This window comes from Crinia signifera, chromosome 19 (assembly GCF_055691185.1).
Source record: "Crinia signifera chromosome 19, ASM5569118v1, whole genome shotgun sequence".
NCBI classification, from domain to species: Eukaryota; Metazoa; Chordata; class Amphibia; order Anura; family Myobatrachidae; genus Crinia; species Crinia signifera.
In genome coordinates, this window is record NC_139226.1 from 143,077,431 (window position 1) to 143,200,030 (window position 122,600).

General features: G+C 47.8%; 1 protein-coding gene across 1 annotated transcript; it reads right to left on the minus strand.

Moving 5' to 3' along the window:
* Positions 1 to 20,566: 20,566 nt before the first annotated feature.
* LOC146043130 (uncharacterized) lies at positions 20,567 to 119,370 on the minus strand. The gene is made up of 11 exons (XM_083163570.1): positions 119,290 to 119,370; positions 114,796 to 114,968; positions 112,430 to 112,500; positions 110,763 to 110,906; positions 109,906 to 110,049; positions 107,565 to 107,708; positions 104,687 to 104,830; positions 75,705 to 75,814; positions 66,164 to 66,467; positions 35,018 to 35,231; positions 20,567 to 20,909 (listed from the first exon to the last, which is right to left on the minus strand). Exons 2-10 carry the CDS (start codon positions 114,947 to 114,949, stop codon positions 35,034 to 35,036), a joined length of 1,413 nt encoding a protein of 470 aa, XP_083019696.1. The 5' UTR covers positions 114,950 to 114,968; positions 119,290 to 119,370; the 3' UTR covers positions 20,567 to 20,909; positions 35,018 to 35,033.
* Between the last annotated feature and the right edge of the window lie 3,230 nt (positions 119,371 to 122,600).

The window sequence follows — 122,600 nt, forward strand, 5'->3', positions numbered from 1 at the left end:
TCTTTGCCTACAGTCCTGGGACATGGACTTGTTGGACTGAACAATACCTCGGTGGGGTGGATTGGTGGGAAGACTCTAGGGAGGAGGAGAAGGTAGGGGCGGTAACTACGGTTACCTCACTGTAGCCACACCCATCGCTCTGTGGTGGAGGGAGGAGCCATAATGACACGGTTCAGCGCAAATCTCTCCATGACGCTCCCGGATTACTGACTTCCCCAGCTTGCTGTAGGCTGGTCGACTTGTCAACATGATAGTGGTCAACACAGCATATGGCCGATATGAGTTTTACTTCATCCATATGGTCTACGATTGAGAAGGGTAACGTGCCTTGCCCAAAGCATTACAAGCAGAGAGAGCAAGGGTACGCCATACACCAATTGGGGGTCCATGTGCTGCAAGATACAGATGACACCCCAAAAATCATTAAAGAAAATTAATATTGACTTTGCAAAGTCCTCCAGGCACACTAACAGTCCAGGTTTTAAGGATATCCATTCTTGAGCACAGGTGACTTAATTAGTAGCGAAGAACCCAAACTGATGACCTGGTTGTGTGAGAGTGCGTCTGACGCACTGATGACGTAACCCTGACCGGTATGTGACTGGACCCTTCTACGTATGGACGTATTTGCAGTATCCGGTATCAGCGCCGCCGTCTCATTGTTGACCTGATGTTCCTCTGTCCAGATATATTACTACACAGGTGGAACAACGTACAAACCTGGATCCCAAGCGGGTCGGCTGAGTACCGTCCAGAACCCCCCAACCTCAGGGGTGGCCTCAATACAGATCAATAACCTGGCTTGGTCTGACAACGGCACTTACGTCTGTGCGGTCAACAATCCACCGGATTTCAGCGGCGTCGGATCTGGGATCGTTCAACTCTCTGTCCTGGGTAAGAGGCTTCAAGGGGTGGACATGGGGGTTTGGGAAAATTGCTTCTTATTGAGGGAACATTATTAAAGGGACCGCGCATAATTACATGTATGTACATACGGCGAGAGATAATATCACGTGGAAACGACACTGATTAGATGGAATATACTTCTAAGGACCAGTAACTTGTGAGCAGAACCTACATATAATCCAACCACTTTTATTTCCAGTTCCTCCGACATCACCAACCTGTCAGTCAAAGGGTAGCACCGTCACGGGACAGGATGGGACCCTGACCTGTTCCTCCAGCGGCAACCCCACCCCCATATACAGCTGGTCCATGGTGGGGTCCAAGACAGCTCTGCTCCCAGGAATGATGGAGAGTAAGTCGTGTTACCCTACAAGCAATAAATCCAATCGCACAAGGAGATCTCAGGCCCAGATAAAAACAAAAATCAGACGAATTTGGTTGTTAGTAAATTAGCCGGCCGTTATTAAGATCGAATGGGTACGACATTCATATAGTGGGAGGAGCAGGTCCCCAGCAGCACAGAGTATATCAGGAGATGAGTGATGTGTCAGTGAGGACAGGACTCCATGTGACAGGGGCAGTGACATGATGTGAGGAGGGGAATGGGGGCAGCAGGAAGCCACAGACTGAGAGATATATAGTGGGAGGAGCAGCGTCCCCAGCAGCACAGAGTATATCAGGAGATGAGTGATGTGTCAGTGAGGACAGTTCTGCATGTGACAGGGGCAGTGACATGATGTGAGGAGGGGAATGGAGGCAGCAGGAAGCCACAGACTGATAGTTATATAGTGGGAGGAGCAGGGTCCCCAGCAGCACAGAGTATATCAGGAGATGAGGGATGTATCAGTCAGGACACGGCTGCATGTGACAGGGGCAGTGACATGATGTGAGGAGGGGAATGGGGGCAGCAGGAAGCCACAGACTGAGAGTTATATAGTGGGAGGAGCAGGGTCCCCAGCAGCACAGAGTATATCAGGAGATGAGGGATGTGTCAGTGAGGACAGGGCTGCATGTGACAGGGGCAGTGACATGATGTGAGGAGGGGAATGGGGGCAGCAGGAAGCCACAGACTGAGAGTTATATAGTGGGAGGAGCAGGGTCCCCAGCAGCACAGAGTATATCAGGAGATGAGGGATGTGTCAGTAAGGACAGGGCTGCCTGTGACAGGGGCAGTGACATGATGTGAGGAGGGGAATGGGGGCAGCAGGAAGCCTCAGACTGAGAGTTATATAGTGGGAGGAGCAGGCTCCCCAGCAGCACAGAGTATATCAGGAGATGAGGGATGTGTCAGTGAGGACAGGGCTGCATGTGACAGGGGCAGTGACATGATGTGAGGAGGGGAATGGGGGCAGCAGGAAGCCACAGACTGAGGGTTATATAGTGGGAGGAGCAGGGTCCCCAGCAGCACAGAGTATATCAGGAGATGAGTGATGTGTCAGTGAGGACAGGGCTGCATGTGACAGGGGCAGTGACATGATGTGAGGAGGGGAATGGAGGCAGCAGGAAGCCACAGACTGAGAGTTATATAGTGGGAGGAGCAGCGTCCCCAGCAGCACAGAGTATATCAGGAGATGAGTGATGTGTCAGTGAGGACAGTTCTGCATGTGACAGGGGCAGTGACATGATGTGAGGAGGGGAATGGAGGCAGCAGGAAGCCACAGACTGATAGTTATATAGTGGGAGGAGCAGGGTCCCCAGCAGCACAGAGTATATCAGGAGATGAGGGATGTATCAGTCAGGACACGGCTGCATGTGACAGGGGCAGTGACATGATGTGAGGAGGGGAATGGGGGCAGCAGGAAGCCACAGACTGAGAGTTATATAGTGGGAGGAGCAGGGTCCCCAGCAGCACAGAGTATATCAGGAGATGAGGGATGTGTCAGTGAGGACAGGGCTGCATGTGACAGGGGCAGTGACATGATGTGAGGAGGGGAATGGGGCAGCAGGAAGCCACAGACTGAGAGTTATATAGTGGGAGGAGCAGGGTCCCCAGCAGCACAGAGTATATCAGGAGATGAGGGATGTGTCAGTAAGGACAGGGCTGCCTGTGACAGGGGCAGTGACATGATGTGAGGAGGGGAATGGGGGCAGCAGGAAGCCTCAGACTGAGAGTTATATAGTGGGAGGAGCAGGCTCCCCAGCAGCACAGAGTATATCAGGAGATGAGGGATGTGTCAGTGAGGACAGGGCTGCATGTGACAGGGGCAGTGACATGATGTGAGGAGGGGAATGGAGGCAGCAGGAAGCCACAGACTGAGAGTTATACAGTGGAAGGAGCAGGGTCCCCAGCAGCACAGAGTATATCAGGAGATGAGTGATGTGTCAGTGAGGACAGGGCTGCATGTGACAGGGGCAGTGACATGATGTGAGGAGGGGAATGGGGGCAGCAGGAAGCCACAGACTAAGAGTTATACAGTGGGAGGAGCAGGGTCCCCAGCAGCACAGAGTATATCAGGAGATGAGTGATGTGTCAGTGAGGACAGGGCTGCATGTGACAGGGGCAGTGACATGATGTGAGGAGGGGAATGGAGGCAGCAGGAAGCCACAGGCTGAGAGTTATATAGTGGTAGGAGCAGGGTCCCCAGCAGCACAGAGTATATCAGGAGGTGAGTGATGTGTCAGTAAGGACAGGGCTGCCTGTGACAGGGGCAGTGACATGATGTGAGGAGGGGAATGGAGGCAGCAGGAAGCCACAGACTGAGAGATATATAGTGGGAGGAGCAGCGTCCCCAGCAGCACAGAGTATATCAGGAGATGAGTGATGTGTCAGTGAGGACAGTTCTGCATGTGACAGGGGCAGTGACATGATGTCAGGAGGGGAATGGGGGCAGCAGGAAGCCACAGACTGAGTTATATAGTGGGAAGAGCAGGGCCGCCAGCAGCACAGAGTATATCAGGAGATGAGGGATGTGTCAGTGAGGACAGGGCTGCATGTGACAGGGACAGTGACATGATGTGAGGAGGGGAATGGGGGCAGCAGGAAGCCACAGACTGAGAGTTATACAGTGGAAGGAGCAGGGTCCACAGCAGCACAGAGTATATCAGGAGATGAGGTATGTGTCAGTGAGGACAGGGCAACATGTGACAGGGGCAGTGACATGATGTGAGGAGGGGAATGGAGGCAGCAGGAAGCCACAGACTGAGAGTTATATAGTGGGAGGAGCAGTGTTCCCAGCAGCACAGAGTATATCAGGAGATGTGTGATGTGTCAGTGAGGACAGGGCTGCATGTGACAGGGGCAGTGACATGATGTGAGGAGGGGAATGGGGGCAGCAGGAAGCCACAGACTGAGAGTTATATAGTGGGAGGAGCAGGGTCCCCAGCAGCACAGAGTATATCAGGAGATGAGTGATGTGTCAGTGAGGACAGGGCTGCATGTGACAGGGGCAGTGACATGTGAGTAGAGGAATGGGGGCAGCAGGAAGCCACAGACTGAGAGTTATATAGTGGGAGGAGCAGGGTCCCCAGCAGCACAGAGTATATCAGGAGATGAGTGATGTGTCAGTGAGGACAGGGCTGCATGTGACGGGGCAGTGACATGATGTGAGGAGGGGAATGGAGGCAGCAGAAAGCCACAGACTGGGAGTTATATAGTGGGAGGAGCAGGGTCCTCAGCAGCACAGAGTATATCAGGAGATCAGTGGTGTGTATGTGAGCAGCAGTGACATGATGTGTGGAATTTATAACGTATGTACTGCGTTTGTTCTTCTCTACTACAGACCAGGTAACGGGATCGCTTCTCCTCAGTAACCTGTCGCAAGCAGTGTCCGGGACCTATCTCTGTACGGCCTCCAATGAGCTGGGACAATCTACCTGCCAAGTGACTATATCAGTATCAAGTAATCTCATCATCCATTATTTCGATAGCACTCGCATATTCTGTAGCGCTGTACAATAACACCATCTCTCCCTGACTTGGGTACCATCTGTCTGTACTATGGCGGGTGCCAGAACAATGTGATTTGTTTTCCTGCAGAGAAAGTGATCATACAATTGAGCAGAATGTGTGCCGACAACAGGCTGACGTCTGGGGAGTTGTCAGTCGCTGAACATCAATATGTACATCAGTATCAGACTCTGGGGAAGAGACACCTACATAACAATAGGGTATAGAGACACCTACATAACAATAGGGTATAGAGATACCTACATAACAATAGGGTATAGAGACACCTACATAACAATAGGGTATAGAGACACCTACATAACAATAGGGTATAGAGACACCTACATAACAATAGGGTATAGAGACACCTACATAACAATAGGGTATAGAGACACCTACATAACAATAGGGTATAGAGACACCTACATAACAATAGGGTATAGAGACACCTACATAACAATAGGGTATAGAGACACCTACATAACAATAGGGTATAGAGACACCTACATAACAATAGGGTATAGAGACACCTACATAACAATAGGGTATAGAGACACCTACATAACAATAGGGTATAGAGATACCTACATAACAATAGGGTATAGAGACACCTACATAACAATAGGGTATAGAGACACCTACATAACAATAGGGTATAGAGACACCTACATAACAATAGGGTATAGAGACACCTACATAACAATAGGGTATAGAGACACCTACATAACAATAGGGTATAGAGACACCTACATAACAATAGGGTATTACACATTATTGGCGTATGTCTGGGAGAACAATAACAGCATCACTGACAGGAACGGGGCAGGTGAGAACCAAGAGGGTGAAGGGCCCTGCCTGTGAGAGCTCGCAGAATAGGGAAATGGGCCACACATGACATAAAGACTCATTCATGTTAGAAGATTACTCGTTTCTATGCCGACACTATGAAGGTCAACACACACATTAGGTTGACAATGGGAAGGTTGACAGTAAAAAGGTCGACATGAGTTTCTCCGTATTTTTTTCTTTTTTTGTTAGCCGACATGCGTCGACAGGTGGTATTTCATACGCTAGCAGCCACTAGGGCGAGGAGGGAGAATATAATAGTGCGCAGGAGCACGACGAGTGCAGCGAGCCATGTGAGGGGGCACGGGACACCGATAGGGTCCATGTTGACTTACATCATAATTCAGGATGAAAAATACGTGAAAAACTCACGTGAACCTTTCGTGACAAATCGCGCTCGCATCTCGCAGGCTTGCACATGAGCCCCATGTGTATGAATGGACGCACATTACCGCTGCCTTTGGGTTCATTGCTGGCTGGAACGCTCAGTTGTACTAAGATGGTAGTTGTATTGCAGACGGGACGGGATGCTATCTATTTATTCTAGAAGGTGCTAAGGAAATAAGAAGTAGGATCTGATTGGTTATATATGGTACCCCCCCCCCAGCATCTGTTCCTATTATGACGTGTTTTGTACGTTTTCCAGGTGTCAGTGAAGCCGGGACAATAGCTGGCGCTGTGGTGGGCGTGATCCTGGCGCTGATACTGGTCGCCGCCATCGTGTTTTACTTACTCTTCTACAGGAAGAAAAGAAAAAGCGTTCCAGCTGCCGATTATCCGGGGAACGATATCAGGTGTGGGAATGTTCTGTGTATAGATGCTGTTCGTCTAGGGCAGTATGCACTATCGCCCCGGCACAGGAGAATGCGGCTCGGATGGCGTACTAGGGCAGTATGTACTATCGCCCCGGCACAGGAGAATGCGGCTCGGATGCCGTACTAGGGCAGTATGTACTATCGCCCCGGCACAGGAGAATGCGGCTCGGATGGCGTACTAGGGCAGTATGTACTATCGCCCCGGCACAGGAGAATGCGGCTCGGATGGCGTACTAGGGCAGTATGTACTATCGCCCCGGCACAGGAGAATGCGGCTCGGATGGCGTACTAGGGCAGTATGTACTATCGCCCCAGCACAGGAGAATGCGGCTCGGATGGCGTACTAGGGCAGTATGTACTATCTCCCCGGTACAGGAGAATGCGGCTCGGATGGCGTACTAGGGCAGTATGTACCATTACCCCGGCACAGGAGAATGCGGCTCGGATGGCGTACTAGGGCAGTATGTACTATCGCCCCGGCACAGGAGAATGCGGCTCGGATGGCGTACTAGGGCAGTATGTACTATCGCCCCGGCACAGGAGAATGCGGCTCGGATGGCGTACTAGGGCAGTATGTACTATCGCCCCGGCACAGGAGAATGCGGCTCGGATGGCAGAGCCGGCCCTAGCCTAAATGACGCCCTAGGCAAGATTTTGGCTGGTGCCCCCTAGCACCGCCACTAGTTTCACCTCTGACCCTGCACCCCTTTCCCAGCATCATCAACCCTCATCATAGCAGTCATAATTTTGGTGCTCCTACCCGCAATATTTTAAATAGAAACAGTGCACACATTCGGTGCGCATCCCAAACAGGGGGTGTGTTCTTGTTGGAAAGGGGCATGGCCACACAATAGTACCCCCAATTCAAATTATGCCACACAGTAGTGTCACATTATATCATGCGATAGTGTCCCTTATTCACATTACATCACACAGTAGTACCACTTTACCTTATGTACATTACTCCTCAGATTATTCACATTATACCCTTAGAAAGAAATCCTGAGAATATATTGTATTTTAAGCACCTCCATGGCCACACTGCAACCCAGCACAAAGCAGTGTGTGCTGGGCAGAGGAGAAGAGCTGCTGCTGTCACTTAAGGGGAGGGGGCCCGGGGCCCCACTGGGTCCTTCCATCAGACTTTGGCCTGGGTAATTTGTACCCCCTACCCCTTTCTCTCTGCACCCCTGATAATACCACACAGTAATGCCCCTTACACATAACACACATTATTAATGTCCTTATAACCATAATGCCCCTTACACATTATACCAACCTTTATTAATGCCCTTCATACACATAATGCCCCTAACACATATGTTGCACATTATTAATGCCCTTATACGCATGACACACATAATGCCTGTTACACATATGTTGCACATTATTAATGCATTTATACATGACACACATAATGCCCCTTACACATACAGTGTGACGAACACTATTGCACAACCTACCCACCTGCAGACAGCACTTGCACAGCCGCTAACACTGTGACCTCTGCCTCTGCTCACTGTGACCTCTGCCTCTGCTTGGATACAGATGTTTCCTCATACATCTTTACTCAATAGGCCATGCAGCTCCTGGCCAGTTCTGCTAACGTTGGGTGGCTTTTTTGCTGAAAATTCATCTCATTTGCATTGTTATGTGACCAGGACACACAAGGAGCTTCCGATGATTAAAATGATATGAGGCATACCTATATTCTGTGTGCGACTGTGGCTGTACCTGCATACAGAATGCTATGTTACAGTGATTTCCATGAATACACTATTCCATATGCAAATGCAGCCTCACTCACACACAGAATATAGGCATGCTGCATATCATTTTAATCAGCAGAAGCTGCTGATGCCCCTAGGCATTCCAAATGCCCTAGGCAATTGCCTAGTTTGCCTATGCCTAAGGCCGGCTCTGTCGGATGGCGTACTAGGGCAGTATGTACTATCGCCCCGGCACAGGAGAATGCGGCTCGGATGGCGTACTAGGGCAGTATGTACTATCGCCCCGGCACAGGAGAATGCGGCTCGGATGGCGTACTAGGGCAGTATGTACTATCGCCCTGGCACAGGAGAATGCGGCTCGGATGGCGTACTAGGCAGTATGTACTATCTCCCCGGTACAGGAGAATGCGGCTCGGATGGCGTACTAGGGCAGTATGTACTATCGCCCTGGCACAGGAGAATGCGGCTCGGATGGCGTACTAGGCAGTATGTACTATCTCCCCGGCACAGGAGAATGCGGCTCGGATGGCGTACTAGGGCAGTATGTACTATCGCCCTGGCACAGGAGAATGCGGCTCGGATGGCGTACTAGGCAGTATGTACTATCGCCCCGGCACAGGAGAATGCGGCTCGGATGGCGTACTAGGGCAGTATGTACTATCGCCCTGGCACAGGAGAATGCGGCTCGGATGGCGTACTAGGCAGTATGTACTATCTCCCCGGCACAGGAGAATGCGGCTCGGATGGTGTTTTAGCAGAAAGACTTGGAATATTCCCCTCACACTGTAATTGTGCTATAAATAACTGTCACATAAGAACGCCCGCTGCATTATAAGACAGCTCAGATTTAATGTACGGCTCAGATCTCAAAAGTGAAGGGGAAAAGAAGTTTTAAAGTCCTGACCTATTTTCCATTTCTAACCACTGTACATGAAAGCGTCTGCGCAGCGTTGGGTGGGGGGGGGGGGGGGGGGGCAGGGGGTGACAGCCAGCGCTAGCTGCTGATTGAGAGACTAATTACACGTTCGTTTCAGATCAAAGACGCTTTGATAATAATGTCAGGAAATCAAGAACGGTTTTAGTTTATAGGATAAAGCTGTAATAAAGTACAAGGGTCCTTATGTGTATATCCTGCCATATTACACAACGGCCCCTAAGGGCCACTATAAGCCCTGTGATGACACTGTTATGGCGTAACATTTCCATACTGGTTCCCGTCCAAATGACAAAACCACATTACAATAATATCAGCGCCAGCAGCAACTTGAACTGCTCAGTTGGACGCCATCTAGTGGCCATCAGTGTTCAAAACACTTGAACCCCCCCCCCCCCCCGTAGAGATAAGGAGCAGTGATAGCCTTTTATTATAGAGGATACCCCAGTAGCTGTCTATGTTGTTAATGAATTGTAAAATGCTGCAAACCGGCAGCACAAAAGTGAGAGTATAACATTGCAGCGAATGCGTGTAGGACAGTCCTTATATTGCGGTAGGGTTGTGTATTACAGGACACACTGTGACGATCTTTCCTATATCCGCAGGGAGGACGCGAGCTCTCCGATGGCGCCAGAAGAGCAGAGGCGATCGGTGACCAGTAATAATTCACGAGAATCGAGAGGGAGGCACCAGAGCAGAGTCGTTTAAATAGAACGTTTCCGAGGGCTATAAAATGCACCAGTTATCGGAATACATTCAGGAATATTACTAGGTTGACAGCCTACATAGCAACCTGGTAACACCCCCCCCCCCCCGCATTTATATCACATTGTGGCTCTACACGGTGAGCATGGATATTACAGTCCTTCCCTAATAAGGTGTACAGTGGGGAACTAAGCCCAGCTGGTCTCACTGGGGATAAGATGGACCTGCTTAAATAGATCACTATTCAGTGTAGATGCCATTGTTTCCCTGCTCTTGCCCAGAATCCCTTTATCATCCCCATGACCACTCTGGCAATATGATAGTGTTGTCTTAAGGGCAATGTTCCCTCTAATTTTACAAAGGCTGTGTGCGGCAAAAGATTTTGTTTGTGCAACTTTGGAAGGAAATTAAAAATTTTGTACGCCACTTATATATAACTGGAAAATGACGTTCAGCATTTGTGTTAACTTTACTTCAAAATGGTATTAAACATTTAAAACACAGCCCACAATGTAGTTAATGGGTGAAACACACATTAATTGAGTCCACAACTGCAAAAAGGACCACTGTTGCTTTGTGCGCTCTGTTGTAATGTCTGTGCGCACGTTCGTCGAGTTGTGTGCGAGCGCACGTGCGCACAGCTTAGAGGGAACACTGCTTAAGGGCCCTACATACGCAGAGATGTGTGCCAGAGATACATAACGGGAGATTCAGCACAAGAGATTTCACTCTTTCAGACAATGAGCCACATACAGAGAGATTTGTGTCAGAGATACATAACGGGAGATTCAGCATGGGAGATTTCAAATCTGTCACAAGTGTCACAGAAAGTGACGTAAAAAACTGCACTTCATCACAAAAATAATGTTATATGCTATAGACAGTAGTTTCCTATTGCAGTTACAAGGCCCTCAATTATATGTATATGAAATACACTTAAGTCTAAATGCCCCATACATCGAGGCGATTTGGTCCGATTTCGACCAATCGGCCCATTAAATCGGACCAAATCGCCTCTCCCTGACATGTAGTCGGGTCCGATGCACGGTCCCCTGCACATCGGCCCCGGCTAGGTGGTCGGACCGGCTGGCCGTACAACCACCCGTTCTGCGGTGGGCGTGAAGCAGGGACACATGCGTTCCATCACAACGGATCGCATGTGTCCCTGCCGCCGGAAGGTCCCGGCGGCTTGCAGTCCATCGGGTGTCCGTACACTGCTGCGAGACGTCGCAGGCAGTGTATAGGCACCTTTATATCCATTACCTAAAAAGTCAGACATTTAAAATGCTAGTAAAACTCAGGAGGAGTCTGTCACCACATAAAGCTGTCTCAGTAGCATTCCAATTCATTTACCACACTGCAGCTTGCAGTAAACACATGTACAAAATTAACAACTGAGTGCAAAATAAAAAGAACACTAGTGCATATGAAGCCGAAGATGTAAATAAGTGTTGGTTATAGGGTGTACATAACAGGTCACAGGTGGGATTCCCACTTCCTCACCTGCCAGCGGGCGGACAGCGGCAGGCGGGCCTGCATATGTGAAGTCAGGTGGGATTCCCATGTCCTCACCTGACAGCGGGCACACAGCAGCAAGCAGACGGATAGGTGGACATAAGGGCCCTACATACGCAGAGATGTGTGCCAGAGATACATAACGGGAGATTCAGCACAAGAGATTTCACTCTTTCAGACAATGAGCCACATACAGAGAGATTTGTGTCAGAGATACATAACGGGAGATTCAGCATGGGAGATTTCAAATCTGTCACAAGTGTCACAGAAAGTGACGTAAAAAACTGCACTTCATCACAAAAATAATGTTATATGCTATAGACAGTAGTTTCCTATTGCAGTTACAAGGCCCTCAATTATATGTATATGAAATACACTTAAGTCTAAATGCCCCATACATCGAGGCGATTTGGTCCGATTTCGACCAATCGGCCCATTAAATCGGACCAAATCGCCTCTCCCTGACATGTAGTCGGGTCCGATGCACGGTCCCCTGCACATCGGCCCCGGCTAGGTGGTCGGACCGGCTGGCCGTACAACCACCCGTTCTGCGGTGGGCGTGAAGCAGGGACACATGCGTTCCATCACAACGGATCGCATGTGTCCCTGCCGCCGGAAGGTCCCGGCGGCTTGCAGTCCATCGGGTGTCCGTACACTGCTGCGAGACGTCGCAGGCAGTGTATAGGCACCTTTATATCCATTACCTAAAAAGTCAGACATTTAAAATGCTAGTAAAACTCAGGAGGAGTCTGTCACCACATAAAGCTGTCTCAGTAGCATTCCAATTCATTTACCACACTGCAGCTTGCAGTAAACACATGTACAAAATTAACAACTGAGTGCAAAATAAAAAGAACACTAGTGCATATGAAGCCGAAGATGTAAATAAGTGTTGGTTATAGGGTGTACATAACAGGTCACAGGTGGGATTCCCACTTCCTCACCTGCCAGCGGGCGGACAGCAGCAAGCAGACGGATAGGTGGACATAGGGTGACATCGGCGGGCATCGGCGGGCGGGCGAACATCGGCGGGTGGGCGGCTTATGTGAAGTCAGGTGAGATTCCTATGTCCTCACCTGACAGCGGGCACACAGCGGCGAGCGGGCGGGTAGGTGGACATCGGCGGGCGTGCGTGCGTGCATATATATGGGAAGTCAGGTGGGATTCCTATGTCCTCACCTGACAGCGGGCAGACAGCGGCGAGCGGGCGGGTAGGTGGACATCGGCGGGCGGGCGGGCGTGCATATGGGAAGACATGTTCTTCTCACCTGACAGCGGGCGGACAGGCAGGTGAGATTCAGAGCACTCGCTCAGAAGGTCCACACTGCCTGCTATGCTGGCGATTTTCTGAGCGAGTGCTCTGAATTGACCAGCCTGTCTGTTATTAATTGTGGCCCGATTCGATGCGGCGGGGACGCGCTTTAAATTGCTGTGTGTGCCACACACACAGCAATTCTCTGCCATTTTCTGAGCGATGCATATAAATTATGTAAAATCGCTCAGAAAACGGTTTAATATCGCCCTGTGTGTGGGGCCCATTAGACCTTTTACAATACCTATAAGTGAGGGCTGTGTGTGACATCTTTGTGGGTAGGGCAGGGCCGGATTAAGCTTTAAGGGGGCCTGGATCACTTTAGACAAGGGGGCCACCTTGCACCTGTCGTTACTTGCCACAAACTGCACGGGAGAATATTACATTGTCAAAAAAATGGCAGTATAAACTTGGTCAATGGGTAACTGGGGGTGGGGGATTAATATTAATATATATATACATACATACTACATGGTTTGTCCCTCTGTACCTTATGCTGGGTACACACCAGGACGACTAGGGCCCGAGCCCCACAATCTAGATCCAATTCTGATCAATTGGATGTAGATTGTGTGCTGATTGGGCCCTTTTCTGACCTGGTGTGGCCCGATACCGATCCGATGTGCGTCCCCGCGGGTCGGTCGGTCGTTATTGAGATCCTACCTGCTGCAGGTAGGATCTCAATGACGACCATACAGCCGGGTGCGGGTCGCCATCGGATCGGACCCGCTCACGGTGCACATCGTGAGCGGGTCGTGCCCCACCGCGTCATCGTGAGCGGGTCGGACGAGACACTGACGACCCGCTCACGATGTGCATCGTGAGCGGGTCGTCCTGGTGTGTACCCCGCATTACTCTGTAGGACTGTAGGAGACCTCACAGGCTCAGTTCTGCCTCAGATTATAAACCCTCCCATGAGGGGCTGCTGCTGCTGTCCTCCATGGGCCTGATAAGCATGTGATGAACTTCACCAATCAGAGCTCAGCACAAGCCTCTCAGCCTCTGCCCTCTTGTGCAAAGTGTCATGGGACCGTCATCTCCCTGTAATGCACCGCACACTTGTACAGTCAGTGTGCCTTGGCTCCCGATGCTCAGCACCATTAATCATTGTCACATTGGCAGATAGGTGAAGCTGCAGCACTACCCCACGCCATGCACAAAACCTTTAGCTAAAAATATATATAAAAAAAAAATACATGCCAACCATAAGGAGCCATTAGCTAGAGGGGGGCCCAGGGGTACAAAAGGGGGTAACCATGAGCCCCCCCCCCCCCTAAATCCAGCCCTGGGGTAGGGGTATAATTTGGGCAGAAAGAGGCCATTAGGCCGGGAAAGAGTTCACACAATGGCCCCCTGCGTCCATACATTTCTCAGGCCAGCTTTGTAGAAATGCATACAACCATTTTCTTTCAATAATGAAGTGATTTGCTTTGAAAGCCCCTGTACATAAGGACTGTGCTAACGCCGACCCCAGGACTGACGGGAGGAGCGGGTCGGGAATACCGTAACGCTGGATATTACGTCATCTGCGCCTGATTGTTCTACATGACAAGATTTTGTATCATACACATTTTTCTGTAATAAAACGAGTGTTGTCTTCTGACTTGTCCTTACTGTGTATGAATGAACATCTATTCCCACAGCTACTTCCGGGGGGCGAGTGGGGCGCGGAGTCACGTGAGGTGCCCAATTGGTCACCAGCATGTTGGTCAACAGTCATTAGGTTGACATGAGTCTAGGTCGACATGCAGGAAGGTCAAGTTGACATGGGTTAGGTCCACATGGTCAATAGGTCGACATGAGGGTAAGTCGACAGTCAAAAGGTCGACATGGGGTTTTTCTAATTTTTTTGTCTCAAATGTCAACACAGTCGACATGGACACTGAGAAGTAGCACCGTGTCCCCTCGCATGGCTTACTGCGCTCGGCACACTATTTTATTCTCCCACCACGCCCTAGTGGATGGTAGGGTATGAAATACCACCTGTCGGCACATGTCGGCTAAAAAAAATGTGAAAAACCCCATGTCGACATTTTGACTGTCAACCTAACCCATGTTGACCTCATGACCCTGTCGACCTAGACTCATGTCGACCCTCCTGCATGTAGACCTAGACTCATGTCGACCAACATGCTGGTGACCCAATGACCGTACCCCACCCAATCATCTCTTATATATTTGGCTACATCTGTCAATCATCCCCAGAGTGTGTGTGTAACGCTGGGCGGGGTCACACACCACCCAGCCTTATAGACACACGCAAAAAACGTAGCCAATGAGATAACCAACCCTGCACGCCAGCCCACCTAACCCCCGCAATAACGCACACATTACAACACAAGCACGGTCCCGGTCCCTCTGCCCCGGCTCCTGCGCTCAGGGCAGTGTCGCGTCATCACAACAATCCAACTCTCGCGGGAACACGCTCTGCATAGACTGTGCCATGCGCCCGCTGCCTCCTGCTGCCAACCCTACGCTCAGCCCCGCAAGCCGACTTTTGCCTGCGCCCGCTGCCTCACACTCCCTCCTGCCAGCACCGCCTGCCTGCGCCCGCAGCCTGCCACCCCCGCTAGCCTGCGGACGCCGCCTGGCACACCTTCCGTCCGCACAACTACTGTGGCTGATGCCTGCCACCACCGCCTGCCTGCGCCCGCAGCCTGCCACCCCCGCTAGCCTGTTTATATACCTTTAAAACAGAACGTTTTTGATAAATATGATAAGAATGAAGTGAATGTATACACTCGCCTTTAATAAATACCTTTACATTAATATTTAAATGAACTGTTTCATATCATTTGCTTCTGTACAGCTGCTCGTCATGTAATTAACAGGGGAGGTATAAAACCGTTGCTGCACAAAATTCATTCGGCTCCTGATGAAGCTCGGGACTGACCCCCGGGAAACGCATTGTTCTCGTACCTACACATATACCACTGGAGGAATCAATACCCAAAGAGACTCTTTATTCGCACCATCATTTTCCGGAGGCAGATCCGAGGCGACCACAGAACTGCATCTTCATCCAGAATTACCATCCACCTGTCCCAGGTGACACTGTGGGACATACCATCTCAATCCATCACCTTCCAGGGGACTGTGTCGACTGTGTCGGAACTCACCCATGTCACTTATCTGGAACTGGAGATTTACCTCTATACATCCAGTGGTTATGTGCCACAGTTATTCATCTATATGAATTCAGTTTCATCTATGGAATTCCAGATGTTTTTATTATTTTATTAATATTGTTTTAATATTATTATTGTTTTATTGTTTAATTATATTTCATTTATTATAGAAGAAAGCGTTCACCTTTTATTGTATACTATACAATGCCGGCGGTGGTACACCCCCTTTGTCTTTCGCATCTAGTCGTGCATATTTATATATCAGTGCCCAGCACGGGAGGCTGTGATGTCATCACATCCTTGGACACGTACCGCTCGCTGCGTTTCCAGGCGTATGTGACAAACGCGCAGTGTGTACAGTCTGATAGGATAGTACTGAGTGACGTACCGGTGACCTGACCAGGGTCAGAGCTATTGCAGCCTATGGGATACTTCCCACACAAATGCAAAGATATTGTCTTTTTGAAACCCTTATATCATCCTTTTGGATATTTCATATTCGAATGAACATCTCCACGCCCCCTGGCGGAAGTAAAAGATAAGGATGAATATCTGGGAGTGAAAGACATCATTACACGCAAAACTGCATTTAACTTTCGGTACGCACATAGAAAGTATTTTAAGGATTGTCACAAAACATCTTCCTTGTCAACACTGAAGGCGCAGAAGTTTTACCACCTAGCAGACATTTTTCTTGGGACCTATGGAAATTAGGCCAATTTGAAAACTTTTGCTGCCACAGTATATACTCTGGAGTGTTGGCAATATCACTTTATTATATTTTACATCACTGTAATTTGATTATTTACATCACTGTAAATTGTGTCACTATTACTAGTAATCACTAAGTGAGGGTTAGCGCTTTTTGTGCATCACACAGTACATATATATATATATATATATATATATATATATATGCAGAAAAATACAACAGTGTGCGCTAAACTGTTTCACCACACGCTAACAGTCCAGTTTTAAAGTCCTTTAGAATGTAACCAAAGAATAGGGAGAGCACCAGAGTCAGCTTTGAGACCCGCAGCCAGTTTTTCAATCTCAGGAGGAGAAACCTCTGGAACCCACAGAGGTGGAAATCTGTTGGAGAATGGAGGAAAAACAGCGCTTCATGGTGCATTAAACGGAGTTTTAATGAGGACAATTAAAATATCCAAGGCACATGTCAATATAGCCCCGTACCAAAATTATGCACTCTGCGGACTGGATACCACACGGTTTTATATCAGCACAAACTCAGGCATAAGCTGCTCACATGACCATCAATGGGCCCGTCGGACCTCTAACAGTGCGCCGCCACGCTGGATTGGGGGACGAGAAGCCATAGCCGGAGAACACATCTGGGGAGCAGGTAACAGGAGCGATGTAGGCCACGCCCTGACGCGTTTCAACACAAGACTTCGTCAGAGGGCGTGGCTACTACGTCCGCTCTACAGATTTTTATAGTACTAGCTGTCAATCAGAACTGTACCCTATAAGGACTTATATACGGAGCACTTAATAGAGCTTGTGGCATTGAGAGAAAACAACTCCTCTCCACTAAAAATAAAAAAATGGCCAAAACTGAGAACTTTAAAGAGTCCTCAAATGTTATGTTTATAACTCAATATAACACATATGAGAATGAAATTAATAAAATTCTTCGAAAGCATTGGAATGTTCTTAAACTTGACCCCATCTTGACTAGTCATTTACCTGATGCCCCCCGTATAGTCTATAGAAAAGCCAGCTAGAAATATTGAAAGATAAACCATCTAGTGATACTTTCCTATCCATAAGAGGCAGCTTCCCTGCAATCATTGTAAGGTTTGCCCATATATGAAGAAAGGCGCATACAATAGAGGGCACAGGGCATACAATAGAGGGCACAGATTTTAAAGTCTCTCATGTTATTAATTGTAATTCGACGTATGTCCTTTATCTTGTAACCTGCGGGTGTGGATTGAACTATATAGGCTAGAGATGGGTCCTTCGCGAACGAACCGTATCTTTAGAACGGATCCCATCCAAGAACGTATGAGCTGCCGATCCCAAAAAGGTGATCCGTTTCAGTGTACAATGCATTTTCCTGATCTCAGTGCTGCCACCTGTGGCAGCTGAGATGTACTACCTCTGTTGACTGAGTACAGTGCTGTGACTACAAGTGATAGAAAGATTAGCTGCTGCTGTCAGGGATGGCCATCGGTGCAGATGCCATCGATGGTTGCCATCGATGGCGATTCTGCACTCAGCCATCGATCAGTGTTTTTACTCGGTCATGTATATTCCCCTTTTTTTTTAAAAAGGCGAGTCGAGGATCCGTCTAAAAGATCCGTATCGTTTCACTGAGAGATCCGGCGGATCCCGGCTTAGCTTAATGATCCATTTCCCCCATCTCTGATATAGGCAAGACCAAACGATGTCTAAAAACGAGGATACTAGAACACCTTAGAAATATCAAACATGGTGTTCTCAGTCACAGCCTCTCGAGACACTATAAAGAACATCATAATTGTGACCCTCGTTCATTCACCTTTAAAGGGATTGAGTTGGTACCAAAGGGAAAGCGAGGCGGAGATCATGATAAAGAACCCCTGAAAAGAGAACCATCTTGGATCCTGCGTATGAGTCACTCACACCCGCAGGGCTGAATGAAGGGGATGAAATGACCCCGTATATTAATTGAATCTGCTGTCTTATTCTGAATATGTTTTATAACCCCCTTTTTTATGTGTCTATTTGCCTAATGGTCTGTGTAGGTCGGCTGATTGTTATACAGATTGGATACCAATGCTGCTGACAGCCGTTAAAAACCAATATAGATTGAATATGGCAAAATTGTGAACACAGTGTGTATTTATACATGTTTTTAGTCAGTCAAAAGACTGGGTACTAAGTATATGGATTGTGTAATTCATGTGTTTTAAATTTGTTATCCGAATGCACATTTACAATGTAATATGCGTAAAGAGCCCGTTTATGTGTAGCCGAAGGAGCTGCGATCATGCACCATCAACGGAGGTAATGTGACCATATTGTCAACTAGACTAATATATGATATTTATGTGATTAATTCACAGGATAGTAAGTGCTGCTATAAGCCGCCCCCAATGGGAATATTCTCCGGTATTTGTGCTGCTATAAGCCGCCCCCAATGGGAGTATTCTCCGGTATGTGTGCTGCTATAAGCCGCCCCCAATGGGAGTATTCTCCGGTATGTGTGCTGCTATGAGCCGCCCCCAATGGGAGTATTCTCCGGTATGTGTGCTGCTATGAGCCGCCCCCAATTGGAGTATTCTTCGGTATGTGTGCTGCTATGAGCCGCCCACGGTGGGAGTATTCTCCGGTATGTGTGCTGCTATAAGCCTCCCCCAATGGGAGTATTCTCCGGTATGTGTGCTGCTATGAGCCGCCCCCAATGGGAGTATTCTCCGGTATGTGTGCTGCTATGAGCCGCCCCCAATTGGAGTATTCTTCGGTATGTGTGCTGCTATGAGCCGCCCACGGTGGGAGTATTCTCCGGTATGTGTGCTGCTATAAGCCGCCCCCCAATGGGAGTATTCTCCGGTATGTGTGCTGCTATAAGCCGCCCACGGTGGGAGTATTCTCCGGTATGTGTGCTGCTATAAGCCGCCCCCAATGGGAGTATTCTCCGGTATGTGTGCTGCTATGAGCCATCCCCAATGGGAGTATTCTCCGGTATGTGTGCTGCTATAAGCCGCCCCCAATGGGAGTATTCTCCGGTATGTGTGCTGCTATAAGCCGCCCCCAATGGGAGTATTCTCCGGTATGTGTGCTGCTATAAGCCGCCCACGGTGGGAGTATTCTCCGGTATGTGTGCTGCTATAAGCCGCCCCCCAATGGGAGTATTCTCCGGTATGTGTGCTGCTATAAGCCGCCCCCCAATGGGAGTATTCTCCGGTATGTGTGCTGCTATAAGCAGCCCCCAATGGGAGTATTCTCCGGTATGTGTGCTGCTATGAGCTGCCCCCAATGGGAGTATTCTCCGGTATGTGTGCTGCTATGAGCTGCCCCCAATGGGAGTATTCTCCGGTATGTGTGCTGCTATGAGCCGCCCACGGTGGGAGTATCTCCCGGAGTATGGCAGTTCTGATTGACAGCTAGTACTATAAAAATCTGTAGAGCGGACGTAGTAGCCACGCCCTCTGACGAAGTCTTGTGTTGAAACGCGTCAGGGCGTGGCCTACATCGCTCCTGTTACCTGCTCCCCAGATGTGTTCTCCGGCTATGGCTTCTCGTCCCCCAATCCAGCGTGGCGGCGCACTGTTAGAGGTCCGACGGGCCCATTGATGGTCATGTGAGCAGCTTATGCCTGAGTTTGTGCTGATATAAAACCGTGTGGTATCCAGTCCGCAGAGTGCATAATTTTGGTACGGGGCTATATTGACATGTGCCTTGGATATTTTAATTGTCCTCATTAAAACTCCGTTTAATGCACCATGAAGCGCCTTTTTTCCTCCATTTTCCAACATATATATATATATATATATATATATATATATATATATATATACACACACTGTATATAATTGCTGTAATCTAATTGCTTGCAGTAAGTGATACGTGTATATCTGAGCCTCTTTCTGACACACCCCTGTAATGATACTGTGTAACTGATGACAGTAATAATAATAATAATGACACGGAGGACGCGTGTAACGACATGTATACGCAGATTAGTATACAGCCGCACGGGGGCTGCTGTTCCTGTCTGTCACATATAATAACAGAGCAGATAATCAGGGAGAGAGCTCGGAGCAATGATTCCAGGCGGATCTGGGGGCGTCCTGATTTCTTTTATTACACAAAGCATGAAGATAAATAATAAATCAATATTAGATATGGTTGCAGAAGGCGCATGCACACACGCACTAATTTACCTGCCACAGAACAGGGGGGTAATTAGCAAGCACAGGGAGGGAGCAGGCGTCACGGCGTATAAAGTCCATGTAACAGAACAGAAGGAACATAAACCACACACATCTTCCGGAGACCACAGGCGGGGGGGGTTCCTGCCCGACGGGGACCGTACAGGAGGGCAGCTCTCCGATGGTGACACCTTCACCTCTCTGCTAAGATGGATCGCATTTGTGGCCCGCGTAACGTCACTGTAGAGTTACCTGGAAACAGCAATGGAAATACATCATGAATGGGACATTGCAACTTGGGGGGATTCAGGTTCACTTCAGCACATTTGGTTTGATAATGAACAAAACCATGCTGCACTGCAGGTGGGGCAGATGTAACCATGCTGCACTGCAGGTGGGGCTGCTGCAACCATGCTGCACTGCAGGTGGGGCAGATGTAACCATGCTGCACTGCAGGTGGGGCTGCTGTAACCATGCTGCACTGCAGGTGGGGCTGCTGTAACCATGCTGCACTGCAGGTGGGGCTGCTGTAACCATGCTGCACTGCAGGTGGGGCTGCTGTAACCATGCTGCACTGCAGGTGGGGCTGCTGTAACCATGCTGCACTGCAGGTGGGGCTGATGTAACCATGCTGCACTGCAGGTGGGGCTGCTGTAACCATGCTGCACTGCAGGTGGGGCTGCTGTAACCATGCTGCACTGCAGGTGGGGCAGATGTAACCATGCTGCACTGCAGGTGGGGCTGCTGTAACCATGCTGCACTGCAGGTGGGGCTGCTGTAACCATGCTGCACTGCAGGTGGGGCTGCTGTAACCATGCTGCAATGCGGGGGGGGGGGGGGGGGCAGATGTAAATGTGCAGAGATAATTCGAATTGGGTTAGTTATTTTGTTTCTGTGCAGAGTAAATACTGGCTGCTTTATTTTTGCACTGCAATATAGATATCAGCACACACCCCACCCAACTCTAACTCTCCCTGCACCTGTTACATCTGCCCCACCTGCAGTGCAGGGTGGTTTTGTCCATTAATCAGACCCCTTGTTCTGACTGCTCACCCCCTATCTCGGGGCCGATCCGGATGCCTCAATACCTCCAAAGCAGCCCCAACCTCACCCCACTATCACATCCAATTTGCTGCCCATTGTCCCACTTCCGACAGCTGCAAAGTAAAATATTAAACATATAAATTGCAATAACAAAAGAATCACCAGAACCTTCTCTGCCCGGTGTGCCGCCCCCAGCAACTGCTGCCCCTAGGCACGTGCCTCAGCGCCTCATGCCCCTAGTGGGAAGTCCACCACAGACAGGTCACGGTGGAAAGAGTCGGAGCAGACCTAGGTGCGGATCAGGCGCGTGAGTGCGGCGACTTCTGCCATACAAACGAGATAAAAGTGTGGATCAGGCACAGTCACAGGACGCTCTCTGTATTGTACTAGGGCACAGAGCCATTTCCCCCTGAATAGGGATACAAGTGTGGATTGGGCGCAGTCACAGAACGCTCTCTGTATTGTACTAGGGCACAGAGCCATTTCCCCCTGAATAGGGATACAAGTGTGGATTGGGCGCAGTCACAGAACGCTCTCTGTATTGTACTAGAGGCACAGAGCCATTTCCCCTGAGTAGGGATACAAGTGTGGATTGGGCGCAGTCACAGAACGCTCTCTGTATTGTACTAGGGGCACAGAGCCATTTCCCCCTGAATAGGGATACAAGTGTGGATTGGGCGCAGTCACAGAACGCTCTCTGTATTGTACTAGAGGCACAGAGCCATTTCCCCCTGAGTAGGGATACAAGTGTGGATTGGGCGCAGTCACAGAACGCTCTCTGTATTGTACTAGAGGCACAGAGCCATTTCCCCCTGAGTAGGGATACAAGTGTGGATTGGGCGCAGTCACAGAACGCTCTCTGTATTGTACTAGGGCACAGAGCCATTTCCCCTGAGTAGGGATACAAGTGTGGATTGGGCGCAGTCACAGAACGCTCTCTGTATTGTACTAGGGCACAGAGCCATTTCCCCTGAGTAGGGATACAAGTGTGGATTGGGCGGAGTCACAGAACGCTCTCTGTATTGTACTAGGGCACAGAGCCATTTCCCCCTGAGTAGGGATACAAGTGTGGATTGGGCGCAGTCACAGAACGCTCTCTGTATTGTACTAGGGCACAGAGCCATTTCCCCTGAGTAAGGACTGGACTTTTCCATTGTTTAGAGGACTCACATGAGTCTGGGGTAGATGTATGAAGCAGTGATAAGGGAGGAGATAAAGTGCCTGGTACTTTATCACCGGCCAATCAGCTCCTGGTTTAAAAAGGGGCAGTCAGGAGCTTATGCTGCTTTCAGACTGCATCTCTGGCTTTGACCCTGTATTTGGAAACGTTTCCAAAAACGGGTCTGCCAGATAAAACCCCTTTCACACCGCAGCACTTAAACGGTATATTACCGTTTAAGTGCCGATTTTTTGACACTGGCAGACCCGTTTTTGGAAACTTTCCAAATACAGGGTCAAAGCCAGTGCAGCCTTCAGCCTTCAGCCTTCAGCCCTCCCCTCCGTGCAGCTCCCCCCTCGCGCGTGTCGACCGAGAGCGTGTCGACGCCCCCGCGCATGTCGACGCCCCCGCACGTGTCGACGCCCCCCCGCATGTCGACGCCCCCCCCCCGTGTCGACTTACCCCGTGCCGGTACCTCCGTTGTGGATCCCGGCACTGCAGCTCAGTATGCTCGGAAAGCACTTATGAAAAAAGTGTCTTCCAGAAAATGGCTGCCCCATAGGAAACCATGTTTAAAAAAACAGTCTTTCGTATGGGGGCAGCCATTTTCTGAAAGACACTTTTTTCATAAGTGCTTTCCGAGCATACTGAGCTGCAGTGCCGGGAACCACAATGGAGATACCGGCACGGGGTAAGTCGACACGGGGGGGGGGGGGCGCCGACACGGGGGGGGGGGGGCGTCGACACGCGCGCGGGGGGGGGCTCCAGTGCTGTGAATACTTAATGAGCGCTCATTAAGTATTCGCTGTGCTGAATTTAGGACCCAGCTCATTGGGTCCTAAATACCGTTTCAGAACCGATTTTGAGCCTAAAATACCGGTTCTGAAACGGGTAGGACCCTGCATTTTAACCGGTTAGAAATTTTTTTTTTTTCTAACCAGTTAAGTGGTCCTGCACCTTTCAGACCGCACACATTAACATTTTAAAACGGTAAAAAAACGGCAATATACCGTTTTTAAAGTGCGGTCTGAAAGGGGCATTATTGGCCGGTGATAAAGTACCAGGCACTTTGGGCCTTATTCTAGTTCACTCTTTCTGACAAAAACCTTCTTAGATGGACAAAACCATGTGCACTGCAGGGGCAGATGTAAAATGTGCAGAGAGAATTAGATTTGGGTGAGTTATTTTGTTTCTGTGCAGGGTAAATACTGACTGCTTTACTTTTACACTGCAATATAGATCTCAATTTAAAGTAAAATCCCACCCAAATCTAACTCTCTGCACAAGTAACATCTGCCCCACCTGCAGTGCACATGGTTTTATCCATCTAAGAAGGATTTTGTCAGAAAGAGTGAACTAGAATAAGGCCCTTTATCTCCTCCCTTATCACTGCTTCATACATCTACCCCTGAATCTCAGAAACCGCTCCGATTTGTTATTATTAATGGGTCACCCGAACGCCCCACCGAGTAAATAAGCCCTACACTGTACCCTTATTTTCTGTGCCGATGTCTTACATCACAGACACTACATAAAGGAGATGATATCGGTGCTGGTCTCTGTACAGGAGCGCGAGACATTAGCACACTCGGCGGATCAGGAACCTGCTTGGAAACAGGCAATTAAAGGAGGTTGCTAAGGGAGAACCTAAATTTGGAAGTGGAATTTCCAACCACTGGGGAAAGACAGAACTTCCTTGATAATTAATGACCTTGTTAGAATCTGCACAAAACTGGGACACTGGAGCCTTCAGAGGAAAGAAATCATTTTAATTGACAACTTGGGTATTTAATGGAGAATTATGATGCGACTAATATTAGAGGTAACAGTCACATTATTTGTGCAGCAAGAAATAGGAGATGCTCCGAGCTGAGGACGGGGAATAGAGCGCACCTGAGGTCACAAAATACTATAGGAACATAGGGGTCTCCTGTACCTGTGTACACTGTGCTGCAAACAGAACAAAGACACTGGTTGCTACGGGTTACAGACCTGTTTGGCAAAGTTACCTGTGCACCCGCTTTTCTAACTAAGCATCAATGTATTGGAAATATTTAGCATAACTTAATCAGGCAGCAGCAGCCCCCATGTAGGGTGATGATGTCAGCGACCCTCCCCCTATTGTCCGGGGCACGCCCCCAAATGCCCACAGGGTGTCAATCACCCTGCGAGTAGCGAGCGATGGCTACCCTTGGCTCGCTGTCTTCGGTCGGACGGCTCAGGAATGTGCACAGTGTATCATGCACATGTGTGGTCGTTCGATAATCACTCGGCGAGCGGGTCTGAATCAGTCCCCTTGTCTGAAAGAGCATTGCCGGACCGTGTATTTCTCACCTGTCCTGTCGCCAGTGGGGCTGATAGATACCCCGGATGTGACAGTGGGGATCTCACAGGCTGAGGCTGGGAACCTGATTAATGACAGTCCCTTCCTATATCCTTGTACCAGAAGGCCAGTGTGTCTGGTTCTAGACCTGGCATCATAGTCGCGGCTGATCTTACGGTCACACCACATCCGACGGGCACCCAATGATGCCTATACCCATCATATCATCCCCACGACTAGTTATTCATCCAGCATGCACCCTGACAACCCACTATAAATGCCAGTCCTGCCCTCCCTAATAGCGCCCACAGTCCAGGGTGAGTGAGAAGATGCCAGTCCTGCCCTAATAGCCCCCACAGTCCAGGGTGAGTGGGAAGATGCCAGTCCTGCCCTAATAGCCCGCACAGTCCAGGGTGAGTGGGAAGATGCCAGTCCTGCCCTAATAGCCCGCACAGACCAGGGTGAGTGAGAAGATGCCAGTCCTGCCCTAATAGCCCCCACAGTCCAGGGTGAGTGAGAAGATGCCAGTCCTGCCCTAATAGCCCCCACAGTCCATGGTGAGTGGTAAGATGCCAGTCCTGCCCTCCCTAATAGCCCCCAGGGTCCAGGGTGAGTGGGAAGATGCCAGTCCTGCCCTAATAGCGCCCACAGTCCATGGTGAGTGGTAAGATGCCAGTCCTGCCCTAATAGCCCCCACAGTCCATGGTGAGTGGTAAGATGCCAGTCCTGCCCGAATAGCCCCCACAGTCCATGGTGAGTGGTAAGATGCCAGTCCTGCCCTAATAGCCCCCACAGTCCATGGTGAGTGAGAAGATGCCAGTCCTGCCCTAATAGCCCCCACAGTCCAGGGTGAGTGAGAAGACGCCAGACCTGCCCTAATAGCCCCCACAGTCCTGGGTGAGTGAGAAGATGCCAGTCCTGCCCTAATAGCCCCCACAGTCCTGGGTGAGTGAGAAGATGCCAGTCCTGCCCTAATAGCCCCCACAGTCCAGGGTGAGTGAGAAGATGTCAGTCCTGCCCTAATAGCCCCCACAGTCCAGGGTGAGTGAGAAGATGCCAGTCCTGCCCTAATAGCCCCCACAGTCCAGGGTGAGTGAGAAGATGCCAGTCCTGCCCTCCCTAATAGCCCCCACAGTCCAGGGTGAGTGGGAAGATGCCAGTCCTGCCCTAATAGCCCCCACAGTCCAGGGTGAGTGAGAAGATGCCAGTCCTGCCCTAATAGCCCCCACAGTCCAGGGTGAGTGAGAAGATGCCAGTCCTGCCCTAATAGCCCCCACAGTCCATGGTGAGTGGTAAGATGCCAGTCCTGCCCTAATAGCCCCCACAGTCCATGGTGAGTGGTAAGATGCAAGTCCTACCCTAATAGCCCCCACAGTCCAGGGTGAGTGGTAAGATGCCAGTCCTGCCCTCCCTAATAGCCCCCACAGACCAGGGTGAGTGGGAAGATGCCAGTCCTGCCCTAATAGCCCCCACAGTTCAGGGTGAGTGAGAAGATGCCAGTCCTGCCCTAATAGCCCCCACAGTCCATGGTGAGTGGGAAGATGCCAGTCCTGCCCTAATAGCCCCCACAGTCCAGGGTGAGGGGTAAGATGCCAGTCCTGCCCTAATAGCCCCCACAGTCCATGGTGAGTGGTAAGATGCAAGTCCTGCCCTAATAGCCCCCACAGTCCAGGGTGAGTGGGAAGATGCCAGTCCTGCCCCAATAGCCCCCACAGTCCATGGTGAGTGGTAAGATGCCAGTCCTGCCCTCCCTAATAGCCCCCACAGTCCAGGGTGAGTGGTAAGATGCCAGTCCTGCCCTCCCTAATAGCCCCCACAGACCAGGGTGAGTGGGAAGATGCCAGTCCTGCCCTAATAGCCCCCACAGTTCAGGGTGAGTGAGAAGATGCCAGTCCTGCCCTAATAGCCCCCACAGTCCATGGTGAGTGGGAAGATGCCAGTCCTGCCCTAATAGCCCCCACAGTCCAGGGTGAGGGGTAAGATGCCAGTCCTGCCCTAATAGCCCCCACAGTCCATGGTGAGTGGTAAGATGCCAGTCCTGCCCTCCCTAATAGCCCCCAGGGTCCAGGGTGAGTGGGAAGATGCCAGTCCTGCCCTAATAGCGCCCACAGTCCAGGGTGAGTGGGAAGATGCCAGTCCTGCCCTAATAGCCCCCACAGTCCATGGTGAGTGGTAAGATGCCAGTCCTGCCCTAATAGCCCGCACAGTCCAGGGTGAGTGGGAAGATGCCAGTCCTGCCCTAATAGCCCGCACAGACCAGGGTGAGTGAGAAGATGCCAGTCCTGCCCTAATAGCCCCCACAGTCCAGGGTGAGTGAGAAGATGCCAGTCCTGCCCTAATAGCCCCCACAGTCCATGGTGAGTGGTAAGATGCCAGTCCTGCCCTCCCTAATAGCCCCCAGGGTCCAGGGTGAGTGGGAAGATGCCAGTCCTGCCCTAATAGCCCCCACAGTCCATGGTGAGTGGTAAGATGCAAGTCCTGCCCTAATAGCCCCCACAGTCCAGGGTGAGTGGGAAGATGCCAGTCCTGCCCTAATAGCCCCCACAGTCCATGGTGAGTGGTAAGATGCCAGTCCTGCCCTAATAGCCCCCACAGTCCAGGGTGAGTGAGAAGACGCCAGACCTGCCCTAATAGCCCCCACAGTCCTGGGTGAGTGAGAAGATGCCAGTCCTGCCCTAATAGCCCCCACAGTCCTGGGTGAGTGAGAAGATGCCAGTCCTGCCCTAATAGCCCCCACAGTCCAGGGTGAGTGAGAAGATGTCAGTCCTGCCCTAATAGCCCCCACAGTCCAGGGTGAGTGAGAAGATGCCAGTCCTGCCCTAATAGCCCCCACAGTCCAGGGTGAGTGAGAAGATGCCAGTCCTGCCCTCCCTAATAGCCCCCACAGTCCAGGGTGAGTGGGAAGATGCCAGTCCTGCCCTAATAGCCCCCACAGTCCAGGGTGAGTGAGAAGATGCCAGTCCTGCCCTAATAGCCCCCACAGTCCAGGGTGAGTGAGAAGATGCCAATCCTGCCCTAATAGCCCCCACAGTCCATGGTGAGTGGTAAGATGCCAGTCCTGCCCTAATAGCCCCCACAGTCCAGGGTGAGTGGTAAGATGCCAGTCCTGCCCTCCCTAATAGCCCCCACAGACCAGGGTGAGTGGGAAGATGCCAGTCCTGCCCTAATAGCCCCCACAGTTCAGGGTGAGTGAGAAGATGCCAGTCCTGCCCTAATAGCCCCCACAGTCCATGGTGAGTGGGAAGATGCCAGTCCTGCCCTAATAGCCCCCACAGTCCAGGGTGAGGGGTAAGATGCCAGTCCTGCCCTAATAGCCCCCACAGTCCATGGTGAGTGGTAAGATGCAAGTCCTGCCCTAATAGCCCCCACAGTCCAGGGTGAGTGGGAAGATGCCAGTCCTGCCCCAATAGCCCCCACAGTCCATGGTGAGTGGTAAGATGCCAGTCCTGCCCTCCCTAATAGCCCCCACAGTCCAGGGTGAGTGGTAAGATGCCAGTCCTGCCCTCCCTAATAGCCCCCACAGACCAGGGTGAGTGGGAAGATGCCAGTCCTGCCCTAATAGCCCCCACAGTTCAGGGTGAGTGAGAAGATGCCAGTCCTGCCCTAATAGCCCCCACAGTCCATGGTGAGTGGGAAGATGCCAGTCCTGCCCTAATAGCCCCCACAGTCCAGGGTGAGGGGTAAGATGCCAGTCCTGCCCTAATAGCCCCCACAGTCCATGGTGAGTGGTAAGATGCAAGTCCTGCCCTAATAGCCCCCACAGTCCAGGGTGAGTGGGAAGATGCCAGTCCACAGGTCCAGAAGATGCAAACACATGAGACCTGTGTGTAAATGTTTGAACAGATAACCACATAATAAATACGGACATAGACCGCAAAAACTGGAAAAACTTTAAATCTCCCAATTGCAAACACTCACACAATGGATGCTGTAAAGCATTAGCCACAAGACTGAGATCCTATGGAGCAATAGGGGGCAGGAACGCAGAATGCTTTGTCCCAACACTGGGGGCACTACAGCTAAACTGTTGCTGGCAGGGGTGGGCTTATAAGCGAATAGGATAGTGGCTCCTCTTCAGCCACTATGCCCATGTATCCCCAGTGTTCCCTAGGGATGAGCATAGATTCTACGGATAGTTCCCTGTTCCGCGGCAGCCCACAGACACTACCTGTAGGGCCAATTCCTCATCACAGAAGCGATATAAGTCACTGTCAGGGCATGGCGGAGAGCGGAAGCACAGCAGCAGGTGCCTGCCATCACCTCCCTAATTACTGTCTGGTATGAGACGGCTCCCTGGCAGACAGCCAAGTCTTCAGTTGTCCCCTGTAGGTATTTACATATAACGTTGGCAACGGAATGTTATATAATGGGACTATGCGGGTGGTGTTCAGCAGCGGTGATTACTGGGCACTCGGGGAGGATGGTGGCTGACAGGCAACGCATGTGGCACTCTGAGGGCGATAGTACATAGTGGGGCAGATGTATTAAGCCTTAACAAGGGATAAATGTCCAGCCAATCAGCTCCTTACTGACTGTTTTCAAACACAGCCTGTAACATGGCAGTTAGGAGCTGATTGGTGAGTGGTAAGATGCCAGTCCTGCCCCAATAGCCCCCACAGTCCATGGTGAGTGGTAAGATGCCAGTCCTGCCCCAATAGCCCCCACAGTCCATGGTGAGTGGTAAGATGCCAGTCCTGCCCCAATAGCCCCCACAGTCCATGGTGAGTGGTAAGATGCCAGTCCTGCCCCAATAGCCCCCACAGTCCATGGTGAGTGGTAAGATGCCAGTCCTGCCTTAATAGCCCGCACAGTCCAGGGTGAGTGGTAAGATGCCAGTCCTGCCCCAATAGCCCCCACAGTCCATGGTGAGTGGTAAGATGCCAGTCCTGCCCCAATAGCCCCCACAGTCCATGGTGAGTGGTAAGATGCCAGTCCTGCCCCAATAGCCCCCACAGTCCATGGTGAGTGGTAAGATGCCAGTCCTGCCCCAATAGCCCCCACAGTCCATGGTGAGTGGTAAGATGCCAGTCCTGCCCCAATAACGCCCCCAGCTAGCCCCAGGAGAGCTCTATCCACCCCCCAGAATCCCCTCAGTCCAGGGTGAGTGATAAGATGCCAGTCCTGCCCTAATAGCCCCCACAGTCCATGGTGAGTGAGAAGATGCCAGTCCTGCCCTAATAGCCCCCACAGTCCAGGGTGAGTGGGAAGATGCCAGTCCTGCCCTAATAGCCCCCACAGTCCAGGGTGAGTGGGAAGATGCCAGTCCTGCCCTAATAGTGCCCCCAGCCACCCCCCAGGAGAACTCTATCCATCCCAGAATCCCCTCAGTTTAGGGTGAGTGGAAAGATGCCAGTCCTGCCCTAATAGCCCACACTATCCATATACTCTATGCTCTGCAGCGTCCCAGCGGTCTGGGTTTAGTAAATGCGGAGTTTCTACGAGGTGATGGTGACAACAGCCTTTACTCTATGCTCTGCAGCGCCCCAGCGGTCTGGGTTTAGTAAATGCGGAGTTTCTACGAGGTGATGGTGACAGCAGCCTATACTCCATGCTCTGCAGCGTCCCAGCGGTCTGGGTTTAGTAAATGCGGAGTTTCTACGAGTATTTGTGATGTGATGGTGACGGCAGCCTATACTCTATGCTCTGCAGCGTCCCAGCGGTCTGGGTTTAGTAAATGCGGAGTTTCTACGAGTATGTGTGAGGTGACGGTGACGGCAGCCTATACTCTATGCTCTGCAGCGACCCAGCGGTCTGGGTTTGGTAAATGCGGAGTTTCTACGAGTATGTGTGAGGTGATGGTGACGGCAGCCTATACTCTATGCTCTGCAGCTTCCCAGCGGTCTGGGTTTGGTAAATGCAGAGTTTCTACGAGTATGTGTGAGGTGACGGTGACGGCAGCCTATACTCTATGCTCTGCAGTGACCCAGCGGTCTGGGTTTGGTAAATGCGGAGTTTCTACGAGTATGTGTGAGGTGACGGTGACGGCAGCCTATACTCTATGCTCTGCAGCTTCCCAGCGGTCTGGGTTTGGTAAATGCAGAGTTTCTACGAGTATGTGTGAGGTGATGGTGACGGCAGCCTATACTCTATGCTCTGCAGTGACCCAGCGGTCTGGGTTTGGTAAATGCGGAGTTTCTACGAGTATGTGTGAGGTGACGGTGACGGCAGCCTATACTCTATGCTCTGCAGCGTCCCAGCGGTCTGGGTTTAGTAAATGCAGAGTTTCTACGAGTATGTGTGAGGTGATGTGACGGCAGCCTATACTCTATGCTCTGCAGCGTCCCAGCGGTCTGGGTTTAGTAAATGCAGAGTTTCTATGAGGTGATGGCGACAGCAGCCTATACTCCATGCTCTGCAGCGTCCCAGCGGTCTGGGTTTAGTAAATGCGGAGTTTCTACGAGTATGTGTGAGGTGATGGTGACGGCAGCCTATACTCTATGCTCTGCAGCGCCCCAGCGGTCTGGGTTTAGTAAATGCAGAGTTTCTACGAGTATGTGTGAGGTGATGGGGTACTTGTGTATTTTGGCGGCGCCCATCGCATCGCATACCATAACACATACGATGGTATGCGATGCGACGCGATATCGTACGATAGTGCACGATGGCATACAATTTTGAAATTGTATGCCATTGTACATGGCATACGATGCCATACGATGCGATGCGATGCGATTAAACATTGTATAAGCACCCTAATGGGTGCTTATACAATGTTAAGCACCCAAATGGGTGCTTACAATGTTAAATGCACCCCCACGCCACCCCCCGCTATAAACGTGAACCCGAAGCGTGGCGAGCGCAGCGAGCCCGCGAGGGGCGGCGGTACGCGTCCTACGACCTTTTCATACCCCCACTATCCACGTCGGCGTGGAGTTGAGAATAGAATAGTGTGGCGAGCGCAGCGAGCCACCGAGCCCGAAGCGTGGCGAGCGCAGCGAGCCCCGCGAGGGGACGCGGATACCTTCACAGGTAAACGCGTCCCCTCGCGGGCTTCACAGGTGTCCGCGTCGCCACGGACACCTGTGAAGCCCGCGAGGGGACGCGTATAACTGTGAAGGTATCCGCGTCCGCTCGCCACGCTTCGGGCTCGGTGGCTCGCTGCGCTCGCCACACTATTCTATTCTCAACTCCACGCCGACGTGGATAGTGGGGGTATGAAAAGGTCGTAGGACGCGTACCGCCGCCCCTCGCGGGCTCGCTGCGCTCGCCACGCTTCGGGTTCACGTTTATAGCGGGGGGTGGCGTGGGGGTGCATTTAACATTGTAAGCACCCATTTGGGTGCTCAAAAGCACCCTTTAGGGTGCTTATACGATTTTTGGTCGTATAGGGGGTCAAAATCGCGTCGCATCGCATCGCATGCCATCGGGTGCATGGCATGCGATGCGATGCGATCTGTTCGTCGTACGACGGACATCGGGGGCGCCGCCAAAATACACAAGTACCGGTGATGGTGACGGCAGCCTATACTCTATGCTCTGCAGCTTCCCAGCGGTCTGGGTTTGGTAAATGCGGAGTTTCTACGAGTATGTGTGAGGTGACGGTGACGGCAGCCTATACTCTATGCTCTGCAGCTTCCCAGCGGTCTGGGTTTGGTAAATGCGGAGTTTCTACGAGTATGTGCGAGGTGATGGTGACGGCAGCCTATACTCTATGCTCTGCAGTGACCCAGCGGTCTGGGTTTGGTAAATGCGGAGTTTCTACGAGTATGTGTGAGGTGATGGTGACAGCAGCCTATACTCTATGCTCTGCAGCATCCCAGCGGTCTGGGTTTGGTAAATGCGGAGTTTCTACGAGGTGATGGCGACAGCAGCCTATACTCTATGCTCTGCAGCGTCCCAGCGGTCTGGGTTTGGTAAATGCGGAGTTTCTACGAGGTGATGGCGACAGCAGCCTATACTCTATGCTCTGCAGCGTCCCAGCGGTCTGGGTTTGGTAAATGCGGAGTTTCTACGAGGTGATGGCGACAGCAGCCTATACTCTATGCTCTGCAGCGTCCCAGCGGTCTGGGTTTGGTAAATGCAGAGTTTCTACGAGTATGTGTGAGGTGATGGTGACGGCAGCCTATACTCTATGCTCTGCAGCGTCCCAGCGGTCTGGGTTTAGTAAATGCAGAGTTTCTACGAGTATGTGTGAGGTGATGGTGACGGCAGCCTATACTCTATGCTCTGCAGCGTCCCAGCGGTCTGGGTTTGGTAAATGCGGAGTTTCTACGAGTATGTGTGAGGTGATGGTGACAGCAGCCTATACTCTATGCTCTGCAGCATCCCAGCGGTCTGGGTTTGGTAAATGCGGAGTTTCTACGAGGTGATGGCGACAGCAGCCTATACTCTATGCTCTGCAGCGTCCCAGCGGTCTGGGTTTGGTAAATGCGGAGTTTCTACGAGGTGATGGCGACAGCAGCCTATACTCTATGCTCTGCAGCGTCCCAGCGGTCTGGGTTTGGTAAATGCAGAGTTTCTACGAGTATGTGTGAGGTGATGGTGACGGCAGCCTATACTCTATGCTCTGCAGCGTCCCAGCGGTCTGGGTTTAGTAAATGCAGAGTTTCTACGAGTATGTGTGAGGTGATGGTGACGGCAGCCTATACTCTATGCTCTGCAGCGTCCCAGCGGTCTGGGTTTAGTAAATGCAGAGTTTCTACGAGTATGTGCGAGGTGATGGTGACGGCAGCCTATACTCTATGCTCTGCAGCGACCCAGCGGTCTGGGTTTGGTAAATGCGGAGTTTCTACGAGTATGTGTGAGGTGATGGTGACGGCAGCCTATACTCTATGCTCTGCAGCGACCCAGCGGTCTGGGTTTAGTAAATGCGCTGATTGCAGAACCGCCGCCAAAATGCAAAACCGCTGCGTCGGAAATATAAGCCCATATATTCCTCCTAAGACGTATGTCCGATGGACAAGACAAGGATCCTGACCAGGATTATGGTATATGAGTGTTGGGTCGACACCAAAAGGTCATAATGCACAACGTTGACACAAGCAAAATGCAGACACATGAAGGTCGACATGCACATTTTTATGATTTTATTTGGTGTCAATTTGTAGATTTCAGTAAGTTGTTTGCGCCACTTCGCTCGCCACGTGGATGGCAAAGCATGAAAAAGTCTAAAAATCATGAACAACTCATTAACCACTGTTACAGTATGTCGACATTTTGCTTGTGTCAACATTTTGTCTATGTCGATCTCATGCATGACTGAATACCTGTGACCAGTGTCTGGTTATCCTGACTAGTGCAAGGCAGGAATAACTGGAATGTTTTGATGTGCAATTTTAGCTCTTTGCCCACGATTCATTCAGATTTCGGTTTATCGTCAAGTAAATTAATTATTGGCGAAATGTATCAACAAATGTTGCAAAAATCAGCTGATGTACTGTAGGTTTTAGTCTCTAATTAAAAGCTATTTTTTTTTTCAAAAACAGCTGAAGTTTGCATTGAGATTATCCTCAGAGGGAGGGAAACCAGCACTGTATTGTAGGAAATCCCCAAATCACGTACAGACGGAAATAAATAACGGTCCTAGAGAACCAGTGGGGCAGAGCGCGCTCGTGGGGCTGAATTATTGCGGCAATCTTTAGTAAATGCAAATGTGATCACTTTTCACAATATTCTACAGTAACAACCACCCCCGGGGTAATACGTCCCCATACGTGCCCATATGTCCACCTCCGCCAGCCAATAATCACCTATGACGCTAGTGAATTATAACAAACTCTTCCCTGCAGAGGGGAAATGAAGATGTTGTTGATGTTCTATTATGCCCCAGTAATAAGATTTGCTCAGACTTGTGCTAGAACGCTGTAGGGACTGATAGGTCCACCTCATACTGACCTCATTATAACCCGGCCTAATCTCCACCGTGCTCTCCCAATGCGCCGCCATCTTTATCGTCTTTGTGTTTTAGGTCCTTGTCGCCGCTTTTCATCTTCTTCCTGGTCATGTGACCACGGAAACCAGCCTGGATTTTGGCAGCGGCAGCATTGGCATCAGGGTCATCGAGTGCGATGTCCAGGGCCTCTTCTGGCTGCTTCCTGCAGGCTTCGCTCTGCGGAACAAAACAATCAGACATTAACACAGGTCGCCCCTCATAGAGGCACGGGACGTTCCCCGGCGCAAGACATTAATGGGCGTCTCATTATTCTAGGCAAAGCTGTGCATGCATGGGGGCAGAGGGGGTTAGCAATGCAATGTATGGTTGGCCATTCCAACCGCCAGGACTCAGGCTCCGCTCTAAAACAATGGAACCCTAGGCATTCATCTATGAGACTAAGGGTCAGGGCCGGTTCTGTGAGCAGGGCCCACCCTCCTGGGAACAGAGCGGTGCCGCTACGGAGCATGTACAGACCAGGCACCGGTGTAGTGATCAAGGAGGCCATGAGGTCGCGTCTTCGCCCCCTGCTTTGGCGCTCGGCTAGTATATGTGCCACCCACGCTGCCAATTGTCAAAGTCGAATTGCATACACGCCATTTTAGAATGGTATGGCTGCCATCTTGGTTCGCAGAGTTACGCAAATAAAGTGTAATAACCAAGTTTTGTAATAAGGCGAACCCAGTGCGCTGATATACTAATACACATACATCCATATCCCACACTCACACCTAATAAAATATAGTTAATATGGTTTAAATTCGCAGCACAGTTTAACTGGTAATACACGATCTTTCCTTGACATATTTCACATAGGTTCCATCTCTCATGCGCAGCGCTCCGGTCCTTGATAAAAGTTCGCAAGTCCTAATGCCCAACAGTTATGGATCAATTCCATAATCAATGGTCATTTTGCCATGTGCGCAGAGAAATCTAGGAGGTCAGGATGCAGCCCCTATGATGATGCCTGAAGACAAAGGACACTGAAGTGCACTCCCCTGCACCAATCCACAAGAAGCGACACCTGATCTCCTGACCAATGGAGACCCTCACTGCCCCCTTAACTTGGACACTATGGGCCGCATTTATCAACTAATATTTGCGGCTAAATCCCCAAAAACATTTTCGGGGGTTAACCGCAAATATTAAATTTCACCTAAATGTATCATAGGGGGGCCGCAGCAGGAATCTCCGATCCCTGCTGCGATCCCCCCTGCACCGCTGCCGGCCACATCCCCCATAGGTTTCTATGGGGGATGCGAAGCTGCCCGATGTATCAACATCGGGAAGCTCGGCATCACACCTCAGGGCTATCGCCATTCTGGGATGGCGTTAGCCCATTGTAGCCTATGGCTACACATCGCACTGCCGAGCGGGGCAGTGCGGTAAGAGGGGTCGGCGGGGATCAGCGCATAACCGCGCATGATCCCCCGGCTTCCGGCTTAGCACTTCACAGGGACAGGCTCCTCTCTGCTAGTGACCTAAACATATGATACTGGGACTAAATTCCTTTATTTATCACTGAGTCTTGGCTTTTATTCGCATAAAGCGACAGAGGGTTATATGGAAATTATCCTTACATTTGTACTCAAGTTTGGGTACTAATTTATTGGTATCGGTATTGGTATCGGTATACACGTGTTGTAAGCACGTGTAAGGTTCGCCACGCTGGTAGAAGGTAAAAGGTTATCAGATTGAGAACACAATACGTAAACTGCGCACTTCACTTAGAATCCATCTGGTTATTATTATATTGGCACTTATACAATCATTGGTCTGATACCTGCGTGCTAGGAGAGGTCACTGACAGCGAGAAGGAATCCTCAGTGGCCTGGTATGGGTAATGTAGCCACAGCTCACAGTTCTGAGACTTGAGGGAATTATTTCAGGCAATCTTATATCTTTTCACACTTTGGACAGAAAGGGGGTGTTGCAAAAGTGGGATTCAACTTTTTGTACAAAGACAGGGAAAGAAAGTGGAACGGGACAGATGAGAGATAATGTTATGTAACATGGAGAGATGGTGTAGGAACTTGTGCCCATTACAATTATACAATACAGATCACACACAGCCTGGCGCTGAGATTGGCAATGGCTCCCCGGCTGGCAGCGCTGGTGTCTCATTGGCTAATAAACACTGTCAGAATTGCTCTTCTTATACAAGTTTAATGCAGCTCAGCTGGAAATAAAGTTTCTCCTTTTAATTCCTCAATTTAACCAATGATCAAAGTACAATGTTTATTTATCGTTATCGGCTCCCGGCGTGCGCGGTTTTACCAGGAATTAAAAGTTTTAAAGGTCACTTGACTTCTTCTAAGCGCAGCCGGAGGCAGTGGTCGCAGCCGGAGGCGGTGGTCGCAGCCGGAGGTGGTGGTCGCAGCCACCGTGGGGCCTGTTTAATCACTATCATACAAGTTGGCTGATACATACGGTGTAACATTGCAGAGGCATCATTAGTGATAACGATGCAATGTATCCACCATCAGCAGCTGGGAACAGCCTCCCGAAAACCTGACCCTCCAGCAAAGAAAACAGTACATTTATATTCCTAGACCTTCCAAAAATAGAACAGGTTATGTTTCTGTCTATCATGTTATAGAATGCAATAGAGAAATCATAGACAGAATCTGGTTGCTATGGGATACATCACACTGCATGCGTCTTTTGCATATGCACTTCAGAATTAAGGTGCCCTGAGTCCGGTTCAGGGAGGCGCATGCATCCCTCTACCCCTAGCACAGGCAGCGGATAACTACGCGCCAATAGCCCTCTCTTCCTGCAGGCAAGCCATGTGCATGTGTGGCTGGTACTAGTCCATACCTGACAGATCTAGCCGCACCTGTGGAACCTGAAAACCTGCAGTGCAGGATCAGACGGGTTTTATCACAGTTCCCATAAAGAGATCTATGGGAACATAATCCGACATCCAGCGTACAGCATACCAACTGCCAGTGTACTGTACCCCAACACCAACTGTACAGCATACCTACTGCCAGTGTACTGTACCCCAACTGTACAGCATACCAACTGCTAGTGTACTGTACCCCAACACCAACTGTACAGCATACCTACTGACAGTGTACTGTACCCCAACACCAACTGTACAGCATACCAACTGCTAGTGTACTGTACCCCAACACCAACTGTACAGCATACCTACTGCCAGTGTACTGTACCCCAACTGTACAGCATACCAACTGCTAGTGTACTGTACCCCAACACCAACTGTACAGCATACCTACTGCCAGTGTACTGTACCCCAACACCAACTGTACAGCATACCAACTGCTAGTGTACTGTACCCCAACACCAACTGTACAGCATACCAACTGCCAGTGTACTGTACCCCAACATCTAGTGTACCCAACACCCAGTGTACCAATATATCAGTATACCAACTGCCAGTGTACTGTACCCCAACACCAACTGTACAGCATACCAACTGCCAGTGTACTGCACCCCAACACCAACTGTACAGCATACCAACTGCCAGTGTACTGTACCCCAACACCAACTGTACAGCATACCAACTGCCAGTGTACTGTACCCCAACACCAACTGTACAGCATACCAACTGCCAGTGTACTGTACCCCAACACCAACTGTACAGCATACCAACTGCCAGTGTACTGTACCCCAACACCAACTGTACAGCATACCAACTGCCAGTGTACTGTACCCCAACATCTAGTGTACCCAACACCCAGTGTACCAATATATCAGTATACCAACTGCCAGTGTACTGTACCCCAACACCAACTGTACAGCATACCAACTGCCAGTGTACTGTACCACAACACCAACTGTACAGCATACCAACTGCCAGTGTACTGTGCCCCAACATCTAGTGTACCAACACCCAGTGTACCAATATATCAGTATACCAACTGCCAGTGTACTGTACCCCAACTGTACAACATACCAACTGCCAGTGTACTGTACCCCAACATCTAGTGTACCCCAACACCCAGTGTACAGTATACCAATATATCATTATACCAACAGCCAATGTACTGTACCATAACACCAACTTTACAGCATACCAACTGCCAGTGTAATGTACCCCAACACACCAGTGTACTGTAATTCAACATCTAGTGTACCCCAACACCCAATGTTCAGTATACCAATATATCAGTATAACAACAGCCAATGTACTGTACCCCAACATACCGGTATACTGTAATCCAACATCTAGTGTACCCCAACACCCGGGGTACAGTATACCAATATATCAGTATACCAACAGCCAATGTACTGTACCCCAACACACCAGTATACTGTAACCCAACATCCAGTGTACCCCAACACCCGGTATACAGTATACGAATATATCCAGTGAACCAAGAGCCTATGTACTGTACCCCAAAACCAACTGTACAGCAAACCATCAGTCAGTCTACTGTAATCCAACACCCAGTGTACAGCATACCAACAGACAGTATAATGTACTCCAACACACCAGTTTATTGTAATCCAACATCTAGTGTACCCACACACCCGGTGTACAGCCTACAGTACCTACAGCCAGTTTACTGTACCCCAACACCAATTGTACAGCATACCAACCAATTGTACAGCACCAACATGAACCCAAACACCAAGTGTACAGCGTACCAACATCCAGTTTACTGGACCCCAACATACAGTATGCTCAGTGTACTGTACACCAACATACAGAATGCACAACATACAGCCGGACACCCTGCCACCATATAATAAGGACAATGAGTCTGTGTCACTGTACAATGTGTTATTCAGCCGCATACTCTACCATCATATGATAAGGACGATGAGTCTGTGTCACTGTACAATGTGTGACTCAGCCGGACACCCTGCCACCATATGATAAGGATGATGAGTCTGTGTAACTGTACAATGTGTGACTCAGCTGGACACCCTGCCACCATATAACAAGGACAATGAGTCTGCCACTGTACAATGTGTGACTCAGCCAGTCAACCTGCTGCCATATGATAAGGACGATGAGTCTCTGTCACTGTACAATGTGTGACTCAGCCGAACACTCTGCCGCCATATAATAAGGACAATGAGTCTGTGTCACTGTACAATGTGTTATTCAGCCGCATACTCTACCATCATATGATAAGGACGATGAGTCTGTGTCACTGTACAATGTGTGACTCAGCCGGACACCCTGCCGCCATATGATAAGGACAATGAGTCTGCCACTGTACAATGTGTGACTCAGAAAGACACCCTGCTGTCATATGATAAGGACAATGAGCCTGTGTCACTGTACAATGTGTGACAGCCGCATACTCTACCATCATATGATAAGGACGATGAGTCTGTGTCACTGTACAATGTGTGACAGCCGCATACTCTACCATCATATGATAAGGACGATGAGTCTGTGTCACTGTACAATGTGTGACAGCCGCATACTCTACCATCATATGATAAGGACGATGAGTCTGTGTCACTGTACAATGTGTGACAGCCGCATACTCTACCATCATATGATAAGGACGATGAGTCTGTGTCACTGTACAATGTGTGACAGCCGCATACTCTACCATCATATGATAAGGACAATGAGCCTGTGTCACTGTACAATGTGTGACAGCCGCATACTCTACCATCATATGATAAGGACAATGAGCCTGTGTCACTGTACAATGTGTGACAGCCGCATACTCTACCATCATATGATAAGGACGATGAGTCTGTGTCACTGTACAATGTGTGACAGCCGCATACTCTACCATCATATGATAAGGACGATGAGTCTGTGTCACTGTACAATGTGTGACTCAGCTGGACACTCTGCCCCCATATGATAAGGACAATGAGTCTCTGTCACTGTACAATGTGTGACACAGCCGAACACTCTGCCGCCATATAATAAGGACGATGAGTCTGTGTCACTGTACAATGTGTGACTCAGCCAAACAATCTGCCGCCATATAATAAGGATGATGAGTCTGTGTCACTGTACAATGTGTGACTCAGCTGGACACTCTGCCGCCATATGATAAGGACAATGAGTCTGTGTAACTGTACAATGAGTGACTCAGCTGGACACCCTGCCACCATATAATAAGGACAATGAGTTTGTGTCACTGTACAATGTGTCTCAGCCGATCACTCTGCCGCCATATAGTAGTAGTAGTACGTTTGTTTATAAGGCGCCACAAAGTGTCCGCAGCGCCGTACATAGAAAACAAAAAACAAATGACAAGGTAACGTACAGGGTGTGTTGATAAAATACAGTATAAATAGGGGTATTGCTGGTAGAAATAAAATCAGCATCAGTTCAAAAGTAGGTGTCAAAATTGTCGAGGAGACTGAAGATGAAGTAGAGGAAGGGAAGAACAGGACAGGAGCACAGGTGAGGTAATGAGGAAGGGTGAGTACGTGAGAAAGGAGGGCCCTGCTCATAAGAGTTAACATACTAAAAATAGGTGGGTGGACGAACGAAATACAATTGGATAAGTAGGAACGGAGGGGAACGGAGGCAGGATAGGAAGATCAAAAGAGGTTAGGAGGAGGGATAGGCTAGTCGAAAAAAGTGGGTTTTGAGGGAGCGCTTGAAGGAGGTAAGGGAATCAGAAATCCTGATGGGTGGCGGGAGGTTGTTCCAGTGCAGGGGGGCAGCGCGAGAGAAGTCTTGGACACGGGAGTGGGAGGAGGTGATTAGGTGAGAGGTCAGTCGGCGGTCAGCGATGGAGAGAAGAGGACGGGAGGGAGTGTGGATAGAGATCAGTGAAGAGAGGTAAGGAGCGGTGGAGGAGGAGAGAGCCTTGTAGGTGGTGGTGAGGAGTTTAAAGAGAACTCGGAAAGGAATGGGGAGCCAGTGAAGAGATAGACAGAGGGTGGAGGCAGAGGTAGAGCGGCGGGAGAGGAAGATGAGCCTAGCAGCAGCGTTAAGAATGGATTGGAGAGGTGTGAGGCGAGTGAGAGGTAGCCCAGAGAGAAGGATGTTGCAGTAGTCAAGGCGGGAGATGACAAGAGAGTGAATGAGAATTTTGGTTGCGTCAGTGGAGAGGAATGGTCTGATGCGTGAGATGTTGCGTAGGTGAAAGCGGCAAGACTGTGAGAGAGCACGAATGTGGGGGGGTGAAAGAGAGGGAGGAGTCAATGATGACACAGAGGCAGCGCGTTTGGTCGGTGGAGGTGATCTCTGTTTCACCAATGCTGATAGAGATAGTGGGAGAAGAGGGGATATAATAAGGACGATGAGTCTGTCACTGTACAATGTGTGACTCAGCCGAACACTCTGCCGCCATCTGATAAGGATGATGAGTCTGCGTCACTGTACAATGTGCGACTCAGCAGAACACCCTGCCGCCATATGATCAGGACAATGAGTCTGTTTCACTGTACAATGTGTGACTCACCCGGACACCCTGCCGCCATATGATAAGGATGATGAGTCTGTCCCTGTACAATGTGTGACTCAGCCTGTCACCCTGCTGCCATATGATAAGGACGATGAGTCTCTGTCACTGTACAATGTGTGATTCAGCCGAACACTGTGCCGCCATATAATAAGGATGATGAGTCTGTGTCACTGTACAATATGTGGCTCAGCTGGACACTCTGCCGCCATATGATAAGGACGATGAGTCTGTGTAACTGTGCAATGTGTGACTCAGCTGGACACTCTGCCGCCATATGATAAGGACGATGAGTCTGTGTAACTGTGCAATGTGTGACTCAGCTGGACACCCTGCCGCCATATAATAAGGACGATGAGTCTGTGTCACCGTACAATGTGTGACTCAGCCAAACACTCTACCGTCATATGATAAGGACAACGAGTCTCTGTCACTGTACAATGTGTGACTCAGCTGAACACTCTGTCGCCATATGATAAGGACAACGAGTCTCTGTCACTGTACAATGTGTGACTCAGCTGAACACTCTGTCGCCATATGATAAGGACAACTAGTCTCTGTCACTGTACAATGTGTGACTCAGCCAAACACTCTACCGTCATATGATAAGGACAACGAGTGACTCAGCCGAACACTCTGCCGCCATATAAGAAGGATGATGAGTCTGTGTCACTGTACAATATATGGCTCAGCCAGATATATGATAAGGATGAGGAGTCACCGTACAATGTCTACCGTCATATGATAACGCAGCTCTTGCGCCTGGCGGTGCTTTGTCACAGTGTTTCCGGCATTAGCTGCTAGTGTTACCTATACTGTAAAATGTCATTGAACACACACAAGTGAAAGGCTCTCGGGGAGCAGAGAAGGCGCGTTCTGTGCCTGTGTAATTACACAGCTCTGAGGCAGAAGAATGACACACATTATATTTCCTTTGTGCGAGAATTGCATGGAATCAGCATACCGCACTTTGCTGAATGTATTTTGTGTATTTTTCATGAATAATGCCTGATTATACTGTTCAGTGGTTCCACTCAGCGCAGAATGTCACGCTGTCTGTGCTGGTGTGTACTGCAGGTGGGTTACACTATACATCTGTTCTATGACGGAGGTCCACAGTGGGGATAAACACTAGACAGGCGTCAATCCACCCGCCACTCTGACAACCCTCAGACATCCAAGAGATGAGGCTTCCTGTATGCACAAAGCCTTGGGTAGATGTTACTGACACACAGATGTTACTGACCTTACTAACACGCACACAGATGTTACTGACCTTACTAACACACACACGGATGTTACTGACCTTACTAACACACACAGATGTTACTGACCTTACCAACACACACAGATGTTACTGACCTTACCAACACACACAGATGTTACTGACCTTACTAACACACACAGATGTTACTGACCTTACTAACACACACAGATGTCACTGACACACAGATGTTACTGACCTTACTAACACACACAGATGTTACTGACCTTACTAACACACACAGATGTCACTGACACAAAGATGTCACTGACACACAGACGTTACTGACACACAGATGTCACTGACCTTACTAACACACACAGATGTTACTGGCATACATACGTTACTGACACAGATATTAGTGACACACAGGCGTTACTGACACAGATATTAGTGTCACACAGATGTCACTGACACACAGATTACTGACTGCAGTTACTGACATACAAATGTTACTGACACACAGACGTCACTGACACAAAGATGTCACTGACGCACAGATGTTACTGATCTTACTAACACACACAGATGTTACTGACCTTACTAACACACACAGATGTTACTGACCTTACTAACACACACAGATGTTACTGACCTTACTAACACACACAGATGTTACTGACACACAGATGTTACTCACAGAAAGACGTCACGGACCGCAGTTACTGACACAAAGATGTAACTGACACACAGACGTTACTGACACACAGACGTCACTGACACACAGATGTCACTGACACAAAGATGTTACTGACCTTACTAACACACACAGATGTCACTGACACACAGATGTCATTGACACACAGATGTTACTGACCTTGCTAACACACACAGATGTCACTGACCTTACTAACATACACAGATGTCACTGACCTTACTAACACACACAGATGTTACTGACATACATACATTACTGACACACAGATGTTACTCACAGAAAGACGTCACGGACCGCAGTTACTGACACAAAGATGTAACTGACACACAGACGTTACTGACACACAGATGTCACTGACACAAAGATGTCACTGATACACAGACGTTACTGACACACAGATGTCACTGACCTTACTAACACACACAGATGTTACTGGCATACATACGTTACTGACACAGATATTAGTGACACACAGGTGTTACTGACACAGATATTAGTGACACACAGATGTCACTGACACAAATTACTGACTGCAGTTACTGACATACGAATGTTACTGACACACAGACGTCACTGACACACAGATGTCACTGACAAAAAGATGTCACTGACACACAGATGTTACTGACACACACAGACGTTAATGACACACACAGATGTTACTGACAGAAAGACGTCACGGACCACAGTTACTGACACAAATATGTTACTGACACACAGATGTCACTGACACACAGATATTACTGACCTTACTGACACACACAGATGTTACTGACATACATACTTTACTGACACAGATATTAGTGACACACAGGCGTTACTGACACAGATATTAGTGACACACAGGCGTTACTGACACAGATATTAATGACACACAGATTACTGACTGCAGTTACTGACATACGAATGTTACTGACACACAGATATTAGTGACATAGAGATGTTACTGACACCCAGATTACTGACTGCTGTTACTGACATACAAATGTTACTGACACACATATATTTGTGACATACAGTTGTTACTAACACACAGATGTTACTTACACACATACGTTACTGACCACAGTTACTGACACACAGATGTTACTGACATACAGACTTTACTAACACAGTTATTAGTGACTTACAGATGTTACTGAAACAAAGATGTCACTGACACACAGACATTACTGACACACAGATGTTACTGACCGCAATGACTGACACACACAGATGTTACTGACATACAGACGTTACTGACACAGATATTAGTGACACACAAATGTTACTGACACACAGATTACTCACTGCAGTTACTGACATACGAATGTTACTGACTGCATTTACTGACACACAATTGTTATTGACCGCAGTTACAGACACACAATTGTTATTGACCGCAGTTACAGACACACAAGGACTCTAGTGGTAATTCTGGTTTATGTTACACATGGACTCTAGTGGTAATTCTGGTTTATGCCACACGAGGGGTGACATTCTATGGGATGAGATGAAAGCTCATTTTTTTTATCTCGCTCCACATCGCCGCTCTTTGCACTTTCTGAAATCGCATTTTTTAGTAATAAATCGCATATTTAATGGGATGCACTTTGGAGGCTGAAAAGTGCGATGTAGTGCGATTTGCAGCAAAGTGGTGCGATTTTATGACACATAAAAGTGTGATTTCTTCTGCCGGTCATGTGCGAGTTTTGGACCAACCGGAGTGCGATTTACAAGACTGTCTCCGCATGACTAAGAACCCCCTAACCTATTGGCCCACCTCTGTCCCCTCCATTATGCATCACACCCCCTATATAAAGGGGCACTGGCGCCATTTCACTCTTTGATAGGAAGTAAGGAGCAAGGAGAGGAGCATGCAACTATGTAACCACACCCACCTACCTAACCACCTATTACCACTACACATATAATTGTAGTAACTGATAACCCCCTACTCTAACCACACCCATCTACCAAACCACATATTACCCCATCACATCTAATTGTAGTAACTGATAACCCCCTACTCTAACCACGCCCACCTACCAAACCACATATTACCCCTGCACATCTAATTGTAGTAACTGATAACCCCCTACTCTAACCACACCCATCTACCAAACCACATATTACCCCTGCACATCTTATTGTAACTGATAACCCCTACTCTAACCACGCCCACCTACCAAACCACATATTACCCCTGCACATCTAATTGTGACTGATAACCCCCTACTCTAACCACACCCACCTACCAAACCACATATTACCCCTGCACATCTAATTGTAACTGATAACCCCCTACTCTAACCACACCCATCTACCAAACCACATATTACCCCTGCACATCTAATTGTAACTGATAACCCCCTACTCTAACCACACCCACCTACCAAACCACATATTACCCCTGCACATCTAATTGTAGTAACTGATAACCCCCTACTCTAACCACACCCACCTACCTAACCACCTATTACCACTACACATATAATTGTAGTAACTGATAACCCCCTACTCTAACCACACCCACCTACCAAACCACATATTACCCCTGCACATCTAATTGTAGTAACTGATAACCCCCTACTCTAACCACACCCATCTACCAAACCACATATTACCCCTGCACATCTAATTGTAGTAACTGATAACCCCCTACTCTAACCACGCCCACCTACCAAACCACATATTACCCCTGCACATCTAATTGTAGTAACTGATAACCCCCTACTCTAACCACACCCATCTACCAAATCACATATTACCCCTGCACATCTAATTGTAGTAACTGATAACCCCCTACTCTAACCACACCCACCTACCAAACCACCTATCACTCCTACACATCTAACTGTAGTAACTGATAACCCCCTACTCTAACCACACCCACCTACCAAACCACATATTACCCCTGCACATTTAATTGTAGTAACTGATAACCCCCTACTCTAACCACACCCACCTACCAAACCACATATTACCCCATCACATCTAATTGTAGTAACGGATAACCCCCTACTCTAACCACGCCCACCTACCAAACCACATATTACCCCTGCACATATAATTGTAGTAACTGATAATCCCCTACTCTAACCACACCCACCTACCAAACCACATATTACCCCATCACATCTAATTGTAACTGATAACCCCCTACTCTAACCACACCCACCTACCAAACGACCTATTACCCCTGCACATATAATTGTAACTGATAACCCCCTTCTCTAACCACACACACCTACCAAACCACATATTACCCCTGCACATATAATTGTAACTGATAACCCCCTACTGACAGATACAGTACCAGGAGATTTATACTGACAGATACAGTACCAGGAGATTTATACTGACAGATACAGTACCAGGAGACTTATACTGACAGATACAGTACCAGGAGACTTATACTGACAGATACAGTACCAGGAGATTTATACTGACAGATACAGTACCATGAGATGTATACTGACAGATACAGTACCAGGAGATGTATACTGACAGATACAGTACCAGGAGATGTATACTGACAGATACAGTACCAGGAGATGTGTACTGACAGATACAGTACCAGGAGACTTATACTGACAGATACAGTACCAGGAGACTTACACTGACAGATACAGTACCAGGAGACTTACACTGACAGATACAGTACCAGGAGATTTACACTGACAGATACAGTACCAGGAGATTTATAGTGACAGATACAGTACCAGGAGATTTATACTGACAGATACAGTACCAGGAGATTTACACTGACAGATACAGTACCAGGAGATTTACAGTGACAGATACAGTACCAGGAGACTTATACTGACAGATACAGTACCAGGAGATTTACACTGACAGATACAGTACCAGGAGATGTGTACTGACAGATACAGTACCAGGAGACTTATACTGACAGATACAGTACCAGGAGATGTGTACTGACAGATACAGTACCAGGAGACTTATACTGACAGATACAGTACCAGGAGATTTATACTGACAGATACAGTACCAGGAGATTTACACTGACAGATACAGTACCAGGAGATTTATACTGACAGATACAGTACCAGGAGACTTATACTGACAGATACAGTACCAGGAGATGTGTACTGACAGATACAGTACCAGGAGACTTATACTGACAGATACAGTACCAGGAGATTTATACTGACAGATACAGTACCAGGAGACTTATACTGACAGATACAGTACCAGGAGATGTGTACTGACAGATACAGTACCAGGAGATTTACACTGACAGATACAGTACCAGGAGATTTACACTGACAGATACAGTACCAGGAGATTTACACTGACAGATACTATACCAGGAGATTTATACTGACAGATACAGTACCAGGAGATTTATACTGACAGATACAGTACCAGGAGATTTACACTGACAGATACAGTACCAGGAGATTTACACTGACAGATACAGTACCAGGAGATTTATACTGACAGATACAGTACCAGGAGACTTATACTGACAGATACAGTACCAGGAGATTTACACTGACAGATACAGTACCAGGAGATTTACACTGACAGATACAGTACCAGGAGATTTACACTGACAGATACAGTACCAGGAGATTTATACTGACAGATACAGTACCAGGAGACTTATACTGACAGATACAGTACCAGGAGACTTATACTGACAGATACAGTACCAGGAGACTTATACTGACAGATACAGTAACAGGAGATGTGTACTGACAGATACAGTACCAGGAGACTTATACTGACAGATACAGTACCAGGAGATGTGTACTGACAGATACAGTACCAGGAGATGTGTACTGACAGATGCAGTACCAGGAGACTTATCCTGACAGATGCAGTACCAGGAGACTTATCCTGACAGATACAGTACCAGGAGATTTATACTGACAGATACAGTACCAGGAGATTTATACTGACAGATACAGTACCAGGAGATTTAGACTGACAGATACAGTACCAGGAGATTTATACTGACAGATACAGTACCAGGAGATTTATACTGACAGATACAGTACCAGGAGATTTATACTGACAGATACAGTACCAGGAGATTTACACTGACAGATACAGTACCAGGAGATTTATACTGACAGATACAGTACCAGGAGATTTACACTGACAGATACAGTACCAGGAGACTTACACTGACATCCCCGTCAGTCTGGAAATGATCTGATCAGCTCTACTAAGAAAGACATAAGAGGCAGAGACCCTGGCAGATAACGTTCTCCCAGCCAGGGCACGGAATTCTGCTGCTATTAGTCCTGTTACACCCACACACGCTTATAACCACAGCAACAGAATCAATACCAATGAGATGAAACAAAAGCTTAGAACACACTGACTCTGGCTAGAAGTCCGGACTCACACCCTCAGTTACATTACCAAAGGCTAGTACACATGCTTAGGAATCGGGTGTACATACGTGACAGCAGTCCATGCTTTGCTGGCTTTGCAGGTGGAGATTTCAGGATAACTCCGGCTAATTCCCTCACTTTGTGGAGTTTGTGGAACTGACTCGTTGTCGGAGCGCTATAGCTAAATTCCCATTCTGGGTGCAGGTGGCTCAGCAGTGGAAGCAGACTGGCATCATCACATCCACAGGACCAGCTGGAGAACGTGTTCTGAGGTTCTGTCACTGCTTTCCTGCGAGCTGCCTGTGGGTGCCTCCTACCCACAGCATCATGTGCTCACTGGCTGCTCCTTCCTAGCATCTCAGGAGCATTGGGGTATTGATCCGGGAGTTGGATACCCTCCCCACAGCACACAACACACAACCCCTGATCAGACACAAGTCCAGATAAACATTGCCCTCCCTTGCAACAGTTTGTGGGGGCCTGGTAACAACTAACTATTAAGGGCAGGGGGCCTGGACTGCACACCGTAGCTACTCATAATGAGATGTGCTACCTAGCAGAGACAGGGGGAAATTTACTAATCCCGGCCAAATACGGCTGATCACTGTACAAAGGGGTAACGGGATTGGCCATATCCCACCCAAAAATATGAATGAAAAATATGTCAAATTTACAAAGCTGACGTATTCTTTTCATTCGTATTTTCCGATGTCGTAGCCGTTCGTATCCATTCGTATTCGAAATGGGTCGTATACATATATATGGCCACCAAATATGAATGCAGTGGCAGCATTGTAATGTTGTGAAGTGTAAATAAAGACAAAAAAAATAATAGAAAAAATGCTATAACCAGCCCCAGGTCCTGGCTATAGAAATTCAGGGGCCAAAAATATTGGCCCCTGACTGATTAGCCCAGAAAGGGACCCTGAAGGGAGTGCCCCCCCCCCCCCTCCAGGATACCCCTAGCCCAGGCTGAAGCCCGGGGCTGTCCCCAATGCCCCAGGACAGTGGGCACCGGGCTGATGCTTTAAGTGTATAAAAAAAAGAAAATTAAACTATTGTGGAATGTTGAGGAACTACAAGTCCTAGCAAGCCTGCACTGCATGCAGGGACATTGAGAACCACAAGTCCCAGCATGCAGGGCAATAAAGGGCCCGCTGGTACTTGTAGTTCTACAACATTACAAATAGTTAAATAATACACACGTAGAACAGTACAAGTTTATTATAGGTTACAAACATTCACACTATACTTACCTATTGGTCCAATGACTGTCTGTCCCCTTCTCCAGTAGACTCCATTTGGGTACCTGTCGAAGAAAATTATACTTACCAAGTCCATTGGCGAAGATCAAGTCCTCTTGGTTCCAATAAAGGCATCAACGGCACGTAAAAACAAACAACGAGTAACCATTAACAACTGAAACCGAGAATGTTTACATTCTCAGTTCCACCCAAAACCAGCCCCCCATCCAATCAGGATGCCAAACTTGGCTTTTGATTGGCTGAGGCAGGCCAATCCTGCAGTTCAGGGGAGGAGCCGAGAATGTAAACAAACACATTCTCCACTACACCCGGTTCGGTAGATGCTACATGGAACCAAGAGGACGCGATCTTTGCCGGATGCCTCAGTAAGTATAAAATCCTTCCACAGATACCTGTATAGACTTCTACTGGAGAAGCGGACAGGCCATCAATCGGCCCAGTAGGGGAGTATAGTGTGAATGTTTGCAGCATGTAATAAAATGTTACAGTCCTATGTGTGCGTGTATTATTTCACTATTAGTTATTTTGTAGAACTACAAGTACCAGCGGGCCCTTTAATGATTTAGGCCCCCATTTATCATTGATCGCATTTACAATGCGAACTGGGCGGAATATTACCACCCAGGATCGCATTGTAAAATGCGATAATTTTGCCCTAATGTATTACCCGCTAGGCGCAGGGACAGGGCTCCGAAAGGAGCCTGTCCCTGCAATGCCCAGAGCCGTAAACTGGGGGGGCTGCGCATGCGCGGTTACACGCTGACCCCCACCCCGCGCGTGCGACCCTGCTGACCCCCACACACCCCCCCACCCCGCGACCGCACTGCCGGTCGGGCAGTGCGATGTGTAGCCATAGGCTACAATGGGCTATCGCCATATCAGAATGGCGATAGCCCAGGGGTGCGATGCCCGGCTGGCCAATGTTGATACATCGGGCAGCTTTGCATCCCCCATAGAAAACTATGGGGGATGCGGCCGGCGGTGCAGGGGGGATCGCAGTAGGGATCGGAGATTCCTGCTGCGGTCCTCCTATGATACATTTAGGAGATACTTAATATTTGCGGCTAAACCCTGAAAACGTGTGTTTTCAGGGATTTAGCCGTAAATATGGTTTGATAAATGGGCCCCTTAGTCTCTAATTTTACACCTAATTCAGCCAGGTGCCCACTGCCCTGAGGCACCGGGGACAGCCCCGGGCTTCTTTCCAGACTGGGGTAGTTCTGGCGGGGGGAGGGGACCCCTCCATTGGGGGGTCCCCACTTCCCCATGCTCCCAGACCAGGCTGAACAGGGGGATAATGCTTTGGCCGTGGTGACTTGTATAAAAAGTCTCCCCCAGCTGTGGCATTGCCCTGCTGGCTGTTTGTCCCCCATATTTTGAAAACCAGGACTGGCCCTTGAGCCTCTTTGAGTGTGGGGCTGATTTTTAATTATTATTTTTTATTTTTGCTTTTTTGCGCAGAAAAACCTACACAGATCTGACTGATCCATGCAGGCTTCATCCTGGAGTATATTCCAGGCGTATTATCGGGTCAAATACTGGCTGTATTTTACATATGAATCACGGATCATTCGGATGAATGTTGATTCGTATACGAATACACCTGGAATATGAATGCCCCTATACCGGACTTTGTAAATTCGGAAATACAAATTGCTATGAATAGGCGTATTCGTAGCCAGTAGTATTTTACTAAATTTCCCCCTTTATCATAATGAAGAAGAAGTTTCTAAACATGTCCTGTTCCTGTCCTCCATCACCTTCATTTCCTGCCAGGGATACAGTCCCTCACCACAGGCACATGCTGATGTCATGTTATATTCCCAGAACTAGCGGGGAGGGGGGACGTGTGCACCTGTATCACTGTACAATGGAATAACACACTGTATCTAGCCTGTGACAATGTGGTGAGAGCCGGTTCACAGCAATATAAGCAGGTAATGGGGGAAAGTGACCAGGAATAGGCAGGAACAGAACGAATTCATCCCCATCTACTCTGCTCCGCTGTAATGTCTCTACAAGTGACAGCTTGTCTTTTCCTCCCGCAATATGTTCCCAACACACAGCTACAATCATGTAACACTCCCAAATTTAGCCGTCTCTCACTGCTTCAATTCCCTCCGCTGCCAATTAAATTAATAACCAGCAACAGAACTGTGCTGTCTCTCCGAGCCCCGGCCGACACACTGGCTGTTACATAACCAGGGAGATGGGAGAGATCATTGAGGAACAGGCTGTGGGTCTGGGGCTCTGTATAGTACCTGATCATGTCAGGGAGAGGAACAATAATCGCTGCCATGGGCACTGGGTGAGGGGGAATATTGCACCTGTCAACTTATCAAAAATATGGGTAAAATAGAGCAGCACATTACAGCGCAGAGAATGCGGGTACGGTACCAAACCGGTCAGGAGCGGTGTAATCGGAACAGCTGGGGTGGTAATCAGATCCGGTGCATGTGTGTTAACGTACAGAGATATAGGTTACAGTATGGAGGCTTGTGCATAGCTGGGGTCATGGGTTCACACCACATCCTGCCCCCATTGTCTGCCCCCCCCCCCCACTGCACTGGGGCCGATGTGAGGACTCACACCCCATCCTTCCTCCATTGTCTGCCCCCCCCACTGCACTGGGGCCGATGTGAGGACTCACACCACATCCTGCCCCTATTGTCTGCCCCCCCCCCACACACACACACACACACACTGCACTGGGGTCAATGTGAGGACTCACACCACATCCTTCCCCAAATTTTAGGTCAGCCGACCTTGAGGGTTCAAACGGAGGTTTCTGCAGGAACGACACCAAGGATAAATCCCATGGTGCTACAGGTCGCTTATAAGGAGGCTTCAGCCGAGTAACACCTTGTAGAAAAGTCTGCGCCTCTGGTATCAAGGCCACTTTCTTTTGAAAATATATAGATCAAGGCCGAAATTTGTACCTTCAAGGACTGAAGACTCCATCCAAAAGAGAAACCATCCTTTAGGAATTCATGCAGTCTTGAAATCTTAAACCGAGAAGTGTGAACCTTTTGTACATCTAATGTATATTTTCCAAACTCTATAATACAGTAGTTCTTTGAAGAGAGCGGTTTTCTAGCATTTATCATGGTAGTAGTAGTAGTAGTACGTTTATTTATAAGGCGCCGCAAAGTGTCCGCAGCGCCGTACATAGCAAACAAAAAAAACAAATTACAAGGTAACGTACAGGGTGTGTTGAAAGATACAGTATAAATAGGGGTATAGCTGGTAGAACTAAAATCAGCATCAGTTCAGAAGTAGGTGTCAAAATTGTCAAGGAGACTGAAGATGAAGTAGAGGAAGGGAAGAACAGGACAGGAGCACAGGTGAGGTAATGAGGAAGGGTGAGTACGTGAGAAAGGAGGGCCCTGCTCATAAGAGTTAACATACTAAAAATAGGTGGGTGGACGAACGAAATACAATTGGATAAGTAGGAACGGAGGGGAACGGAGGCAGGATAGGAAGATCAAAAGAGGTTAGGAGGAGGGATAGGCTAGTCGAAAAAAGTGGGTTTTGAGGGAGCGCTTGAAGGAGGTAAGGGAATCAGATAGCCTGATGGGTGGCGGGAGGTTGTTCCAGTGCAGGGGGGCAGCGCGAGAGAAGTCTTGGACACGGGAGTGGGAGGAGGTGATTAGGTGAGAGGTCAGTCGGCGGTCAGCGATGGAGCGAAGAGGACGGGAGGGAGTGTGGATAGAGATCAGTGAAGAGAGGTAGGGAGCTGTGGAGGAGGAGAGAGCCTTGTAGGTGGTGGTGAGGAGTTTAAAGAGAACTCGGAAAGGAATGGGGAGCCAGTGAAGAGATAAACAGGGGGGCGAGGCGGAGGTAGAGCGGCGGGAGAGGAAGATGAGCCTAGCAGCAGCGTTAAGAATGGATTGGAGAGGTGCGAGGCGGGTGAGAGGTAGCCCAGAGAGAAGGATGTTGCAGTAGTCAAGGCGGGAGATGACAAGAGAGTGAATGAGAATTTGTCGCGTCAGTGGAGAGGAATGGTCTGATGCGTGAGATGTTGCGTAGGTGAAAGCGGCATGACTGTGAGAGAGCACGAATGTGGGGGGTGAAAGAGAGGGAGGAGTCAATGATGACACCGAGGCAGCGCGTTTGGTCGGTGGACGTGATCTCGGTTTCACCAATGCTGATGGAGATAGTGGGAGAAGAGGGGATGTTTGGGGGATGGAAGATTAGAAGTTCAGTTTTAGCCATGTTTAGTTTCAGGAGGCGTTGAGTCATCCAGGCTGAGATGGCCGTGAGGCATTCGGAGACCTTGGACAGGAGTGATGGGGATAAGTCGGGGGAGGAGAGATAGATTAGGGTATCATCAGCATAAAGGTGGTAATGAAAACCATAGGAGCTGATGAGGGTGCCCAGAGAGGTGGTGTAGAGGGAGAAGAGGAGAGGGCCAAGGACTGACCCTTGGGGAACACCGACTGGCTGGGGGGTAGTAGGAGAGGAGGAGCTCGGAGTGGAGACGGAGAAGGAGCGATCGGAGAGGTATGAGGTGAACCAGGAGAAAACCGTGCCAGTGATGCCAAAGGAGCGGAGGGTGTTGAGCAGGAGAGGGTGGTCAACAGTGTCAAAGGCAGCCGACAGATCAAGCTGGATGAGGATAGAGAAGAGGCCTTTGGATTTAGCCGATAGTAGATAGTTAGTGACTTTGGTCAGGGCAGTTTCAGTGGAATGTAAAGGGCGGAACCCGGATTGGAGGGGGTCTAGAATGGAGTTAGCAGTAAGGTGGCTTAGGAGACGATTATAGGTCAGACGTTCTAGGAGTTTGGAGGCAAAAGGGAGGAGGGAGATGGGCCTGTAGTTGGGGTCCAGATTTGTCTTTTTGAGAATTGGGGAGACAAGAGCGTGTTTGAAGGAGGAAGGGAAGATCCCAGAGGATAGGGAAAGATTAAAGAGGTGAGCCAGGTGAGAGCAGACTGAGACGACGGATAATATTGGAGGGGATAGGATCGAGCGGGCAGGTGGAGGGAGAAGCGGATTGAAGGATAGAGTGGACTTCAGCAGCAGTGGTGGGGTAAAATGAGGACAGGGGTTGGAAGGAGGGGAGTGGAGATGTAGGAGGGGAGGAGGGAGAGGGTGAGGTCATGGCAGCAGTGATGGCAGTCCTGAGAGAGGAGATTTTGGTTGAAAAGTAGGTAGCAAAATCAGCGGCTACGATGGAGGACGGAAGAGCTGGAGGAGGGGGGGAGAGCAAGGAGTTGAAGGTGGCGAAGAGCCTGCGGGGATTGGATGATTGGGAAAGGATGAGGGACTTAAAGTAGGATTCCTTGGCCAGAGCAAGGGCAGAGCTGAAGGAGGAAAGAATGAATTTGAAATGGAGATAATCCGCAAGGGAGCGTGATTTCTTTCAGAAGCGCTCAGCAGTGCGAGAGCACTTTTTAAGGTAGATATGACCGCATCTGAAAACCCCTTCTTCAGGATAGAGGTCTCAAGAGCCAAGCCAGGTCAAATTTAATCAAGCTAGGTCCTGATGATAAAAAGGACCCTGTCTGAGCAGGTCTGGTCGCAGAGGAAGACGCCACGACTGTGTTGGCAACCTCCGAAGGCTGAAGTACCAAGATCTTCTCGGTTAATCCGGCGCTACTAGAAACTCGGATGTCCCCAGTGATTTCACCCTCTTTAACACCCGGGCAATCATAGCACATGGGGGGAAGACATAAGCCAACTCGAACTTCCAGGGCACTGTCATGGCATCCACTGCCCAAGCCAGAGAATCCCTGGTCCTCATATAGAATCTGGGCACTTGGCAATTATGCCTGGATGCCATCAAATCCACTTCCGGAAGGCCCCAACAAGCCACAATCTCCTGAAAGACGTGGGGATGTAATGCCCATTTGCCTTCCAGAAGTTTCTCCCTGCTCAGGAAATCTGCCTCCACATTCCAGATTCCTGGAATGAATACAGCAGAGATGGCCGAAACATTGTTCTCTGCCCACTGGAAAATCCTGGAGACTTCTGCCATTGCTAATTTGCTGCGCGTGCCCCCTTGGTGATTCAAATATGCCACAGCTGTGGCATTGTCCGACTGTATGCGAATGAGTAAACCCCTCAGTCTTTCCTCCGCTTGTGACAGTGTCTGCCACACAAAATGTAATTCCAGCACATTTATCGGTAATAACGATTCCTCCCTGGACCATTGGCCCTGTAGACAGCCCGAAGGGAAGTGCTTGAAACTGCAGGTGTAAATCCCCTATTGCAAAACGCAGTGAGGATTGATGTTCTCTGCAAATGGGAATGTGTAAATACGCATTTTGAATGTCCATAGATGCTAGTAATACCCCTGGTTCTAGGCACAGCAGAACCGACCTCAGGGATTCCATCCTGAAATAGTCCACCCACAAGTGGAGATTCAGAGACTTCAGATTCAAAATTGGTCTGAAAGAATTGTCCGGCTTTGGTACTAAGAAAAGAATGGAGTAAAACCCCTTCTTTCTTTCCGGAACTACCACGCCCTTCTCCAGGAGAGACTTTGCCGCCCCCAAAAGGGCTATTCTGAGGGAGTTTCGGGTAACGGAGTAGGTAAGAACCTTTTTGGAGGAACCCCTTTCAGGTTTATCCTGTACCCCTGGGACACCACATTGAGGACCCAAGGATCCTGACCTAACAAGGTCCAAGTGTCCCGGTACTGCAAGAGGCGACCACCCCACTCTGAGTGCAGATTGGGGAGTCTCTGACCCGTCATGCTGAGAGCTTATCCTCACCTTTGGAAGCCTGTTTCTTAGTAGAGGCTCCGAAGCAGGACTTTGAAGCTTTCCCTTTTCCAGCAGCCAACCGTCCTCTACTGGACTGACCCCTGGACGACGCACCTCCCCTAAAGGAGGGCCGAAAGGAAGAACGAAAAGCAGCAAACCTCGATGAACCTTGTTTTGCTGCTGGTGTAGGAAGAAAAGTGCTCTTCCCACCTGTTGCTTGCCTAATAATGGCTTCCAAGTCTGAGCTAAAAAGTAATTCTCCCTTGAAAGCCAAAGCCTCAAAGTATTTCTTGGACTCATTGTCAGCCTCTCCGGCCTTGAGCCACAAAACTCTTCTAGCATTCACAGAAACAGCTGATATTTGACACAGCATTTTGACTGCCTCTTCACCAGCCTCGCAAGAATATTCTGCGGCTGCTTTTAATTTCTCTGCCAAAGCCAAGACTCCGGTTGAAGTTTTTCCCGCAACTTAACATACTCCTCAGCATAGGGTATAAACTCAAATACCTTTTAGGCATCAGGATCTTTTTATCTGGCGTTTTCCAAGCCCCTCCTAACAAGTCCTGCAAACCCTCATCCGAAGGAAAGGTGACTGCGTCTCTGCGCTGTCTCTTGAAAACTCCCTGTACTGGAGCTTATCACCTTCAGACAGTGTCTCTCTGCACACAGGGCGCTGACAGGACGCACTTCTCTCAGCCTCTGCTGCGCTGTCAGTGAGGATTCTCACACTGTGCCTGACCTAACTAAGTGAAAAATAATAAAACAACAAACACCTATCTCATCTTCTGGTAGCAGCCCGTTCAGCATAGCACTCACTCCTGTGGGAACCTAAAACTAACTGAGGAATCATGGGATGCAGAAGGGAGGAGCCTGCCTCTCTCTCAAAGTTTAGCATAGGTGCCTGGCTCCTTCGGACCCTCCTACATCCCAAGGTCAAGCAGTGTCACCAGGATAGTAGAAAGAAAAATGATGAATCGCCTTCAAGACTGGCTGACTATACAAAGTCCCACATGAACAGGGCGCTAGGTACCGCTGCGGACACTTTGCGGCGCCTTATAAATAAACGTACTACTACTACTACTACTACTACTACTACCCTGCACTGCTGCCCGCTGGCTTACTGTGATCTGATTAGCAGGACCTAGAATCTGTTGGACTTCATCTGGAGGCCACGTTTTAGCCATGCGGCTCTAACTCTGTGCGAGAGGCTCTGGACTTTCCTGTTACCCAGCATTTCCCTAGTGTCCCCTTTTGTATCTCAGGGCTCTCTGTATTTTATGAAAAGCTGTTCTGCACTCCATTCTTTCTGTACTGTATTATGGTGATTCTATGTGGTGAGCACCAAGAGTCCTATCAGAAACAGAGTGCTATATTAATAAAATTATTATTACTTATTATTATAAGGATAGTATGCATTATTATAACATTATAATCCCAATATTGCCTCACAGGGACAGATGTAATGCAGTATGAGTCCAGTGGGGATGTGCTGCTGTCAGTGCGGCTGGGATGTGCTGTGGTCAGTGATGCGGGGATGTGCTGTGGTCAGTGATGCAGGGATGTGCTGCTGTCAGTGATGCAGGGATGTGCTGCTGTCAGTGCGGCTGGGATGTGCTGCTGTCAGTGAGGCAGGGATGTGCTGCTGTCAGTGAGGCAGGGATGTGCTGCTGTCAGTGAGGCAGGGATGTGCTGCTGTCAGTGAGGCAGGGATGTGCTGCTGTCAGTGAGGCAGGGATGTGCTGCTGTCAGTGCGGCTGGGATGTGCTGCGGTCAGTGATGCGGGGATGTGCTGTGGTCAGTGATGCAGGGATGTGTTGCTGTCAGTGCGGCTGGGATGTGCTGCTGTCAGTGAAGCTGGGATGTGCTGCTGTCAGTGAAGCTGGGATGTGCTGCTGTCAGTGAGGCAGGGATGTGCTGCTGTCAGTGAGGCAGAGATGTGCTGCTGTCAGTGAGGCAGGGATGTGCTGCTGTCAGTGAGGCAGGGATGTGCTGCTGTCAGTGAGGCAGGGATGTGCTGCTGTCAGTGAGGCAGGGATGTGCTGCTGTCAGTGAGGCAGGGATGTGCTGCTGTCAGTGAGGCAGGGATGTGCTGCTGTCAGTGAGGCAGGGATGTGCTGCTGTCAGTGAGGAAGGACGCTGCTGTCAGTGAGGCGGGGTGCGCTGCTGTCAGTGAGGCGGGATGCGCAGCGGTCAGTGAGGCAGGGATGCGCTGCGGTCAGTGAGGCAGGAATGCGCTGCGGTCAGTGAGGCAGGAATGCGCTGCGGTCAATGAGGCAGGGATGCGCTGCTGTCAGTGAGGCAGGGATGCGCTGCGGTCAGTGAGGCAGGGATGCGCTGCTGTCAGAGAGTCAGGGATGCGCTGCTGTCAGTGAGGCAGGGATGCGCTGCTGTCAGTGAGGCAGGGATGCGCTGCTGTCAGTGAGGCAGGGATGCGCTGCGGTCAGTGAGGCAGGGATGCGCTGCTGTCAGTGAGGCAGGGATGCGCTTCTGTCAGTGAGGCAGGGATGCACTGCTGTCAGTGAGGGAGGGATGCGCTGCTGTCAGTGAGGCAGGGATGCGCTGCTGTCAGTGAGGCAGGGATGCGCTGCTGTCAGTGAGGCAGGAATGCACTGCTGTCAGTGAGGCAGGGATGTGCTGCGGTCAGTGAGGCAGGGATGCACTGCTGTCAGTGAGGCAGGGATGTGCTGCGGTCAGTGAGGCAGGGATGCGCTGCTGTCAGTGAGGTAGGGATGCGCTGCTGTCAGTGAGGCACGGATGTGCTGCGGTCAGTGAGATTCACATATAGCCAACTAATAAATAAAAGTTTGTATAGAATATATATATATATATATATATATATATATATATATATATGTGGCCCTAATCTGCGGGATAGGTTAGTTAAAACTGAAATTACTGGGATGGGTATTCCACGTGCCCCGAATACCACCTTTAAAGCTGCTGGCTGTTATAGCTGTTTAAATTGCGTCACTTGTAATCACATGATCACCTGCAAAAGTTTTAAACATCCACATATTGATAAGGAATATCAAATTCGCCATGTGGTATCATGCCGTACTGCATTCGTGGTATATATTATAGTGTGCCCCTGTGGGCTTTACTATGTGGGCCAGACCACTTGCCCCTTCAGAGTGCGTATGGGGCAACACAGATCGGCGATCGACCTGTCACTACGTGGCAGGAACATCGACCAGCCTGTGGCGCGCCACTTTAAAACGTTGGGTCACCCATTGGCATCCCTCAAGTATTTTATAATCGATCACATTAAAGAATCCTTACGCAGAGGTGATCGCGCCAGACAACTCCTGAGACTTGAATCCCAATGGATTCTGAGATTGGATGTAACTCATCCACGAGGTCTAAACGATAAAATTAATTGGAATGCCATCATGTAATCATGCTTGTTGTAAATAGCTTTTTGTCTTATATATGTCATTTTGTGTACATGTGTAATTTTTTTATGCGCATGTACATTTTTGCATATACGGTTTTTATATGTGTTTTTCTTATATTTGTTTTTCTTTGTAACTTGTTTTTTTCATATGTACTGATAATGTGCCTTGTTCTCCACAGCCTGGGCCCCCCTCGCCGCTTGCAAGCGGCTCCTTCCTGATTATGCGTCTTCACTTTGATCAGTGAAACGCAAGCTGCTTTTGTTGCCAGGCAACCCTATCCATTGCTGGCCGGATACACGATGACGCGCACTTTCTGTGTGTGCGCCGGAACTGCTGGCAGCGTGCGGGGGCGGTCGAGGTTGATGGTGACTATATAGAGGTGAGTGTTATATGTCACTGTTGTTGTCTGTACCTGATGAAGGGGGTCACACCCCGAAAGCTAGTCTTTTAATACAGACGTTTTCTGCTTTACCTACAACCGCCTCCTGAGTGCTGTCTCCTTTGGATTTATATATTTATATATAGTAACTTACCATTGCTTTCTATATTTAAGGGATAGCTGACACCCTTGGAAGTAAGGGGTGATAGTATATGTATATTCATATACACCAATAAAGACTCACAAGTGGCGCCACACATCAATCCATTAATATTATATTTTTATCATTTATATATTCATGGCTATGGATTCCTCCGGTAATATATATATATATATATATATATATATATATATATATATATATATATATATATATATATTTATATATATATATATATATTAGGGCGGAGTGAAAAAACTGAAATTGAGAAATTCTAAATCGGCTAGTGTGGAAAAGTTGTGACTTGACTTGAATAAGAAATGTGCAAAAGCTTTTTGATCTGAGTCAACATCTTCTGTTCTGGCAAGAGGCCTAAAGTTTCACTTTTTTGGTGAAAATTACGAAAACTATGAAGATGCTCCGATCTAGTTATAATTATGTCAGGATGTCTTAGAGTGGTTCATTAATATACTTTAGCATAGTAAAAGAGAGTACGAGCTTGTCCTAGTGCAAAGTGACTGACTTTGGTGGGAGAAAAAATCCCTAATAATTGACCCATTTTCATGGTCACAATTGTGAATATTGTGTGTTTTCTCCTGAACATGTTTATAATAGAAGAAGCACGAATACTCTAAATGGAATTTCAGTGACACTGTGTGAAATATAACACTGCATAATAGCCCTTAATCAGACCTGATCCCAGTACAAATGTGTTCTCAAAATGGGCAAAACAAATGCTGCATTGCAGGTGGGGCAGATGTAACATGCTGAGAGAGTTAAATTTGGGTGGGGTGTGTTGAAACTGAAATCTAAATTACAGTGTAAAAGTAATGCAGCCGGTATTTACCTTGCACAGAAACAAAATAACTCACACAAATCTAAAGGTGGCCATACATCTACAGATCGATTGTCAGACTGGGCCGGTTGGAACAAACAGCTGGTAATATCTGAATGACAGTTTTTCAGCATTTCAAAGCAAATGGTCAACTTTCATTTGCTATCATCTTTTACCAGGATTTTGTTCCAACCAGACAGATCGGACAATAAATCTGTAGATGTATGGCCACCTTAAATCTCTCTGCACATGTTACATCTGCCCCACCTGTAGTCCAGCATTTTTTTGCCCATTTTGAGAACAAAATTGTACTGCGATCAGGTCTGATTAAGGGCCACTATGCAGTGTTATATTTCACACAGTGTCACTGAAATACATGAAATTGGATTTATGCTGCTCTCTTTGCAGTGCATATACAAAGATAGACAATCCTGTGTATATAAATAAGAAATAACTGTTGCAGTCTGTTATTGAAAAACAGTAACTGTTACAATAAGTATTACAAGTAAGTGTAAACTGTCTAATGTATCATTTTACATATCATGTTTATTGACAGAAAAACAGTGTTGCATCCCCTATACTGGGAACATGATTGGGCTGCATTACAGCATATAATTATGCCAAAGATAAGCCAATATATTAACTGTTAAATATGTTGAAGTGTATTATGATGTAATAAATTGTAAGCTTGCAGCAGGGCCCTCTAACCCCCAAGTCTGTCTGTCATTACCCAGTTTGTTTTATCACTGTCTACTATTGTAAAGCGTAACGGAATCTGCTGAGCTATATAAAAAACTGTAAATAAATAAATAAACAAATACATATAATGTTTAGGGGAAAAAAAACAAGAACATTGATTCAAAAAATAACAGGTTAATCATTCTATGAGTGGTGTCCAGCAGTAGATATATGCCAATCACTGTGTTCATTTCTAGGCAGCAGGGCCATCTTAACAGCAGTGTGGGCACCTGGGCAAAGCAATGCACTGGGGCCTTTACCCATTCTCCCCTCCTAGGGGTGGGGGGTGGTATCAGCAGCAGCTTTGATGTCCCACGGGTGGCAGGGGGTGCTCTATCTTCCATTCAACATGCAGGACCTGGAGCAGTAACTTCTGCTAATTACTCCTTTACTGCACAGGTGGTGGGAGGGTGAACACTAACGTGTGGAAGGGGGCACTGAGCTGTATGAAGGGTCTCTTGTAAATGACTTCCAGGGAGGTAGGGGGTGTTTTATACACAGGGGACGGTTGGATAATGGAGTGGGCTTAATATTCATAATTTTCCAGTGGAAGGGCAGCTTGTTTGACTGCAGATATCGCCATTATCTGGAAATAGATTTCTTAGCCTAGTATAAAAACCTAAAGTCCCAACTTTCAGGAGGTGCTGGGAACTTGGGGATCAGAGATCAGGAGCCAGAGCAATCCATCGACAAAAATATAAAACTACACCAGACGTTTGGAGCTGGAGCAGGGACCGGCTGCTTGAAGGCTGATATCTCTGGTTCTGGGCATGATAGAGACAAGCCGCTAGTGTCAGAGAGAACCTGAGAAATATGACTGGAAATTGTAATTAACAGGTCGGATGTGGACTGCTGCTTTGAAGTTGGATATCTGCAGTTCCCCAGGGCCGATTTTCAAAATTCTGGTATCCCTGGAAAAAGGGGATCCTCAGCTATCAACATACGCCCTTATATGCCTGGGGCCCCTGGGCAAGTACCCATTAAGCCCATACAAAAAGACGGCCCTGCTAGGCAGGATTGATCAGCAATACTTATTACAGCATAATGCACTTTAATGTATTTAACTGTTAATATATTGGCTTATCTTTGGCATAATTATATGCTGTAATGCAGCTTCAGGTGGGGCAGATGTAACATGTGCAGAGGGAGTTAATGTGGCCATACATCTACAGATTTATTGTCCGATCTGTCTGTTTGGAACAAAATACAGGTAATGGATGAGAGCACTTTGCTTTGAAATGCTGGAAAACTGCCAAAAACTGTCATTCAGATATTACCAGGTATTTGTTCCAACCAGCCAGATCTGACAATCTTTGTTCCAACCAGCCAGATTTGACAATGGCCACCTTTAGATTTGTATTGAGTTATTTTGTTTCTGTGCAGGGTAAATACCTGCTGCATTATTTTTACACTGCAATTTAGATTTCAGTTTCAACACACCCCACCCAAATTTAACTCTCTCAGCACGTTACATCTGCCCCACCTGCAATGCAGCATTTGTTTTGCCCATTTTGAGAACAAATTTGTACTGCGATCAGGTCTGATTAAGGGCCATTATGCAGTGTTATATTTCACACAGTGTCACTGAAATTCCATTTAGAGTATTTGTGCTTCTTCTATTATAAACATGTTCAGGAGAAAACACACAATATTCACAATTGTGACCATGAAAATGGGTCAATTATTAGGGATTTTTTCTCCCGCCAGTCAGTCACTTTGCACTTGGACAAGCTCGTACTGTTTTTTACTATGCTAAAGTATATTAATGAACCACTCTAAGACATCCTGACATAATTATAACTAGATCGGAGCATCTTCATAGGTTTCATTATTTTCACCTAAAAAGTGAAACTTTAGGCCTCTTGCCAGAACAGAAGATGTTGACTCAGATCAAAATGCTTTTGCACGTTTCTTATTCAGGTCAAGTCACAACTTTCCCACACTAGCCGATTTTGAATTTCTCAATTTCAGTTTTTTCACTCCGCCCTAATATATATATACACACACACACACACACACACACACACACACGCACAAGCACCATATTATAACAAGAGGCTACCTTATAACATCATGAAGCTGTATAAAGTCACCATATACAGTGGTGCCCTCATATCCCTCCATGCAGAGGTGTCATCATGTCCCTCCTTTCAGTAGTCCTGTCATATCCCCCCATCCAGTGGTGGTGCCATCGGTACTTGTTTCCTAGCACGGCGCCCATCGCATCGTATACCATAAGCCTTACAATGGTATGGGATGCGATGCGACGCAATGGCACCCGATGTTATACAATTTCAAATCCTATACCATTCTATATGGCATACAATAGCATACAATGCGATGGTATACGATTTTAAATTGAATAAGCACCCTAATGGGTGCTTATAATATTAAAAGCACCCCTACGCTACCCCCCCACTATCAATGCCAACCCGAAGCAAGGGGCGGCGGTACGCATCCTCTGACCTTTTCATACACCCACCATCCATGTCGGCGTGGAGTTGAATAGTGGATAGTGGGGGTGTGAAAAGGTCGGAGGACGCGTACCGCTGCGCTCGCCACGCTTCGGGTTGGTGTTGATAGTACGGGTGGCATGGGGGTGCATTTAACATTGTAAGCACCCATTAGGGTGCTTATACAATTAAAAATCGCATCGCATCACATGCGGGTATATGGCATGCGATGCGATACAATGCATAAGATGCCATACGACTGAATATCGTGGGCGCCGTGCTAGGAAACAAGTACCGTGCCATCATTTCCCCCCATCCAGTGGTACCGTCATGTACCCCCACTCAATGGTGCCGTCATGTACCCCCACTCAATGGTGCCATCATATCCCCCCCCCCCCCATCCACTGGTGTCATCTTGTGCCCCCATCCAATGGTGCCGTCATGTACCCCCACTCAGTGGTGCCAACATATCCCCCCCATCCAGTGGTGCCATCAATGCCCACAGACAGAAGACAGACATATGTAGTTTTACGTTACCTCCTCTGATAGGCCAGAACCCGCCTGGTCACCAGCTGTATTGTCACTGGTCTCCTGGACCACAGGTTCCTCAGCCGGCATGCTCGGTGTCTCATTATCCTGGACCCTTAATACTTCATTCTGTTCATCAGTCAGCTCAGCTTCATGGGCTTGTGGCTCGTGCTCTAGCCTGCTGTCGGGATCCTCACCAGCGGATGGGGGCTCTGCGGCCTCTGCTTCTTCATGTTCTGATTCTGCGCTGTGTTTTTCTAGATCATCACTTAGCCCTGACAAGGTAAATAAAGATGTCTCCTCCTGTACAAGGCTGAAAAGCACAAGAGGAGAATACCAATAATAACAGCAATGTTCTCCGTAAGTGTTACAGGGCATCATGCAAATGACAAGTCATCCGAAGACAGACAACCTCCTTTACACATGTGGCTTGTGTATTGTAATATGGAACTATTTCCCCCAGTACTCAGGACAGCAGAGGTTTCAGATTTATGTCCCCTCATCCAGTGCTGTTATCATGTCCATCCATCCCCCTATCCAGTGGTGCTACCATGTTCCATACCCAGTGGTGCTATCATGTCCCCTCATCCAGTGCTGTTATCATGTCCATCCATCCCCCTATCCAGTGGTGCTACCATGTTCCATACCCAGTGGTGCCATCATGTCCCCCCATCCAGTGCTGTTATCATGTCCATCCATCCCCCTATCCAGTGGTGCTACCATGTTCCATACCCAGTGGTGCTATCATGTCCCCCCATCCAGTGCTGTTATCATGTCCATCCATCCCCCTATCCAGTGGTGCTACCATGTTCCATACCCAGTGGTGCTATCATGTCCCCCCATCCAGTGCTGTTATCATGTCCATCCATCCCCCTATCCAGTGGTGCTACCATGTTCCATACCCAGTGGTGCTATCATGTCCCCCCATCCAGTGCTGTTATCATGTCCATCCATCCCCCTATCCAGTGGTGCTACCATGTTCCACACCCAGTGGTGCTATCATGTCCCCCCATCCAGTGCTGTTATCATGTCCATCCATCCCCCTATCCAGTGGTGCTACCATGTTCCATACCCAGTGGTGCTATCATGTCCCCCCATCCAGTGCTGTTATCATGTCCATCCATCCCCCTATCCAGTGGTGCTACCATGTTCCATACCCAGTGGTGCTATCATGTCCCCCCATCCAGTGCTGTTATCATGTCCATCCATCCCCCTATCCAGTGGTGCTACCATGTTCCATACCCAGTGGTGCTATCATGTCCCCCCATCCAGTGCTGTTATCATGTCCATCCATCCCCCTATCCAGTGGTGCTACCATGTTCCATACCCAGTGGTGCTATCATGTCCCCCCATTCAGTGCTGTTATCATGTCCATCCATCCACCCATCCAGTGGTGCTATCATGTCCCCCCATTCAATGCTACTAGCATGCTCCCTCATCCAGTGGTGCTATACTGTCCCCAACATCCAGTGGCACTATCATGTTCCATACCCAGTGGTACTACCATGTCCTCTCATAAAGTGGTACTATCATGTCCACCCATCCAGTGGCGCTATCATGCCCACCCATCATGTGGAGCTATCATGTCCCCCCATCCAGTGGAGCTATCCTGTCCCCCCATCCAGTGGAGCTATCATGTCCCCCATCCAGAGGCGCTATCATGTCCCCCCATCCAGTGGTGCTATTATTTCCCCCCATCCGGTGGTGCTATCATGTCCCCCCATCCGGTGGCGCTATCATGTCCCCCCATCCAGTGGAGCTATCATGTCCCCCCATCCAGTGGAGCAATCATGTCCCCCCATCCAGTGGAGCAATCATGTCCCCCCATCCAGTGGTGCTATCATTTCCCCCCATCCAATGGTGCTATAGTGTCCCCCCCCCATCCAGTGACACTATCATGTTTCCCATCCAGTGCTAACATGTCCCTCCATCCAGTGGTGCTATCATGTCCCCCTCATCCAGTGGTGCTATCATGTTCACCCATTCAGTGGTGCTATCATCTTCACCCATTCAGTGGTGCTATCATCTTCACCCATTCAGTGGTGCTATCATCTTCACCCATTCAGTGGAGCGATCATGTTCACCCATTCAGTGGCGCTATCAGGTACTCCCATCCAGTGGCGCTATCAGGTACTCCCATCCAGTGGTGCGATCATGCTCAAAGTGGCGCTATCATAACCCCCTATCAAGTGGCACTAACATGTCCCTATAATGTCCCCCCATCCAGTGGTGCTATCATGCATCCTTATCCAGTGGTACTATCAGGTCTACTCAATCATCTGGTCCCACTATCATGTACGCTAATCCAGTGGCACTATCATACTCCCTCATCCAGTGGTGCTATCTAGCCCCCTCATCCAGTGGCACTATAATGTCCTCCCATCCAGGGGACGCTATCATACCCCCCCGCCCCCCATCCAGTGGCACTATGATGCCTCCTCATCCAGTGGTGCATTCATGTTCTAGTACTATCCTGTTCTCTCATCCGGTGGCACTATCATATCCCCTCTCCAGGGATGCTATCATGTCCCCCATCAATATTGGGAGAGTAATGCGAGGAACGATGGCGGGAGAGGAATGCAAGGAACGATGGCAGGAGAGTTATGCAAGGAATGATGGCAGGAGAGTAATGTGAGGAACAATGTTGGGAGAGTTATGGGGGAAACAATGAGGAAGAGTAATGGGAGGGACAATGGTGGGAGAGTAATGGAAGGAACAAAAGGGGAGAGTAATATGAGGAGCAATGGCAGTAGAGCAATGTGAGGCACTATGGCAGAAGAGTAATGGAAGGCATGGTGCTGAGAGAGTAAAGGGAAGAACGATTACGGAAGAGTTATGCAAGGAACTATGGCAGAATAGCAATGTGAGGAACGATGGCAGGAGAGTAATGGGAGGAATGATGGTGAGAGAGTAATGGGAGGAATGATGGTGAGAGAGTAATGGGAGGAAGATGGCAGGAGAGTAATCGGAGGAATGATGGTGAGAGAGTAATGGGAGGAATGATGGCAGGAGAGTAATAGGAGGAACGATGGTGAGAGAGTAATGGAAGGCACAGTGTTGGGAGAGTAATGGGAGGAACGATGGCAGAAAAGTAATGGAAGGCACGGTGCTGAAAGAGTACCGATTAGAATGATGGACGGAAGAGGGAGAGTTATGTGAGGAATGATTGTGGGAGTAAATGGGTGATGACAGGAGAGTGATGGGAGGAACGATGGTGGGAGAGTATTGGGAGGCACAGTGCTGAGTGAGTAATGAGAGGAACAATGGCAGGAGAGTAATTAAAGGAACGATGGTGGGAGAGTAATGGAAGGCATGGTGCTGGGAGAATAATGGGAGGAACAATGATAGGAGAGTAATGGGAGGAACAATGGTGGGAGAGTAATGAAAGGCACTGTGCTGGGATAGTAATGGGAGGAACGATGATGGCAGAGTAATGGGAGCAACGATGGTGGGAGAGTAATTAGATGAATAATGGTGGGAGAGTAATGGGAGGAACGATGGGGGAACAGTAATGGGAGGAATGATGGTGGCAGAGTAATGTGAGGAACGATGGTGGGAGTGTAATGGGAGGAACGATGGTGGGAGTGTAATGGGAGGAACGATGGTGGGAGTGTAATGAGAGGAACGATGGTGGGAGTGTAATGGGAGGAACGATGGTGGGAGTGTAATGGGAGGAACGATGGTGGGAGTGTAATGGGAGGAACGATGGTGGGAGTGTAATGGGAGGAACGGGTTGGGATCATTTGGTCTATTGCATTATGGTAGAAAGTCATTAGGTCGAATCCATTAGGTCGACATGACTCTAGGTCGACATGGGAAAAGGTCGACATGATTCTAGGTCGAAAGGTCATTAGTTCGACAAGGTCATTAGTTCGACATTGTCTATGTCGACATTCACAAGGTCGACATGGGGTTTTTCACTGTTTTTTTACCTGAATGTCAACACAGTCGACATGGACACAGTTTAAAGTGCACTGCATCCGCTCGCTATGCGTCGGGCACGGTGCCTCGCTACGCTCGGCACACTATTTTATTCTCCCACCACGCCCTAGTGGATGGTAGGGCATGAAATACCGCCTGTTGGCACATGTTGGCTCAAAAAACAGTGAAAAACTCCATGTCGACCTTGTGAATGTCGACATAGACACTATGTCGAACTAATGACCTTGTCAAACTAATGACCTGTCGAACTAATGACCTTTCGAACTAGAATCCTGTCGACATTTTCCCATGTCGACCTAGAGTCATGTCGACCTTTTAGCATGTCGACCTAATGGATTCGACCTAATGACTGTCGACCATAATGCAGTAGACCAAATGACCGCATCCCGGAGGAACGATGGTGGGAGAGTAATGGGAGAATCAATGGAGAAGAGTAATGGGAGGAATGATGGAGGGAGAGTAATGGGAGGAACAATGGTGGGAGAGTAATGGAAGGCATGGTGATGTGAGAATAATGGGAGGAACGATGATGGGAGAGTAATGGGAGGAACAATAGTGGGAGAGTAATGGAAGGAACAATGGTGGGAGAGTAATTAGATGAACAATAGTGGGAGAGTAATGGGAGGAACGATGGAGGGAGAGTAATGGGAGGAACGATGGTGGGAGAGTAATGGGAGGAACAATGACGGGAAAGTGATGGGAGGAACGATGACGGGAAAGTGATGGGAGGAACGATGACGGGAAAGTGATGGGAGGAACGATGACGGGAAAGTGATGGGAGGAACGATGACGGGAAAGTGATGAGAAGAACGATGGAGGGAAAGTTATGCGAGGCACAATGGTGGGAGAGTAATGAGAAGAACGATGGTGGGAGAGTAATGGAAGGCACAGTGCTGGGAGAGTAATGGAAGGCACAGTGCAGGGAGAGTAATGGGAGGAACGATGGGGGAAGAGTAATGGGAGAAACAATGGTGGGAGAGTAATGGAAGGCATGGTGCTGGGAGAATAATGGGAGGAACAATGGTGGGAGAGTAATGGGAGAAACGATGGTGGGAGAGTAATTAGATGAATAATGGTGGGAGAGTAATGGGAGGAACGATGGGGGAACAGTAATGGGAGGAATGATGGTGGCAGAGTAATGTGAGGAACGATGGTGGGAGTGTAATGGGAGGAACGATGGTGGGAGTGTAATGGGAGGAACGATGGTGGGAGTGTAATGGGAGGAACGATGGTGGGAGTGTAATGGGAGGAACGATGGTGGGAATGTAATGGGAGGAACGATGGAGAAGAGTAATGGGAGGAATGATGGAGGGAGAGTAATGGGAGGAACAATGGTGGGAGAGTAATGGAAGGCATGGTGATGTGAGAATAATGGGAGGAACGATGATGGGAGAGTAATGGGAGGAACAATGGTGGGAGAGTAATGGAAGGAACAATGGTGGGAGAGTAATTAGATGAACAATGGTGGGAGAGTAATGGGAGAAACGATGGTGGGAGAGTAATTAAAGGCACGGTGCTGGGATAGTAATGGGAGGAACGATGATGGCAGAGTAATTGGAGGAACAATGGCAGGAGAGTAATTAGATGAACAATGGTGACAGAGTAATGTGAGGAACGATGATGGGAGTGTAATGGGAGGGACGATGGTGGGAGAGTAATGGAAGGCACAGTGCTGGGAGAGTAATGGGAGGAACGATGGGGGAAGAGTAATGGGAGGATCGATGGTGGGAGATTAATGGAAGGCACAGTGCTGGGAGAGTAATGGGAGGAACGATGGGGGAAGAGTAATGGGAGGATCGATGGTGGGAGAGTTATGCGAGGAACAATGGTGTGAGAGTAATGGAAGGCACGGTGCAGGGAGAGTAATGGGAGGCACAATGGTGGAAGTGTAATGGGAGGAACGATGGTGGGAGAGTAATGGAAGGCACAGTGCTGCCTGGGAGAGTAATGGGAGGAACGATGGGAGAAGAGTAATGGGAGGAACGATGGTGGGAGAGTAATGGGAGAAACAATGGTGGGAGAGTTATGTGAGGAACAATGGTGTGAGAGTAATGGAAGGCACAGTGCTGGGAGAGTAATGGGAGGAACGATGGGGGAAGAGTAATGGGAGGATCAATGGGGAAGAGTAATGGGAAGAATGATGGTGGGCGAATTATGTGAGGAACAATGGAGGGAGAGTAATGGGAGGAACAATGGTGGGAGAGTAATGGAAGGCATGGTGCTGGGAGAATAAGGGGAGGAACGATAATGGGAGAGTAATTAGATGAACAATGGTGGGAGAGTAATTAGATGAACAATGGTGGGAGAGTAATGGGAGGAACGATGACGGGAAAGTGATGGGAGGAACAATGGTGGGAGAGTTATGAGAAGGACGATGGAGGGAAAGTTATGCGAGGCACAATGGTGGGAGAGTAATGGGAGGAACGATGGTGGGAAAGTAATGGAAGGCACAGTGCTGGGAGAGTAATGGGAGGAACGATGGGGGAAGAGTAATGGGAGGATCGATGGTGGGAGATTAATGGAAGGCACAGTGCTGGGAGAGTAATGGGAGGAACGATGGGGGAAGAGTAATGGGAGGATCGATGGTGGGAGAGTTATGCGAGGAACAATGGTGTGAGAGTAATGGAAGGCACGGTGCAGGGAGAGTAATGGGAGGCACAATGGTGGCAGTGTAATGGGAGGAACGATGGTGGGAGAGTAATGGAAGGCACAGTGCTGCCTGGGAGAGTAATGGGAGGAACGATGGGAGAAGAGTAATGGGAGGAACGATGGTGGGAGAGTAATGGGAGAAACAATGGTGGGAGAGTTATGTGAGGAACAATGGTGTGAGAGTAACGGAAGGCACAGTGCTGGGAGAGTAATGGGAGGAACGATGGGGGAAGAGTAATGGGAGGATCGATGGTGGGAGATTAATGGAAGGCACAGTGCTGGGAGAGTAATGGGAGGAACGATGGGGGAAGAGTAATGGGAGGATCGATGGTGGGAGAGTAATGGGAGAAACAATGGTGGGAGAGTTATGTGAGGAACAATGGTGGGAGCGTAATGAAAGGCACGGTGCTGGGATAGTAATGGGAGGAGCAATGGCGGGAGAGTAATTGGAGGAATGATGGTGGGAGAGTAATTGGAGGAACAATGGAGGGAGAGTAATGGGAAAAACAATGGCAGAAGAGTGATGGAAGGCACAGTGCTGGGAGAGTAATGGGAGGAACAATGGCAGAAGAGTAATGGAAGGCATGGTGCTGGGAGAGTAATGGGAGGAACAATGGCAGAAGAGTAATGGAAGGCATGGTGCTGGGAGAGTAATGGGAGGAACAATGGCAGAAGAGTAATGGAAGGCATGGTGCTGGGAGAGTAATGGGAGGAACAATGGCAGAAGAGTAATGGAAGGCATGGTGCTGGGAGAGTAATGGGAGGAACAATGGCAGAAGAGTAATGGAAGGCATGGTGCTGGGAGAGTAATGGGAGGAACAATGGCAGAAGAGTAATGGAAGGCATGGTGCTGGGAGAGTAATGGAAGGCATGGTGCTAGGAGAGTAATGGGAGGAACAATGGCAGAAGAGTAATGGAAGGCATGGTGCTGGGAGAGTAATGGGAGGAACAATGGCAGAAGAGTAATGGAAGGCATGGTGCTGGGAGAGTAATGGTAGGCATGGTGCTGGGAGAGTAATGGGAGGAACAATGGCAGAAGAGTAATGGAAGGCATGGTGCTGGGAGAGTAATGGGAGGATCAATGGTGAGAGAGCACACCTGGAAGCCAGTATGAAGAATACCAAGACTGCGTGCACCCGGTAGGAGAGGGGATACACAGGACGGCATACAGGATCAGTGCTCATACTTACAGATGGGTTGTGCCGGAAATAACATTGTCGTGTCAATACAGTCCTCAAGGCACACCAACAGGACAGGTTTTAAGGATATCAATGCTTAAGCGCAATGGACATAATTAGTACCTCAGTCACTTTGATTATAATAAACAATACACAAGCAGGGATATCTCTAAAACCTGGACTGTATGGGTGAATTGAGGACCAGCATTGTATCCACACTAGTCTATGGGAACGGTTTCTCATAATCTTAACTGACCTTTCATTATGTGCCAGATATTTATAGTATAATTCCAGTGATGAGCAGGGTCTCCGCACAGGGAACCCTGATACATCACAGTGTAGTAGTGTTCATCCTACCACCCTGCACCTTTCAAACCCGTGCAATTTCCCTTACCTACCTGTGGTGACACTCTACGCTGTGGAGCTTTTACCACAGTATGGTCTGTATCTCAATGCAGAGACCAGACTGTGCTAGATCGCATTTGACCAACCTATTTGTTCTGCCTCCCCCCCTCCCCCAACCATTCTGCATGTTTAGCATAGGAAGTGTAACATTACACACACACACACACACACACACACACACACACACACGCACACACGGAAGTAGACTTATCAGGAAGAACATACACTCCCCACACAGATAAGGATTGTCCATGGCCAATATACAGCAAAACAATGTCCTTCTACAGACTGGGTGGAGTCATACAAAACAGCATTGCCAGCGATACCACAGCAAGCATAACTGACATGCCAAGCTTTATTATTTGAGACTGTTGTCCCAGACCAGAAGACCTTTGCACACAGTTACATGTGGGGTGGAGGATGCACTCCATTCAAAATGAGCTTTTAAACAATCTTTGTGCTTAATATCTGAAAATGGCAACTTCTGGGTTAAATGTATTACTAGAATGGTGTATGTGTGATAGACTGGAACCAATAGCCGACGGCTGCCCAGACATCACTTCCTAACCCATGTGGCCACTGACAGGATGAACTACTAGTGCCAAACTCCTTTCATAGCCCTTAAGGGGGGAATTTACTAAGATGGGAGTTTCTATTTCACACGGGATGTTGCTATGGGCAACCAATACTTCTTATTTATTTCGCATTCTCTAAAAGATAATAGACAGGATCTGATTGGTTGCCGATATGAAATGGAACTCCCATCTTAGTAAATTTCCCCCTAAGAGTGCGGATTACATTTTTAACCCCTTCAGTGCTGAGATGAGGTTGACGCATCCTTCACATGATACAAAAGGTCCTGCTTGTGTAAGAACTGGGGATTCATCATGAAGTTCAGGGATCCCCTATACTGGCTTCAAGAAACTCAGAGCCATCCCAATGCGAAAGAGGCGAGTCCACTAGGAAACGAGTGTCCACTCAGGCTCTGCACAGAATAATGCACAGTACAAGACCTGACGCTGCAAGATTTGGATACTGATCTCTTTTAATACAATCTTTTTATTTAAAACCTTAAGCAAAAATGAAGGAGGGAGGACGGGAAGACAGAAGGTAAAAGAGGGATGGAGGAAAGGACACAAGGCTATTATACTGCAGTGAGTAATGGTATTCTGCATACACTGTATAGGAGGTACAGATCTTATCCTCACTCTCTCCAGGAAATGACTCAGTGTCTTATGGAGGATGACCGGAGAACGCAGCACAATATACTTACACTAGTACAGTGTCAGTGGCACGCTGCCTGTGCATTTATTAGAATATGATGGAGACTACGGACAGTGATTGGACAGACCCTCTTGCTCCATCATCTCACTCACTTGTCTCCAGTCTGCTCCCGGAGTTTCTCCACCTCTCCCCGTGCTAGGTGTCCTCGCAGTGCAGCTTGTATCACCGTGGCGGCCTGTATATGTCGCTCAGTAGTGTCATCCTGCGGAAACAACCACCACCTGTGTCATTAACTATTGAGCTGCCGTATAGATAATGATCATTTACAAATACACTGAGGGTTTCCTAGGCAAATACAGGTACTTGTGGAGTATCACGGCTCCCACGATGGCCATCGCACATGAAAAAATCGCGATCGCATGCGATTTTTAACTGAAAAGCATCCAAATGCATTGAAATTAGTATCAAACATGTCCAATGGCCCCCAAATGTCATTTTTGATGCTGTACCACCCCCACTATCAACGCGAACCCGAAGCGTGGCGAGCGCAGCGAGCCCGCGAGGGGCGGCGGTACGCGTCCTACGACCTTTTCATACCCCCACTATCCACGTCGGCGTGGAGTTGAGAATACAAAGTGTGGCGAGCGCAACGAGCCACCGAGCCCGAAGCGTGGCGAGCGCAGCGAGGGGACACGGATACCTTCACAGGTATACGCGTCCCCTCGCGGGCTTCACAGGTGTCCGCGTCCCCTCGCCACGCTTCGGGCTCGGTGACTCGCTGCGCTCGCCACACTTTCTATTCTCAACTCCACGCCGACGTGTATAGTGGGGGTATGAAAAGGTCGTAGGACGCGTACCGACGCCCCTCGCGGGCTCGCTGCGCTCGCCACGCTTCGGGTTTGCGTTGATAGTGGGGGTGGTACAGCCTCAAAATGACATTTGGGGGCCATTGAACATGTTTGATACTAATTTCAATGCATTTGGATGCTTTTCTGTTAAAAAACGCATGCGATCGCATGCGATTTTGTAAAAAAACGTTAAAACCGGCAAAAATCGCATGCCACTATATATGGCATGCGATGGCATGCGATGGAAGCCGTGATAATCCACAAGTACCCAAATACATTTATGTGTGTTCCCTGACACAAGAGGAGCAGTGCTACACCATATAATCACACACACACACAAACACACACACACACACACACACACACACACATGGAGGAGCACTGCTACATCATACAATGAGGATGGTTGTTACATACACACATGGATGCTGGCTCCTGTAATCACTATGAGGAGCAGTGCTACATCATACAATGAGGATGGTTGTTACATACACACATGGATGCTGGCTCCTGTAATCACTGTGAGGAGCACTGCTACATCATACAATGAGGATGGTTGTTACATACACACATGGATGCTGGCTCCTGTAATCACTGTGAGGAGCAGTGCTACATCATACAATGAGGATGGTTGTTACATACACACATGGATGCTGGCTCCTGTAATCACTGTGAGGAGCACTGCTACATCATACAATGAGGATGGTTGTTACATACACACATGGATGCTGGCTCCTGTAATCACTGTGAGGAGCAGTGCTACATCATACAATGAGGATGGTTGTTACATACACACATGGATGCTGGCTCCTGTAATCACTGTGAGGAGCACTGCTACATCATACAATGAGGATGGTTGTTACATACACACATGGATGCTGGCTCCTGTAATCACTGTGAGGAGCACTGCTACATCATATAATGAGGATGGTTGTTACATACACACATGGATGCTGGCTGCTGTAATCACTGTGAGGAGCAGTGCTACACCATATAAACACACACACACACACACACACACACACACACACACACACATGGAGGAGCACTGCTACATCATACAATGAGGATGGTTGTTACATACACACATGGATGCTGGCTCCTGTAATCACTGTGAGGAGCACTGCTACATCATACAATGAGGATGGTTGTTACATACACACATGGATGCTGGCTCCTGTAATCACTGTGAGGAGCAGTGCTACATCATACAATGAGGATGGTTGTTACATACACACATGGATGCTGGCTCCTGTAATCACTGTGAGGAGCACTGCTACATCATACAATGAGGATGGTTGTTACATACACACATGGATGCTGGCTCCTGTAATCACTGTGAGGAGCAGTGCTACATCATACAATGAGGATGGTTGTTACATACACACATGGATGCTGGCTCCTGTAATCACTGTGAGGAGCACTGCTACATCATATAATGAGGATGGTTGTTACATACACACATGGATGCTGGCTGCTGTAATCACTGTGAGGAGCAGTGCTACACCATATAAACACACACACACACACACACACATGGAGGAGCACTGCTACATCATACAATGAGGATGGTTGTTACATACACACATGGATGCTGGCTCCTGTAATCACTGTGAGGAGCACTGCTACATCATACAATGAGGATGGTTGTTACATACACACATGGATGCTGGCTCCTGTAATCACTGTGAGGAGCAGTGCTACATCATACAATGAGGATGGTTGATACATACACACATGGATGCTGGCTCCTGTAATCACTGTGAGGAGCACTGATACATCATACAATGAGGATGGTTGTTACATACACACATGGATGCTGGCTCCTGTAATCACTGTGAGGAGCAGTGCTACACCATATAATCACACACACACACACACACACACACACACACACACACACACACACACACACACATGGAGGAGCACTGCTACATCATACAATGAGGATGGTTGTTACATACACACATGGATGCTGGCTCCTGTAATCACTGTGAGGAGCACTGCTACATCATACAATGAGGATGGTTGTTACATACACACATGGATGCTGGCTGCTGTAATCACTGTGAGGAGCAGTGCTACACCATATAAACACACACACACACACACACACACACACACACACACACACACATGGAGGAGCAGTGCTACATCATACAATGAGGATGGTTGTTACATACACACATGGATGCTGGCTCCTGTAATCACTGTGAGGAGCACTGCTACATCATACAATGAGGATGGTTGTTACATACACACATGGATGCTGGCTCCTGTAATCACTGTGAGGAGCAGTGCTACATCATACAATGAGGATGGTTGTTACATACACACATGGATGCTGGCTCCTGTAATCACTGTGAGGAGCACTGCTACATCATACAATGAGGATGGTTGTTACATACACACATGGATGCTGGCTCCTGTAATCACTGTGAGGAGCAGTGCTACATCATACAATGAGGATGGTTGTTACATACACACATGGATGCTGGCTCCTGTAATCACTGTGAGGAGCACTGCTACATCATACAATGAGGATGGTTGTTACATACACACATGGATGCTGGCTCCTGTAATCACTGTGAGGAGCACTGCTACATCATATAATGAGGATGGTTGTTACATACACACATGGATGCTGGCTGCTGTAATCACTGTGAGGAGCAGTGCTACACCATATAAACACACACACACACACAAACACATGGAGGAGCACTGCTACATCATACAATGAGGATGGTTGTTACATACACACATGGATGCTGGCTCCTGTAATCACTGTGAGGAGCACTGCTACATCATACAATGAGGATGGTTGTTACATACACACATGGATGCTGGCTCCTGTAATCACTGTGAGGAGCAGTGCTACATCATACAATGAGGATGGTTGATACATACACACATGGATGCTGGCTCCTGTAATCACTGTGAGGAGCACTGATACATCATACAATGAGGATGGTTGTTACATACACACATGGATGCTGGCTCCTGTAATCACTGTGAGGAGCAGTGCTACACCATATAATCACACACACACACACACACACACACACATGGAGGAGCACTGCTACATCATACAATGAGGATGGGTATTACACACACACACACACACACACACACACTTGGTTGCTGTAATCACTGTGAGGAGCACTGCTAAATTATATAATGAGTATGGGTATAACATATAACATACACACGTGGTTGCTGTAATCACTGTGAGGAGCACTGCTACACCATATAATGAGGATTGGGGTTACATAAAAACATGGATGCTGGCACCTGTAATCACTGTGAGGAGCAGTGCTACACCATATAATCATACACACACACACGGAGGAGCACTGCTACATCATACAATGAGGATGGGTGTTACATACACACATGGATGCTGGCTCCTGTAATCACTGTGAGGAGCAGTGCTACACCATATAGTCACACACACACACACACAAACACACGGAGGAACACTGCTACATCATACAATGAGGATGGTTGTTACATAAAAACATGGATGCTGGCTCCTGTAATCACTGTGAGGAGCAGTGCTACATCATACAATGAGGATGGTTGATACATACACACATGGATGCTGGCTCCTGTAATCACTGTGAGGAGCACTGCTACATCATACAATGAGGATGGTTGTTACATACACACACATGGATGCTGGCTCCTGTAATCACTGTGAGGAGCAGTGCTACACCATATAGTCACACACACACACACACACACACAAACACACGGAGGAGCACTGCTACTTCATACAATGAGGATGGTTGATACATACACACATGGATGCTGGCTCCTGTAATCGCTGTGAGGAGCAGTGCTACATCATACAATGAGGATGGTTGTTACATACACACATGGATGCTGGCTCCTGTAATCACTGTGAGGAGCAGTGCTACACCATATAATCATAAACACAGACATGGAGGAGCACTGCTACATCATACAATGAGGATGGTTGTTACATACACACATGGATGCTGGCTCCTGTAATCACTGTGAGGAGCACTGATACATCATATAATGAGGATGGTTGTTACATACACACATGGATGCTGGCTCCTGTAATCACTGTGAGGAGCAGTGCTACACCATATAATCACACACACACACACACACACACACACACACATAGAGGAGCACTGCTACATCATACAATGAATGCACACATGGATGCTGGCTCCTGTAATCACTGTGAGGAGCACTATATAATGAGGATGGGTATAACATACACACATGGTTGCTGTAATCACTATGAGGAGCAGTGCTACACCATATAATGAGGATGGGTATTACATACACATGGGTGCTGGCTCCTGTAATCACTGTGAGGAGCACTATATAATGAGGATGGGTATAACATACACACATGGTCGCTGTAATCACTGTGAGGAGCAGTGCTACACCATTATAGTCTCACACTCCAGAACACTGCCCTGTATTATAGTCTCAGACTACAGAACACTGCCCTGTATTATAGTCTCAGACTACAGAACACTGCCCTGTATTAAAGTCTCAGACTACAGAACACTGCCCTGTATTAAAGTCTCACACTCCACAGCACTGCTCTTTATTATAGCCTCAGCCTACAGAACACTGCTCTTTATTATAGTCTCACACTCCAGAACACTGCCCTGTATTATAGTCTCAGACTACAGAACACTGCCCTGTATTATAGCATCAGACTCCAGAATACTGCCCTGTATTATAGCATCAGACTCCAGAATACTGCCCTGTATTATAGCATCAGACTCCAGAATACTGCCCTGTATTATAGCATCAGACTCCAGGACACTGCCCTGTTTTATAGCCTCAGACTCCAGAACACTTCCCTCTATTATAGCATCAGACTCCAGAACACTGACCTGTATTATAGTCTCAGCGTCCAGAACACTGCCCTGTATTATAGCCTCAGAATCCAGAAGACTACCCTGTACTATAGCCTCAGACTCGAGAACACTGCCCTGTATTATAGCATCAGATTCCAGAACACTGCCTTCTTGTATTGTAGTCTCAAACTCCAGAACAGGGCCCTGTATTACAGTCTCAGACTCCAGAACACTGCCCTGTATTATAGTCTCAGACTCCAGGACACTGCCCTGTATAATAGACTCAGACCCCAGAACACTGCTCTGTATTATAGCATCAGACTCCAGAACACTGCCCTGTATTATAGCCTCAGACCCCAGAACACTGCCCTGTATTATAGTCTCAGACCCCAGAACAGGGCCATGTATCATATTCGCAGACTCCAGAAAATTGCCCTGTATTATAGCCTCAGGCTCGCGAACACTGCCCTGTATTATAGCCTCAGGCTCCCGAACACTGCCCTGTACAATAGTCTCAGACCCCAGAACAATGCCCTGTACAATAGTCTCAGACCACAGAACACTGCCCTGTATTATAGTATTAGACTCCAGAACACTGCCCTGTATTATAGTATTAGACTCCAGAACACTGCCCTGTATTATAGTATTAGACTCCAGAACACTGCCCTGTATTATAGCATTAGACTCCAGAACACTGCCCTGTATTATAGCATTAGACTCCAGAACACTGCCCTGTATTATAGCATTAGACTCCAGAACACTGCCCTGTATTGTAGCCTCAGACTCCAGAACACTGCCCTGTATAATAGATCAGACTCCAGAACACTGCTGTGCAGTATAGTCTCAGACTTCAGAACACTGCCCTGTATTATAGACTCAGGCTCCCGAACACTGCTCTGTATTATAGCCTCAGACTCCAGAACACTGCCCTGTATTATAGCATCAGACTCCAGATCACTGCCCTGTATTATAGCATCAGACTTCAGAACACTGCCCTGTATTATAGTCTCAGACCCCAGAACACTGCCCTGTATTATAGCCTCAGGCTCCCGAATACTGCTCTGTATTATAGCCTCAGACCCCACAGAACAGGGCTCTGTATTATAGTCTCAGTCCCCAGAACACTGCCATGTATTATAGCATCAGACTCCAGAACACTACCCTGTATTGTAGTCTCAAACTCCAGAACAGGGCCCTGTATTATAGCCTCAGACTCCAGAACATTGCCCTGTATTACAGCATCAGACTCCAGAATACTGCCCTGCATTATAGTCTCAGCGCCCAGAACACTGCTCTGTATTATAGTATCAGCTTCCAGAACACTGCCCTGTATTAAAGTCGCAGACTCCAGAACACTGCCTTGTATTATAGTCTCAGACTCCAGGACACTGCCCTGTATTATAGCATCAGACTCCAGAACACTGACCTGTATTATAGCATCAGACTCTAGAATACTGCCCTGTATTATAGTCTCAGACTCCAGAACAGGGCCCTGTAGTATAGATCAGACTCCAGAACACTGACCTGTATTATAGCATCAGACTCCAGAACACTGCTGTGCAGTATAGTCTCAGACTCCAGAACACTGCCCTGTATTATAGCCTCAGACTCCCGAACACTGCTCTGTATTATAGCCTCAGACTCCAGAACACTGCCCTGTATTATAGCCTCAAACTTCAGAACACTGCCCTGTATTATAGTCTCAGACCGCAGAACAGGGCCCTGTATTATAGCCTCAGGCTCCCGAACAGGGCCCTGTATTATAGATCAGACTCCAGAACACTGACCTGTAATATAGCATCAGACTCCAGAACACTGCCCTGTATTATAGCATCAACCTCCAGAACACTGCCCTGTATTATAGTCTCAGACTCCAGTACACTGCCGTGTATAATAGTCTCAGACCCCAGAACACTGCCCTGTATTATAGTATTAGACTCCAGAACACTGCCCTGTATTATAGTATTAGACTCCAGAACACTGCCCTGTATCGTAGCCTCAGACTCCAGAACACTGCCCTGTTTTAAAGTCACAGACTCCAGAATACTGCCGTGCAGTATAGTCTCAGACTTCAGAACACTGCCCTGTATTATAGCCTCGGGCTCCCGAACACTGCTCTGTATAATAGCCTCAGACTCCAGAACACTGCTCTTTATTATAGTCTCACACTCCAGAACACTGCCCTGTATTATAGTCTCACACTCCAGAACACTGCCCTGTATTATAGTCTCAGACTACAGAACACTGCCCTGTATTAAAGTCTCAGACTACAGAACACTGCTCTTTATTATAGTCTCACACTCCAGAACACTGCCCTGTATTATAGTCTCAGACTACAGAACACTGCCCTGTATTATAGCATCAGACTCCAGAATACTGCCCTGTATTATAGCATCAGACTCCAGAATACTGCCCTGTATTATAGCATGAGACTCCATAATACTGCCCTGTATTATAGCATGAGACTCCATAATACTGCCCTGTATTATAGCATCAGACTCCAGGACACTGCCCTGTATTATAGCCTCAGACTCCAGAACACTTCCGGGAAGTGTTCTGGAGTCTGAGGCTATAATACAGGGCAGTGTCCTGGAGTCTGATGCTATAATACAGGGCAGTATTCTGGAGTCTCATGCTATAATACAGGGGAGTATTCTGGAGTCTGATGCTATAATACAGGGCAGTATTCTGGAGTCTGATGCTATAATACAGGGCAGTGTTCTGTAGTCTGAGACTATAATACAGGGCAGTGTTCTGGACGCTGAGACTATAATACAGGTCAGTGTTCTGGAGTCTGATGCTATAATAGAGGGAAGTTCCCTCTATTATAGCATCAGACTCCAGAACACTGACCTGTATTATAGTCTCAGCGTCCAGAACACTACCCTGTATTATAGCCTCAGAATCCAGAACACTACCCTGTACTATAGCCTCAGACTCCAGAACACCGCCCTGTATTATAGCATCAGATTCCAGAACACTGCCTTGTATTGTAGTCTCAAACTCCAGAACAGGGCCCTGTATTACAGTCTCAGACTCCAGAACACTGCCCTATATTATAGTCTCAGACTCCAGGACACTGCCCTGTATAATAGACTCAGACCCCAGAACACTGCTCTGTATTATAGCATCAGACTCCAGAACACTGCTCTGTATTATAGCCTCAGGCTCCCAAACACTGCTCTGTATTATAGCCTCAGACTCCAGAACACTGCCCTGTATTATAGCCTCAGACCCCAGAACACTGCCCTGTATTATAGTCTCAGACCCCAGAACAGGGCCATGTATCATATTCGCAGACTCCAGAAAACTGCCCTGTATTATAGCCTCAGGCTCCCGAACACTGCCCTGTATTATAGCCTCAGGCTCCCGAACACTGCCCTGTACAATAGTCTCAGACCCCAGAACAATGCCCTGTACAATAGTCTCAGACCACAGAACACTGCCCTGTATTATAGTATTAGACTCCAGAACACTGCCCTGTATTATAGTATTAGACTCCAGAACACTGCCCTGTATTAGACTCCAGAACACTGCCCTGTATTATAGCATTAGACTCCAGAACACTGCCCTGTATTATAGCATTAGACTCCAGAACACTGCCCTGTATTGTAGCCTCAGACTCCAGAACACTGCCCTGTATTATAGATCAGACTCCAGAACACTGCTGTGCAGTATAGTCTCAGACTTCAGAACACTGCCCTGTATTATAGACTCAGGCTCCCGAACACTGCTCTGTATTATAGCCTCAGACTCCAGAACACTGCCCTGTATTATAGCATCAGACTCCAGATCACTGCCCTGTATTATAGAATCAGACTTCAGAACACTGCCCTGTATTATAGTATTAGACTCCAGAACACTGCCCTGTATTATAGCCTCAGGCTCCCGAATACTGCTCTGTATTATAGCCTCAGACCCCACTGAACAGGGCTCTGTATTATAGTCTCAGTCCCCAGAACAGGGCCCTGTATTATAGATCAGACTCCAGAACACTGACCTGTATTATAGCATCAGAATCCAGAACACTGCTGTGCAGTATAGTCTCAGACTCCAGAACACTGCCCTGTATTATAGCCTCAGACTCCCGAACACTGCTCTGTATTATAGCCTCAGACTCCAGAACACTGCCCTGTATTATAGCCTCAAACTTCAGAACACTGCCCTGTATTATAGTCTCAGACCGCAGAACAGGGCCCTGTATTATAGCCTCAGGCTCCCGAACAGGGCCCTGTATTATAGATCAGACTCCAGAACACTGACCTGTAATATAACATCAGACTCCAGAACACTGCCCTGTATTATAGCATCAGAATCCAGAATATTGCTCTGTATTATAGCATCAGACTCCAGGACACTGCCCTGTATTATAGCATCAACCTCCAGAACACTGCCCTGTATTATAGTCTCAGACTCCAGTACACTGCCGTGTATAATAGTCTCAGACCCCAGAACACTGCCCTGTATTATAGCCTCGGGCTCCCGAACACTGCTCTGTATAATAGCCTCAGACTCCAGAACACTGCTCTTTATTATAGTCTCACACTCCAGAACACTGCCCTGTATTATAGTCTCACACTCCAGAACACTGCCCTGTATTATAGTCTCAGACTACAGAACACTGCCCTGTATTAAAGTCTCAGACTACAGAACACTGCTCTTTATTATAGTCTCACACTCCAGAACACTGCCCTGTATTATAGTCTCAGACTACAGAACACTGCCCTGTATTATAGCATCAGACTTCAGAATACTGCCCTGTATTATAGCATCAGACTCCAGAATACTGCCCTGTATTATAGCATGAGACTCCATAATACTGCCCTGTATTATAGCATCAGACTCCAGGACACTGCCCTGTATTATAGCCTCAGACTCCAGAACACTTCCGGGAAGTGTTCTGGAGTCTGAGGCTATAATACAGGGCAGTGTCCTGGAGTCTGATGCTATAATACAGGGCAGTATTCTGGAGTCTCATGCTATAATACAGGGGAGTATTCTGGAGTCTGATGCTATAATACAGGGCAGTATTCTGGAGTCTGATGCTATAATACAGGGCAGTGTTCTGTAGTCTGAGACTATAATACAGGGCAGTGTTCTGGACGCTGAGACTATAATACAGGTCAGTGTTCTGGAGTCTGATGCTATAATAGAGGGAAGTTCCCTCTATTATAGCATCAGACTCCAGAACACTGACCTGTATTATAGTATCAGCGTCCAGAACACTACCCTGTATTATAGCCTCAGAATCCAGAACACTACCCTGTACTATAGCCTCAGACTCCAGAACACTGCCCTGTATTATAGCATCAGATTCCAGAACACTGCCTTGTATTGTAGTCTCAAACTCCAGAACAGGGCCCTGTATTACAGTCTCAGACTCCAGAACACTGCCCTATATTATAGTCTCAGACTCCAGGACACTGCCCTGTATAATAGACTCAGACCCCAGAACACTGCTCTGTATTATAGATCAGACTCCAGAACACTGACCTGTAATATAACATCAGACTCCAGAACACTGCCCTGTATTATAGCATCAGAATCCAGAATATTGCTCTGTATTATAGCATCAGACTCCAGGACACTGCCCTGTATTATAGCATCAACCTCCAGAACACTGCCCTGTATTATAGTCTCAGACTCCAGTACACTGCCGTGTATAATAGTCTCAGACCCCAGAACACTGCCCTGTATTATAGCCTCGGGCTCCCGAACACTGCTCTGTATAATAGCCTCAGACTCCAGAACACTGCTCTTTATTATAGTCTCACACTCCAGAACACTGCCCTGTATTATAGTCTCACACTCCAGAACACTGCCCTGTATTATAGTCTCAGACTACAGAACACTGCCCTGTATTAAAGTCTCAGACTACAGAACACTGCTCTTTATTATAGTCTCACACTCCAGAACACTGCCCTGTATTATAGTCTCAGACTACAGAACACTGCCCTGTATTATAGCATCAGACTCCAGAATACTGCCCTGTATTATAGCATCAGACTCCAGAATACTGCCCTGTATTATAGCATGAGACTCCATAATACTGCCCTGTATTATAGCATCAGACTCCAGGACACTGCCCTGTATTATAGCCTCAGACTCCAGAACACTTCCGGGAAGTGTTCTGGAGTCTGAGGCTATAATACAGGGCAGTGTCCTGGAGTCTGATGCTATAATACAGGGCAGTATTCTGGAGTCTCATGCTATAATACAGGGGAGTATTCTGGAGTCTGATGCTATAATACAGGGCAGTATTCTGGAGTCTGATGCTATAATACAGGGCAGTGTTCTGTAGTCTGAGACTATAATACAGGGCAGTGTTCTGGACGCTGAGACTATAATACAGGTCAGTGTTCTGGAGTCTGATGCTATAATAGAGGGAAGTTCCCTCTATTATAGCATCAGACTCCAGAACACTGACCTGTATTATAGTATCAGCGTCCAGAACACTACCCTGTATTATAGCCTCAGAATCCAGAACACTACCCTGTACTATAGCCTCAGACTCCAGAACACTGCCCTGTATTATAGCATCAGATTCCAGAACACTGCCTTGTATTGTAGTCTCAAACTCCAGAACAGGGCCCTGTATTACAGTCTCAGACTCCAGAACACTGCCCTATATTATAGTCTCAGACTCCAGGACACTGCCCTGTATAATAGACTCAGACCCCAGAACACTGCTCTGTATTATAGCATCAGACTCCAGAACACTGCTCTGTATTATAGCCTCAGGCTCCCAAACACTGCTCTGTATTATAGCCTCAGACTCCAGAACACTGCCCTGTATTATAGCCTCAGACCCCAGAACACTGCCCTGTATCATAGTCTCAGACCCCAGAACAGGGCCATGTATCATATTCGCAGACTCCAGAAAACTGCCCTGTATTATAGCCTCAGGCTCCCGAACACTGCCCTGTATTATAGCCTCAGGCTCCCGAACACTGCCCTGTACAATAGTCTCAGACCCCAGAACAATGCCCTGTACAATAGTCTCAGACCACAGAACACTGCCCTGTATTATAGTATTAGACTTCAGAACACTGCCCTGTATTATAGTATTAGACTCCAGAACACTGCCCTGTATTAGACTCCAGAACACTGCCCTGTATTATAGCATTAGACTCCAGAACACTGCCCTGTATTATAGCATTAGACTCCAGAACACTGCCCTGTATTGTAGCCTCAGACTCCAGAACACTGCCCTGTATTATAGATCAGACTCCAGAACACTGCTGTGCAGTATAGTCTCAGACTTCAGAACACTGCCCTGTATTATAGACTCAGGCTCCCGAACACTGCTCTGTATTATAGCCTCAGACTCCAGAACACTGCCCTGTATTATAGCCTCAGACCCCAGAACACTGCCCTGTATTATAGTCTCAGACCCCAGAACAGGGCCATGTATCATATTCGCAGACTCCAGAAAATTGCCCTGTATTATAGCCTCAGGCTCCCGAACACTGCCCTGTACAATAGTCTCAGACCCCAGAACAATGCCCTGTACAATAGTCTCAGACCACAAAACACTGCCCTGTATTATAGTATTAGACTCCAGAACACTGCCCTGTATTATAGTATTAGACTCCAGAACACTGCCCTGTATTATAGTATTAGACTCCAGAACACTGCCCTGTATTATAGTATTAGACTCCAGAACACTGCCCTGTATTATAGCATTAGACTCCAGAACACTGCCCTGTATTATAGCATTAGACTCCAGAACACTGCCCTGTATTGTAGCCTCAGACTCCAGAACACTGCCCTGTATTATAGATCAGACTCCAGAACACTGCTGTGCAGTATAGTCTCAGACTTCAGAACACTGCCCTGTATTATAGACTCAGGCTCCCGAACACTGCTCTGTATTATAGCCTCAGACTCCAGAACACTGCCCTGTATTATAGCATCAGACTCCAGATCACTGCCCTGTATTATAGCATCAGACTTCAGAACACTGCCCCTTATTATAGTCTCAGACCCCAGAACACTGCCCTGTATTATAGCCTCAGGCTCCCGAATACTGCTCTGTATTATAGCCTCAGACCCCACAGAACAGGGCTCTGTATTATAGTCTCAGTCCCCAGAACACTGCCATGTATTATAGCATCAGACTCCAGAACACTACCCTGTATTGTAGTCTCAAACTCCAGAACAGGGCCCTGTATTATAGCCTCAGACTCCAGAACATTGCCCTGTATTACAGCATCAGACTCCAGAATACTGCCCTGCATTATAGTCTCAGCGCCCAGAACACTGCTCTGTATTATAGTATCAGCTTCCAGAACACTGCCCTGTATTAAAGTCGCAGACTCCAGAACACTGCCTTGTATTATAGTCTCAGAATCCAGGACACTGCCCTGTATTATAGCATCAGACTCCAGAACACTAACCTGAATTATAGCATCAGACTCCAGAACACTGACCTGTATTATAGCATCAGACTCTAGAATACTGCCCTGTATTATAGTCTCAGACTCCAGAACAGGGCCCTGTATTATAGATCAGACTCCAGAACACTGACCTGTATTATAGCATCAGACTCCAGAACACTGCTGTGCAGTATAGTCTCAGACTCCAGAACACTGCCCTGTATTATAGCCTCAGACTCCCGAACACTGCTCTGTATTATAGCCTCAGACTCCAGAACACTGCCCTGTATTATAGCCTCAAACTTCAGAACACTGCCCTGTATTATAGTCTCAGACCGCAGAACAGGGCCCTGTATTATAGCCTCAGGCTCCCGAACAGGGCCCTGTATTATAGATCAGACTCCAGAACACTGACCTGTAATATAGCATCAGACTCCAGAACACTGCCCTGTATTATAGCATCAGAATCCAGAATATTGCTCTGTATTATAGCATCAGACTCCAGGACACTGCCCTGTATTATAGCATCAACCTCCAGAACACTGCCCTGTATTATAGTCTCAGACTCCAGTACACTGCCGTGTATAATAGTCTCAGACCCCAGAACACTGCCCTGTATTATAGTATTAGACTCCAGAACACTGCCCTGTATTATAGTATTAGACTCCAGAACACTGCCCTGTATCGTAGCCTCAGACTCCAGAACACTGCCCTGTTTTAAAGTCACAGACTCCAGAACACTGCCGTGCAGTATAGTCTCAGACTTCAGAACACTGCCCTGTATTATAGCCTCGGGCTCCCGAACACTGCTCTGTATAATAGCCTGAGACTCCAGAACACTGCTCTTTATTATAGTCTCACACTCCAGAACACTGCCCTGTATTATAGTCTCACACTCCAGAACACTGCCCTGTATTATAGTCTCAGACTACAGAACACTGCCCTGTATTAAAGTCTCAGACTACAGAACACTGCTCTTTATTATAGTCTCACACTCCAGAACACTGCCCTGTATTATAGTCTCAGACTACAGAACACTGCCCTGTATTATAGCATCAGACTCCAGAATACTGCCCTGTATTATAGCATCAGACTCCAGAATACTGCCCTGTATTATAGCATGAGACTCCATAATACTGCCCTGTATTATAGCATCAGACTCCAGGACACTGCCCTGTATTATAGCCTCAGACTCCAGAACACTTCCGGGAAGTGTTCTGGAGTCTGAGGCTATAATACAGGGCAGTGTCCTGGAGTCTGATGCTATAATACAGGGCAGTATTCTGGAGTCTCATGCTATAATACAGGGGAGTATTCTGGAGTCTGATGCTATAATACAGGGCAGTATTCTGGAGTCTGATGCTATAATACAGGGCAGTGTTCTGTAGTCTGAGACTATAATACAGGGCAGTGTTCTGGACGCTGAGACTATAATACAGGTCAGTGTTCTGGAGTCTGATGCTATAATAGAGGGAAGTTCCCTCTATTATAGCATCAGACTCCAGAACACTGACCTGTATTATAGTCTCAGCGTCCAGAACACTACCCTGTATTATAGCCTCAGAATCCAGAACACTACCCTGTACTATAGCCTCAGACTCCAGAACACTGCCCTGTATTATAGCATCAGATTCCAGAACACTGCCTTGTATTGTAGTCTCAAACTCCAGAACAGGGCCCTGTATTACAGTCTAAGACTCCAGAACACTGCCCTATATTATAGTCTCAGACTCCAGGACACTGCCCTGTATAATAGACTCAGACCCCAGAACACTGCTCTGTATTATAGCATCAGATTTCAGAACACTGCTCTGTATTATAGCCTCAGGCTCCCAAACACTGCTCTGTATTATAGCCTCAGACTCCAGAACACTGCCCTGTATTATAGCCTCAGACCCCAGAACACTGCCTTGTATTATAGTCTCAGACCCCAGAACAGGGCCATGTATCATATTCGCAGACTCCAGAAAACTGCCCTGTATTATAGCCTCAGGCTCCCGAACACTGCCCTGTATTATAGCCTCAGGCTCCCGAACACTGCCCTGTACAATAGTCTCAGACCCCAGAACAATGCCCTGTACAATAGTCTCAGACCACAGAACACTGCCCTGTATTATAGTATTAGACTCCAGAACACTGCCCTGTATTATAGTATTAGACTCCAGAACACTGCCCTGTATTAGACTCCAGAACACTGCCCTGTATTATAGCATTAGACTCCAGAACACTGCCCTGTATTATAGCATTAGACTCCAGAACACTGCCCTGTATTGTAGCCTCAGACTCCAGAACACTGCCCTGTATTATAGATCAGACTCCAGAACACTGCTGTGCAGTATAGTCTCAGACTTCAGAACACTGCCCTGTATTATAGACTCAGGCTCCCGAACACTGCTCTGTATTATAGCCTCAGACTCCAGAACACTGCCCTGTATTATAGCATCAGACTCCAGATCACTGCCCTGTATTATAGCATCAGACTTCAGAACACTGCCCTGTATTATAGTATTAGACTCCAGAACACTGCCCTGTATTATAGTCTCAGACCCCAGAACACTGCCCTGTATTATAGCCTCAGGCTCCCGAATACTGCTCTGTATTATAGCCTCAGACCCCACAGAACAGGGCTCTGTATTATAGTCTCAGTCCCCAGAACACTGCCATGTATTATAGCATCAGACTCCAGAACACTACCCTGTATTGTAGTCTCAAACTCCAGAACAGGGCCCTGTATTATAGCCTCAGACTCCAGAACACTGCCCTGTATTATAGCCTCAGACTCCAGAACATTGCCCTGTATTACAGCATCAGACTCCAGAATACTGCCCTGCATTATAGTCTCAGCGCCCAGAACACTGCTCTGTATTATAGTATCAGCTTCCAGAACACTGCCCTGTATTAAAGTCGCAGACTCCAGAACACTGCCTTGTATTATAGTCTCAGACTCCAGGACACTGCCCTGTATTATAGCATCAGACTCCAGAACACTAACCTGTATTATAGCATCAGACTCCAGAACACTAACCTGTATTATAGCATCAGACTCCAGAACACTGACCTGTATTATAGCATCAGACTCTAGAATACTGCCCTGTATTATAGTCTCAGACTCCAGAACAGGGCCCTGTATTATAGCCTCAGGCTCCCGAACACTGCTCTGTATTATAGCCTCAAACTCCAGAACAGGGCCCTGTATTATAGATCAGACTCCAGAACACTGACCTGTATTATAGCATCAGACTCCAGAACACTGCCCTGTATTATAGCATCAGAATCCAGAATATTGCTCTGTATTATAGCATCAGGCTCCAGGACACTGCCCTGTATTATAGCATCAACCTCCAGTACACTGCCGTGTATAATAGTCTCAGACCCCAGAACACTGCCCTGTATTATAGTATTAGACTCCAGAACACTGCCCTGTATTATAGTATTAGACTCCAGAACACTGCCCTGTATCGTAGCCTCAGACTCCAGAACACTGCCCTGTTTTAAAGTCACAGACTCCAGAACACTGCCGTGCAGTATAGTCTCAGACTTCAGAACACTGCCCTGTATTATAGCCCCGGGCTCCCGAACACTGCTCTGTATAATAGCCTCAGGCTCCCGAACACTGCCCTGTACAATAGTCTCAGACCCCAGAACAATGCCCTGTACAATAGTCTCAGACCACAGAACACTGCCCTGTATTATAGTATTAGACTCCAGAACACTGCCCTGTATTATAGTATTAGACTCCAGAACACTGCCCTGTATTATAGCATTAGACTCCAGAACACTGCCCTGTATTATAGCATTAGACTCCAGAACACTGCCCTGTATTATAGCATTAGACTCCAGAACACTGCCCTGTATTGTAGCCTCAGACTCCAGAACACTGCCCTGTATTATAGATCAGACTCCAGAACACTGCTGTGCAGTATAGTCTCAGACTTCAGAACACTGCCCTGTATTATAGACTCAGGCTCCCGAACACTGCTCTGTATTATAGCCTCAGACTCCAGAACACTGCCCTGTATTATAGCATCAGACTCCAGATCACTGCCCTGTATTATAGCATCAGACTTCAGAACACTGCCCTGTATTATAGTATTAGACTCCAGAACACTGCCCTGTATTATAGTCTCAGACCCCAGAACACTGCCCTGTATTATAGCCTCAGGCTCCCGAATACTGCTCTGTATTATAGCCTCAGACCCCACAGAACAGGGCTCTGTATTATAGTCTCAGTCCCCAGAACACTGCCATGTATTATAGCATCAGACTCCAGAACACTACCCTGTATTGTAGTCTCAAACTCCAGAACAGGGCCCTGTATTATAGCCTCAGACTCCAGAACACTGCCCTGTATTATAGCCTCAGACTCCAGAACATTGCCCTGTATTACAGCATCAGACTCCAGAATACTGCCCTGCATTATAGTCTCAGCGCCCAGAACACTGCTCTGTATTATAGTAGCAGCTTCCAGAACACTGCCCTGTATTAAAGTCGCAGACTCCAGAACACTGCCTTGTATTATAGTCTCAGACTCCAGGACACTGCCCTGTATTATAGCATCAGCCTCCAGAACACTAACCTGTATTATAGCATCAGACTCCAGAACACTGACCTGTATTATAGCATCAGACTCTAGAATACTGCCCTGTATTATAGTCTCAGACTCCAGAACAGGGCCCTGTATTATAGCCTCAAACTTCAGAACACTGCCCTGTATTATAGTCTCAGACCGCAGAACAGGGCCCTGTATTATAGCCTCAGGCTCCCGAACACTGCTCTGTATTATAACTTCAAACTCCAGAACAGGGCCCTGTATTATAGATCAGACTCCAGAACACTGACCTGTATTATAGCATCAGACTCCAGAACACTGCCCTGTATTATAGCATCAGAATCCAGAATATTGCTCTGTATTATAGCATCAGACTCCAGGACACTGCCCTGTATTATAGCATCAACCTCCAGTACACTGCCGTGTATAATAGTCTCAGACCCCAGAACACTGCCCTGTATTATAGTATTAGACTCCAGAACACTGCCCTGTATTATAGTATTAGACTCCAGAACACTGCCCTGTATTATAGTATTAGACTCCAGAACACTGCCCTGTATCGTAGCCTCAGACTCCAGAACACTGCCCTGTTTTAAAGTCACAGACTCCAGAACACTGCCGTGCAGTATAGTCTCAGACTTCAGAACACTGCCCTGTATTATAGCCTCGGGCTCCCGAACACTGCTCTGTATAATAGCCTCAGACTCCAGAACACTGCCCTGTACTATAGCACCAGACTCCAGAACACTGCTCTGTATTATAGTCTCAGACCACAGAACAGGGCCCTGTATTATAGTCGCAGACTCCAGAAAACTGCCCTGTATTATAGCCTCAGATTTCAGAACACTGCCCTGTATTTTAGCCTCAGACTCCAGAACACTGCCCTGTATTATAGTCTCAGACCCCAGAACACTGCCCTGTATTATAGCCTCAGACTCCAGAACACTGCCCTGTATTATAGTCTCAGACCCCAGAACACTGCCCTGTATTATAGTCGCAGACTCCAGAACACTGCCTTGTATTATAGTCTCAGACTCCAGGACACTGCCCTGTATTATAGCATTAGACTCCAGAACACTGACCTGTATTATAGCATCAGACTCTATAATACAGGGCAGTATTCTGGTCTCAGACTCCAGGGCACTGCCCTGTATTATAGCAACAGGATCCAGAACACTGCCCTGTATTATAGTCTCAGCGTCCAGAACACTGCCCTGTATTATAGCCTCAGACTCCAGAACAGGGCCCTGTATTATAGTCTCAGACTCTCGAACACTGCCCTGTATTATAGATCAGACTCCAGACCACTGACCTATATTATAGGGGGTTATTTTGGTTCACTCTTTTTTTTTTTTTTTTAATATATATTTATTGAAATTTTTGCAGTAAGGACTTCATTACATACATTTGATAATGAATAAAAGAGAAGAGTATACATCGATTTCTCCAACATAACAACAATTTGTTTTACACCAATATTAACATTTCTAACACAGAAGGGGGGTGGGGGAGGAAGGTTTACCCATAAGAATGGGATGTGGGTTATCGTAGTTGTGTGTCATATTGGTGTTTTCGTTTAAATAAGTTTTGTCGGTGGTTGGGTATTTGAGAACCTTCATGGTCTTAAGATTCTGAAGTGAGACGAATCACCTCTATGGTAATTTATTTTTGTTTGCTGTCAGAGGAGGGAGGGTCGATGAGTTTGTGGAAGTCTTTAGGGGAGGGTGGAGGGAGTAGGGAAGGGAAAAGGGATAGGACTAACTATGTACAGTGTTGGGATAGGTGGGAAAGAAAAGAAGGGGGGGGGGGGAGGGGGGGTGGAGTTTGCATACATCTCTTATTCATTCTAAAATGCTGTCTTCTAGTGGGCTGGTGTTTATAGATTAATGTTTGTATGGTTGGTTGGTCTCTATTTTTCTCAGTAAGGAAGAGGAGAGAAGAGGGGGGGGGGGGGGGGGTAGGAGAACTTTAGGATGGAGGTGAAATTGGTTGTCTTGGAGGTTGCCCGTTTGCATAGTTTCTTACATGTCCTGTCTGGTTATGTCTCTTGGTCACATCTCATATACATACATTAGAGGTGTATTAGGCAATATTTACTGAGCAATCAACAATATACAGGTTTTCAGGTTACATTTCGCGTAGTGCAATTTCATCAAAGATCAAGAGCCGCGAGTATGCTTGCTTGAAATTCTAGGGGTTTCGATCGTATAAATGGTTCCCATTTTCTCATAAAACTTGTGGATAAAGTTTTTGTTGCACATAATGAGTTGTACCTTTCACATGACATATACTTCAATAGAAGGCTTTCTAGGTCCATTAAATTGGGGGTATGTCAGGGGCAGATCCAGGATAAAATGACAGGGGGGGCACTATGATAAAAAAGGGTTTGGGTGGGGGAGGGGCGGTGTTAGTGGTGCTAGTGTACATGCTAAGAGAGCGGGAGGAGAGGGTGGGAATGGAATTAAAAATAGGCCCTGGCATTTAAAGTACGCAGGCCCACCATGGCGACAAAAGTGAAGGATGTAGTTGTGCGTGCGCCAAAGGCGCGCTCCAGAAAAGGGTATGTGGCCACTCAACAGGGGGCGTGTCAACACCATATACAACTTCTACACATTATGCAACAAAATACTAGACCCCATTATACTTGCCCCTTACACATGATGCCAAATCGAATGAGCCAAAATTGACATAATGCCACATGGATTGAGCCAAAATTCAAATAATGCCACATGGATTGAGCCAAAATTTACATAATAACACACACGGAAGGGGCCAAAATTTACATAATAACACACACGGATTGAGCCAAAATTCACATAATGCCAAATGGATTGTGTCAAAATTCAAATAATGCCACACGGAATGAGCCAAATGCATAAAATGCCATACGGATTGAGCCAAAATTCACATAATGCCACATGGATTGAGCCAAAATTCACATAATGCCACACGGATTGAGCCAAAATTCACATAATGCCACACAGATTGGGAAAAAATTCCCATAATGCCACACGGATTGAGCCAAAATTCCCATAATGCCACATGGATTGAGCCAAAATTCACATAAGGCCACACGGATTGAGACAAAATTCACATAATGCCGCATGGATTGAGCCAGAATTCACATAATGCCACACAGATTAAGCCAAAATTCACAATACACTTCATAAACAGGGACATTGTCCACCAAAGGCTTGCATTAAACATTTACACCATAATGTCCATTACACGTTAAGTTACACGCCATTATGTCAATTATGTGTTATGCCAAACACCATAATGCCTATTAAAAATTATGCTACATAAGTGCTGCTTCTCTACATGCTCATTGCCAAGGGTTCCATGCTCATTGCCAGAGGTTCCATGCTCATTGCGATGTGGGATTACATGCTCATTGCCAAGGGGGAATACATGCTCGTGGTGAATGGGGGACAGCCGCCGCCAGGCAGAAGTGATAGCCACTGACAGTGGCAGAGCCTGGCTGTATTCAGAGCACTGTAGGTCCCGGCTATTTGAAATAATACCCCTTTCACACCAGAAAATGCATTCCCAGGTTGGCCCCTTTTACATCAGCCTAGTCCCTGCATTTTCTGGTGTGAGGGGGAGAGAAAACCACCCCTCCCCCCTTTAACCAGTTATCTAATTTAACCGGCTATATCTTCGGAACCAACTGACCCATTTACATGAGACAAGTATTATATTGAAGAACTTTTGAGCGGGCTTTGAATGATTTTGGTCCAGTGAAACTGCAATGTTTGGTTCCAGAGTAATCTGCCCTCAAAGAACATGAACAGCCATGAAATTAAATTTCAAAAATAAAAAAATCGGTTTACACGCAATATCTCTGGAACCTATTGACCGATTTGGACCAGCCTGGTATCATATTGAAGGCCCAGCGATTTGCAATTGAATGAAATCAACCAGAAGCTTCTGTGATGCCAGGGCGGGAACTGGCAGCCGTCGGAACCGGGTGGGGGTTGGAATTGACGGGTCCCATATTATCCTATGGGAAAAAAACGTTACAGGTTTGCCAGGCAATATCTCCGGTTCCCGGGGGGCTAGAGACAAGAGGCTGGGCTCGTTGGAAAGCCCTGGTCCTCAGCTACAAAATAAATGACAGGGGGGGCACGTGCCCAGGTGCCCCCCCCCCTGAATCCGCCACTGGGGTATGTTTATCTATCCAGGATGTCAGAATCACCTTTTTTGCTGCGGTGAATAAAACAGTTAAAAAGGGAATCAGATGGGATTGTGTCCCGTCTAATTGCCACATCGTGAAGTCTAGGAACAACATGGGTATTGGATGTAGTGATATGTTTATTTTGAATGTGGAATTCACATAACATCTTATTTTGTTCCAATACTTTTTTATATTTCCGCAGGTCCAAAAGTTGTGATAATAACATGCCGAGTGGTACCCACATTTGAGGCATCGGCCTGACTCATCTGGGTCGAAGTAGCTGCGTTGTTTCTGCGACATATACGCTCTGTGGATGAATCTAAAATGAACCTCCTGTAATGCTGAAGCTTGGAGTGTGCGCATTGAAGATTCATATTTGTCATATATGTTGCCTGTGTCTAATAAAGGAACGTCTTGTAACCATGAAAGTCTTGATTTGTCCCATATATTCTGAGTATCTTGGAGTAGCAATACTTCATATATAATCTTATGTTTAAAGGTACCTTTCATTATTCTGTCTACCCAGATGTTTATTGCTGTATGTGAGTGTGATATAATTCGGGACGGGGATAGAGATTGGACATAGTGGTGTAACTGCATAATCGGGAATAGGCTGCTGTGTGGCAATTCAAATTTTTCTCTGAGAGCTGAGAAAGGGATTAGTTTACCTCCAGGGTCGAATACTTGTGAGATCATTTTCAGGCCTTTGGCCTGGATACGGTTGAATGTGGGGTTGTTCACCGCTGGGGGGAACATGGGGTTGCCACAAATAGGTATCCATTCAGTGTGTGTATTGGTAGTCCCTATTTTTTTGCATATCTGCTTCCATGTTAGGTAGATATCTTTAAAAAGAGGGTTATTCATTATGTTTTTAGGTATATGTTTGGGGTCGGAGTGTAATAGGGCTTTTGGGGAGTATGGGAAGAACATTGCGCTGTCAAGGGCGTATATTGAGAAGGTGTCTGTTTCCGCGAGCCAACCTACTGCAAATCTTGCTAATAGGGAGCTGGAATATTTTGTCAAGTCTGGTAGTCCTAATCCGCCTCCTTTTTTTGGGAGTTGTAGTTTAGGTAGGGATATTCTCGCTTTTTGTGGTTCCATATGAATTTGGCACATGCTTGGTTTATTATTTTTACTTCCTGAGGTTTTATTTTTATTGGGAGCATTTGCAGTGCATACATTAGTTTGGGCATTAACACGGTTTTTACCACTTCTACTCTGCCCAGGAGTGAAAGTGGGAGGTTTTTCCAATCTTGTAATTTTTTGAGGAGTTTCTCGACTATTGGGGGGAAATTTACTTTGTTTAAGTTTAGTAGCTTATTGGGAATTTGTACTCCAAGGTATTTAATTTGATTGGAGTTTAGTTTTATAGAATTAAGATTTAGGTTATCTCCTGAGGAGAAGTTTGGGGTGGGTCCCTGTATAGTTAGGAGTTCAGATTTATCGGTGTTCACTTTATATCCTGCAAATTCTCCGAAAGAGCGTAGAATCTGGAAGACAGTCGGTACGGCATACTGCGGATATGAGAGAAATAGCAACATGTCGTCCGCGAATAATGAGACCCGCAGGTCGACATGTCTCAGCATGATACCCTGGAATTTGGGGGAATCTCTAAGGGTGATCGCCAGAGGTTCAAGAGCTAGCACAAACAGCAGAGGGGACAGGGGACACCCCTGCCTCGTGCCTCTTAGTATGGGGAATGGATCAGACAGCATGCCGTTACAGATGATATTAGATGAGGATTCCTTGTATAGTGTCATTAATAATTCAATAAATTGTTCAGGGAAGGCAAAGCTCCTCAGTGTGTGGTAGAGATGGTCCCAGTGCACCATGTCGAACGCCTTCTCGGCATCCAATGATAGGATGGCCTTCGGGCAATCCGACACAGCGCACTGGGCTCCTGCCATCGCCGCTAGGACTCTTCTGATGTTGATGGAGGAGTTGCGGTTTTTAACAAACCCAGTTTGGTCGCTGTGTATGAGGGAGGGGAGCATTTCCTTTAGGCGTTCTGCCATAATCTTGGTTAAAATCTTATAATCTAAATTTAATAGCGAAATGGGTCTGTAGGAACTGGGTGAGGAGGGATCTCTACCAGGTTTGGGTATTACTCGTATGTTTGCTGAGTTAAAGTATGTGGGTATAGTTTTGGAGTGTAGTATTGTGTTAAACACTTTTGTTAAAACTGGGGTGATTTTTGTAACTAATAATTTGTAATAATCTGATGAAAGGCCGTCTGGCCCTGGTGCTTTTCCTGTTTTTAGTCCAGAGATTGTTCTGGATACTTCTTCTAGTGTAATATCCTTTATTAAGGCTTCTGAATTTTCTGGAGATAACTGGGGGGTCGTCAAGCCCTCCCAAAATTGTTTCTCAGAGTCTGGGTTGGAAAGTGGCTGTGAATAAAGATTTGTGTAATAATCGCAGAGTGTCTGCGCTATTTGAGAGTTTGATGTGGCTAGTGTGCCTTTGGGGGTTTTAAGGGGGTGTATCGTTGCGGGAGTCCTTTGGCCTTGTAATAGGGAGGATAATAATTTACTCGATTTGTTCCCAAATCGATGAAATCGGGATGCTTTTGTGAATGAGTAAATGGATTCTGATTTCTCAATTTGTTGTTCGAAGAGAGCTTTGGATTCTAGGTATTTTTGTTTGTTGGTTAGTGTGGGGGTGGCGTTGTAGAGCTGGAAGGAGTCTGTTAGGGTTGCTTGTGCTTTTATATAATCTGCTTTTATAGTTCGTTTGAATGAGGACATTCGGGATATTATTTCCCCTCTGATTGTGGCCTTTGAGGCCTGCCAAAACAGCAGGGGATCGGATTGCAGGGTGGGGGCATTGTCTATGGCATAGTTGTCCCAAGCCTTCAGCACAGCATTTCTTATTTGTGTGGAAGTAGCCAGTGCTTGTGGACATCTCCACATTGTCGATGAGTTTTGTGGTGAATTTAGACATAACTTAATGTGTACTACACCATGATCCGAGATGACAATTGGGGCCATGTCTGCGTGTTCGATCCGTGGTAACATAAAATGTGATAATAATATATAATCTATACGAGACATATGTCCTGTAGCTGCCGAAAGGCATGAGTAACTTTTTTCAGTGGGGTGGAGTACTCTCCAGGTATCTAAAAGTTGTAATGATTTACATAGTGCTGGGACTCCAAATTTTGGGAGCTTCCTGGGTTGTTTTGGGGGGCATTGTTTGTCTAGCTGGGTTAAGGATACTAGATTTAAATCTCCACATAATATAATAGAGTCGTTTGGATATGGTGATAGAAGTGATACAAGTTTTCTCAGGAAGGATTCTGAATATTGGTTGGGAGCATATACATTTAAACAAATCAGATTTTGTTGCCCTGTTTTTAGGTGGCACATCACATAACGGCCATTTGGATCTGCGACAGTTTTAATTACATTCACGTCTAGGTGATTTTTGGCTAGTATCACAACTCCTCTTGCTTTTGAATTATAAGATGCTGAGGCTACCAGTTTCCATTTTAAGATGTTTAGTTTTACTACCTCTGAGGGGATTAGGTGGGACTCCTGCAGAAATACCAGATCTAAATTCAGTTTATTAAGGTAGATTAATATCTTCTTCCTTTTTATGGGGGAGTTAATACCCCCCACATTCCAACTCCCTATGTGTAGAGCCATCTGGGATCATGTTTTTCATTTCTTACGCTGACTGAAGTATGCAAATTGGGGGGGGGGGGGAAATTACAGGGGGGGGGATAAAACATAACAAAACTAGAATATAACATCTTTGTGAGACTTCCTTGTCTCGCTCCGGGGAGACTGGTTATCTCTCTCGTGTGTTATCTTTTCCTAATACTCCTAAGCCCTAACGGCTCCTTATCAGATTTCTTAAACTAAACACTGTAATCAAAACATATATGTAAACATTTTCAACAGTTTGACAGTTCCATACGACCTGTAACTTGGATATCGTGGTGGTTGAATTGCCTTAATAAGGTTATAGGCTGTTATTAGCTTAGTCCTTTATAGTTATTAATCTGTCCGTGGTATTGGGTATGTCCTTCTCTTGTCGGGTGACGGAATTTCTGTTTTTACCAATTCTTCATGATGAAGCTCAGAGTTTTTCACTGGTTTTTGCATGTTTCTGGTTGGGACTGTTGTAAGAAGGTCTGGTCCTGTAAAGGAATTTATCGTCGGTGGTTTTCTAGTCAGGAAGCTGGACATTCTTCTGGGTCTGTGAAGGCTGTTCAATCGCAGTCAGACGCTCCTTCTTGACCCTCAGGTGAGGGGGTTTCTTCATTAATGTAGCATTCTGCATCTGCTGCATTCATAAAGTCCTTGAATGATGTGCCATTATAAATCCTCAATTTCGCTGGATATAATAGAGCGAATTTGCGCTCCATTTTGATAAGCCTTGAGCATATTGGAGAAAACTCCTTTCTTTGCTTTGTCAGTTCGGCTGAATAATCCTGGAAGATCAGTATAGAGTGATCCTTCCACTTGATATTTCTGTGCTTTCTGGATGCCACCCAAAAAAGTTCTTTGTGCAAATAATTGAGTGTTTTAAAAATCACTGTTCTTGGTCTGGATTCGTTCTGTGGGCGCTGGGGGCCAAGTCTGTGTGCCCGTTCAATCACCATGTCGGTGCATCTATCTTGAATTCCCAGTAAATCTGGTAGGGTGTTTTTAATGAAGTGAAACAGTTCTGGACCTTTTATGGTCTCTGGGATTCCCACCAGACGGAGATTATTCCGTCTGGATCTGTTCTCCAGATCTTGGATTTTATTGTGCAGGGCCATGATTTCTCTGGAGTGCTGGGACACTGCTGGTTTGATCTCTGCCATATCCTGAAAGCATTCTCCCAGTCTGCATTCAGTATCTAGCACCCTCTTTTGCATTTGGGATAGTTGGAGATTTATCTTTTCTGTCTGCTCCAGAAATAAGGGTAGTATAGCAGCTCTAATAGCCCCCACCATCTCCCCATAAGTGACCGGCGCGTGTAGATCCGGTATTACCTTGTCTTGTGGAAGTGGTGCTGGGATTTGGGGTTCTTCCTCGGTGGGCTTTGCTGGGGAGGCAGCCTGTGAATTAGCTGGGGATCCCCTTGTACCTTGTACTGGCGGTGTTGTTTGGAGCTGCTGGCGCGAGGGCTCCGTGAACGGCGCCATCTTGGATGTGGCAGACATCGTCGTTCTCTGGCGCTGTGTGCGGGGCTTGGCTCCTGGCATGTCCGCCAGGAATTTCTCCATGCGCTGTTCAGCGGGTGCTGGGGGGCGTCTGGTGCTGTCGGGTGTTCGTGTTTTGGAGGCTCCGGGAGCCGTTAGAAGGTGCTTTAGAAGCCGATGGGCAGCGGAGCTGAGGCGCACGCTGCCTCACATCAAGCCACCGGAACCGGAAGTCCTTTGGTTCACTCTTTCTGACAAATTCCTTCTTTGATGGACAAAACCATGTGCACTGCAGGTGGGGCTGATGTTACTTGTGCAGAGAGAATTAGATTTGGGTGGGGTCTTACTCCAAAGGGAGATCTATATTGTAGTGTAAAAATAAAGCAGCCATACTGTACAGAAACAAAATAACTCACCCAAATCTAATTATCTCTGTACCTTTTACATCTGCCCCCCTGCAGTGCACCTGGTTTTGTCCATCTAAGAAGGAATTTGTCAGAGAGTGAACCAAAATTACCCCCAAAGTCTCAGTGTCCAGAACACTGCCCTGTATTATAGTCTGTGTCCAGAACACTGCCCTGTATTATAGCATCAGACTCCAGAACACTGCCCTGTATTATAGCATCAGACTCCAGAACACTGCCCTGTATTATAGCCTCAGACTCCAGAACACTGCCCTGTATTATAGCCTCAGACTCCAGAACACTACCCTGTATTATAGTCTCAGACCCCAGAACACTGCCCTGTATTATAGCCTCAGACTTCAGAACACTGCCCTGTATTATAGCCTCAGACTCCAGAACACTGCCTGTATTATAGTCTCAGACCCCAGAACAGGGCCCTGTATTATAGGATCAGACTCCAGAACACTGACCTGTATTATAGCATCAGACTCCAGAATACTGCCCTGTATTATAGCCTCAGACTCCAGAACACCGACCTGTATTATAGCCTCAGACTCCAGAACACTGACCTGTATTATAGCCTCAGACTCGAGAACACTGACCTGTATTATAGCCTCAGACTCCAGAACACTGCCCTGTACTATAGCACCAGACTCCAGAACACTGCTCTGTATTATAGTATCAGACTCGAGAACACTGCCCTGTACTATAGATTATGTCTATCATTTCTCATCTAGAATTGATAGACAGAAATTTGATGCTATGGGCAACATCACCGGTATTATAGTCTGTACCTGGTGTTCCTCCTCAGATAACGGGACAGATGAGGCGATATCTTCAGGCTGCGGAACATCCGCTACACTGTCCAATACTGAGACGTCTTTTCCTGCGCCTCCTCCATTCTCTATATGTGACGGAAATGTGGTGTCCTCAGCGTGCTGCAATCATCACAGCGTCATAAGACATTATCCAGCATTATAACAAGACATTATCCAGCATTATAACAAGACATTATCCAGCATTATAACAAGACATTATCCATCATTATAACAAGACATTATCCAGCATTATAACAAGACATTATCCAGCATTATAATAAGACATTATCCAGCATTATAACAAGACATTATCCAGCATTATAAACAAGACATTATCCAGCATTATAACAAGACATTATCCAGCATTATAACAAGACATTATCCAGCATTATAACAAGACATTATCCAGCATTATAACAAGACATTATCCAGCATTATAACAAGACATTATCCAGCATTATAACCTATTATAACAAGACATTATCCAGCATTATAACAAGACATTATCCAGCATTATAACAAGACATTATCCAGCATTATAACAAGACATTATCCAGCATTATAATAAGATATTATCCAGCATTATAACAAGATATTATCCAGCATTATAACTATTATAACAAGACATTATCCAGCATTATAATAAGACATTATCCAGCATTATAACAAGACATTATCCAGCATTATAACAAGACATTATCCAGCATTATAACAAGATATTATCCAGCATTATAACTATTACAACAAGACATTATCCAGCATTATAATAAGATATTATCCAGCATTATAATAAGACATTATCCAGCATTATAACTATTACAACAAGACATTATCCAGCATTATAACTATGGGCCTTATTCTAGTTCACTCTTTCTGACAAAATCCTTTATGCTGGACACTACAGGACAGGTGACGGGGCACAGAGTGTAGATCAGACAAGCAACAAAAAAGCATTTGCCTTACAGGCCCTGGTAACTGTATACCATAATGCTGTACCCTGCAGAGTCTGGTTGGCAATGGCAGTCATAATGTCCTGTGACTGACATGCATATCCCCCATCTATGCCGGGCACTAGATTCTCCTCCCCTGTGTAACAGCTCCCTAGTCCCGGGCACTAGATTCTCCACCCCTGTGTATTAGCTCCCTAGGCCCGGGCACTAGATTCTCCTCCCTGTGTAACAGATCCCTACGACCGGACACTAGATTCTCCTCCCCTGTGTAACAGTTCCCTAGGCCCGGGCACTAGATTCTCCTCCCCTGTGTAACATCTCCCTAGGCCCGGGCACTAGATTCTCCTCCCCTGTGTAACAGCTCCCTAGGCCCGGGCACTAGATTCTCCTCCCTGTGTAACAGATCCCTACGCCCGGACACTAGATTCTCCTTCCCTGTGTAACAGATCCCTACGCCCGGACACTAGATTCTCCTCCCCTGTGTAACAGCTCCCTACGCCCAGACACTAGATTCTTCTCCCCTGTGTAACAGATCCCTACGCCCGGACACTAGATTCTCCTCCCCTGTGTAACAGCTCCCTAGGCCCGGGCACTAGATTCTCCTCCCCTGTGTATTAGCTCCCTAGGCCCGGGCACTAGATTCTCCTCCCCTGTGTAACAGCTCCCTAGGCCCGGGCACTAGATTCTCCTCCCCTGTGTATTAGCTCCCTAGGCCCGGGCACTAGATTCTCCTCCACTGTGTAACAGCGCCCTAGGCCAGGGCACTAGATTCTTCCACCCTATGTAAACGCTCCCTACGCCCGGACACTAGATTCTCCTCCACTGTGTAACAGATCCCTAGGCCCGGGCACTAGATTCTCCTCCCCTGTGTAACAGTTCCCTAGGCCCGGGCACTAGATTCTCCTCCCCTGTGTAACAGATCCCTAGGCCCGGGCACTAGATTCTCCTCCCCTGTGTAACAGATCCCTAGGCCTGGGCACTAGATTCTCCTCCCCTATGTAAACGCTCCCTACGCCCGGGCACTAGATTCTCCTCCCCTGTGTAACAGATCCCTAGGCCCGAGCACTAGATTCTCCTAACAGTTCCCTAGGCCCGGACAGTAGATTCTCCTCCCCTGTGTAACAGATCCCTAGGCCCGGGCACTAGATTCTCCTCCCATGTAACAGTTCCCTAGGCCCGGGCACTAGATTCTCCTCCCCTGTGTAACAGTTCCCTAGGCCCGGGCACTAGATTCTCCTCCCCTGTGTAACAGTTCCCTAGGCCCGGGCACTAGATTCTCCTCCCCTGTGTAACAGTTCCCTAGGCCCGGGCACTAGATTCTCCTCCCCTGTGTAACAGTTCCCTAGGCCCGGGCACTAGATTCTCCTCCCCTGTGTAACAGTTCCCTAGGCCCGGGCACTAGATTCTCCTCCCCTGTGTAACAGTTCCCTAGGCCCGGGCACTAGATTCTCCTCCCCTGTGTAACAGTTCCCTAGGCCCGGGCACTAGATTCTCCTCCCCTGTGTAACAGTTCCCTAGGCCCGGGCACTAGATTCTCCTCCCCTGTGTAACAGTTCCCTAGGCCCGGACACTAGATTCTCCTCCCCTGTGTAACAGTTCCCTAGGCCCGGACACTAGATTCTCCTCCCCTGTGTAACAGTTCCCTAGGCCCGGGCACTAGATTCTCCTCTCCTGTGTAACAGTTCCCTACGCCCGGGCACTAGATTCTCCTCCCCTGTGTAACAGTTCCCTAGGCCCGGGCACTAGATTCTCCTAACAGTTCCCTAGGCCCGGGCACTAGATTCTCCTCTCCAACACTTGTAGTATGTACTATGTCCAACTACTACACCTGCCTTCCTAACATACCCGCTGCTACTCCCCATGACCAGAGATCCCGAAATCTTGCTCTATATTATAGTCTGTACCTGGTGTTCCTCCTCAGATAACGGGACAGATGAGACGATATCTTCAGGCTGCGGAACATCCGCTACACTGTCCAATACAGAGACGTCTTTTCCTGCGTCTCCTCCATTCTCTATATGTGACGGAAATGTGGTGTCCTCAGCGTGCTACAATCATCACAGCGTCATAAGACATTATCCAGCATTATAACAAGACATTATCCAGCATTATAACAAGACATTATCTAGCATTATAACTATTATAACAAGACATTATCCAGCATTATAACTATTATAACAAGATATTATCCAGCATTATAATAAGACATTCTCCAGCATTATAATAAGACATTATCCAGCATTATAACTATTACAACAAGACATTATCCAGCATTATAACTATGGGCCTTATTCTAGTTCACTCTTTCTGACAAAATCCTTTATGCTGGACACTACAGGACAGGTGACGGGGCACAGAGTGTAGATCAGACAAGCAACAAAAAAGCATTTGCCTTACAGGCCCTGGTAACTGTATACCATAATGCTGTACCCTGCAGAGTCTGGTTGGCAATGGCAGTCATAATGTCCTGTGACTGACATGCATATCCCCCATCTATGCCGGGCACTAGATTCTCCGCCCCTGTGTAACAGATCCCTACGCCCGGACACTAGATTCTCCTCCCCTGTGTAACAGCTCCCTAGGCCCGGGCACTAGATTCTCCACCCCTGTGTATTAGCTCCCTAGGCCCGGGCACTAGATTCTCCTCCCTGTGTAACAGATCCCTACGACCGGACACTAGATTCTCCTCCCCTGTGTAACAGTTCCCTAGGCCCGGGCACTAGATTCTCCTCCCCTGTGTAACATCTCCCTAGGCCCGGGCACTAGATTCTCCTCCCCTGTGTAACAGCTCCCTAGGCCCGGGCACTAGATTCTCCTCCCTGTGTAACAGATCCCTACGCCCGGACACTAGATTCTCCTTCCCTGTGTAACAGATCCCTACGCCCGGACACTAGATTCTCCTCCCCTGTGTAACAGCTCCCTACGCCCAGACACTAGATTCTTCTCCCCTGTGTAACAGATCCCTACGCCCGGACACTAGATTCTCCTCCCCTGTGTAACAGCTCCCTAGGCCCGGGCACTAGATTCTCCTCCCCTGTGTATTAGCTCCCTAGGCCCGGGCACTAGATTCTCCTCCCCTGTGTAACAGCTCCCTAGGCCCGGGCACTAGATTCTCCTCCCCTGTGTATTAGCTCCCTAGGCCCGGGCACTAGATTCTCCTCCACTGTGTAACAGCGCCCTAGGCCAGGGCACTAGATTCTTCCACCCTATGTAAACGCTCCCTACGCCCGGACACTAGATTCTCCTCCACTGTGTAACAGATCCCTAGGCCCGGGCACTAGATTCTCCTCCCCTGTGTAACAGTTCCCTAGGCCCGGGCACTAGATTCTCCTCCCCTGTGTAACAGATCCCTAGGCCCGGGCACTAGATTCTCCTCCCCTGTGTAACAGATCCCTAGGCCTGGGCACTAGATTCTCCTCCCCTATGTAAACGCTCCCTACGCCCGGGCACTAGATTCTCCTCCCCTGTGTAACAGATCCCTAGGCCCGAGCACTAGATTCTCCTAACAGTTCCCTAGGCCCGGACAGTAGATTCTCCTCCCCTGTGTAACAGATCCCTAGGCCCGGGCACTAGATTCTCCTCCCGTGTAACAGTTCCCTAGGCCCGGGCACTAGATTCTCCTCCCCTGTGTAACAGTTCCCTAGGCCCGGGCACTAGATTCTCCTCCCCTGTGTAACAGTTCCCTAGGCCCGGGCACTAGATTCTCCTCCCCTGTGTAACAGTTCCCTAGGCCCGGGCACTAGATTCTCCTCCCCTGTGTAACAGTTCCCTAGGCCCGGGCACTAGATTCTCCTCCCCTGTGTAACAGTTCCCTAGGCCTGGGCACTAGATTCTCCTCCCCTGTGTAACAGTTCCCTAGGCCCGGGCACTAGATTCTCCTCCCCTGTGTAACAGTTCCCTAGGCCCGGGCACTAGATTCTCCTCCCCTGTGTAACAGTTCCCTAGGCCCGGACACTAGATTCTCCTCCCCTGTGTAACAGTTCCCTAGGCCCGGGCACTAGATTCTCCTCTCCTGTGTAACAGTTCCCTACGCCCGGGCACTAGATTCTCCTCCCCTGTGTAACAGTTCCCTAGGCCCGGGCACTAGATTCTCCTAACAGTTCCCTAGGCCCGGGCACTAGATTCTCCTCTCCAACACTTGTAGTATGTACTATGTCCAACTACTACACCTGCCTTCCTAACATACCCGCTGCTACTCCCCATGACCAGAGATCCCGAAATCTTGCTCTATATTATAGTCTGTACCTGGTGTTCCTCCTCAGATAACGGGACAGATGAGACGATATCTTCAGGCTGCGAAACATCCGCTACACTGTCCAATACAGAGACGTCTTTTCCTGCGTCTCCTCCATTCTCTATATGTGACGGAAATGTGGTGTCCTCAGCGTGCTACAATCATCACAGCGTCATAAGACATTATCCAGCATTATAACAAGACATTATCCAGCATTATAACAAGACATTATCTAGCATTATAACTATTATAACAAGACATTATCCAGCATTATAACTATTATAACAAGATATTATCCAGCATTATAATAAGACATTCTCCAGCATTATAATAAGACATTATCCAGCATTATAACTATTACAACAAGACATTATCCAGCATTATAACTATGGGCCTTATTCTAGTTCACTCTTTCTGACAAAATCCTTTATGCTGGACACTACAGGACAGGTAACGGGGCACAGAGTGTAGATCAGACAAGCAACAAAAAAGCATTTGCCTTACAGGCCCTGGTAACTGTATACCATAATGCTGTACCCTGCAGAGTCTGGTTGGCAATGGCAGTCATAATGTCCTGTGACTGACATGCATATCCCCCATCTATGCCGGGCACTAGATTCTCCTCCCCTGTGTAACAGTTCCCTAGGCCCGGGCACTAGATTCTCCTCCCTGTGTAACAGATCCCTACGCCCAGACACTAGATTCTCCTCCCCTGTGTAACAGTTCCCTAGGCCCGGGCACTAGATTCTCCTCTCCAACACTTGTAGTATGTACTATGTCCAACTATTACACCTGCCTTCCTAACATACCCGCTGCTACTCCCCATGACCAGAGATCCCGAAATCTTGCTCTATATTATAGTCTGTACCTGGTGTTCCTCCTCAGATAACGGGACAGATGAGGCGATATCTTCAGGCTGCGGAACATCCGCTACACTGTCCAATACAGAGACGTCTTTTCCTGCGCCTCCTCCATTCTCTATATGTGACGGAAATGTGGTGTCCTCAGCGTGCTACAATCATCACAGCGTCATAAGACATTATCCAGCATTATAACAAGACATTATCCAGCATTATAACAAGACATTATCCAGCATTATAACAAGACATTATCCAGCATTATAACAAGACATTATCCAGCATTATAACAAGACATTATCCAGCATTATAATTATTATAACAAGACATTATCCAGCATTATAACAAGACATTATCCAGCATTATAATAAGACATTATCCAGCATAATAACAAGACATTATCCAGCATTATAATAAGACATTATCCAGCATTATAACTATTATAACAAGACATTATCCAGCATTATAACAAGACATTATCCAGCATTATAATAAGACATTATCCAGCATTATAATAAGACATTATCCAGCATTATAACTATTATAACAAGACATTATCCAGCATTATAACAAGACATTATCCAGCATTATAATAAGATATTATCCAGCATTATAATTATTATAACAAGACATTATCCAGCATTATAACAAGACATTTCCCCCTCCACATGCAGCAAGTTTGTATGTGACATGACCCCACTCTCTCTCTCGTGTGCATGTGACAGGACCCCACTCTCTCTCTCGTGTGCATGTGACAGGACCCCACTCTCTCTCTCGTGTGCATGTGACAGGACCCCACTCTCTCTCTCGTATGCATGTGACAGGACCCCACTCTCTCTCTCCTGTGTATGTGACAGGACCCCACTCTCTCTATCCTGTGTACATGACAGGACCCGACTCTCTCTCTCCCGTGGGCATATGACAGGACCCCACTCTCTCCCTTGTGTATATGGCAGGACCCCACTCTCTCCCGTGGGCATGTGACAGGACCCCACTCTCTCCCTTGTGTATATGACAGGACCCACTCTCTCTCACATGTATGTAACAGGACCCCACTCACTCTCCCGTGTGTGTGTGAGACCGGACCCCACTCTCTCTCGGGTATGCAACAGGAACCCCACTTTCTCCCATGTGTATGTGACAGGACCCTACTCTCATTCCCGTATGTATATGACAGGACCCCACTCTCCCATGTATGTGATAGGACCCCATTTTGTCCCATGTGTACGTGGCAGGATCCCACTCTCTCCTGTGGGCATGTGACAGGACCCCCCTCTCTCCCGTGGGCATGTGACAGGACCCCACTCTCTCTCCTGTGTATGTGGCAGGACCCCACTCTCTCTCCCATGGGTATGATGTGACAGGACCCCCCTCTCTCCCATGTATGTGACAGGACCCCACTCCCCTTAGTGCAGAATGATTCACCAGAACTGTACTGCGGGTTACACTTACCAGGCAGCAGTGTCTCAGCCTCAATATCCAGAGCGAATAATGCACAAAACACTCCACAATCGGCCTTTACAGTTAGCGACACTGAGGTCAAACCTGCCGCTTAGTAAATCAGTCTCTGCATCTTTTCTATCTGTGCAGGCAGAGGGCAGCCTCCATGTCACACAGAGACCTCATAGGATTGCCTGTGTGTCCCTTCTAAAGTGACAGTCGTACAGTGATTACATACCTGAAAGGAGTGGTTGTTATAGTATCGGTCATCTAGAGCGGCCCCCCATTCTGCTGGATCAAATCCGGACTCTGAGAACAGAAAACACAGAACCAAGTGAATGCGGAGCACCACGCACTACATTATACAGACTGCCAGCCCCCTATACATAATACACCACATACTGCTGGGTCACAGCCAGACTCTGAGAACAGAAGACAGAGAACCAAGTGACTGCGGAGCACCACGCACTACATTATAAAGACTGCCATCCTCCTATACATAATACACCAGGTGCTGCTGGGTCACAGCCAGACTCTGAGAACAGAACACAGAGCAAGTGAATGCGGAGCACCACACACTACATTATACAGACTGCCGGCCCCCTATACATAATACACCACCTGCTGCTGGGTCACAGCCAGACTCTGAGAACAGAAGACACAGAACCAAGTGAATGCGGAGCACCACGCACTACATTATACAGACTGCCATCCCCCTATACATAATACACCAGGTGCTGCTGGGTCACAGCCGGACTCTGAGAGCAGAGACACAGAACCAAGTGACTGCGGAGCACCACGCACTACATTATATAGACTGCCGGCCCCCTATACATAATACACCACCTGCTGCTGGGTCACAGCCGGACTCTGAGAGCAGAGACACAGAACCAAGTGACTGCGGAGCACCACGCACTACATTATATAGACTGCCGGCCCCCTATACATAATACACCACCTGCTGCTGGGTCACAGCCAGACTCTGAGAGCAGGAGACACAGAACAGAGATCCTACAGTACTACACACTACATTATACAGACTGCCATTCCTCTATACATAATACACCAGGTGTTTCTGGCTCACAGCCAGACTCTGAAAGCAGAAGACACAGAACACAGAGATCCTACAGTACTACACACTACATTATACAGACTGCCATCCCTCTATACATAATACACCACCTGCTGCTGGGTCACAGCCAGACTCTGAGAGCAGGAGACACAGAACACAGAGATCCTACAGTACTACACACTACATTATACAGCCTGCCGGCCCCCTATACATAATACACCACATTGTGAAAGCTCTGTAATAAGGTGTGTGTTATACAAGGAACAGTGACATCACTGAGAGTGCAGTCTATCCATTCATTAGGGACCACTGACATCACTGAGGGTGCAGCCTAACCATTCACTAGGAAGAAGTGACATCACTAAGGGTGCAGCCTAACCATTCACTAGGAAGCAGTGACATCACTGAGGGTGCAGCCTAACCATTCACTAGGAACCAGTGACATCATTGAGAGTACAGCCTAACCATTCACTAGAAACCGGTGACATCACTGAGGGTGCAGCCTAACCATTCACTAGGAACCAGTGACATCACTGAGGGTGCAGCCTAACCATTTACTAGGAACCAGTGACATCACTGAGAGTACAGCCTAACCATTCACTAGGAACCAGTGACATCACTGAGGGTGCAGCTGAACCATTCACTAGGAACCAGTAACATCACTGAGGGTGCAGCCTAACCATTCACTAGGAAGCAGTGACATCACTGAGGGTGCAGATTAACCATTCACTAGGAAGCAGTGACATCACTGAGGGTGCAGCCTAACCATTCACTAGAAACTAGTGACATCACTGAGAGTGCAGCCTAACCATTCACTAGGAAGCAGTGACATCACTGAGGGTGCAGCCTAACCATTCACTAGGAACCAGTGACATCACTGAGGGTGCAGCCTAACCATTCACTAGGAAGCAGTGACATCACTGAGGGTGCAGCCTAACCATTCACTAGGAACCAGTGACATCACTGAGGGTGCAACCTAACCATTCACTAGGAACCAGTAACATCACTGAGGGTGCAGCCTAACCATTCACTAGGAACCAGTAACATCACTGAGGTTGCAGCCTAACCATTCACTAGGAACAAGTGACATCACTGAGAGTGCAGCCTAACCATTCACTAGGAAGCAGTGACATCACTGAGGGTGCAGCCTAACCATTCACTAGGAAGCAGTGACATCACTGAGGGTGCAGCGTAACCATTCACTAGGAACCAGTGACATCACTGAGAGTACAGCCTTACCATTCACTAGGCCCATAGTGGGCTACCACCATTCTGAGATGCCAGTAGCTGCCGTACCAGATATCTGGGATGCTGTACATTCCAGATATTGGTAAATTGGGCAGCAGAGGAACCTATGGGGGAAGTAGCTGCGAGCAGTACCTAAGTGCAGGGAACCTAGTTTGCAGCAAATATAAATGGGCCCAATACAGCAGTGTGAGGAGATTGGTGAAACGCAAGATGCTGCGTGACACACACACACGATACAGCACGCTGCGTGACGCCAATTCCTGGGCGCGCCCGCCACCACTCACCCTCTCGCTTTCTAAGGATTCCAGCGAAATACTTTGCTGCAAACAGCGGAATATCCTTCGGCTGCTCCCTGAGCACTTCCCTGGTCAGACCCTCTAGGAGATTCGCAAAACCCTGCGGGATGCGATAATTTGTGTTTGAGAACGGAATCGACATATTTCTTATGTTCCAGGTCCTGTAAATACAAACCATGGACATTGGTGAAATGAAGTCAGAACCGATCTGCAAGCATACAACACGCTGTCAGAGCAGTCAGGGAAACATGACACACAGCCGTCGCTGCCAATTACAGATTCTGCATATGAAGGATTAGCATTAATTAGTAAACATGGTGTTATAGTAACCAGCGCGCTGCAGGACTTTGTGTCTTGTGATGTAATTATATCCGTGTGTGTGTGTCCCATAAGCGCACTTACTAGTATTAACTCCGATTGGAAGTACCTGGAATATGGGGAAGAGGGAGACCCGGGTGGCACATGTGGGTATAGTGTAATGACAGCACCGTTCCCCCACTGTACAATGACTTATTTGGAGAGGTGGCTGGATATGGGAGGTTGGTCACGAAATGAGTGTCCCCCCCCCCCCCCAGACATTGTATGGGAGTATAATGACCTGCAGAGGGAAAGTTGTGAGTAGCAGCTCTTGTGAGAGAACCATAAGCCCACGTGTGCAATGCGAGATGGTCGCTGATGAACGGGAACCTGCCAGCGGTGCCGCAGAGGTAATTAGCTGGTCGCAGGAGCTTGAAATGGGGCTGAAAACGGGAGCGCGCACCCGGCGATTTATCACCGGGGCACACTTCCATCACTGGCAATATGGTCGCCAGCGACCATATTCCCAGCGATTTCAGCCCCTATCGCCCCTGTGTGTACACAGCTTGAGTTATGAGTACACTTGTGCACCTGCCGGGTGACCAGGAAAATATGTCAGTGGGTAATGAGTACACCTGTGTACCTGCCGGGTGACCTGGGAAATGTGTCAGTGAGTACATCTGTGCATCTGCCGGATGACCTGGGAAATGTGTCAGTGAGTTATGAGTACACTTGTGCAACTGCCGGGTGACCTGGGAAATGTGTCAGTGAGTTATGAGTACACTTGTGCAACTGCCGGGTGACCTGGGAAATGTGTCAGTGGGTAATGAGTACACCTGTGCAACTGCCGGGTGACCTGGGAAATGTGTCAGTGCATAATGAGTACACCTGTGGTCCTGCTAGGTGACCTGAGAAATGTGTCAGTGCATAATGAGTACACCTGTGCATCTGCCTGGTGACATGAGAAATGTGTCAGTGCATAATGAGTACACCTGTGGTCCTGCTAGGTGACCTGGGAAATGTGTCAGTGAGTAATGAATACACCTGCGCATCTGCTGGGTGACCTGGGAAATGTGTCAGTGAGTAATGAATACACCTGTGCAACTGCCGGGTGACCTGGGAAATGTGTTAGTGAAATGCGGGAGAGGGGAAAGTGGACTCTTTTTTTTGGGGCACTCTTGTGTTTTGATAGTAGTGTTACATATTTACAGATTGGACTCAGGGGAGCACCACCAACATACTCAGACCCACTATCCCGTAAGGGACACTACGTCTATAAAGTTTGTTATCGGCAACCCAGGCCAAACCCCACCGGAGTAGTGAAAGGGGTCCTCTTTGACCCAATTCACACTTGGCGGGAAGAACCTTGTGCGGCTCCCAAACCTCTTCTCCCCAAATGTGTTAGTGAGTAATGAATACACCTGTGCATCTGCCGGATGACCTGGGAAATGTGTCAGTGAGTAATGAATACACCTGTGCATCTGCCGGGTGACCTGGGAAATGTGTCAGTGCATAATGAGTACACCTGTGGTCCTGCTAGGTGACCTGAGAAATGTGTCAGTGAATAATGAGTACACCTGTGCATCTGCCTGGTGACATGAGAAATGTGTCAGTGCATAATGAGTACACCTGTGGTCCTGCTAGGTGACCTGGGAAATGTGTCAGTGCATAATGAGTACACCTGTGGTCCTGCTAGGTGACCTGGGAAATGTGTCAGTGCATAATGAGTACACCTGTGGTCCTGCTAGGTGACCTGGGAAATGTGTCAGTGCATAATGAGTACACCTGTGGTCCTGCCGGGTGACATGAGAAATGTGTCAGTGCATAATGAGTACACCTGTGGTCCTGCTAGGTGACCTGAGAAATGTGTCAGTGCATAATGAGTACACCTGTGGTCCTGCTAGGTGACCTGGGAAATGTGTCAGTGCATAATGAGTACACCTGTGGTCCTGCTAGGTGACCTGGGAAATGTGTCAGTGCATAATGAGTACACCTGTGGTCCTGCTAGGTGACCTGAGAAATGTGCCAGTGCATAATGAGTACACCTGTGGTCCTGCTAGGTGACCTGAGAAATGTGTCAGTGAGTAATGAGTACACCGGTGGTCCTGCTAGCTGACCTGGGAAATGTGTCAGTGCATAATGAGTACACCTGTGGTCCTGCCAGGTGACCTGGGAAATGTGTCAGTGCATAATGAGTACACCTGTGGTCCTGCTAGGTGACCTGAGAAATGTGCCAGTGCATAATGAGTACACCTGTGGTCCTGCTAGGTGACCTGAGAAATGTGTCAGTGAGTAATGAGTACACCGGTGGTCCTGCTAGCTGACCTGGGAAATGTGTCAGTGCATAATGAGTACACCTGTGGTCCTGCTAGGTGACCTGGGAAATGTGTCAGTGCATAATGAGTACACCTGTGGTCCTGCTAGGTGACCTGAGAAATGTGCCAGTGCATAATGAGTACACCTGTGGTCCTGCTAGGTGACCTGAGAAATGTGTCAGTGAGTAATGAGTACACCTGTGGTCCTGCTAGGTGACCTGGGAAATGTGTCAGTGAGTAATGAGTACACCGGTGGTCCTGCTAGGTGACCTGGGAAATGTGTCAGTGCATAATGAATACACCTGTGGTCCTGCCAGGTGACCTGGGAAATGTGTCAGTGCATAATGAGTACACCTGTGGTCCTGCTAGGTGACCTGAGAAATGTGCCAGTGCATAATGAGTACACCTGTGGTCCTGCTAGGTGACCTGAGAAATGTGTCAGTGCATAATGAGTACACCTGTGGTCCTGCTAGGTGACCCGAGAAATGTGTCAGTGAGTAATGAGTACACCTGTGGTCCTGCTAGGTGACCTGAGAAATGTGTCAGTGCATAATGAGTACACCTGTGGTCCTGCTAGGTGACCCGAGAAATGTGTCAGTGAGTAATGAGTACACCTGTGGTCCTGCTAGGTGACCTGGGAAATGTGTCAGTGGGTAATGAGTACACCTGTGGTCCTGCTAGGTGACCTGGGAAATGTGTCAGTGCATAATGAGTACACCTGTGGTCCTGCTAGCTGACCTGAGAAATGTGTCAGTGCATAATGAGTACACCTGTGGTCCTGCTAGGTGACCTGGGAAATGTGTCAGTGCATAATGAATACACCTGTGGTCCTGCTAGGTGACCTGAGAAATGTGTCAGTGAGTAATGAGTACACCTGTGGTCCTGCTAGGTGACCTGAGAAATGTGTCAGTGCATAATGAGTACACATGTGGTCCTGCTAGGTGACCTGAGAAATGTGTCAGTGCATAATGAGTACACCTGTGGTCCTGCTAGGTGACCTGGGAAATGTGTCAGTGCATAATGAATACACCTGTGGTCCTGATAGCTGACCTGAGAAATGTGTCAGTACCCTAGGTTGGCAACCAATGCCCTAGATTAGTGACTAAGCTGTAGGTAGGAGGATGTGCAGCGCCAGCACCAGCAGCCAGGGTACTGCTGCAATGTCTGCAATTTGTGGTGCAAATAAGATATTTTTCCACACACAAAAAAAGTTGGGTAAAGTTCAGAACATGAGGTACACTTACCTTTTACCATAGATAACATGTTATATTTACACACACATACATACACTTTATGTTACACACATACATACACACATACACAATATGTGTGACCTGTCCTTGCCACCCCCCGTGTATTACATAAGGCAGACTATGTGCAGTATGTGGTGAACGGTATGAACGGAATAATGCTGTGGTACATATAGACATATAACACAGGAGTCGGACCCCCCCGTACCTGTCTACCTCAGAGTCCCGGCGGTGGTCGTTATTAGCGTTGGGCCGTTTCCTGGTTACACTCCGTCTCTATGGCAACCACGGCGTCGCCTATAGGTGAGATGTACGGGGAGAGGAGAGGCTCAGATCTGGCCGAGGCGTTTCCTGCCCTCACAGTCTGTGACCATAACAGCAGCAGCTGCGTGCAGTCATCACTACACTGTATTGTTGTGTTAGTAGTGCAGTGTAATACATGAACCAGTCTGTGGATTGCTGCTACTGCTGCTGGCCATTGCCATACACTCACACACCAACTTCTGTCTCCCATTCATGTTCATCTACTGAGAAAATGAATGCACCTGCACTGCAATCTGCATGTGTGCCATACCTCTAATGTGATATTTGGGACATGCACAATCAAATGTATTGCCTACCTGACCCTCTCCTTCAGAAATGCTCTGTTCCTGGGCTTCCCTGGTAATGTAGGATTGCCAGCACCTGTGGTGACACCTTTCTTATCAGTTACCTGGCTCCCCACAGGTGCTGGCAATCATACATTATCCATACCTCCCAGCATTCCCCTCTCCAGGAGGACACAATGCTCTGCTTCTGGGCTTCCCTGGTAATGTAGGATTGCCAGCACCTGTGGTGACACCTTTCTTATCAGTTACCTGGCTCCCCACAGGTGCTGGCAATCCTACATTACCAGGGAAGCCCAGGAACAGAGCATTGTGTCCTCCTGGAGAGGGGCATGCTGGGAGGTATGGATAATGTAGGATTGCCAGCACCTGTGGGGAGCTAGGTAACTGATAAGAAAGGTGTCACCACAGGTGCTGGCAATCATACATTACCAGGGAAGCCCAGGAACAGAGCATTGTGTCCTCCTGGAGAGGGGCATGCTGGGAGGTATGGATAATGTAGGATTGCCAGCACCTGTGGGGAGCTAGGTAACTGATAAGAAAGGTGTCACCACAGGTGCTGGCAATCATACATTACCAGGGAAGCCCAGGAACAGAGCATTGTGTCCTCCTGGAGAGGGGCATGCTGGGAGGTATGGATAATGTAGGATTGCCAGCACCTGTGGGGAGCTAGGTAACTGATAAGAAAGGTGTCACCACAGGTGCTGGCAATCATACATTACCAGGGAAGCCCAGGAACAGAGCATTGTGTCCTCCTGGAGAGGGGCATGCTGGGAGGTATGGATAATGTAGGATTGCCAGCACCTGTGAGGAGCTAGGTAACTGATAAGAAAGGTGTCACCACAGGTGCTGGCAGTCATACATTACCAGGGAAGCCCAGGAACAGAGCATTGCGTCCTCCTGGAGAGGGGCATGTTGGGAGGTATGGCTAATGTATGATTGCCAGCACCTGTGGGGAGCTAGGTAACTGATAAGAAAGGTGTCACCACAGGTGCTGGCAATCCTACATTACCAGGGAAGCACAGGAGCAGAGCATTGTGTCCTCCTGGAGAGGGGCATGCAGGGAGGTATGGATAATGTAGGATTGCCAGCACCTGTGGGGAGCTAGGTAACTGATAAGAAAGGTGTCACCACAGGTGCTGGCAATCCTACATTACCAGGGAAGCACAGGAGCAGAGCATTGTGTCCTCATGGAGAGGGGCATGCTGGGAGTTATGGATAATGTAGGATTGCCAGCACCTGTGGGGAGCTAGGTAACTGATAATAAAGGTGTCACCACAGGTGCTGGCAATCACACATTACCAGGGAAGTCCAGGAGCAGAGCATTGTGTCCTCCTGGAGAGGGGCATGCTGGGAGGTATGGATAATGTAGGATTGCCAGCACCTGTGGGGAGTTAGGTAACTGATAAGAAAGGTGTCACCACAGGTGCTGGCAATCATACATTACCAGGGAAGCCCAGGAACAGAGCATTGTGTCCCCCTGGAGAGGGGCATGCTGGGAGGTATGGATAATGTATGATTGCCAGCACCTGTGGGGAGCTAGGTAACTGATAAGAAAGGTGTCACCACAGGTGCTGGCAATCATACATTACCAGGGAAGCCCAGGAGCAGAGCATTGTGTCCTCCTGGAGAGGGGCATGCTGGGAGGTATGGATAATGTATGATTGCCAGCACCTGTGGGGAGCTGGGTAACTGATAAGAAAGGTGTCACCACAGGTGCTGGCAATCCTACATTACCAGGGAAGCCCAGGAACAGAGCATTGTGTCCTCCTGGAGAGGGCATGTGTAAGGATAAATATGTAGCCCCTCGACCTGGTGGCCCCTTAGGTACCCGTGAGAATGTATTCTTAACCCTACACACCAAACACACGGTGGCGAGTCAAGAAACACTCTGTTTAATATCACAAAGGCAGCTAGTTAAAAGCATAATACATGGGAGTATACAATATGTATGTGTTACATTCTGATTGGTCTGTTGGTCTGTTGTAGAGCAGATTCAACAGGGGGGGGCATACAAAATATCATACACAAAGAAAATGAGTAACAAGGGGGGTTTTTGATTATAGAGGAGTTTGTACATGAACACACTGCATAGCAATTCCAAGAGGGGGAGGGTTGGGAGAAACTTAGATAAGACACGCTTAGGCTTACAGTATGACCTTGTAATGTAGCCATAGAAAAACCATAATGAGAACAGTTCTACGTGCAAATTCTTATATGCTACATGGGTTCAAATTTAACCCTTCAATCCCCTCTTAGAATCATGAATTTAGATGATATGATTCTTCTTACGGAATTCCTTATTTCTGTGCTTAGCAAGATATTGTTTGTAGCCTTCAGGGGAATTTGCGTGTGCAGGGGCAATGGATTCATACATAAGAGTATTTTCAATACCTTTGGTAGCAAGTTTTCTACAACATGGTATAATGCAAAATACAACAATACAGATAATAGTAAGAATAATCAATATATAGATTGCTAATTGAACAAGGGCCTGTTCTATACCATTTGGGTGACCATTCTTATTACATCCCTATGTCCATCGTTTGGAGACACAGGGGTTAATGGTGCAAAAGTCTATCTGGTAGGCGGCTACCTCGGTGCTGAAAGAATTGTACCAGAAAATGTATACGCCTGCCTTTTCAGTCATGTCCACTTCAGTTTTTGTGCAAAGGTATCTGGCAAACAAGAATCAATAGAATAATATACGTTATCCACCATCGTCCAGAATTCTAGAATGACCTCATCTGCTGGTGAGTCGTCTTCTCCATCATGTAGGAGGTTAGGGCTGTCTGCCCCCATTAGTACCTCGCCTTGATCTGTTCTCTATCCGGGACGTTACTCGGGATTCTCTTTACTCTGGATGCGTGTATCCACACTGGACTCTCTTCTGTAAGGACAGCCGTCCTCGTTACTGCTACGATCTCTGTTTCTGGACCATAGGTGAAGTTTCCTGGACCTTTATTCCTGGGGAGAACCTTCACAACGACCTTGTCTCCGATCTGGAAAGGATGTGTTGATTCCTGTGGATTAAAAAGATTTTTTACAAATAACACCATGTTCAATTTCACTAAGTCTGGTGATGAGGGACCTAACATACTCTTCTCTAATCTGTTCTAGGTCTCCCTCCTGGACTACTAATGGTTTCTTGGCCCAAGGTGTGGGAAAAAGTCTTCCCATCAGAATTTCAAAGGGTGAATAACCCAGAGTCTTTTGGGGGGGTCATTCTAATTTCTGCTAGGACTATGGGGAGGGTTTGTTTCCATTTATTAAATGTTCCTCCTGTGGCTTTCCTAAGTTTGTCCTTTAAAGTCCTATTTATTTTT

Bases quoted from the DNA above. Each gene is read 5' to 3' on its own strand.
- LOC146043130 (XM_083163570.1), bottom strand. From the start codon at position 114,949: ATGTCGATTCCGTTCTCAAACACAAATTATCGCATCCCGCAGGGTTTT. The intron at 110,050-110,762 runs GTACAGACTATA...TGATGATTGTAG, and splicing joins TATCTGAGGAGGAACACCAG to CACGCTGAGGACACCACATT. The intron at 104,831-107,564 runs GTACAGACTATA...TGATGATTGCAG, and splicing joins TATCTGAGGAGGAACACCAG to CACGCTGAGGACACCACATT.